The sequence below is a fragment of the Nuphar pumila genome, chromosome 13, assembly GCF_984573655.1.
Source record: "Nuphar pumila chromosome 13, dmNupPumi1.hap1.1, whole genome shotgun sequence".
NCBI lineage: Eukaryota > Viridiplantae > Streptophyta > Magnoliopsida > Nymphaeales > Nymphaeaceae > Nuphar > Nuphar pumila.
In genome coordinates this window covers 67974803-68118981 of record NC_143261.1, presented here as the reverse complement: position 1 = coordinate 68118981, position 144179 = coordinate 67974803, and the positions used below count along the sequence as shown (strand labels likewise).

The window sequence follows — 144179 nt, the reverse complement described above, 5'->3', positions numbered from 1 at the left end:
CTAGTTGACAAATAGTAGTGACGACAGAATCCTTGAGATTCTTTACCTCAGTTACTAAAACTTTTGATGCGCACAATGTTCTAAAAAATCTACTCAACTCGGATAATACCCCCCATATAGGTTTGTCTAACATATTATGAAATGCTAAGGGAATCAACCGTTGCATAATGACATAACAATCATGGTTCTTCAACCCATATAATTATCTCTCGTCTATCTTCACAATTCGAGCAATGTTAGAGACGTATCCATCTGGAAATCTCAACGGTCTCAACCATTGACATACCTACTTTACTTGATTTAGTCTAAGCACATACCTTGCCTTTGATTTCAGTACTTTATCATTGTACTCTTTGAGTTCCAATTCTAGTCTTTTACATATTACTTTTAAATTCAAACGGGCCTTCGGATTATCCTTCATTTTCTCTTTGATATTTATTACCGTATTGAACACATTATCAAACATATTTTTCTCTACATGCATCATATCCAAATTATGTCGTATCAATATGGTTGGCCAATATGGTAGTTCCCAAAATATAGATTTCTTTGTCTAATTATGATCCTTCCCAAATCCAAGGAAGAGCGTAAGACTACGAGCATCTGTCAATCCATATGAAAAGTATCGCAATCGTCTTAAAATCTCTATGCCAGACAACCATGTAGGTGGACCTTCCATTTCAGTTATGCCTGCTCAGAACACATTCCTTTGTCGTCAGAACGGATGGTCACTGGGTAAAAATCGACGGTAACAATCAAACCAGCATGGCTTTCTTTCATGCGTCAATCAAAAAGATTTTGTATCCTCCATGCAGTACGGACATGCCAACCTCCTATGTGTGCTCCAACCAGATAGCATACCATATGCAGGGAAGTCACTGATTGTCTATAGAATAGCAGCCTTCATATTGAAGTCTTATTTTTTGTGGGCATCGTACGTGAGAACACCGTCATCCCACAGCATTTTCAGTTCATTAATCAATGACCTTAAATATACATCAAGATTTTGTCTCGTAGAGGTTGGACCAGAGATCAATAGAGACAAGAAAAGATTTTGACGCTTCATACACAAGCTTGGATGAAGGTTGTATGGGGTGACAAATACTAGCCAACATGAGTATGGAGTTGATCTACCTCCAAATAGATTAAATTCATATGTACATAAATTGAGCCTAACATTTCTCACTTTCATTGCGAAGGTCTGATGAGTACGATCAAAGTGCTTTCAAGCTTCCTCGTCAACAGGATGCGTGATCTTGTCTTCATCATGTCAAACTTTATTTGCATGTCATCTCATGTATTTAGCTGTCCTCAAGGACATATATAATCGTTTCAATGTAGGAGTGAGAGAGAGGTAACAAAGCGACTTGTATGACACTTCTTTTGACCTCATGCTACCATTGCCTCTTGTCTTTGACTTGAACCGACGATGCCCACATGATGAACATGATCTACTGTTTTCTTGATCTTTGAAATACAACATGCAATGATTTGGACAAGCATTTATCTTTTGATACCTCATACCTAGAGCGTTGACTATAACTTTCGCACGATAGAAATTTTGTAGCAATTTCTCATCTTTGGGCAACATACTCTTCATAATAGAGCACAGATGGTCAAAACATGATTGACTCGAATTATACTCAGACATCAAATTTAATAGTTGAATAACTACAGACAAGATAGTGTGACTCTCATAACCATTCCAAAGTGGCTCATAAACATCTCTAAGTAAGTCATAAAATCTACTAGTTGTATCGTTTGTTGTTTCTTCTTCTACCCAAGTTGATACATCACTAGGACCCATAGCAGAACCCACTTATGGTCTTGTGGCATTACATATCAAATCTACATATAGATTATTGTGCACCAAATCCACCCGTGCATCAAAATTATTCCAAAATTCTTCACCATGAAGCGTCTAATTCTGATAATTACTCACAAAACCCTTTCTGTATAGGTGATGTCTAACGCCATGAGGTTCTACAAATCGATTATTCTTACACATCGTGTAGGGGAACCTGATCCGACCGATGAGATCCACTGTACTGACACTTGCCATTGTAAATTCAATAAAACTGTCAACACCATTCATATATTCAAGTGATACCTTATTGTCAATTATCCTACGGTACATCCATTCACGGTTTGCAGTCATTTTTTCGTATGATGTTACTGATATTATCCTAACCAGCTAAAAGAGAATCATAAGAATGTTATGATGAAGAAAATATTTAATTTATCATGCATTGTTGGATATATATATCATAAAGATATTTAGAAAGATGAAATCACATTCATAAACATGATATATTCAATTTAAGCTTATTTTTATAATACAATTTCACATGAAGAGCATAATTAATTCAAAAATAACTTCATGCAAGCATGAATACATGATACACGATACACACACACACACACACACACACATATATATATATATATATATATATATATATATATATATATATATATATATATATATCATAAAGATATTTAGAAATATGAAATCACATTCATAAGCACGATACATTTAATTTAAGCTTGTTTTCATAATGCAATTTTATATGGAGGGCATATTTAATTTGAAAATAACTTCTTGCAAGCATGGATACACTATACACGATACACACACACACACACACACATATATATATATCACAAAGATATTAAAAAAATAAAATCTCATTCATAAACACGATACAATCAATTTAAGCATGTTTTCATAATACGATTTCACATGAAGGGCATAATTAATTCGAAAATAACTTCATGCAAGCAAGGATACAGTCATGTCAAACATTGCAATATATTCAATCATTCAGATCACAATAATGTCAAACATGTACCTGCAGCAAACACACTTCAATATCCTGCTAACTACTACCGTGACTAACATGGACTTCAAACTACAAAAATAAGAGCACTTCTATTTTTATACATTCAAATCATGCTCAGCATGCTCTCCGAACTCCAGCAAAGCAGTCCTAGATATCCACAACTAAGTGAGTGTGTGAACAGAAAAGTGTTGCATCCATGAAAATAAATAACATGTAATGCACTTGCATCACTTACTCACCACGGGTATTTACCGGATTTGCATTGCTTTTGCCTTTGCATTTTTTTCTTATTTCTTTTTGTATTGTATTTTTAGCCGCATACAATGCTTAGCACTAAGCATCGCTCAATTTTCTCAGCTACGTACCTGCAATGCACATTTATATATTGAAATACACATTTATATATGATGAAGAGGGATGAGAGCGGCGGTGAGAGGGGAGGCGCAGTCGAGGCAAAACCCCTCTCTTGTAACCCAAGCAATAAGGAGGGGGTCTCGGCCCCTCTCTTACGAAGAAGGAGAAACGGGAGGGGGTTGAGCCCCTCCCTCAAAACCCAAGAAAAAGAAGACAGAGAAGGAAATCGACCCCTCTTTGGCAAAAAAGAAGGAATGGGTGGGGCAAGGGCCTTGCCCTCGCATGCCGGAAACACCCAGGCAGTAGGGGCAAAGCCCCTACCGATCGGAAGGAATGAGGGAGGTGACCAAAGCCCTTGCCTCATTCTTTGTCAAAGGCGGCAGGGGGTGTCTCCCTTGTTGATCTGAAAACTGGCAGGGGTGCCCCTGCTTGCCGGTCGAAAAAGGGAGACAAGTTGGGGCGCAACCCTTGCTTGTTAGCCAAAAAAAATATAGGGCAGGCAGTCTCTACCTGTCAGCCAAAAAATAGAAGGAGACAAAGAGGAAGGGGTTGTGCCTGTCAGCCGACGACAGCTAGCGGGATGCAGGGAGGGCCGACGGAGGCAAAGAGGCTGTTGTCTACTAAGGGGTCAGCTGACAGAGGTAAAGGCGACAGAGACGAAGAAGAAGATAGCAGGATACTAGGGGAGAGGAAGAGAGAGAGAGAGAGAGAGAGAGAGAGAGAGAGAGAGAGAGAGAGAGAGAGAGAGAGAGAGAAAGAGAGAGACTTGAGGGGGGTCGGAAGGCGAAGGGTGTCGCCAGCAGCATAATTAAGGGAGCAGTGGCGGGGCTCAGGGAAGGGAAGGTAGCAGTGATGTGGTGACCTCCGATGAGGCGAGGATCGGGGCTCAAGGAAGGGAGCAGCGGCGGGGTGGATTCTGTCCGGGCTGCCGACGGCAGATAGCCGGATGCAGGGAGGGCCGTCGGAGGCAAAAGGGTCGTCGTCTGCTAAGGGGCCGGCCGACGGAGGCAAAGGTGGAGGGTTAGGGTTCTCTGACTGAGAACCCAATTTGGGAGAAATCAGAGAGAGAGAGAAATTTGCGCCTTAGATGGGCTTATATCGAAAAATAGCAAATAATAAGCGATGAAAAAGTTTCATGTCAAAATCTGTCGCTAAGTAGCTACTTCCATAGCGACAGAAAAAATTTGTCGCTAATCCGTAGCTAAGTTGCGATAGAGTTTGACACGAAACTTTTCTGTCGCTAATTAGCGACGGAGTTTGAGACAGAATGTTTTCGTCGTTATTTACACAACAAATTTCAATTTTAGCGACGACTACTTTTCTCTAGCTAATCCATCTCAACTTTACTACAAAAATAATTTGTCGCCAATTTCTGTTACTAATTAACATTTTTCTTATAGTGATATAAGACTTTTGCTTGGATAAAGGAATGAGAGAGAAAGTTTTCTCAACAAATAGAAAGTGGAATCTTTATGATCCTTCCCAATGTCTCATAAATCATATAAAAAGGAAGTTTTATTTGCAAGGAAAAGACAAGTGATGAGCAGGGAAATCCTCTGACAGGGACATCCTACTCAATTATTCATACCTCATACTGGGCCAAAAAGCTCTCTCTCTCTCTCTCTCTCTCTCTCTCTCTCTCTCTCTCTCTCTCTCTTATTCCTACGTGTTTTGCATGAGGGCCACCCTTGTCTTTTATTTTCTCACTCTTTCAATTATTCTCTCGGATGGCCAACTGGCTCAAAAGATCAGATAAAACAATACCAAATTTAACTTTGCCTTGTCAATTCATTTCTTTCGTCTTTGAATTGTCTTCTTACATGTGAGAAAGCTCTAGTTTCACAAGGAACCAATTTTTTCTTGCCCGTATAGCTTTGGAAATTCGGTATTGGCATTGGATTTGTCTTATTATTGATACACAATAAGTGTAAACATCCAACACATCCAATTTACTTGACAAAGCATGCAACTCAATTAATGGATTGAGCCAAGTGGACCAAGTTGATGCCCTACCACTATTGAGTCGATTACATCAAACCAACTTGCTCTTTATTTTCATGCTTCTGTTATAAAACCATAAGCAAACTAAAATAATTGTTTTATGGTTTTGGAGAGGACATTGATATTTTTATTATTGATCATATGTACTATCGTTTACTGTGCCCTATTTCTGGTAACAATAGTGTGGAATTGTTATATGGTAGCAATTAAAGTGAAAAACAAAAAAGTTGGATTACATTTTGATAATTGCCTTCATCATCATGATCATCTTGGTGATTCCTTGACTGCCCTATCCTGCACTCAGACTCTTGGGGGACCCATGCAGTCCTTTTGGTAAGGGGTGTGGGGCCCAGTTGCCAAATAATAATTCAAAACTTGGGATGCTATAAATATATATCACACTTTTTGAGAGTTTGGCAGCAGCAAAGTTAGCAAAATGAACGGAGTGTTTCAAAGACCAAAAATGCTCAACAGCACACTTTGCACACGATTAGACGGATCTTGAGAAGATGCGGGTGTTTTAAATGCAGCTTTTGTTGTGTTTGGTCAAGGCCAATACTCCTGTCCTTCCAGCATACAGCAGGCTCACACTCTGCCACCTTTCCACTATAAAAAGCTCCAAATATTTCACGTGAAGGCTGATGGCCACAATCCTCTCAACTTGATAAACTTGTGAAACATGCAGCTAAGAAAGGCATGGTCACCCTTAGACTAGCTACTGTTTGATTAATAAGGCTTTCTTTGGAAAACACATGACATCATGCATTCTCCCTCATCGCTGGCTACAACTTTCGGGTTAATAGGATTCATTCAGATTCGTTTTTTTGTTTGATGTTTTTTGGAAGTTTATCTCACTACGGGAAAAACGGGTTTTACTGGCGCAAAAATGCCAGTGAAAGACTTTACTGGCGCAAAACATGCGCCAAAAAGCCACGCCGGTAAATGTCTGGCCAGTAATGCATTGAGAAGTTTAACATGGTTAGAAAGTTAATAAGAATAGGAAGTTTTATCAAAATAAGTGAGAAGGGAAAAAGAATACATAGAATTGGTTATGTGACGATTTCTTGTTTCAGTTATTATTATTATTTTCAGTATGCTTAGATAATTTTGTTTTTGGATGATGAGGAACCCTCACCGATAACCAGGTCACTTAATGGGCCACACCGATTATTCTTAGATAACTAATTTGCACGTTTCTAGTTTTTCCTAGATAGCCTAGGTTATATAAATTACCACCTAGGATTGCAGATAATGAGATGATAAGATGTAATCTTAAACCATTTCTCCTCATGACAATGATTTCACATCATGTTGATGGGGTGTACTAATACGGTAAGAATCAAGTGTCCAATATTCCACTTAGTATGAAGTGAAAAACATTGCATGACATTTTCATGTGAGTTGCAAAGTAAATGTAAACTGTGCAAGGGAAATCATCATATAAATTTTGCTGTTAGTACTCAATGAAACTGAATAGCACCCAAATATCCATTTCCTAGTCAGTAGGACAGATGATTATTCTTTTTCTTTTGATTTTTTAAATAAATTGGGGATATTATACCAGTTTGCCTTCCATCCATGATCATGCATGGTTTTTCTCATTGGAAATATCAAAATCCATACTTGCCATGCAAAAAATGTCTATGAGGATCTCGTCACAACTCATCAAAACTGCTTAAATTTTCTTGTTTTCGTTGGTTTTTTAAGGTTTTCTTGGGGTTTTTTTTATTCTGACAATACAAAAGTGATCTACGTGTTTGAATTTCATGGGAATCTGATCTTGAATAACCCAAATCTTACACGGGTAGGTTTTTATAGTGTTTGAAAAATCAACAGCTCAAAACCTTTATAAATTACATAGGCTACAAAATAATTTATTTCAACAAAAAAATATGATCCGAGTCACTTCCAAGCAAATCTACAGGGTCAAAATGGCAAACACTTGCTGAAAAATACATTTCAATCCATTTTGCATGTTCCCATCTCTCTCTCTCTCTCTCTCTCTCTCTCTCTCTCTATATATATATATATATATATATATATATATAGTGCACGGTAGCTGCACAATCATTAGGTGTGCAGCTACGTGCGCAACTCTGTGGCCCGTCCATCATGCCTGTGATGGACGGCCACAAAAAAAAAAGCTGACGCTTTTTTTTAGTGACGTGTTTTGACTGCAACTAAAGGTCTCAGGTGCGTTTTTGCGCATTTTTGCATGGGCCGTCCATCTGTTTGCGCTGGTAGCTGCGCACCTAAGGGTTGCACAGCTACCACTCTCTCTCTCTCTCTCTCTCTCTCTCTCTCTCTCTATATATATATATATATATATATATATATATATATATATATATATATATATATGGTCACTAGAATATGAGAACTAATGTGTGAACCACAATTTGTATGAATTTTGAATCTAACTGTACGGGTGTGATCTACATGCTTGGTTTCATAAGAACACGCTCGTGAATCATCCGATTTTGATGCATGAATAAGATTTTTTTATGCCTTTAAAATCAATGATGCATATTCTTCAAATATTCAAGCATTCAAAAATCATTTTTTTCATCAAAATTTCACGATTGGTAGCAAATTCATCAAGTCAAAGCACATCCACATGGTTGGATTTCCAAAAAAAGTGTTGGAAATGCACATATTTCCAGTTCCCATATTTTAGTTCTCATATTCTAGTGATTATATATATATATATATATATATATATATATATATATATATATATATATATTATAAAGTTCATGTACCTATGTTTGCTCTCTTTCCCTTCACTTTTTAGGGTGTCGTTTTCCTGCTGTTTGTGTTTTATTTTGATCCGTATTTCATACTCTTCTTTCTTTGTGTTAAAAGAATGTCAGATCTCCCTCGTCATCTGTTGCCATGGACTGCCTAGGGTTGTCTTTTTGTAGCTTTAGGATCTTAGTGGTTTAGGCATGTGTTAAAGTAAGGACAAGCCTAGGGTCATCTAGCATTTCAAATATAGTAATAGGGACTGGCTTGGAGGAGGACCACTCTCGATCCTAGGTTAACTTTTGGAAAACAAAGAGGGGCATGGTAATGGCTAACTAACAAAATTAAGATTAACCCTCAGTGCTTAGGTCCCTGCCAGAGCACAACTCCCGCGAGTTGATCACATGTGTTTAGGTTCTAGTGCACAGATGCAACTTACTGAGCATAATCACATGCACAGACATCTGCAATTGCATGGTCAGCTTCTAGCATGTTATGGCCATTATCTTTTCCACCCTTATGAGTGGATCATATGAGGCCAATGGCATCAAATAGTGAGCCTATGTTCACCTAGAAATTCAAGTGAGAATGTTGTTTCAATATAGCAGTGCTTTTTGAGGTAGAGGGACATACATATTCTTGACTAATCCATCATACATTCATCAGACTGACTACATATGTCCTATTCCTGAGTTAGGTTGAAGTGGAAAGAACAGTATCATAGTCTGCAGATAGCCAATCACAGGACCATCCCCTATAGAGATGGATGTATCAGTGAATTGGCTTTTTCTTTTTATCTTCTCCTACCCAATTTTCGATATGGAATTCTTAGTAGAAGAAAGTTGTGCCTTTGAATTTAAGCTATAATGTATGTAAACCAATTTTAGTGGCAATGATCTCGAATGTTTGATATGCACATTTTAAATGCACCATGCAAAAAAACTAAGTAGATAAAATCCCTGGCAAATCAGACCTAGGCCCGTCTTGGATGAGACACAAAACCAAAACTATACCGCCAATAACAAGTATAGAGTTCCAAGCATACTGTACTGAACTAAATGAATGTGATTAATCTTGAATTGAGCTGGTCAAAACTTATATAGACTGAACTGAGAGAGACAAGACAGAACCAAGTAAAACCTTGAATCTATTGAGCCCATACCAAGTTGTGTAGCTGTGGCCATGTGTAGAAGATAAATTTTGGTAAATTAAGATTCTAACTTTTTATTCACAAAATCTTGCCTTTGAGATTAAAAGAGAAAATGGGTTATTACAATTCGCGTCTGAGCCATCATCCTCCAATGAAGAAGTAAAGCACAGACAACTTTGGTCCTTTCCAATTTAAGGTTCACCAAGAGTGGGATCCAGATCCGCAAAGAAGAGGTTTATGTCAGCAACATAACAGACTTTAATCGTTTCACCATCTTGTGTAATTCACATGCAATAAGAATGCTCATAAATGGATAACCTCAAGTAATGCTCTCCACATCAATGGTCCTACATTCTTTCTTGCTTTTCTTTTTTTCACATTGTGGTGGTCAATCTGATGATTTGAAGTTGACTGGTGGGTACAGGTGGTTCATCTCCAAATAAGCTAAATTGCTTGCGAATTGGACTGAGCTGCAACTCTCAAGAGAAAACAAAGACCAAGACCAAATCAACTGCCAATTGACTAAGTTTCTAGCTGGTCAGAAAATCATAAATGGAAGCGAGGCTCAGGGATTTGGAAGGGATGGGGCTCAGTACTTGCCGATTTTTGCCGAGGGATTCATGTGGCCGTTGGGAATGGCCAAAGCACATTGTTTGGGAAGATGATTAGTGTGGGAATGGACATCTTCGGGACACCTTTCCGAATTTATATGAGGTCACAAGGAAGAAATTTTAAAAGGTAAGGTAGGTTTGGTCGCCAACGGAGGGTTTTTGGGGATATACGGACACGGCTTTTCAACAATGGACAGCTCTCACAAGCCTATTGTCCCGTTTCTCACTCTCACAATGTGAAGATCAACCAAGATGGAAGCTTACTAGTGGTGGCTCGTAATCTCTTTCTATAGGGGCCTTGGGCCCCCCCTAATGCGCAATGGCTTCCCAAAAAAGCATTATGGGGAGAGGTGTTCTCAGGATCTCTCATGGGGTGGCAAATTTTGCATGAGAAACTCAACACGAAAATAAGATTAAAGAGGCTCCCGTTCTCTTTAGCTAGCCGCTGCAGTTTATGTCAACACGAGGTGGAGACACTTTCTCACTTCTTTTGGAAATGTCACTTCATGAGACACTTGAAAGAGCATGGGGCGATTTCCGCCTTCAGTGGGAGAATATTTCCTTTCGTAGTGATATTCTTATTGCATCACATTTCAATGGGAAGGGGAAGCGCTGGAGATTTGTTTGGCGAACCTGGTTGTTAATGGCATGGAAACTAATCTGGGATGAACGTAACCAGCACATATTCAGAGGCATTAACAATGAGCCTACTGTTATTCTTGATCGGTTGAGGTGGGAAGTATCGGACAGAGTACGTTCTAAATGGCCTGGATGCCCGATCAATTGGATAGGGGGAACCGAGCAATTTTATAACATTGCGGTTCTCTATGGAATTCGTCAAATAGTTGCAGCATAGGACACTTAAAGAGGGGATTATGGTGGTCACGAAAATCAATTTGCAACTCCACCTACGACTGGACAGACCAAATTTGGTCTGATCAGAGATGCACTGCCCAGTTACGATTTGCAAGTGACACCATGTCACGATTTGCGACATGTTACCATTTGCAAGCCAGCTTTGCTACCTGTGATACAATTTACATGATGTGGCTACTAGGGTTGTAACGATTTGTAAACAGCGCCATATCAACACGGAATGTAACGTGGTTCGGTCAATATGACCTACATCCACGAAGGAAGCACCAGCGATGATTATTTCTTATTCTTCTCAAGGAAGAGAGCACCCATATAAATACACAATATCATAATCCTGATAAGGATCAAGAGGATAACTGAAAAAGGAAAGAAGCACACCCTGCCATACATATTGATATCCTTGAAGCTTGAATGGAGGAGAGAATCACGCTGGATAACCGTAACAATCTCCCCCTCAAGTTGGGGAGCAGATATCAATCTGTCCCAACTTGCGTGTGATTTCTTCATGTTTCTCTTTGCTAAGAGATTTTGTAAATATATCTGCCAATTGGTCGCTACTTGCCACATGGGAAGTTTTAATGGTATGATCTTGAATTTTTTCACAAACAAAGTGACAATCCATCTCAATGTGCTTAGTTCGCTCATGAAATACTGGATTTGCTCCAATGTGGGTAGCTGCCATATTGTTACACCTTAATTCCATTGGTTTCATAATGATGACGCCCATGTCTTTGGGAAGGGCTTTTATCCAAACAAGTTCACACATGCTTGTTGTCATAGCCCTGTATTCGGCTTTCGCACTGGATCTAGCAACAATTGTTTGCTTCTTGCTCCTCCAAGACACAATGTTTCCTCTAATGAGAGTACAATAACCTGTGGTTGACCTGATCATTTGGGTCTCCAGCCCAGTCGGCGTCAGTGTAGCCAACAACATTGAGAGTTGAGTTGAGTTTCGCTTCAGAAGAATACCTTTCCTAGGACTGTCTTTCAAATGTCTTAAAATTCTATGAATTGCTCCCAGATGGGTCACCCGAGGAGAGGGTATGAATTGGCTGACAAGGTTGACAACATATGTGATGTCTGGACAGGTTACAATGAGATATACAAGTTTTCCCAAAAGTCGTTGAAATTGTTCAATATTTTGAATGATATCACCCCCATTTTTTTGTAATTTACAATAGGGTTCTAAACGAGTATATGTGATCTTAGCTCCCAATATGTCGGTCCCTTTCAGCAAATCTAACATGTATTTTTGCTGACATAGAAACATTCCTTGCTCAGAATGTGCAACTTCAATTCTCAGGAAATATCTCAACTTTTTGAGATCTTTGATTTCAAATTGTTTGTGTAGATGAGACTTGATATTTTTCATAAAGCCTATATCATCTCCTGTCATGATGATATCATCTACGTAGACTAACAGAATCACGGTTCTTGTAGTTTTAATGAATGAGAACATAGTATAATCGGTTGTGCTTCTTTGGAAACCCAAATTGATGAGAGCTATACTTAACTTTGAAAACCAAGCTCTCGGCGATTGCTTTAAATCATAAAGAGATTTTTTTAATTTGCAAACCTGACTTTTCTTTTTAATACCGAGAGGAGGATCCATAAAAATTTCTTCTTCCAAGTCTTCATGTAAAAATGTGTTTTTTACGTCTAATTGAAAAGTTTTTCACCTTTTAATAGAGGCGACTGACAGTAAAGTATGAATTGAACTCATTTTTGCGACAGAAGCAAAGGTTTCATTATAGTCAATCCCTTCTTTTGGAGTGTACCCCTTAGCTACGAGTCTAGCCTTGTACCTTTCAACGTTGTCATCACTATTGAACTTGACTTTGTATATCCACTTGCACCCCACGGTTTGTTTCCTTTTGGGTAATGGGACCATCTCCCATGTCTGGGTTTGTTTCAGGGCATTTAGTTCATCTTCCATAGCTTTCTTCCACTTAGGGTCTTTTGAGGCCTCTTCAAAGGTAGAAGGTTCCTGAGACGAGTATGTGTGGAAGATATAGGACTGATAGGAGGGTTAAAGGTGGTCAAAGGATATATAGTTTTCTATGAGATGATTGGTGGATTGAGTTGATAGGTAGATGTAAAACTCTTTTAGTTTAGCGGGTTGACGAGTAGGCCTAGAGGATCTGCGGAGGATGGGAGGATTGATCACCAGGATATCCAGACTGAGTGAATCACTCGGGATGATCGCAGGGTCTTGGTTTTCAGGACTTGGGTCATGGTTGGTTGTCTCAGTTTGATCGAGATTTTGGTGAGATGGCAAATTGACTATATCATCCTACTGAAGCATGGGAAGAATAGGTTTGGGTTGTCTGACTATAATCTCCCCCTTATAATGTAGATCAGATGAAAAGTATGGTTCATCTTCAAAAAAAATCACATCCCTGGAGACAAACAATTTTTTTGAAAGAGGATCATAACACTTATATCCCCTCTTAGTGGTAGAGTACCCAAGAAAGATGCATTTTGCAGCTCTTTTTCCAAGTTTGTGCCAAAATTTATCTGGAATATTAACATACGCCTTGCAGCCAAAGACTCTCATATGTTTGATCAAAATTGGCTTCTGATATAGAATTTCGAGTAGAACTCTATTGTCAAGATTCACACTCGGGATTCTATTTATAATATAGCATGCCATGGATATGGCATCAGCCCAATAAATTTGAGGAACATTCATGTGAAACATAAGTGATATGGCTACATTTAGGAGGTGATAGTTTTTTTGCTTGACAACTCCATTTTGTTGTGGGGGACCAATACATGTATTTTGTGCTCGGATCCCTTTTTTAATCATGAAATCATGGAGGGTGGTATTGACATATTCACCCTCATTGTCAAACCAAAACTTTTTTATCTTAACTTCATACTGAGCAAGAACCATATTATAAAATTCTTCAAAAAGTTTTGGCACTTCGCTTTTATTTTTCAACAAGAAAATCCAAGTAGTTCGGGATTTATATTCTATGAAGGTAACATAATACCGATACCCATAGTTGGATTCAGTAGGAGCGGGTCCCCAAACATTAGAATGAACAAGGTCAAATAATACATTCGACTGTCTACTAGTTTCATGAAATGGTAGTCTTGTGGCTTTGGCAAATTCACAAGCATCACATGCTAACGAGGTAGGAATCAACTGAGGAAAAAAAGTTTTTCTGACACGGTTGGAAGCATGTCCTAGACGAGAGTGCCATCGAGAAAAAAATCATCATCATGAGTTATGAAGGTTATAGCATCGACTTGGTTGAGCATGTACAGGCCATTGCATTCTGATCCTCTAGCAATCTCCTTCCTTGTTTTCATGTCCTGAAATATCACGCTCTTGGGAGAAAAAATAGCCAAGCAGTTGTGAGTTTTAGTAAGCTTACTAACTAACAATAAACTTGACGTGATTTGAGGTAAATATAGAATATTTGATTTCACCTCCTGATTCAGTAACTTATACATGCCGGTTCCTCTAACTGAGATTGGTGAGTTATTTGCAGTAAAAACGGTTTTTTACTCACCAAGGTCAGCTCTTCCAGAAGATTAGATTGATTTGTCATATGGTCTGTAGCTCCAGAATCCACAACCCATTTAAAATTATTATCATAGAGTGTAAGGGCATGATTTATACCTTTATTGTGTGGATGAATAGGCTGATTAGCAACAATATTGGTCTTGGTAAACTGTTCAAAAAAAATTGCAAGATCATCCTCGGTGACGAAATTTACAACTTCTGGTTTTTGAACACTCATTTTTTCTTTAGGTGGTCTGCCGACTAGATCCCAGCAACGGTCACACGTGTGGCCAGTTTTTTTGCAGTATGAACATGTGAGCCAACTTCGGTTCTTGGATTTGCCTTGATCATCATAACCTTTACTGGTGGAAATTATGGCTGACGGTGGTGCGATGTGATCATTGCAAAATTTTCCTCTCTTGTGTTTTTTCTCTCTCTTCCTTCTCTTTTTCCTTTCCAGCCTCTATTTCCTCCTTTTTGAGGGAAAAAAAATAAAAAGATGGAAAAGAAGAGAGAGGAGAAAAGAAAAGAAAAGAGAAGAGGTAGAGAGGAACTCTTTTGCGGGGTCTCACTTGACCTTGATTTGAAAAATATTTAGAAAATTACTCGCCTTTATTTTGAAATATATTGCGGAAAAAGGGAGAGACGGGATTCGCTCTTCGGTACGAGGTTCGATCGTTCTTGGCGCTTTTACCAGAGGTAATTAAACCAAGGATCGAATATATGCCTTTTGCTTTGCCTAAATATTATCTAAGAATTTATCCTAAGTCTAAATGCACAAAGAATCATGCTTGTACAATGCAGGGATGTATGCTCTTTTGAAAATTTCCAAGTATTCCGAGATGAATTTGATAATGAAGTGAAGAAATGGTTTCTGAATGATAAAATCTAACTTAGAACTTGAGATAGATCAGAGAAGTTTTAAGTCTTTGAAGTAATCAGAGTTGGAAGAATAAATCTTTGAATTTGGAAAAAATGATTTCGAAGATGAGATAAAAGAAATTTCAAAGTCAGAAGATGGACTTTTGAACTTAGATTTAGGAGAAAAGATAAAATTTGAAATGGAATTGAATTTAAAAGTTGAAATTAGGGTGGAATTTGAATTCAAATGGTATTAAAAAATAGAAATGGATTTAAGAAGTGCATATGAGACCTAGAAAATGGAATTGAATTTGAAATCTAGAATTGGGAATGGAATTGGATTCTAGATCCTAAATAGAATTGGATCCAAGATCTGGAATCCAAGATGGAATTGGATTCTGAATCCTAAAATGGATTTTAGATCTTAAAATGGATTTAGGACCTGAAATCTGAGATCCAAGATAGAGTTGGACTCTGGATCCTAAGATGGATTTTGGATCTGAAGACTGAGATCCAAAGTGGAATTGGGTTCTAAATCTAGAATCCTAAATGGGAATTGGATCCGAAATCTGAAATCCAAGATGTAATTTGGATCTAACTTTGGATTTGGAATTTCAAAATTGATTTGAGAATAAATGGATTTCAAAGTCAAATTGGACTTGAATTTGGAGCTTGAATTTGGAATTTAGAAGATGAATCAAGAATCTCAAAGTTAAATTGAATTTTGAATTTTATTAGAGTTTTGAATATAAAATGAATTTGGAATTTCAAAGTCAAATTGAACTTTGAAATCTGATTTGAATTGAAATTTTTGAATATAAAATGAATTTGAAATCTCAAAGTTAAATTGAACTTTGAGATTGAAAATGAAATAGAATTGAAAATGAAAAGATGAATTGGATTTTACAAGAATTGAAGATTGATTGAAGAAGATATTTACATCACTTGGAGTTTTGAAAAAGGAATTTTGAAAATATGATGCAGTTCTATCCTAAGTGATGAATGAATTTAAAGAATTTTGAAATTGATTTTGAAAAGCATATCTCATTCTTTAAATGAATTAAAATAAGATTGAAAATATAATACATCCCTGACTATGGTCATTGAATGTATTATATAATAATCTATATCTAAATTCAAAAGAAGAATAAAACACATTTTGGTGCTTTTATAGAATGTAAAATGAAATTAACTCTCAATATACTCTGACTATGGCCATTGGTATATATATTGAGTAAATTTTAAATTAAACCCTGATAAAAGAGGAGAATATTTAAAGAAAACATGATGAATTTCGAAAAGGATCCAGTGTGGATCCAGTGTTTATTTTATAAAAGATAAAATCCTAAGTTTTGTTTACATCCTGACTATCACCATTGATGTAAATCATCAACTTAGGATTAATTACCTTTTACGAAATGGTGCATGTGTCATTCGTGTTTCGCCATTGTGAGATTTTGAAAGTAAAGGAGAAAAATATGAGAACAAGTAATTCATGATATTTATAATACTCATTCATTCTATCTAAAAGCTGAAAATGTAGATTTCTCATTCATACCTAATTTATTACAACTTTGAATTGCAAATATCAGAAATTTCTAGTCCAAGGGAGAAATTCAAACTTTTTATATCTTCCTGCAAAAGAGAGTTAGCACAAGATATTGAATATTTAATAGACAGATGTTGTATTAAGAATTGATATATATCTATGTAGGCAATGTACATATATGAAAAATATATATATACATACATATAGGTATATACATACATATATATATGTACACGTATATATATATACATATATATATAGAGAGAGAGAGAGGGAGAGATACACGTATATATATATATATATATATATATATATATATATATATATATATATATATATATATATATATATATATATATATATATATATATATATATATATATATATGCTCACATTCAATATGTGTGACATAAATGAATGACATTCGCTATGCTGAATGTGAAGGGACTGTGTAGGTGCAGTTTGCAGGTGGAAGATGACAGTGAGTGGGTGATGGTGTGGGATAGATGATTGCAGCAAGCATTGGGGTATGCAGCCAATATGCCAGTGAAAGCAGTGTCATATGTGACTGTGAGTGGAGGGCTGGTTGCAACTGGGGCTGGAGTCGAGATGGTTCTAGTGGACCTGCCACTGTGGGTTCTCTGGTTGATCAGGTTACTGATTCACTGTTTGATGGAAACAGTTCAGAGAAGTTGGGAAAGAGCAGAACAAGTCAATTTGAAGTAGTTGAATGTTCAAAAGGCACCATGAGAGTGGAAGAGGTATCCATTCATGCAGAATCTCATTCTTCTAATTTCTCTAATGAATCACTGCAGAATATGGGGTCATGTAGTGATGAAGTTGTGATGTCTCAACTGGGGGCGCTGGTGGCTAAAAAAATCTGTAATCGATAACAATGCTTTAGATGCAACACAGATGACCTGTGCAAATGGTGTTCCTCAATTCATTTCCTCAGGTGAGGCTGTTGAGATTCTCTCTTGTCCTTTGGCACAAGACTTGTCTATAGATAGTGCATCAGAGGCATATGAGGATGAAAGGATTGATATATCTGTTGATATTCTTGATGAAGATCTTTATGATAGCGATTATGAGTCAGATGCCTATCAAGCTACTACTAGTGGTACTCAAAATATGATTGATTAGCAAGATGATGAAGATAGCATCAGGTAGCAAGATATGCAGGAGACAAGTGCAGGTAAGTAACCACAGCAGGGTGCAAGTGCAGTGAGAAGTTTACAATGCTGTAAGAGTAGATATCAAAATGAAAGTGCTAAGCAAACATGGTTGCAGGAAAATGGGGTGATTATGAAGATGGAACAGGGAATGACTACTAACAATAGTTTTAGATATACAATTTCCTGTAACAGATTAGCTTCAGCAGGTGGGAATAGTGCTATGCAAATGCATAAGTTATAAAAAAAAATGCTTAGTAGATCTTCAGCAGTGTGACAGTGATCGTGAAGCCCATAATTTTTGAAGAATATTTATACAACGATATCCCACAGATTGCAGACATCAGAACTAATTGTTAATGAGTTAACGGTAAGGCCAATTGCGTCAACCAAGACATGGCCAACTAATGAGATGCTTCTGTAAATACCAGGATTATAACGGTGATATCAATTGGAGAACAATCTATCATCTGTCCTGAAAGAGCATCATCTCCTTTGGATACACCGGTAACTCACCTTTGATGTCTGCCCTCGAGGACAGCGGGAGGAGGTAACTAGTCTGCCATTTGTAATTCTCCAGCGTCAGTCTCAGATCTGCATGAAGGAGTTCAATTTAACACTGAGAGAAGTTTGTCTCCAACCATGGGATTGCAAATAGCTTGTGAATGTCAATGGCTGTCTACCCCCACAGGGAACAAAGTGATGGTTCAATTATCCTTTCATACTAAATCATTCCAATCTTCGGTACTCCTAGGACATTCCTAAAAATCTTGGCCCCAACTCTTACATAGGCCTTGACAACTTCCTGATCTATGCGGCAACAAAGAGGGAGGCGCTAATTCAGGATTAATGCCTCAACCATGGCCCTCAACGTACAAATTTCTTGGTCTGCTGGGCACATGAAACCCATCTTCTGGACCAACACAGCGAGTATTCCTTTCTAACGGGGGGAACAGGGCTTTCACGAGTGAAAATACTAAGAGCTTGATTCAGAGATATAGGATGTGATGCATCTTATTGCAATACACACAACACGGGAAATGGATGTTTAAGTAATATATGAAAAAAAAAGGAAAGAAAGAAAAGAAGACGATTAATACAATGATGAACAATTAGGATAAGGCACAATGGAATGAACATGCGATGCAAATCACAGAAATATCACTTCTGAGTCACAAATTGCAAAAATATAATCGCAAAAGACGAGATTGCCAAAATGAATGACATCTTTCCATCGTTCAATTGCAGGAACATGATCTCCAGGAAGACAAATCGCTAAAGCGAATCAACAACTCCAGATTGTCATTTACAGAAATGTGATCTCAGAGAGTGCATATCGCTAGAAGAAATTAGCCACTTCAAATTGCAAAATTATAGAGACAGAAGAAAGAAACAGGGAAAAGGAAAAAAAATGCATTAGATTTGAAAAATTTTATACTTATACGAGCTGAATAAATTCGGTGAGAAGAATCATAAGACCGAAAATAAGGTGTTGGAACGATCGGTTCCATTGATATTGCACAAAGGGAGGGATTGATGTTGTTATAGGCAACTCACCCCTCCATAGTGCGTTGATGGTAAAACAGAAAAAATTTGAGGAGGAAACAATAGAATGACAGAAAGGAGGAGGGACTTACTTGATTCTGAATGAAGGAGTCGAGCCTTTTCTCCTACCGTGGGGGCTTTCTGCTATCTAGAGGAGAGAATCAGAGGATTACTTGGAATCTTGGAGGAGGTAATGGATTAACCACATATTTGCAGAAAAGGAGAGGAAAAGGGGATCAGAGGAGAAGCGTGAAGAAAATAAAGAGATGAAGATGGATGAATGCCTAAGCCAGGAGAGGTAGGAGACGGATCCCTCTCCCTTCTGAGTGCTCCCCTTTTAAAGAGTAAAAGGAGGATTCTAGAGAGGGAGGTTGTTGGAGATGGATGGCCACTCAGCAGGGAAGAAAGCGATGGATGGTGCGAACGCGAGTGGCCGTTGCAAATTTTTTCAAATTCCCAATAGGGGATCCCTTTTCAGGATTTTTCTAAAAAATGACTTTTGGTTTTTAAAAAGGGGTTTTAAGAGAGGTTTTAACAAAAAACAATTTTCAAAAGGAGTTTTAATTGCATATTTTTCTAAATTTTTGGAATTTTTCTATTATTTTCTTTTTTGATTTTCTTATTTTTTTGTTCTTTTCTTGAATTTTCTATATTTTATATATTTTTTTTTAAAACAAAACTCTAAACTAAGGAATTTAAACTTATTTTTACAAAAATTTAAGATTTTTACAAAAGAAGGGTTTTTATGAAAAATCGGGGTTATTTTGGGGAAATTCTTTCAAAAAATGGGTTTGGATCCAGGTTTTGAGAAAATGTTCAAGTTTTGAAACTCGAATCGAGAAATACAACATGATGGATCCAAACGGATGTCAGAGGGACTGTCCTAGCTATTTAAAAACTATTTTTGATATTTTTTGTAATTTTAATTTAAAAGTTGGACAACGAGACTCAGATTTGGATCTTGACAATGGATCTGGATCCAAAATCAAGTCAGATATATAAAATAAATTTAATTTCAGTAAAACTTGAGAAATGAACTGGAATTTAGATTTAAAAATGACTCATTTGCTCAAAAAATGAATTTAGGGGCAAGAAAGAAATATTTAAAAGATTTTAAAAATTTTGGGGTGTTCACATGCGACATGAGACTTGAACGCCATCTGGTCTCCTTTTTCCTCAATCGGTTTGAGATCTGGATTCATGACTTTTCTGCAGGCCGCTTCTCGTTGGATAGTTTGACACACCGTATTGAAGTTGGGCAGCGGAGTAGTCATAAGAATCTGGCTTTTAAGACCTTCGAAATAACTGCTAAGACCAGCCAAGGCTTTGAAGACTTTGTCTTCTTTTGTACGCTGGTTAATGACATCAAGATTGGAGGTGGACAGTCGGTATTGACCCAGTTCATCCCATATACCAGTCAACGTGCTAAGGTACAAATTGATGGGTTTATCTTCATACGTATATTTGGCTATGTCTTGCTGGAGTTGAAAAACTCTCGCCAAATTGTTGTATTCACCATATCGCTCTTTTAGGGTTTTCTAAAATTCTTCGGTTGTCTCTTTGTATAAAAGAGATTCAGTGATATGCGGTTCCATGGAATTGAGAAGCCATGACATCATTAAGTGATTCATGGACTCACATTCATCATATGCGGATCCACATGACGATTCAGGGGCTTTGTTCTTTACTGTGACGTATCCCAATTTTTTTTTCCACTTAAAAATAGACTGACAGTTTTAGACCAACTCATATAATTGTTGCTATTCAATGGTGTAGAGGTGATTTTCAAGATTGGGTTTTATTCTTGACTCACCATCTTGCTGGCGAGATCAGTCATCTAGACCTTAGACACAAGCAAAAGAACAAACAAATGAGAAAGGGTACCTTCAATGGAGAGGGACACGGTCACGCACAACAGTGAATGGTCACCAGATCTTTTCCACGAAGGTGTTGAACGTCAAATGCTCTAATACCGCATGTTACGATTTGCAAGTGACACCATGTCACGATTTGCAACATGTTACAATTTGCAAACGGCTTTGCTACTGTGTCACGATTTTCATATATTGTGTCATGATTTACATGATGCGGCTACTAGGGTTATAACGATTTGTAAACAGCGCCATATCAACATGAAATGTAACGTGGTTCGGTCAATATGACCTACATCCATGAAGGAAGCACGAGTGATGATTATTTCTTATTCTTCTCAAGAAAGAGAGCACCCATATAAATACACAATATCATAATCCTGATAAGGATCAAGAGGATAATTGAAAAAGGAAAGAGGCACACCCTGCCATACATATCGATATCCTTGAAGCTTGAATATAGGAGAGAATCACGCTGGATAATCGTAACAGCCCCAAGCCATTCACCTTTACTATATGCGTTTTCATATGGGTGTTTGTGTGTGTGCATGTGGCTGGGTGAAACCTATGTATGTGTCAATATGGTGGGGTTGTCAAGTAAATGTCAAGATGAGTGCATGCATGTGCTCGTCTATGGGTTTATCTCATCAGTTTTTAAACCTACTAGGAGGGCATGATGCAGCAAGCTATATATTCTTGGAACCACAATCAGATTTGATCACTCTATGGGATCAGTTGCACATTACTCAAGGAAAGATAACTTCTGCTTCAACTGGGAAATGGATGTCTTCTAAGGACTCCTATGGCTGGATCAGACGGTTGGTATACAGGCAAGGAGGACAAGGCTGAATCAGCAGGCTGCTCTATTTTTCTGTTTTGTTGTTCTTAATGCTGCGCATTGGTTGTGTTGGAAAGTTGCATAGAGCTAATATGCATGTGGCTTACCTACAGTCTGGTAGGCAGCGGAATTGAGGTTCAAAATTGCTCTGCAGCAGCGTTTGTTGTGGCTGCAACTTTGTTTTTTTGGTAGAAATTTTATTGGTTTCTGCAGTTGTTCACTGTCTTCTGCATTAGCGGACGGATGCTCACTATTTTTCTGTACCGGTTATTGTTCACTCTATTATCTTTCTGCAGATGCTCACTATTTTTTGCAGCAGCGGATTTGAATAGAATGGATATATTTATATTTAGCTTCCCATTTTCTGTAGCAGCAAGTGATACCTCATAGCCTGCTGCATATATATGTAATACTATTTTTCAGCTATGTTAATGATATGATCTTCTTTAAAAAAAAAAAGGACTAAGTTTCTAGCCTTTTTTTTGTTTTTGTGATCCTTATAGGTCATTCTGAGTTGGAATACTTCAAAGGAAAAATAACCTTAATGTACGGGTAATTTGACTTGTTTTTCTAAAAACCTTACACTTTTTCTTATTCTTCCTACATCCAAAATCGTAAATATCTGAATCTAAAAAAAACTTTTTACCTTTCATACATGCGAACTTCCTCCTATATATGTAAACTTCCTCCAAAATATGTTATTGTTTTTTGTAGAATAATCTTTGTTCTCATATCTATATCTCTCTAATCAAATGTCAAAAACTTGTATTTTTATAGTCATTGAAAAGTTGAGACACAAGCCTATAACTTTTATGTTTTGAGTTAGAACCAAAAGCTCTTCTAAGGTTTCCATTTATGACTTCTAAAATTAGAATGGAAATATGTTATACCCTTTAAGGTTGCGCATTTTTTGTCTATTTTATGTTATTTTCTGCCTATCTGCACCAGAAATAAAAAAAATAGAAAAAAAAAAGGCAAATCGAGTTGATCTGATGAATAGTTGAAGAGAAATATCATCTGAAAGATAAATTATTCCTCATAAATATGCAAACAACAAACATCGGCGAGGATGAGAAAGTCTACATATAGGCGAACTTGAGAAAGTTCGCATAAAATATATGCAGACTTCCTCAAGTCCTCATATATTTTATGTAAACTTGATGATGTCCGCATAAAATATATGTGGACTTGAGAAAGTCCACATAAAATATGTGCGGACTTCCTCAAGTCCGCATAAAATATATGCAAACTTGCGGAAGTCATAAAATATGTACAGACTTTGTCATGTCCGCATAAAATATATAAAGACTTGAGGAAGTCCACATTAAATATATGTGAACTTTCTCATTTTGTTCAACTTTAACAGGAAGTTCGCATATAATTTTATATGAACTTCGTGAAGTCCGCAAAAAAAATGTGCAGACTTCATTTTGAGAAATGACATATCGAACAAACTTCATCAGTTTCCTGCATGCGAAGGGTAAAAGGGATATTTCAACATTGGCTATTTATGATTTTGGACATGAGAGAATATCTAAAATTATAAGGTTTTTAGAAAAACGCATCTAATTACCCATAGTACGGACATTTTCTGTATTTCAAAACCACAAAATTTGGCAAGAATTTGATTTGCTTTTTGTTGTTGTTGATTAATATATCAATCTGTACATGGTGCATTCGCTTCCCATCGTTATATATTAGGTCTGGGAAAGGGATGAGCCACTCATGATTAGGCTCGTTCGAACTTCTAAAATGGGCTCAGCAAGCCCAACACAAACATGTATTCGGGTCAACTCAGCTCGTATAAACTCGTTAATTGATGATAAATTTAATTTAGACGTTTTATATCATATAAGGTAGCTATAAAATAAATAGTTGAAGTGTTTGCCTTGCCAGTAGGTTATTGCTTCCAGCTTTGAGACTGCACTTATTTTGTATACGAGCCAGGTCTAAAGTTCAAAATATTTTACTTCTAGCTTTGAAATATATTTTCTTAATTTGGAAACAAGCCAGCTGATGTTCAGCTTGTTTAGCTGGTGCTGGTCATGAGCTTCAGCTCAGCTCAACCTGCCACGATAGCAAGCCGAGCTTGAACACCTCATTCGGTTTGTTCGTTATTCAGTGAACTGGAGGATTGCTCCTGAACCCCACAGAAATCCGCACCCTAGTTCAACTAAGAAGCTAAATTATCTGTGATAATCTAAGAAATCAGGAAATAACAAGAAAAATAAGAAAAAACTAGAAATAAACTGAAATTAATCTCAAATCTGAACTGCCATGACTCCTACCCCTCTCAGTTTTGTATAGATGAGCAACTACAATGGTAACTTATAAAATCTAATTTGATAAATCATAATTATGATAAGTTTCGTATCTTGGTAAACATTCTAAATGGATATAGATCCAATATATATTTGATATCTACAAGCCATGACCCAAAACTAAAAAATATCCAAAGTGTAAGATTGGATCCAATTGGATCCTGCAGACCCTAGTCATGTCTCGTTGGCGCTCTGCAACAGTTCGGCTCATTTGCAAGCTTCATTCTGTATGTAAAGCTAGAACCAATAATAACTCCCATAGTTTTCACTTCACTCATAATTCATTAAATATGTGTGATTAATGTTGAGAGAGAGAGAGTGAGAGAGAGAGATTCTTGACTGTTGAGGGGCACATGCCATAATCATAGAATAATTGATCACGAAAATTACAACTTGTGGAAATTGAAATCACACTCTAGAGGTTTATCCCTACAGATTGGCTTGGAACATAATCTAAGTTCATCACAAGGATTCTTGGCAGATACTTCTGTCCCTTGAGGACAAAATAATAGGTGCCTACCTATCTCAAAAAAATAAAGAAAAAAAACAAAAGGAAAAAGGAGAAATGAATAAAGTTAATGGTAACATATCAAAGCGGAGAAGCCTAACAAGTGACCACAAATAACCTTCAAATTCAAACTGCACTAGTGTCGCAAAATCAAAAGGCAGCAAGTAGCTTTCATTGTGGGACAGAAAAGGAACCACAAAGACCCCCAACTTGTACTAGAAAACAAATGGTTGCCTGTCATTATTGATCTTTAAAGTGCCTATTAAACTCACCTAACCCTTTTGTTCATATGTAGACAGGCACCATCTTTCTTGATTGATTTCCACCTCTTCTGTCAACACCTGTTCTTCACTTCTTTACAGTGAAGATCGCACATGATAGCCTGGCATAGCATTAAAAAATCCTTGCTTTCTATGTGATACACCATTTTTGCAATGTCATATTGAGGATTAGATGTGCTTATTAAATTTTTCACAGTGTTGGATCTAGGTATTGGATCCAGATTTGGGTCTCACAAAAGATCCAATAACCACCTAAGTGACCCCTTAATGTCCAGTGATAATGGGGGCAGTTATTAGAGAGTGGGGTAAGTTATCCACAATTTGTGGTAAATCCCCTACATTTTCTGGCTGACCGCAACACCAAAAGGTGTAATCCATAAGGGCCCAAGGGTCTCTACCAGAAACAGTTGAAAAACAATAGAACTAGAAGACTTTCTTGAAGCAAGTCATCAACCCGATCAACTCTCTCTCTCTCTCTCTCTCTCTCTCTCTCTCTCTCTCTCTCTCTCTCTCTCTCTCTCTCTCTCACTCACTCTCTGGGTTTTTCAGTTTGTTCAATCTGACTTAGGATCATACAAACAAACAATTCAGCTACTCAAACACCCATCTTGGAGAGAGAGTGAGAAGCTTTAATGCTGTCCATATGGAATTTTGCATTTTTCATTATTTCTTTCTTCAAGTGTTTCCAAGTATGCATACATACATACATAAACTCTATATAAATATAGTTGCTTGAGCACTTACTTAATTGCACTGACCGTTCATCACGCACGTTGATGGACGGTCAATGCATGCAAAAAATGAAAACAAAACGCACTTTGGCACAAAAATGGGTAAAAATACACTTTAGCGATGCTTTAGAAGCGCCGCTAAAGGTCCCAGTTTCGCTGGGACCTTTAGTGGTGCTCAAAACGACCGCTAAAGGTAAAAGGACATGCACGACATTTAAAGAAATTGTTAAATATTTTTCACACATTATTTATGACGTTAATTATTCCTTTGGCTGAAATTGTTGAAGGATTCTATTTATTTTTGTATCTGCTATATTTGTGACACATAATAAGCTGAAAAAATACAGTTTCATTGGCGCAATTCTGCGTCAATAAAAACAGCCTCAATGGTGCAGATATGTGCCAGTAGAATATGCTTCACTGGCACAGAGATATGGGATAATAGAACCTATTTCATTGACGCAGATTAGTGCTAGTGAAAACTTTATCACTGGTGCATATCTATGCCAGTAGAACCTGGTTCACTAGTGCAGAATTGTGCCAGTGAAAAATGTTTCACTCGTGAAAGTAATTTTCGCTAGTAAAAGTTTTACTGATGAGACATTTGCTGGTGCAATTGCTGCACCAGTAAACCCCCTTTTTCTTGTAGTGTTTTGACCTAAAAGCATGATTTTATCACACAAAATTTTATACATTAGAGACCCTTGCATTTTGAAGCCTTTAAAAAATCTATTTGTACTATGTGATTGTACCATCTAAAGCATGTTTTTTGACCAAACAAACACCCATACATATCGTATTCATAGGGCTTGTGATGGAACAACCTATTTCTACTAAAGGGTACAATGCATCCAAGGGAAGCCTATATATAGGGTAATGTATTCATGCTAAATGGGTTTTTGGGGATTTTTTGTTTTATTTTTAAATGTTGATCATACAGATGTGATCTATGTACTTGATTTTATAGGGATCAACTCTTAAGTGTTCCATTCCGATACTTTGGTATGTTTTTATAAGGTTTAAAAAATCAGCGATCTAAAATCATTGTAAAATTTTTAGGGTCCAAATATCATTTTTTTCATCAAAAACACATGATCCAAGTGTATATTCCTAGTAGATCGACCATGCCTAACACATTTATGGGAATCGAAAATGCGGAAAAGAAACGGACAACAGAAAAGCCGAAAAAACTATTTTATCATATTTTATTTAGTACAAATGTATTACCCTATATATATATATATATATATATATATATATATATATATATATATATATATATATATATATATATATATATATATATTAGTAATGATAGGGTGCTCCTGAAACACCTACTCTCACCTAATAGAAGCTTCAAATTTTCAAATTTTGAGTATTTTTTTTCGTGAATCAGACACTATAGATATGATCTAGGATCATTATTTAGTAGAAACAATTTTTTGATCATATGATTATGGCATACATGTATGGTTTTTAAAATCTTCAAAAATCGACCATGCACATTGTACCAAAATTTCATGTCTTAAAAATACCTATTTTGATGTCCAAAAAACATCATCCAAAACATGATTTCTATCAAATAAGTTAGGTACTCCTGCACCCATGTAGCATATATATATATATATATATATATATATATATATATATATATATATATAACATTAAATTAGTCGTGTTTAACATTAAATAGATTTAACTATACTAAAATAATTAAAATACCCTTGAAAGAATAATATTTTTTAAAATAAAGTTACTTTTTTGGGCCTTATAAGTCCTTTGAGCTTTAAAAAAAAAAAGTCAAACACCTATCCCAAAAAAATAACTTTAAGAACTTATCAAAGTTATTATTTTTACCTCAAAAGTACCATTATTCTAAGAGTATTTTAGTCATGAAATAATGTTCAATCTATCTAAAGTTAAATAGAACTAGTGTAATGTTAGATTAACCCATATATATATATATATATATATATATATATATATATATATATATAGAGAGAGAGAGAGAGAGAGATTAAAATCATTCTTTTAATAAATGTTCATTTTTTGTTTTATAGATTTGGACCTTCCATATAAATGTAATGTACATGAATAGTTTGACAGAGAATGAATTTTGACCACATAAATGCATTCAACATGGTTTATTTTCTAATAGTCGGACCTTCAATCGCTTTTTTCTGAACAGTTTTTCTTACATCTTACATTTGTCAAGCAGCCTATTCTCCTACCTGTGATATCAATGATGTGTGTCCTATGTAATAAATAACGTTGCTTAAATGCAAGGATATAGCCCATCCCAATAATTTACCACTCATGAGAAACCCCCCACTGAATAACTCACATGCCAGCCAAACCATATATATGTATCCCTGCCTGAAAACTGTAGCCATGAAATTGTCATGGTAGAGACCATGTAAGAAAATCATCACCCCACACTTTGGGTTCCCTCCTCTATTAAAAAAATCATACCTACAATGTCAGTCACCACCACCATTATCATCAATTTATTGTAAGAAGTAGGGGAGCAAGAAAGCCTATACCTCTCCAACTAATCATATTGAATAGCACATGGGCTTTGTGCTCTGGAGACCTTTAATAAGGTGGGAAGATAGGACCAAACGTTAGTTTCTTTCTTCATCCTTCATGCTACCCTGAAAGGAACATAACACTTTCCAACGCCAATCAATATGAAAATAACACATTGAACACATTGAAGGGTGTTGCAAATTAAAAATGGTTTTCTCAATCCCAATATGATGACAAGGGAAAGTCTTTTGTGCACACGGTATTAATGAGTTGAAATTCACAAATACAAGTTTTAACTCAATCTTACACCATAACACATAAATGTGTTCAACATAGTTGATTTGTTAGAGATCAACTTTTGAATCATGTTTCTTCAATAAAAAAACAACTTTTTGCATGAAAATTTAATTTATTTACAATTGTTGAATTTTGAATTGCCCAACAAAACTTGCACAAAAAACAATATTTGATGATGAGGAACCCTCTCCCAAACGCAAAAAAACCTATGTGACACATCTAAATGGATCATGTAGATCACATTCGTAAGAGTCGATCCACCTAAAAATGCATGGGCAACCAGATAATACTTATTTCAACTCATTGACTGCATATGCACATTCACACCTAAAACTTTCTCCGACAATAACTTCGCAAATATTCAATGTATGCCAAATAAAATATCTCATCATTTGTTTTTTTGTTTTTTTTTTGGAATTCAGTCATAACCAATCATCAAATAGTCCAGACAACAGTGATTGCCTTTTTTGCAGGCAATAAATGCTCAACAGTGCTTGTATGGTACGCAAACTATAGAGTTGGTGAGAAGAACATGCATGATTAGAGCGTGAAGTGGATGGATGAGGACCTTATCACCAAAGGTTGGAATCTACAAGGACATATCTTCACTATCACCATCTTCATGACTATTCTCATCATTAAGCAATTCCTATTCATATATCAACATCAAGGATCCATGAAGTGTGAAAGAGGACAGCCACCATGCTTTGAAGAGCACCATTATCTCAACTTTTTTTTTAATGCACTCGAGATGTCTAACTCATTCAATCACGTAGTAAGCACAGCATGTGATATGTGGTTGGTCACCTATGGACTGCAAAAGTATTTTGGAATTGCGTCCTATACTTGCAGCTTCCAAAGGCGTAGCTAGGGGGGGGCAGGACTGGGCTGTAGCCCAGTCCTGCCTCCCGAAACAGTTAAATTTTTTTTTTTTTAAGCCCAGTCCTAGCCCATCCCTGATTCCATATGAAATAGATTTTTATCCATTTTTGTAGCCCAGGCCAGTCCTAGCCCAGCCCTGACTGCAGCAAATAGTTTGATTTGTCCATATCAAATAGATTTTTATTAATAATTGTAGCCATTTTTTATTTTATCTCAAAAAAAAATTGGGGGGCGCTGCCCCCGACTATCACACATTTTTTTTTTTGCTACACTCCTGTTTGCCCCCCCCCCACCACCACCCCCACCCACCCACACACATGAATCCTAGCTACGCCACTGGCAGCTTCTATTTGTCGCTTTAGGTCTTCTAGGATCTTATTAATAGTTTCAATAGGTGGAAACACTTTAGGTCTCTCAGGGCACGTTTGTTTCAATATGTGGAAAGGGAAGTGTTTTTCGTATGAAAGGTACTTAAAACACAGTCGCCTTGTGACAAACTGTTTTCCAAGGTGGGCCCTGTGGACATCGTGACAAAAGTTTAAAAGTGTAAAAAGACAGTAGAGGAAATCTCGTGAGAATTTGATTTTCTTTTTTCTTTTTCTTTTTTTTCATGTTTTAGTCATTAAAATATCAGCTAATGTAGATAAATTCAGTAAATTAGAAACAAAATTGTGAAAAAGGACAACCACAGCGGTTACCCATGTAGTCAGCGGGGTCCTGTGACAAGCTGAAAGGCCAAAGATCGAATCCCGCTGGCACATGGTTGTTGGGCTGCCGTTGCTTTATCATGTGTTGAGATGTGCCTTGAATTCCATGTTACAAGCTCTACACATGTCACTTGAAGAAAACCATATTAAGAGAATTTTTGGAAGTTTATGGTGATAGAGGAGGGACCTCGAACCGAATTTGATCCGTTTGTAAAAAAGTCCTATAAATACTCTTTTAGGGTTTTCTTGTTGATGAAACCCTTTTTGCGAGTTTGGGTGTTCTACGCGGTTTATTTTTTTTTTTGAGAAGAGAGCCGTCATTTACCTTTGTAATCTTTTTTTTTTTTGACATAGTGAAAATCTCTGCTCCTCCGTCGCCTGTGGACATAGGCCTTTGACCGAACCACGTAAATCATGTGTATCTGTGTGTGCTTGTTTTTTTCTGAAAACTCTCTCTTTCTCTCTCTTTATTCCGTTGTGCAACTTTCTAACATCAAGAATGGGGAACGGAAGAGCGGATGGTCATATCCTCAACTTGGAGTTTTACAGCGAGGCAGACCCATTAAATGACCTTGTTCTCGGTGAGGGTTTTCATCGTAAAAGAAATTTACGTAAAAAAGTAATAGAGAATAAAAAGTACGTAAAGAATGGCAAATGTGATTATCAATTTGCATTAAAATGTCATTATCGTAATCACTATGCCTATAGAAGGCTTTTCATATGAAAATGTAGACCACATGTAAGCCCCCCTCCCGTATTGAAGATGGAAAGGTCATGTATGCAACGCCCTGTAATTATTTGAATTTCTCAGTTTCTCGTGATTGCAAATTGCACACAGCCTTTTCTTAAGTTCAATGAAACATGAGAGTGCAACTTGTGATTGTTCTTTTCGCTTGAGAATGCTTCTCTTTTGAATACTGTGGAAGTTGATCACAAGGCTCACATTGTGACCAACAGTCATAGCTTTTGTGCCAATCTACTAGATTGCCCATTTAACCTATGACCACAACAACCATTTTCCCACATGATTGAGTAAAACAAAGGGTTCTTGAAAATTAATTTCATGCCAAGATCGATTGTGCCAATCTACTAAAGCATGACAGGTAAGAGATCAAATTGAGAGAAAGAGAGATTTGGTGAAAGTTCCCCTTTATGTCAATCAAACGATGAATCATATTTGCTGTTCCTCGTGAACACCAAATATCCTTCATGTAGGCCTACAATTCTTTGGCCTACGTCATGAATCATAATTTGTTGGCTTCTATAGACATACATTTTTGTCGTTCATCTAGAGTTTATGCTATCTAAGGAGATGCTCGGAAATGTTCTGACCTTTTCCCTATCTATATTTTCTACGGTTCAAGCTTGTTCTCTGTCAATTATTTGCCTTGGTATTCTCAAAAGTTCTTATCCTATGCTATGCTGCTGCATTGTGGAAACAAAGTTTCACCCTTATGCCTTCTTTTCACTCTGTCTCTGTCCATGTGGAATCTTTAGGTTGGCTATGTGGACTCTTTTTATATCAATGGGAAAATACTATTGGTGTCAGTTATTGGGCCTTGGAGAAGAGTAATTGGTAGCAATGCATGCAAGGGCCACAAGGTAGGGCATGGGGAATATGATAGACTGAGGTTCAAAATCGTTGGTTTCATGCATTAAATGCAGCAAAAATAGTGAAAACAATTATTCTTATCTGTGTGTACGTTTTTTTTTCAAAAAATAATTTATTCTTTTGAGGGCAAATCAATAACTTTGTCTTATTAACTCAACTTGGATCAATGGTAACCCAATTAAATTGATGGAAATGTGTTTTTTAACTAACAGAACATCAATTTAGATGAGTTTATAACCATATCTAAATTTTAAGTGCGTTTTTGAAATTTTTTCTTAATTAACAAATTAAGATAGGGAAAAAAAGGGAAAGCAAGCAAAAATAACTAACATTTGTAACAACTCATCTTTATTTGATTAGTGTTGAGATGAGCCTTTAATTCCAAGTGACAATATTGAGGAAAATTTTGGAAGTCTGTGGTGGTAATGGAGGCGAAGCCCCCACGGTATGGACTCGATCCATTTGTAACAAGGTCTTATAAATATTCTTTTAGGGTTTTCTTGCTAACTTAACTTATTTTTGTGAACTTGGACGTTCTGTGTGGCTTTAGGGTTTTATGTGATAGATAATTGTCATCTACCTTTGTAATCCATTTTTTGACATAGTGAAAATCTCTATACTCCTCCACCACCCGTGGACTACGCCTTTGGCCGAACCACGTAAATCGTGTGTCATTGTATGTGCTTGTTTTCTTCTTGAATCTCTCTTTCTGTCATGTTTATTTTATTGTGTAACTTTCTAACAAAATGGTATTAGAGCACTGTTTTTTTCTAAGAAGCACGATGACAGCTAAGTTCGAGATTCAAAAGTTTGATCACACCAACAATTTCAGTTTATGGTAAGTGAAGACGTGAGTCATCCTTACTCAACAAGGGTTAAAGAAGGTGGTGTTGGGTCGCAAAAAGATGCTGACTACATTGACCGGTGATTTAAAGATGGAGATGGATGACAAGACCTTGATGGAGATACAGCTCTTCTTGTCTGATGAAGTTTTGTGAGAAGTAACAAATGAGAAGACTGTTGCTTCATTATAGCTTAGACTGGAGTCACTTTACATGATGAAGTCCCTCACAAGAAAGTTGTAGTCTAGTTCCACCTGAATTCGAACGAAACCCAACCCGTTGACACCCCTATTTGAGAGCCTTTTTCGATAGAGCCCCTACCAGTTATACAAACATACTATTTGGGGTTCGAACTTGCAAATCCCCAACACAAGGTGACATGAACAAACTGCTTCTGCCAGACAAGCGGATCCCCCATTGGTAGCTTGGTTTGGGAGCCTTGCATTAGGATGGAAACACCACTTTCATGTGTTGCCAAAATATGGTTTCGCCAAAATATAGGATTGCCAATATATGGTATTGACCATGGAATTGCCAAAAACATCGTTAAAATGTGGTATTGGGGTTGCCAACTATATTTCGAACTAAGTTTTTAGGCAACACCAATGCCCCCAAACAACAAAGGGTGGGGAAACCGCGACACACTGCTCCTAATTAAACAGCAGATAAAGAGATAGGGAAACCATAATGCACCTCTGATTCAAGGCCCTAAGGTGCTTTTTTATTTTATTGTAGGTGTTGCGCTTGTGCATCGTAATTATAACTAATTTAACACTAGAATGACTATCTTTTTTTTAGAGAATAGCACTTTTGGAAAGAACTAGAATAACCAGCGATTTTATTAGTATTGTGAATTTTTAGAAAAAAAATATCATGCCTATAAAAAAAGGTATCAAAAAGAAGAAGATCATGAAGATTGTGATGGTCCCATGTATTTGGATAAGTCTTGACGATTATGATGGTACTCTCACCCACATTAAGTATCAAAAGTCCCAGTAGCTGTTTGCTATGAAGTTCCCAAGTCTTCTTCACTTCTCTCTTGAAATTCATAAACAGTTGAATACTTCTTGAAATTCATAAATACAACACCCTGAGTTTGTGCAATTGGCATCACCGCAGAGAAGGACTTGGCTTTTGGTTTCTTTGCTCCCTTAAACATCACTAAAATTTAGATTTCAAATGGTCATTGGATGCCCCAAAGGGGTTTGGCGCAGTGGGATGGGGCCTAGGCCGCTAGGCAGGCGGTCTAGGTTCAAATCCTATGGGTGTCACCCCTTGTGCAAGCCGAAGCATGGGGACTCCCTGGAGGCAAGGGGTAAGCCCATAGAGTTTTACGTTAGTTAAATTTCAGTTTAAATCTTTGGCATAATTTTCTCACGAAAATGTTTGCAACACAGTGTGATTCTTGGATTTTCTAAAGATCATGTGATTGCAAATCACAAACACACCATTTTCTCAAGTCTACTGACATAAAAAAGTGCAAGCTGTAATTGTGATTCTTACTTGAGAATGCTCATCCCTTAAAACTAGGGGTGTCAACGGGTCAGGTTTGGTTCGTACCCATGTGAAACCAGACCCAAACCTAATTTGAGATGACAATACCAGGTCTGGATTTGTGTCTAATCGAATCCACCATAAGAGAAACCATACTTACATGAACCGGACCTAGACCATGCCCACTAAAATAATATTTTTTATTATTTTTATATTGAAAATTTTTGGATCTTAATTGGAACTCAGGTTGGTCACAGGTCTGGTATGAAATTTCACAAACCATACCTGAACACATATTAATTGGACCCTTCAGATCCGACCCGGATTCTAATCAGGCCTTCTTATTTATCACCAAACCCTGACCCTATAGGGTTTGGTACGGGTCGGATCTGGGTCAAACCCAACCCATTGACACCCACCTACTTAAAACGTGTGGTTCTTGATTACAAGATTGACTTTGTGACCAACAATCACTGCTTTCACTCTCTCAGCTATGATTGTTCAATGTCACCTGTGACCAAAGCAAACTTTTACATTTGGAACCATGTCATTGGTCACCTAAAGTTCAGCGACTTGTAAAATTTCAGTTTGAGAAATTTTGATAATTCTAGTTATAATGTGCTGAGAGGAGATCGTAGATAGCAACAGGAAACAAATATTCTGGATGGTTGGAAACATGATCTTGCTAGCAAAGACAGTCATCATTAAGGTGGCAAAATCTTATTTACAAATAATCAAGGTATTTTGGAACTCTAGAAAAGGTGGTCATGGAATCAATCACGGGCACCACGCCCACCAGGTTGAACAGTGCACAGCAGTAACATCACACAAGAAACAAGCATAAAAAAAGAGAACATGGCAATCTGGATGTTGAGGCTACTGACTGAAGTTTATCTTTGTGCTAGTTGTAACATCTTTGTTAGATTGAATACCCTTATCTGATAAGATATACTAAACACCACCATGTCATATGAAAAATAGAATTATCAAAATTTCTCAAACAGAAAACATTATCTGTTGTACACTTTGGAAGCTGTAATGTTGCCTGACAGTCAACATTTTAAATAGTATTTTAGGGTTTTAACAAACTTTTAGAAAACATGTTCTTTACTTATTACCAAAATAAAGCCAATAGTATAACTTTTATCTACAAGGCCTTAAAAATACAATAATTAAGGCAAGTCAGTAGTAGTAGTTTGAGGTGAGGCATATGCCTTTAAATGAAGCAAGTTGAAGTATAAGACAAACATAATGGTCAATATAAAAAATTGAAAAGAATAGCCTACCAGATTATTGAAATTAACAATAAATAAAAACAAAATCAAAATAGACAGCATAATTTCATAAAAAAGGTGAAGTTGGAGTCAGAATATTTAAAAGCAGTCCAAACAATCAATAAAAGCCTTAACAACCAATGAAGATGAGAAGTAAAAACTGAAAGCATATACCTCGAGGTATAGAGATGCATACATCTAAAAATTTACACAGATTATTCAATTGCCCGTAAAGGTGAAAATTGGTACGAAACTACTATGGTATTTCAAATTTTGTTACGCAAGAAAACATGATCAACGCATGAACTCCATTAAAGGCTGGGTAAGTTTGAAAAATAGCCTTTTATCTAATATATATCATTCTCTTTCTTAAGGGCCTGATAGTATGCCAAAACCAACCAACGTAGAATGATAAATGCTAACAAATAACGTGAATGGGTAGCAAACTAGTTGAATCATTAGAATGGATCCTTGATTTGACTAGATAACACTATCCAATATCCTTCACTGTTTCTTGTGTGTAGTCAAAATCAAAACTTTGCCAAATGTGCAACAGAATGATTGGGTATCAATAATTCAACAGCAAGTTTCATTGGATGCATGTGATGGACTCTGTCCATTACATCACACACAGTGGTACCATTATCACTAATATTAAGTAGGCCACCAATGAAAATGACCACTCAGAAAATAAATCACATGCATAAGATAAAACGTGTATAATGCATTTGTAGATCAAGTGCCAATGACAAGAAGTATTCAAGAGCATTCTGCTGACAGAGTAATAGCTACAGCACTTAACGTTAGCAAAAGCATGAACCATACATACATTCTTTTGGTATATGTTTGGGTGACATGCAATGTAAGAAAATAAAAACTATGTTCCTTTTCTGGATTATTACCCAAATACATTTATGTGAACCCTATTGAAAAGAAATTGCAACCATGGGATCCACCCATTCTAGTGTCAGACCATTTGTTACAGATGTTGATGATTTGCTTCCGTTTTCTAAGATTTCAGTAAGAGAATGAATGACGATGTGGTACAGGCATCTTAAAAATCAGTTAACCCAATGTCAAATTGATTAAAATTTGCCACCGTAGTAGTATGCAGTACCAAGCATTAGTGCGACAGTAGCACCCTGGGCGACCACACGGGCTTGCATCAGTTTCTGACCAAGCTTAGAGTTTCCTTGTCGGAAACTAATCAAGCCTGCTGTTAGAACTCCAGCAGTTAAAAGCGCACCTGCAAAACTAAAATCATTAATAACAAAGCCAAAGTTCTTTACATTATTACCTTTAATGCTTTAGAAAAAATACCACCTCCTACATTATCACTTCTTGAACTACCAATGAAGCCAAATTGCCTTAATAACTTTGTTCATGTGGTGAAAACACAAAGAATAAATAGACCTTAGTTGTCATAGGTGCTAGGTGAAGCTTACGGAGTAAGCCCCTAAAATGGCCTAGGTGGGGCCTAGGTGGTACCCCAAATAAAAAAAATTAAAAAAGCCATAATAAAATACATGTATACAACATAAAATCAATCAACAATAAGCAATAGACAATAATGTAGTTTAACACTGTAAAGCAATTATATTACATAACCTTAACCTGCTCAAAAAAATTAAGAATAAATTAACAATTTGAATAAAAAAAGCATACAACTAACAATGTAAATGAACAATACACAAAAAATAAAATTATGTATACAAACAAATTAACAACAACAATAGATATAATACAAGCAATAGACAAATAATGTTTTCTCTTCTTCTTCTTCTTCTCAATAATAAACATAATACAAGCAATAGATAAATAACGCCTTCTCCTTCTCCTTCTCCTTCTCCTTCTCCTTCTCCTCCTCCTCCTCCTCCTCCTCCTCCTCCTCCTTCTTCTTCTTCTTCTTTTTCTTCTTCTTCTTCTTCTTCTTCTTCTTCTTCTTCTTCTTCTTCTTCTTATGCTCCTTCTTCTCCTTCTTCTTCTTCTTCTTCTTCTTCTTCTCCTCCTCCTCCTCCTCCTCCTACTTCTTCTCCTCCTTCTCCTTCTTTTCCTTGTCCTCCTCCTCCTTCTCCTTCTGCTCCTTCTTCTTCTCCTCCTCCTTCTTTCGCCTTCTTCTTCTTCTTCTTCTTCTTCTTCTTCTTCTTCTCCTCCTCCCCCTTCTCCTTCTCCTTCTCCTTCTTCTCCTTCTCCTTCTCCTTCTCCTTCTCCTTCTTCTCCTTCTCCTTCTCCTTCTTCTTCTTCTTCTTCTTCTTCTTCTTCTCGACAAAACAACAACAACAACAACTACGCCTTCATCCCAAAACAATTGGGGTCAGCGATATGAACCAAAAAGAAATTCATTTTGGGTCTTCCACATGAATCCTTTTCCTCCAATCATTTCTATCCAACGCCATGTCCTCGGTGAGGTTCAAAGCATTCATATCCTTTCCTATCATCTCCATCCAAGTCTTCCTAGGCCTACCCCGACCTCTTTTAACTAATATATTTTCCCATTTCTCCAACCTTCTAACTGGAGCATCATTAGGCCTTCGCCGAATATGTCCAAACCACCGTAAACGATTCTCTCGCATCTTATTTTCAATGGGTGCAACACCTACCTTCTTACGTATCTCTTCATTCCGAATCTTATCTTTTATTGTATTTCCACACATCCATCTAAGCATCCGCATCTCAGCTACACTCATTTTTTGAATATGATGTCTCTTGGCAGCCCAACATTCCGTACCATATAGTAAAGCGGGTCTAATAGTCGTCCTATAAAACTTTCCCTTCAACCGCAATGGCATTCTACGATCGCACAGCACTCCAGTAGCACTTTTCCATTTCATTCACCCAACCTTTATCCTATGATTTACATCTCCATCAATTTCTCCATACTTTTGAATGATGGATCCCAAATATTTGAAATAATCATTCACCGGTATATCTTGCTCACCAAGCTTCACTACACTCCCATCACTACTTCGTTGCTTACTAAACCGACATTCCATATATTCAGTCTTACTCTTACTCAACTTAAAACCTCTAGCTTCCAATGTCTGTCTCCATAATTCTAACTTAGCATTAACCCCAGCTCTAGACTCATCAATCAAAACAATATCATCAGCAAACAACATACACCACGGTACATTTTCTTGAATTGATCTCGTAAGTTCATCCATCACTATCGCAAATAGGAAAGGGCTTAAAGCAGATCCTTGATGTAACCCAACCGTTATCGGAAAATTGGTTGTCACCCCGCCACAAGTGCGGACATTGGTTACTACTCCTTCATACATATCTTTAATTATACTAATGTACTTGAGAGAAACACCTTTTTTCATCATTGTCCACCAGAGAACGTCCCTAGGTACTCTATCGTATGCCTTCTCTAAATCAATAAAAACCATATGCAAATCTTTGTTCATCTCTCTATATCTTTCAATAAGTTGTCTAAGAAGATGTATAGCTTCCATAGTTGATCTTCCAGGCATAAAACCAAATTGATTCTCCGATATCATGACAACCTTCCTCAACCTAGACTCAATCACCCTCTCCCAAAGTTTCATAGTATGACTCATGAGTTTTATACCACGATAGTTTGTGCAATCTTGTATATCACCCTTATTCTTATATAAAGGCACCAAAGTACTCTTCCTCCACTCATTAGGCATCTTAATTGTTCGCCAAATCAAGTTAAAAAGATTTGTCAACCATTCTTCTTCTTCTCGACAATAGACATAATACATGCAATAGACAAATAACAAGTCTTCTTCTTCTGGAAGAAGAAAACAAATGATGTCTTCAAAAAATAAAAAGCCTAAGCGATTTCAGTTTAGGCGATGCCTAGGCAGCAATATAGGGCCCCACTGCCCAAACCTGGTCGGCCAGGCGGTGGGAAGAGAGCACATATAAAAAATAATATATATTTGATGGAGGAATGCACAAAACATGCATTAGAAAAATGCATAACATCTAATGGAACAAGAGGTCCCTATTTATATTCAAACAAGAGGGCCAAGAGGACACATTTAGTTGTTGAGAAAGGCCCCAACAGCTAGAAATATAGTCGTTGGAGATTCTCTGCAGCTATATTGACTAAAACACAAAACTGAATATAGTTGTTGGAGATTCCCAACAGCTATATTAACTAAAAGATAAAACAAAATATGGTTATTGGAGATTCTCAATAGCTATATTGACTAAAAGACAAAAAAAATGTTAGTTCTGCCTCTAAAGGGTAGAGCCTATTACATGTACATAGTGTAAAAAGATTGTTTTGTCCCTAAAGGATAGGACTATTACATAATAAAATTACCAAAATACACATAAAGGGTATTTCGTATTACAAGTAAAAATTAATATATACATGTAATATGAACACATAAATATGTCTCTCTCTCTCTCTCTCTCTCTCTCTCTCTCTCTCTCTCTATATATATATATATATATATATATATATATATATATAATATATATATGTGTGTGTGTGTGTTACATAGAAACATGAACATTTCTAACAAACCCCCTTCAAACTCACGGTGTGACAACCAAGAGTTTGCCAAGGAGAAATTGAAATCTTAGAGACGAAAGCGCTTTGGTGAAGTGTAATGGTCTTCTTCAAGAATTCTTCTCTAATATAATGGCAATCCATTTCGATGTGTTTGGTTCGCTCATGAAATGTATGATTGCCTACAATATAGACTGTTATTTGATATTGTGTTCTTGTAAGCCCATAAGAGGCATTCTCTTGCACCCTATTTCTCATTTCATTACACAAAGTACCTTGAGAAAATCTGACAGGATTTCTAGACCTCTTGACAAATTTGTATCATATGAATCATTTTCTCCCCAATATAGGTCTAGCTAAGATTTTGTCCTATTTTAAGCCAACCACATATAATCAAGCCAAAAATTAACATGAATGGATAGGAGCTATTAATAATGAATTAGAGGCACTTGAGAAATCTAAAACTTGTGAAATAAAAGTTTTACCAAAAGAAAAAAAACATAGGTTGTAGATGAGTTTACAAAGTTAAGACTAAAAATAATGAGTCTTTAGAAAGATACAAGGCGAAATTAGTGGTTAAAGGTTACTCTCAAGAATATGGTATAAATTATGATGAAACTTTTACACTCGTTGCTAAGATGACTTCTATTAGAACTCTTATAGTTGTAGATGTTGTCAAGGGATGGGCCATTTATCAAAAGAACATAAAAAATGTCTTTAAATGAAGAATTTAAAGAGAAAGTTTATATGGATTCACCTCCTGAATATGAGTTTTCATCCAAAAAAGTCCTTTATTTAAGAAAAGTTTTATATGGGTTGAAACAGACTCTTAAAACCTAGTATGATAGGTTCAGTTCTGTAATGATTAAACTTGGGTTTAAATCTTGTCATACTGACACTGATATGTTTGTTAAGAAATCTAATGCATGTATCAATGTATTGCTTCTTTATGTTGATGACACGATCATTATGTTAAAATATGTTATACATATATATCTATATATATATATAGATTATGACACATACACATATATATTACATATATATATGTCTATGTGTCTATCTACATATATAAATATATACTTCTTTTATAAATACTCACTAGGGGTAAAATAGTTTTTTTACATTTTTCATGCATATTGTGATTTTCCTTTTTTTCCTTTTCCTCCTTTTTTCTTTTTCTTTTTTTTCTTTTTTTTTTCTTATTCTTTTTCTTTTTCACCTTGGAAAGGCCCTCCTAGAAGGACGTTGGAGCATCCAAAACGATCATATTTATCACCGTTGGAAGGGCTCCAACGTCCCTCTAGGAGCCCTTCCAAGGCCTCCACTTTTGTCTATAAATAAAGGGGTTTTCCCCCATTGTATTGTATGCTTCTTTGAAGCCTTCTTGAGTGGAATATATTTTTCCTCTTCTTTTGGGTGTTTTGCCACTTTTGTGGTTTTGTTGTACTTTTGCTCATTAGTAGCTATTTGTGTATGTGCATGCTCTCTTGTTTGCTCTTGGAGACATCGCTCCTCTTATTCGGCACTTCATTACATGGTATCAAAGCCTTGGTTGTGAAAGCTTCATCAGATCCTCTTTTGTTAAGTAATATCTCTCCTCTCTTTTGCTTTCAAACTCTTTTTCTCTAAATGGCTAACAAAGACGCCAAAATCGACCTCTCATTTAAGTTAGATAGGACCAATTATCGTATGTGGGCAGTCGTTATGGAAAATATTGTAAGAATGGCCCACTTGAATCTATGTAGAACGTGAGGATGAGGCGTGAGAGAGAGAGAGAGTTGCGGCAGCAAAGGGGGACTCCTCAATAAAAGTCGTGCCCTACTTCATGTACATATATATATATATATATATATATATATATATATATATATATATATATATATATATATATATATATACAAAATAATAATTGGGTTGGACCAAATATTTGGATCCATACCCAGACATAAAGTTACATGTTACATTAGAGAACCCAGCCCACACTGGAAAACCCGATCCAGTTTATGATACAGTCTTAATACCCTCCCTCAAGTTGTGCATGGTCCTGTACCATGGACAACTTGCCTATGGACAACTTGCCTTTGAGATACCAAAACCGCGCACTCGTAAGTCCTTTGGTAAGTAGATCAGCAACTTGATCTTTTGTTGGTAAATAGACTGGAATAACTTCTTTGTCCTCTACCATCTGTCGGACAAAATGTTGATCGATCTCTATGTGTTTCGTTCGACTATGGTGGATAGGATTGAAAGCAATTTGAATGGCACTTTGATTATCGCAAAACAGATTCGCAACCTTCACGTTTTCTCTTATCTCTGTTAATAAATGTGTTAACCATGTAACTTCGGCAGTGGCAAAGGCCATGGATCGGTACTCAGCTTCTGTACTTGAACGCGCAACAACACGTTGCTTCCGGCTACTCCATGCTATTAAGTTTTCATCAACATACGCACAATACCCAGAGACTGACTTTCTATCGTCTGGATCTCCTGCCCAATCTGCATCTGCATACACTTCTAGTTGTCTATGTTCTCCTTTTGCCTTTGATTGACGATAAACAAGCTCATTTCCAAGAGTACCCTTCAAGTACCGAAGAATTCTTTTAATTGCATTCATGTGTTTTGTACGTGGATCGTGCATGAACTGAGAGACTTGATTCATTGCATATACAATATCCGGCCTCGTAAAAGTAAGATATTGAAGCATCCCAACTAAGTGACGATAATATTTCGGGTCCTCATAGATCTCCCCATCTTGAGCACTGAGTTTATGGTTTAGCATGCTAGGAGTATTCAATGGTTTGCAGTTCTTCATTCCTGACTTCTCCAAAAGATCTAGAGTGTACTTGTGTTGGGTCAACAAGAGGCTAGTATTTTGTCGATCCACTTCAACCCCAAAAAAATATCGTAGGACACCCAGGTCCTTCATCTTGAACTTTTGGCTTAATAGGATCTTTGTAGCCTCTATATGCTTACAAGAACTTACTGTAATAATAATGTCATCTACATATATGAGAAGTAAGGTGCTGACCTGGTGTTCTCGAAAAATGAACAATGAATGATCAAGTTGAGATCGGACGAATCCATATCATTGTACTTCAATGGAGAAACTGTCAAACCATGACCGAGATGCTTGTTTTAGTCCATAAATAGCTCGTCGCAACCTGCAAACATGTGTCTCAGGATTGTTTTCTACATAACCAAGAGGTTGCTCCATGTAAACTTCCTCCTTTAGATCACCATTTAAGAATGCATTTTTAACTTCAAGTTGACTTAGAGACCATCCATGCTGAACCGCCAAGGATAACACAAGTCGAATGGTTCCCATTTTTAGAACTGGACTAAAGGTCTCGTCATAGTCTTCTCCATATGCTTGTGTGAAGCCTTCAGCAACTAGTCTTGCCTTATATCTTTCAATAGATCCGTCAGGTTTGTACTTGATTTTATATACCCACTTAGACCCTACAACATTCTTATCCAGAGGTCTAGGAACTATTTCCCAGGTCCTACATTCATGCAAGGCTCCCATTTCTTCATTCATAGCATCTGCCCATTTTGATGACAAGGAGGCTGAGAAATCGATGGGTTCTCCTTGTTTTTCAACCTGTGCAACAAATAACTGCATTTTTGTGGAAAAATTCTCATAGCTTACCCATCTTTCAATAGGGTGTCTGATCCTTTCCGAACGTTTGACCTGCTCAGTTATGTAGGGTGTATCCCTTCTCCTGGCATATACTGCCCCTTTGAATCTTCTATCACCTGGACAAGCAGTACCAGGTGTCAGGGTTTCTTCTGCGATGGGAGGCACAGTAGATCCCTAAGCAACTGTCAACACGTTCCCACTAGGTTCTGCATTGGTTTCCATCGGCTCAGACTCATCTATCACTGTGTGACATGGAGCATAGTTATCCATCTCTAGCTGATCAAATAATTCATTCGCTAATGGTTGATAGCTTTCTTCCTCCTTAGTAACCCTCGCTTCTTTGTTCAAGATCTGAACATTGCTCTCATCAAAGACAACGTTTCGTGAGATTTTAATGTGTCGAGTGTCTGGATCATAGTATCAATATCCTTTATACTCTTCAGCATACCCAACAAAGCTGCATCTACAAGCTTTATCCTGAAATTTGTTACGTTGGAAACTGTCAATGTGAACATAGCATCCACATCCAAACACTCGTAGTTGACTATATTGAGGTTGGGTACCAAACAACACGAAATAAGGAGTCAAATTATTCAACATTCTCATCGGTAAACGATTTATTACATAAACCGTAGAGTGGAAAGCTTTTGTCCAAAAACTTAAAGGAATATGGGTGTCATGCAGCATACTTAGGGCACTTTCAACAATATGACGATATTTTTTTTCCGTAACCCCATTTTGTTGTGGTGTGTGTGGGCAAGATATTCTACGCCTTATCCCGTTGTTTTAAAGAAATTCAATAAATTCCTTTGATAGATACTCTCCCCCTCTGTCACACTGAAATTGTTGAATACTTGTTGGGAATTGATTGACAACAAGAGCATGAAATAAACGAAAGAATTTGAATACCTCAGATTTGTATTTCATAAAATAAATCCAAGTATATCTGGAATAATTATCAATGAATGTGACATAGTAGCGACTGTCAGACAAAGAGGGTTGTGGAGCAGGTCCCCAAACATCAGAATGAATAAGTTCAAAAGGAAAAGAAGTTCTTTCATTTATTGAATTGAAGGGAAGTACATGACTCTTACACAACTGACAACTAGAACAAAGGAAACCATCAACCTTATTATACGGACTTGACCTTGAAATAAGACCGCTCGACACCAGTTTCTCAATAGAAGAATTATTACAATGACCCAAACGACAATGCCGAATATTTGGCTTATTATACGAAGACAAACTCAAACAGTTCTTAGATGAATCCAATTTGAATGGTTGACCAATGGACGATTTTGATCCAGCTCTACGAACAGGTGAAGAAGCCTCTTTGAGGATATACATATTTCCCTTTCGCTCTCCCTCAATGAGCATCTTCTTCGTGAGTGGATCCTTGACACAGACAGGAGTAAATTCGATGCAAGAATGAATGTCATCAACCAATTTAGAAACAGAAATGATATTTTGACAATATTAGGAGAATGAAAAACATTGGACAATTTTAGGGAACCATCGGAAAGAGGAATATTCACGTTTCCAGTGTAAGTTATTAGATGGAGAGCTTCATCTCCAGTTTTAATACTTGTATTTCCATGATAAGGGATAGGTTTCGAAATCTTACCAATATCACCTGTCACGTGGGTTGCAGCTCCAGAATCAATATACCAAGTTCCCTGATCACCCTGTTTGAAATTCAATCCTGATAAAGCTGATATTAGAAGGCTCTTGATATTGTCTTCATCCCATTGATTTCCTCCAGCTTTTCCCTTGATCGATGACCCTGTGACATTCATTTTCCCTTTGTTTTGCGAGTTGTGCCAACAATTTGCCTTGATATGTCCATTTTTGTTGCACAAATAGCATGTTGGAACATTTTTGAAATTGTGATTTCCCGAAAAACTACCTAACGGCATGCTAGGCGTGGGCAACAATCCACGCCCTCCTTGATTATTTCTTATCTGTCCATGTCCTCCTCGAAAGTGGCCATGTCCTCTCCCTGAATTTGTCCCTGTAAACAATACTTCTTGGCTTCCTAAATTGTTGCCTACATCTTCTCCTTTAATGGAAATTTCATATTGTAGTAATTTTGACTGAAGATCCTCAAAGTTAGGAAGTGAAGGAAGACACAAGAGAGATGTTATTAGCATATGATAATCTGATCCAAGCCCGTTTAGCGCTTGTTGAACTTTATCCTTATCAGAAATCACATAGCCCACCATAGCCAATTGATCTGTGATGATCTTCACCTTGTTCATATACTCTGTAACAGTCATGCTTTCTTTCTTTAGGAGTTGAAACTCCCTCTTCAAATGCATAATTCTTGCCTCTGAGATTTGAGAATAGGTCTTCGCAAGTTGTTCCCACAACTCCATTGCTGATCACTCATCTGGAATACCTACAAGAACCTCTTGCGAAAGAGTAGAGGTAATGTAGGCTACAACAGCTTGATCTCGTTTTCTTCAAGTGGTGAATTCAAGATTTCGAATCAACCTGTTAGAAGCCTCTCCCTTATCGTCCACAATTTCCTGCACAATAAATTCCGGTGGTGCAGAGATCGTTCCATCTAGGTGTCCATAGAGGTCGAGACTCTTAATGAAAGGCAGTATCTGCCTTTTCCAGGTCAAATAGTTGTTGTTGCTTAGTTTGTCTGAGATAAGTTGACCTAGAAAACTAGATGGCAGGATAGGAGAATCCATGAAAACTAAACTGTAAACTGAATGTATCTGACTGTTGCCAAACACTTAAGGAATGACTTTAGATCTGAAATAAATTCAGACCAGATTAAATCAAGAATAAAGAATAAAGGAATTGATATTTTAGATCTGGAAGGAATGACCAGAAATCAAGAATAAAGGAGTGAATTTGGATCGAGAAGAAATTAAAACTGATTCGCTTCATATCTGAAGTGAACTCAGATCAAACCGTGATAGGCTGATTAACGTCAGATCTGAAGTGAACTTAGATTAGACAGTGCCAGACGAAGAATAAGCAGCAACTAATAAAATAGATTTGATCTTTGGATTAGATATGATCTTGATTTCAGACTTGAATGAAACATATGCAACAACCAAAGCACAATATATGAATCCAAAACAGTCGATATGACTGTTTTCAGCTTAATACCAAATCTGATATCAGAACACACGTCTGGGCAGATTCGGACTTCAGATAGCCTTTGGGTCCGACAGTCTGATCCAAATCAGACGTGATAAACAAAAGGAAGAAAAGGTAGGTAAAGAGGGCAGCAGTCACGCAGGGTCTAATCTAGCGATCAGATCGAACAGATCTATGATCAGATCTGAACCGATAGTTTGGAAGAAAACAAAAGGTCGATGACTAGACAGAGAGGAGAAAAGAGGATGCAGGCAGAAATGGAAGAGGATGCAGACAGAAATGGGGCACGGTAATAGAAAAGAAGGCAGATAGAGAAACCTGGAAGAAGCAGCACTTGGGACGTTGATCTCGCTGGATAATCCTGGATGAAACAACACCTGCAGTGTCGACCTCGCTGGACACGCCCTTCGGAGTCGATTCACCGTGCAGAAACCTGGCTCTGATACCATGTAAGAATGGCCCACTTGAATCTATGTAGAACGTGAGGATGAGGCGTGAGAGAGAGAAAGTTGCGGCAGCAAAGGGGGACTCCTCAATAGAAGTCGTGCCCTACTTCATGTATATATATATACAAAATAATAATTGGGTTGGACCAAATATTTGAATCGATACCCAGACATAAAGTTATATGTTACATTAGAGAACCCAACCCATACTGGAAAACCCGATCCAGTTTATGATACAGTCTTAATAAATATTTCTCAAAGGTAAAAAACTTTGGGGTTATGTGCAGAACCATTCCAGAACCACAATTAAAGTTAACCAAGTTTGAAGGGGATGAGGAAAAAACATTGAATGAAGAAGAAAAAAAGAAAGTTATTCTCGACTTCTCGAAAATGAAAGATTGGGAAAGTGAGCATGCTAAATTTTTAGCATGGTTCATGAATAATGTTGAGTTAAAAATTTGTGCAAATCTTGCAAAGTTTAAGAGAGTCAATGAAGCTTGGTTCTTTATGAAAGGCATGTACACTCAAAAAGATCTTGCTAGACATTTCTTCCTACAAGAAAAAGTAGGAGAAACCAAGCAAGGTGATATGAGTATTAGGGACTATTATAGTACCCTATCTTCTTTATGGGATGAACTTGTTCTTCTCGAACCACAATGGGAAGGTAGTGTTATTGCCATGAGGCAAGATCAAATGGAGAAAGAAAGATTTTTCCAATTTATTCATGGGCTTCGTCCCGAGTTTGAGCAATTAAGAGGATCCCTCCTTCATAGGGCTTTTATTCCTCTAAGTGACATTTTGGCCGACTTGTGTCAAGAAGAGACTCGTTTGGCCTTAAAAAATAATGTTGATGAAGTTCATACCGTGTCTAAACCCGGCAACAATGTAAGGCCATACAAACCACCCCATTTTTTAAAAAATAATGGTGGTGGAGGAAGAAAAATTATTTGCCATAATTGTAATAAACCAGGCCATATTCGTCCGGATTGTCCAAGGTTTAAAAAGGTGGCTTCTGTTGGGGAAATTCCTTTGAATGAAGATTCAAAGAAAGATGGAGACATAAAGGAGTCCATTGCTCATCTTACCGAAATTCTTCAACAATTCATAAAGATAATTTTCACTCCATCATCCTCTACACCATCCACTTCCGGTGCCGCCATCTCATCCTTCCCATGTATGACCTCTTGGATTCTTGACTCGGGTGCCTCCTTTCATATGACTCTGAATGCATCACTTTTGTCAAAACCAAGTCTCAACAAATTCAAATCTTATGTTTTCACTGCCGATGGAACATCCTTGAACGTTGAAGCCATTGGGAATCTTGAGAAAACTTATGACCAAAACAAAGATTTTTTTGTTCCCAAAATCCGAATTATTCCAAAACTTAATTTAAATCTTTTTTCCGTTTCTCAAATTACCGATTTTGAATGCGATGTCACTTTTCACCTACCAATTGCTATGTGCAGGATCTTCGGTCCGGGAAGCAAATTGGACAAGGCCATAGAAGAGGGGATCTTTATTATATGGAATTTTTGTTGTTGCCATCCAAATCATTTTATAATCATGTTCAATCCAAAGATATTGAGACTTGACATAAGAGGCTTGGACATCCTAGTATTTCCAAGTTCTATCTCTTTCCTTTTTTGGAAAAATTTTGTAATACAAATACATTTACATGCAATGATTGTATTCTTGGAAAGATCCATTCGCTTCCGTATTTGCACAGTAACTTTGTGTCAAAAAGACCTTTTGAACTTGTGCATTCCGATGTATGGGGGCCGGCACCCGTTATGTCCAAAGGGGGTTACTCCTACTATGTTACTTTTATTGATGACTTTACTAGATATACATGGGTATACATTATTAAAAACAAATCCGATGTCTTCACTAATTTTAAAAAATTTCATGTTCTTATTCAAAATCAATTTCAAAACAATATAGTTATATTTAGATCTGATTCTAGAGATGAATACATGCCTAAAGATTTTCAAAATTATTTCAAAACAAATGGAATTTTACACCAACGATCTTGTCCTAAAACTCTACAACAAAATGGTCTTGAGGAAAGGAAACATAGGCATTTAATTGAAACTACAAGAACACTTCTTGTCTCTAAAAATGTTCCTAAAAATTTTTTGGCCGAAACTCTTCTTACCGCAACATATCTTATCAATCGTATGCCCTCTTCTTCTTTAAAAAATGTATCACCTTTTGAAAAATTATTTAAAATTACTCTAGATTTTAATAGACTAAGGATATTTGGATGTAAATGCTTTGTGCTTGTTCAAGGACAAGATAAATTATCACCCAAAGCTCTTGAATGTGTATTCATTGACTAGGGTGAAAATCAAAAAGGCTATAGATGCTATGATATTCGAAATAATAAACTCTATGTATCAAGAAATGTAAACTTTCTTGAAAAACAAAATGGATTTGATTTTCATACATCTAGAGAAGACATTGACTATTCCTTCCTATTTGATCTAGCTCCTAGAATTGAGTCTCTTGATGCAATTATTTGCGATAATACTTGTGATGGCATTTCACATCATAATGATATGCCACAACATGGTAATGTTTCTCAAAATGAGAACCTTAATGATATAAATGTATATACCCGACGGTTGAGAAATGAACATCAACCTGCTCTTGAGAGATATTCCCAAGGCTTCTCCTTAGAAGAACCTATTGATCCACCTAGGAGATCTTCTCATAATAGTAGGCCACCACAAAAATTGTATCTTATGAATCTTTCTCACCTAATTATAAGGCTTCTCATGTTAATACATTTGTATCATGAGCCTACTTCATTTAAAGAAGCTAAAAATCATCCATATTGGATTGAAGCTATGAAAGTTGAATTAGAAGCTCTTAACAAAGCTCAAACTTGAGCATTATTCATCAACCATTAGAAAAAAAGGCAATTGGGTGTAGATGGATATATAAAGTCAAAACCAAATGTGATGGATCTCTAGAGAGATACAAAGCTCGTTTGGTTGCAAAAGGCTACGCCCAAGAATATGGGATTGATTATGAAGAAACGTTTGCTCCTGTAGCTAGAATGACTAGTGTGCGAACATTAATTGCCTTAACCTCCATTAAGCAATGGCCGATATATCAACTTGATGTTAAAAATGCATTTTTAAATGGAACTCTATGTGAAGTTCTTATGGATCCTCCGTCAGGTCTTGAAATTGGTAAAGAAAATATTCTAAAGTTAAATAAACCTCTCTATAGTCTTAAACAAGCACCAAAAGCTTGGTATGATCTTTTTAGCAAAATAGTTCTCGATAATAGTTTTTCTTCATGTTATACTGATACTGCTTTGTTCGTTAAAAATTCTAATGAGCACATTACAATTTTGTTATTATATGTTGATGACATGATTATCACAGGTAATGATAAGAAGGGTATTGACCTTATTAAAAATATTCTTAAAGAAAATTTTGATGTCTTGAAGTTGCATATGTAAGAAAGTATGCGGAAAGGTAAAACAAGAATGCTTAATACATTCACACGGTCCAATAAATGGACAAACCCAAACCCACAATGGGGAATATAGAAATAGTCCACTAAGGGACAATACAAGAAGCCTTCAAAGAGGCAACACATAAAAAATATATGAACTTTATTGAATGAGGGCTTGAAAAGCCACACATTACATAGGGGGAATGCCCCCTATATTTATACACAAAGGAGAGAGGGAGAAAAAGTGAGAGAGAGAGAAGACCTTGGGAGGCCCAAAGGGGGCTCGTTGGGGGTCCAACGACTCCTTTGGTTGGGACCCCAATGCAATGCATTAATTGCATTTTACAATAAATGAAAAATAAAAAAGGAAAATGAAAAAGGAAAATAAAATACATGTAAAAAGACTAAAATGCCCCTAATGGGTAGAATTACAAAAATACCCTTTATCGGGTATGATATATATATATATATATATATATATATATACATATATATATATATATATACATATATATATATATATATACATATATTTTAACATCCCCCCTCAAACTTTGCGTGGAGATAACGAAAAGTTTGAAGATACAAAAGGAGGGTTCCAAGTCTTAAAAAAATCTTCAATGGAAGTCATCAACTTTATAGCACATAAAAGAACTTTGCAAATGTAAGCCTTTAACTGTCTTTAATGATCAGCCCCAAGCTCCTTTCACGATGTGTTATAGATGTTTCATTCATCCCATCTTGAAGATCTTGTGGAACAAGCCAAAAGAACTCCAAGTAAAAAGTATCTTTGTATCTTAATCAAATAAGAGATATCAAAAATAGATAATAGACCATAACATTGATTAAGAAGGACAATGATTCAAACGATATTTTATGCATTTCGATTGAGTATTATGCAAAACACGAATTAAACTTAAACATTGATAAAACACACTAAGTTCTTGAAGAAAGATAAGTGCACAAAGGCCACACTAAGAACATTTGAACAAAAATATCTCCAAGAACCATGTAAAAATACCTTCAAAGATGTGCACTTCAAGCACCAACATCACAAAGGAATACGTGTGCAAAGACACACCAAGAACACTTGAATAAAAGTACCCAAAGGTACAAAGGAGACACCTACAAATGCAAAAGATTGAATCTCTTAGAATAGGTGAGCACTAAGGCCTCCAAAAGCATTCTTACAAAAGGTTTTATCAATATTTGGAAGTAAGAAGTGTGTGCACGGAGAACACTCACAAGTGCACAAAGACACAAAATATGAGATTTGTATTAAGATTAAGTAAAAAATTTCATGTATTAAAAATATATCTAAGAAGACAATGTTCACACAAGAAAAAATTGCTCTCAAGGGAATGTGTATAAGAGCATACGAAAGAAAGCATGTTTAACACACATAAATCAACAATATGGGGACATTTTATCAACAAAAGATGAATTAATGATTTCTCTCACATCTTAGAGAGAAGAAATTCTATGTCAAACAAATGCCATATATGAACTTGCAAGGACATGATCTAATTAAAAAACATTCACCCAAGAGTCAAGAATGAATATTATTTGAGTAGAGAACCTTATACATTGAGGAATTTCTCACTCAAATATTTACAAATGCATAAACTCACTAGGTGGCCGAAAATCATAAGCACTTAATATGCAAAATATTTGAATTCCCTTATAGGTTAAATGCCAAGATATAAAATTGATTTTCAAATATGCATATCAATGATATGATCCTTTTATCCATAAATATTTTTCTTTGCAAGTAATAAGGATTAAGAAAAAGTCATTTAGAAGGAAATCCCATATGATATATGGGGATCAAAAACAAATTAATAATGAAATTTTGCAAATTTCAACAATCGTTCATCCACTACAAGCAACCACCTCATTAGTCCTCTAAAACCCATAAATCAAGTGTATAAGCTACTAGAACAAGAACATAAACATAATGTCATTAAAGGCCAAAGACACACACAAAGGTGTGTATAAAACACCTCTTGTCTATATATAATAATACTTGAAATGAGTGTATCAACGACTAGAACAAGAGAATAAACGCCAACATGGACTAAAAACATCTCTTGTCTACATAAAATGACACTCAAAATCAAGCATGTTTAGCTACTAGAACAAGAGTATCAAGCCATCCATGGGCTAAAATACACACGAAGGTGTGACAATACATCTTTTGTCTACATAAAATGACACTTGAAATGAGTGAAAGAAGCCAACCATGGGCATACATCTCAGCGACTAGGACAAGGACACAAATGCCATGGACTAAAATCACACACAATGGTGTAAATCAACGTGTCTTGTCTACATATAATGACACTCAAGACAAGTGTGTTCAGCTACTAGACCAAGAGAACAAAGCCAACAAAGGGATACCAACACACACAAAGGTGTGAACAATATATCTTGTCTACATATGATGACACTTAGATAAGAGGCATAAAAGGAGAAGACACTTGAGACAATAAGACTTGTAATGACAAACATTTAACAGATTATCAATTTCAATATATCTTAAAACACTTATGGTTTCAAACTTTAGACATCCATCATATGTATACATAATTAAGAGCATCCATAATAAAATCAATGGCCAAAATAAACGAGTGACACACTCATAATTAGAGATCACATAAGTCATTTTAGAGTCAAACTACAAGTCGACAATCTAAAATGACATAACACGAGGTGCACATAACTCACCTCAACAAACATCTCTAATATAACAATAATAAGGCCAAACAAATGATGCATTAAATAACATGTGATGGACAAATATAAATGACATAAAAAGGCAATAAACACTTAAAGGAATCATTTTCCAAATAGAAGATTTTACAAAGAGGACCGATTTGAAAAATCAAATCAAAGGTCCAATATAATCAATCACAACAATATGCCTCATAACAACAATTTTGCATAAACACGAATTATGCTTAATCATGATCAATTCTTCAATTTATACCAAAAAAGACTTATCACGAAACATTAAGCAAATAATGCATATGGAATTTCTATATCATGTAAGAAGAGGAAGCTCACGAAAGCTCTCTTTTAATGAACACAATACAACATGCTCAAAAAGGCACACATAAAATAGAGAAAATATCTCATTAAAGTGGGATGGAGCCCACACAAAAAGATGATTTTGAATGCAATAGGTTCAAGAATGAACCAATAAACATACACATAAAGTGCGAGTACACACCCACTAAGGGGTGAAGCCAAAAGAAGGTTATGAAATCATTAATCATAATGCAATCACATTTTAGAGAACATTGAGTTATCATGTAATGAAGCAAAAGGTGGTCTTCCACAAATGCTCTTCGCAAAAGGAGGTGTCTAAAAGACATTTTAAGCAAAACCCATAAAAAGGGTAAAAGAGAAACAACACACATAAATAAACAATTTTATTTATGTAAAAGAATGCTTAAAAAGCATTACAAAACGGTTATCAAAATGTATTCAAGACAATCTAGAGATGAAAAATCTAGAACCATTCTCAAACATTGAGAACATCTTAATGCTATCAATTGTAATACAAAAATACATATTTTCAAAAGATGACACAAGAGAGTTTTAACAAGGAACCAAAGCATATGTATCGCAAAAGAAACAATATAAGAGACTAAGTGCATACATTCTCATAGAAAAAGCACTCATGCAATAATTAAAGCCACAAGTCTCATAAAATAAACATGCTTTCAATCAAGTTTAAGCATATATGCAAGTGATTATATAAAATTTTACATTTTTAAGCATGTAATGAATCGAGAATTTCAAATATGAACATGCATGTCTATCAAGGATGAAATACAAATTGTATTTGACGACTATATATATATATATATGTGTGTGTGTGTGTGAAAAACAAGTTTATATTTTATAAAATAAGACATCATTATCAAATCATTAAGATAAGACAATGATTGACGAAACATCTAGAATTAATAATTCATGGTTATAATATATACATATATATACATATGTATATATATATATATTAGAGTTATTTTCAAAAAGGCTTCAAGATTCAAAACATACTACATATATCTAGTTTCCTTAAACAAGTTCAATGATGGTTAAAATACTATTTTAGAAAAAATCATACATTTCCTTTTTTTTTATCATGCAAAATATATGTATATATGTGTATATATGTATATATATATATTTACATATATATATGTATATATATTCAATGGTAGAGAAAAAACAAGTGTTTTCTAATGCGTAATGCATGGGCTAAATACTTGAAAAGTGTAGGAATACATACCAAGTAATTCCAAGTAGAAGGAAGAGAGATAAGAGATAACAAACGCTTCATCAAAACTTAGAGAAAGAAAAGAGGTAACAAAAACTTCACCGCTTTTTCAATTTTTTTTTTAATATCACGTTTCTCGATGCACCGAAGGACTAGCTTGATTATAACCTTGCTTTGATACCATGTAAGAAAGTATGCGGAAAGGTAAAACAAGAATGCTTAATGCATTCACACGGTCCAATGAATAGACAAACTCAAACCTAAACCCACAATAGGGAATATAGAAATAGTCCACTAAGGGACAACACAAGAAGCCTTCAAAGAGGCAACACAAAAAATATATGAACTTTATTGAATGAGGGCTTGAAAAGCCACACATTACATGGAGGGAATGCCCCTGTATTTATACACAAAGGAGAGAGGGAGAGAGTGAGAAAAAGTGAGAGAGAGAGAAGACCTTGGGAGGCCCAAAGGGGACTCGTTGGGCCCCCAATGATCACATTTGTGACCGTTGGGGGTCCAACGACTCCTTTGGTTGGGACCCCCAATGCAATGCATTAATTGCATTTTACAATAAATGAAAAAGAAAAAAGAAAAAAGAAAATGGAAAATAAAATACATGTAAAAAGACTAAAATGCCCCTAATGGGCAGAATTACAAAAATACCCTTTATCGGGTATATATATATATATATATATATATATATATATATATATATATATATATATATATATATATATTTTTTTTTTTTTTTAACAGCATACTCCCCCAAGAGGTATGTTCTCTCTCAGATGAAGCTTGCCTCCGACATTATTGATCGGTCTAGGCTGACAGATGACAAGAAGGTGGAGACTCTATAAGTGATCAACGCCAAGATGAGAGTCAGTGATGGCACTCCTTTAGCAGATCCCACACCTTATCGTCAAATGATTGGGTCACTAACATTTTTATCTATCACCAGGCCCGATATTTCTCATGTGGTTCATAGTGCAAGCCAATTTTCAGACGACTCCCTCCACCATTCACATGGCCGCAGTCATGAGAATTATCAGATATTTGAAAAGCACCATAACAAAAAGATTATTCTTACCCTCTTCTTCACCTCTTACTTTACTTGCTTATACTGACTCTGATTGGGGAGGTAACCCCAATGATGGCACTTCTTTAGCAGATCCTGAAAGTTTTGAGATCTGGCTGGTATAGCATCTACAGGACACACACACACACACACACACAGAGAGAGAGAGAGAGCACAATGGTTGGGGCAGCAATGAGATGCACGACCTCCAAGCCCTAATCAATATATAAATAAATCAACAGTTATACAACTATCCTTGTAATATCAGTGATATTACAAGGATGCCATTAATGAGAAATATACAGCATGTGTTATATTAACATACCATGCGTATGGATCTGGATCCAGATCCATACGCAAGCTATATATTTTAACACCCTCCCTCAAGTTGTACGTGATTTTGGATCATGTACAACTTGCTCTTCAATAGCCAAAATTGGCGTCCTGTTAACCCCTTGGTAAACAAGTCTGCCACTTGATCTTCTGTTCGAACATGATGTAGTTCTATCTCCTTCATCTCGACTTTCTGCCTTATGAAATGTTGATCAATCTCAATGTGCTTCGTTCTGCTATGCTGGATAGGATTACATGCAATGTTTATTGCGCTTTGATTGTCACACAGAAGAAAAGATTGAATAATTGTCTCCCCAAGATCACTCAATAAGTGTCTAATCCATGTGGCTTCTGCCGTGCCTGCAGCCATCGATCTGTATTCAGTCTCTGTACTCGATCGTGCCACTGCCTTTTGTTTTCTGCTGCTCCAGGATACTAAATTGTGTCCAATATAAACACAATATCCAGAGACAGATCGTCTCTCATCTGGATCCCCTGCCCAATCTGCGTCTGTATAAGTGATGAGTTCATGTCCTCTATGCAGATTATCGTTCTTGCGATAAACAAGTTCGTCTCCTATAGTTCCTTTTAAATAGCGTAGAATGCGCTTCACAGCTTCCATATGACCCTCCGTTGGAGCATGCATAAACTGGGATACCTGATTGACAACATAAACTATATCAGGTCTGGTAAAGGTCAAGTACTGTAACATCCCCACGAGACTTCTATACGTTGTAGGGTTGACACAAGGATGACCATCTTCAGAGCTCAGCCTTTGATGTAATACACTAGGAGTACTGATTGGTTTACAATTCGTCATCCCGGCTCTTTCCAGAAGGTCAAGAGTGTATTTTTGTTGCATGAGTGTCAATGTGTCTTGTTGTCTGTCAACTTCCACACCAAGAAAGTACCTCAACTCCCCTAAATCTTTCATCTTGAAAGTTTTCATTAAAAACTGTTTCACATCTTGCACATGATTATCTGAACTCCCAGTGATCACAATGTCATCAACATATATAAGAAGAAGTATAACAATGTCTGCCTTTTGGTAAATAAAAAGTGAGTGATCCAGAGAGCATCTTCTAAAACCATAACTCTGAATTTGCATAGAGAAACTTTCAAACCAGGAACGAGACGCTTGTTTCAACCCATACAGAGATTTCCTTAGTTTGCACACCCAGGCAGTAGGATCCTTCTCGGCATAACCAGTAGGTTGCTCCATATACACTTCTTCCTTTAAAATTCCATGCAAAAATGCATTTTTAACATCCATCTGGCTAAGGCTCCAACCTCGATCGACTGCTAGGGATATGATGACACAAATAGTACCCATTTTGACTACCGAACTAAAAGTTTCATCGTAGTCTTCACCATATTGTTGTGTGAATCCTCGAGCAACAAGTCGCGTCTTATATCTGTCAATACTTCCTTCAGGCTTATACTTTGTTTTATAAACCCATTTGGAGCCAACTACATTCTTTCCTTCTGGCCGAGGGACTATTTCCCAAGTCTGGCATTCATGAAGAGCTTTCATTTCTTCATTCATAGCTTCAGTCCAATGACAGGATTGAAGAGCTTGATTAAAACAAATGGGTTCATCCTGTTTTGTGAGCTGAGACATAAACAACTGGAAATCAAGGGAGAAGGTCTCATAACTCACCCATCGTTGAATAGGATGCTTAATGCGTGACGGCCTTTGAGCCGAATCATTGGCGATGCTTTCCACATTCCTCGGCTCTGTATTTTTGTCCCGTCTAGTATATATCTGTCCAGAGAAGCGTTCTACTGGGGGTGGCTGAGCTGGAGACTCAATTGGAGATAATTCAACATGCATCTGTGAGTCATTCAATTCCCTACTCAAGCTGAAGGGAGGACAATTTGTCTGACATGTTTCTCCAGTATTAGCAAAAAGATCTGCGCTCATCCATGGATCATATACTTCTAATTCTCGAGATGGCAACGTTGCAGAGTCATTAACCTGAAAATTTCGTTCGTCAAAAACAACATTTCTGGAGGTCCTAATACGTTTTGTAGTAGGGTCATAGCATCGATAACCTTTGTATTCATCTGCATACCCAACAAATCTGCACTTGACAACCTTGTCCTGAAACTTATTCCGCAGAGATGAATCAACATGTACATAACATACACAACCAAAAACACGCAGCTCATCATAAGAGGGATGTTGCCCGAATAAAGTATAATAGGGAGATTTCCGATCCAAAAGTGCCATAAGAAGACGATTTATGATATGAACAGATGTGTGAAAAACTTCTGTCCAGAGACTAACGGGCACATTGCTATCATGTAGCATGCTCATCGCGCTCTCGACAATATGCCTATGTTTCCTCTCTGCAACCCCATTTTGTTGAGGAGTATGAGGGCAAGAAACCAGTCGACTTATTCTTTTATCCCGAAGAAAGGCAATAAACTCGTTCGATGAATACTCTCCTCCACCATCACATTGTAAATGCACAATATCACAAGCAAACTTTGTTTTGACCATCGAATGGAATTCCCGAAATATTTGAAAAACTTCATGCTTGTGTTTTAAGAAATATATCCAAGTATAACGGGAATAGGAATCAATAAAGATAACATAGTAACGACTGCCAGAAAGAGAGGGAATAGGTGCGGGTCCCCAAACATCAGAACAAATAATCTCAAATGGCTTTGTAGCTCTTTTATTTATAATATGAAAAGGAAGAACATGACTTTTGCATAGTTCGCATGAAGAACATTTATTATTATCATCAGAAAATGAACATAAACTAGACTCTGGAAGGAGATCATCAGATACAAGATTTTCAACGAAACCTCGACTACAATGTCCCAAACGACTATGCCAAATATCTGGCTTATTACAATGAGATGAATTAAAAACTTTCAATGAAGGAAAAAACAAAGACTCTGAAGGCGAAGACACTGAAGAATGCTTGGACGAGTGCAACTGGAGGACTGGGACTGAAAACGAAGACACTGAAGGAATCTCCTTGAAGACGTACATGTTTCCTTGTCGCTCCCCCTTAGCGAATGTCTCCTTCGTTCGTAGATCCTTAACATAAACAGAAGAGGGAGTAAATTCGACGGAAGAATTCATATCGTCAACAAGTTTAGCTACAGAAACAATGTTCTTTTTAATATTAGGAGCAAGAAGGACATTGGACAAGTGAAGTGAGGACTTTGACATAGGGATATGTGCATTGCCAGTATGACTAATGGAGTGATAAGTTCCATCTCCCGTAACTATACTACCTTTTTCAAAGTAAGGCAATAAGTGAGATAACTTACCCGCATTACCCGTAACATGCATGGCGGCACCTGAATCAACATACCATTCGCCTTGTTCATTTTGCTTGATCGACATCTGTGACAATGCTGATAACAAAAGTTGTTGCACATCTGTGGATGGCACTTTTGTGTCCAGAGCAGTAGCTGATTTATTCTCAATTTTGTTTATTTTTCCTCTATTCTGTGGATTGAACCAACAATCAACTTTCACATGTCCTCTTTTGTTACATAAGAAACAAGTGGGCACTCTCCTCTGATTCCCTGTATTAAAAACCCCTGAAATATTAGGTGTAGGCAAGATACCACGTCCTCCCTGCCCGAAACGTCCGCGGCCTCTGCCTCCTTGATGACCTCCATTCCCTCGTCCAAAACCTACAGAAGTGTCCATGGCCAAAACTGAATGAGGACGAGCTGATTCATTTCCTTCTGCCCTTTGCTTCATAATCATCTCATGCTGAAGAAGTTTCGCTTGGAGGCCGTCAAAAGTAGGCAAGTGAGGGAGGCATGATAAAGCTGTGGTAAACATGTCAAAATCAGGACCCAATCCATTGAGAAGTTGTTGAACTTTATCTTTATCTGCAATAGCACTTCCAACAACAGCCAATTGATCAGTGATACTCTTCAAGCGGCCTATGTATTCCATGACTGTCATGGAGCCTTTCTTCAAACTTTGAAATTCATGTTTTAAGTACATAACTCGGGCTTCTGATATCTGAGAGTATGTCTGAGACAGCTTACTCCACAGATATGCCGCAGTGAATCATCTGAAAGAGTAACCAACACTTCTTGAGAGAGTGTTGACGTAATATAAGCAACCAAAGACTGATCCCGCTTCCTCCAAGCTGTATACTCTGGATTCTTAATGGAAATGGTAATTGTGTCACCCTTCTTATCCTTGGTTTCCTGCAAAATAAGCCGTGGTGGTATAGGAACTAAACCATCTAAATGTTCATTGAGATCCTGACTCCGTATAAAAGGAAGGATTTGCCTTTTCCAGGTCAAAAAATTAGAATGAGTAAGTTTTTCTGTAACGAGCTGACTCAAGAAATTGGCAGAGGGACCGGATGACGAAGATGAAGAATAATCCATATCAGTGGAATAATGAATAAGCAAAACACGATGAATGAAAAGAAATAAACAGATTTGAGATCACTTAATCAATCAGTAAAAACTGTAATAGAGCATATACCTGTACGACCAAAAGTGTTGCACAAAGAACACTAAAACAGCAAAGAGGAAAGGAAACAGCAGTTGGTGATGTTTAGGCAAGAGAAAAAAAAAATTGGAACCAGCATAGACGATAGAGTAACAGAAAGGAAGGAACTTGGGATGAACACAGTCGATGAACCATGCTGAAAGGAAAATAAAGGTACCAACTTTCAGAAGGGGAGATTTGGGATGAACACGTTGTTCACGCTGAACACGCTGTTCTCGATCTGCTAATTGCTGCTGTTCACGATCGAGAGATGAGTGTTGTTCACGATCTGCTATTTCAGAATTTCTTCACCCACGCTGTTCACGATCTGCTATTCCAGATCTTCTTCACGCACGTTGTTCACGATCTGCTATTCCAGATCTTCTTCACCCATGTTGTTCACGATCTGCTATTCCAGATCTTCTTCACGTTGTGCTCTGATACCATGAAAGTTTTGAGATCTGGCTGGTATAGCATCTACAGGACACACACACACAGAGAGAGAGAGCACAATGGCTGGGGCGGCAATGAGATGCACGACCTCCAAGCCCTAATCAATATATAAATAAATCAACAGTTATACAACTATCCTTGTAATATCAGTGATATTACAAGGATGCCATTAATGAGAAATATACAGCATGTGTTATATTAACATACCATGCGTATGGATCTGGATCCAGATCCATACGCAAGCTATATATTTTAACATCCCACACCTTATCGTCAATTGATTGGGTCACTAACATTTTTATCTATCACTAGGCCCGATATTTCTCATGTGGTTCATAGTGCAAGCCAATTTTCAGACTGCTCCCTCCACCATTCACATGGCCGCAGTCATGAGAATTATCAGATATTTGAAAAGCACCATAACAAAAAGATTATTCTTACCCTCTTCTTCACCTCTTACTTTACTTGCTTATAGTGACTCTGATTGGGGAGGTAACCCCAATGATGGTATTTCTACCACAGGTTATTGTGTGTTTCTTGGAGAGTCACTTATTTCATGGAGGTGTAAGAAGCAACAAAAAGTTTCTCTCTCTTCTACCGAAGCAGAGTATCGTGCGATGGCCACTACCACTACTGAGATTGTATGGTTAAGAAGTTTGCTTAAAGATATGGGAGTCTCATTCTCAACTCCTTCGAAGCTGTGCTGCGACAACAAGAGTTCTATCTACATTGTCAGCAATCACACCTTTCATAAAAGAACAAAGCACATTGAGATGGATTGTCATTATGTTCGTGATGAGTTTTTATGGGGGCACCATTCAATTGCCATATGTTCCTACCGAGTACCAGTTTGTGGACTTCTTCACCAAAGCTTTGTCATCGCCTCATTTCTACTTTCTCCTTAGCAAACTCTCGGTGATCTCACTGTGTGTTTAAGGGGGGTGTTAAAATATGTTATACATATATATCTATATATATATAGATTATGACACATACACATATATATTACATATATATATCTATGTGTCTATCTACATATATAAATATATACTTCTTTTGTAAATACTCACTAGGGGTAAAATAGTCTTTTTATATTTTCACGCATATTGTAACTTTCCTTTTTTTTCCTCCTTTTTCCTTTTCTTTTTTTTCTTATTCTTTTTCACCTTGGAAAGGCCCCCTTAGAAGGACGTTGGAAGGGCTCCAACGTCCCTCTAGGAGCCCTTCCAAGGCCTCCTCTTTTGTCCATAAATAAAGGGGTTTTCCCCCATTGTATTGTATGCTTCTTTGAAGCAAGGTTGTAAAACTCGCTGAGTCAACTCGGTGACTCGGCTCGGCTCGGCCCTCCAGCGAGTCAACCCGGCAAGGCAAACTCGGTTTGCGAAGACTCAACTGCTGACTCGGCCTGACTCGGGCGAGTTCTGGGATGTTTGAAATTTGATTTTTTATTTGAGTTGAAACAAACATGGGACGAAGTACAGTTGTTACAGACAGAACATATGTTTTGTTTGTTATGTTCTAAGGGTATGTCCAATCTTAGACAAGCAATCAGACAGACCCTTAGGGTCTCTTGTGAGTGTGTCCTTAGTATTAGAATGTGGAATATGGATTGGATATGGATCCGATATTGGATCCATATCCATCCACGAGTTTTGCTTTAAGTTGTATTATAATGTAACATGTGTTACTTATAAGGGGCAATTTTGTCCCTGTAAAAGATAATTGTAACCCTATACTAATGAAGCATTAGTGCAGCAACCAACACACTTTTGGGCTGCCGATTTCTCAACAAGGGTTTTCTCTCTCTCTTTCCCTCTCTCTCTCTCACGTGTTTTCACATGGTATCAGAGCACGCTGCATTCCTGGGTGAAAAGGGATCTTCCTCAAGGACGTGAACAGCCAAGCAAAAGTCGAGTTCCTCATTTCTTTCAGAACTCGTGAATCAAGGACGTGAACAGCCAAGCAACGTGAATTTGTTCACGTGAATCAGGTCCTACTCGTGAATCTGGTACTCCTCAGCAACTCCTCAGGGACGTGAACAGCCAAGCAAAAGTCGGTTCCTCTTTTCTTTCAAAGCCACATTTCTGTCATAAGCCTACAAATGAATTCTTCAAGCAATTCTAGTCTTTCCTCCAACTTCCTGGGGCAGCTGGTTTCGGAAAAACTGAATACAAATAACTATTTGACTTGGAAAAGGCAGATTACCCCTTTTATTCGCAGTCAAGATCTTTCAGGTCACTTGGATGGCTCCACTCAAATACCTCCGGAATTTGTCACCACCGAAGAAAAAGGGGATGGAGCAATGTCAAGCACCATTCGCAATCCTGTATTTACTGCTTGGATGAAACGTGATCAGGCTCTCGTCGCATATATCACTTCCACACTGTCGCAAGAAGTTTTGATTTCTATCCCTGATGATTGCACATCTAAAGTATTGTGGGAAACTTTAGCTCAAACCTACTCTCAGATATCAGAGGCTAAGGTGTTGTTTCTCAAGCGTGAATTTCAGCTTTTAAAGAAGGGAGCAATGACCATTATTGAATTTTTAAATCAAGTCAAAAGCATCACAGATCAATTAGCCCTTGTTGGATATCCAGTGTCCGACAAAGAAAAGGTGCAACAAACACTGAATGCCCTGGGATCAGAGTATCATGTACTGGTCACTTCTTTATTATGCTTACCTTCGTTGCCCAGTTTTGAGGAATTACGTGCTAAACTCTTCCAATACAAGATGTCTTTGAAAAACATATCTGATGCTTCAGCAGGGCAATCATCTACGCATGAGATTCTTGTCACAGGGACGTTTGTTGATCGTACACGGGGAGGGCATGGCAGAGGCAAGGGAAATCCAATCCAGGGTGGACGTGGGATACTACCTACACCAAATTCTAATACCAATTTTTCAAAGAATGTTCCCACATGCTATCAGTACAACAAGCGAGGTCATATCAAGGCTAACTGCTGGTTCAACCCACAAAATCGGAATAGAATGCAAAACACCAGAAATGTTGGTACATCAGGAACTGCAGGTACGTTCCGAGTCAGTGAAGATGCTAAGGATCTGCTTCTATCTGCTATGGCCAACTTGAATCTGAAGCAAAATGATGATGGAATATGGTATGTTGACTCTGGGGCAGCAACCCATGTCACTGGTAATGCGGGTAAGTTCTCTACTCTGACTCCCTATTTTGGAAAATCTAATATTGTAACCGGAGACGGGACTCACCACCCTATTTCGAACATAGGCAATGTCGTCATTCCTTTGTCTGAGTCATCTATTCCTTTATCTGATGTTGTTCATGCACCAAATATAAAGAAAAATATTGTATTTGTTTCCAAGCTTGTTGATTCTACCAATTCTTCTGTGGAATTTACTCCTACTTCTGACTTTGTCAAGGATCTTCAAACGAAAGAGATGTTCGCTAAAGGAGAGCGACGTGGAGACATGTATGTCTTTAATGAAGATCCAGCCTCCAGTGTCCTGAAGCCCCAATCTGATCTCGTCTCCAAAAGTGTCCTAAGTACATCCAAATGTAATAAGTCAGATCTCTGGCATTCTCGTCTTGGTCATTGTAGTCAAGTCTTTATTGAAAAGTTAGTGTCCAATGGTCTTCTTTCGGAGTTTGTTTCACCTTTATTGAGGAATAAAATATGTCCCAGTTGTCAGGTCTGCAAAAGTCATGTACTTCCATTTCATCAAATAAATAAAAGAGCTTCTATACCTTTTGAGATAATATGTTCAGATGTTTGGGGCCCAGCTCCTAATCCTTCCTCTTCTGGAAGTAAATATTATGTATCCTTTATTGACAGTTTCTCTCGTTTTACCTGAATATTCTTTATGAAACATAAATCAGAGGTCTTTTCCATTTTCCGGCACTTTCATGCCTATGTTAAAAATCAATTCTCTCAAAATATCCAAATTCTCCAATGTGATGGAGGTGGTGAGTATTCCTCTAAAGAATTTTTAGATTTTCTCCAAGATAATGGGATGCATCGTAGAGTTTCTTGCCCGTACACTCCACAACAAAATGGGATTGTTGAACGTAAACACAGGCATATTGTAGAAAGTGCAATGAGTATGATGCATGGGAGTAACTTACCCATTAGTCTTTGGTCTGAAGCCTTTCACACTGCCACTCATGTGATAAACCGCCTTCCTATGCCTATTCTTGAAAATCAATCTCTCTACTATGTTCTCTTTGGTGCACATCCCGATTATAATGAGTTACGAGTTTTTGGATGCACATGTTATGTTCATATTGACAAATCCATGAGGACTAAATTCCAAGACAAAGCCTCTATATGCCAATTTGTAGGTTATGCAAATGAACACAAGGGTTACAGATGCTATGATCCTGCCAATAAGAAGATTAGAATTTCCAGAAATGTTTTTGATGAAAATAATTTTCTGGGAAAAGAAACAGATGTCAATCGTGAACCTACTGATTCAGTTGCTAATTGGTATGACCCATGGCTTAGCGCTGAACTTATTTCACATGCTGCCGAGCATACTATTCTGTCTCCTGAAAGCATACATGGTGAGACAGTTTTAGATGATGCATCACAAGCAGAGTGTCTAAGATACAAAGGAAATGTGTATACCAGGAGATCTAGAGAGCAAACAAATGTACCTGCTGAAGAACACATTGCATTGTCTAATGACAGAGAAGCACCAAGAAGATCAGGCAGGATAAGGCATCCTATTGAAAAGTGGGTTAGTTATGACAACTTTTCTATGGACTTTCAGATCTTTTTATCCCAGATTAAAAAACACGATGAACCACTTGGTTTTCATCAAGCTATCCAATCCAACAAATGGATTGAAGCGATGAATGAGGAGATCGAGGCACTGCATGAATGTCGAACATGGGAGATAGTTGGCCGTCCTCCAGACAAAAATGTTGTTGGTTCCAAATGGGTTTATAAAATTAAATATAAACCGGATGGTAGCATTGAACGGTACAAGGCGCGTCTTGTGGCCAAGGGTTTCACTCAAGAATATGGTCAGGATTATGATGAGACATTCAGCCCAGTGGTGAGAATGAGAACTATTCGCATTATACTTGGCCTGGCAATTGAACATGGGTGGATCCTCAGTCAGCTTGATGTTAAGAATGCATTCCTTCATGGGGACTTAAAGGAAGAGGTCTATATGGAGCAGCCTCAAGGTTATACAGAGGGAAGCCCAAAAGAATATGTATGCAAGTTAACCAGAGCTTTGTATGGATTGAAGCAAGCTTCTAGGTCATGGTTTGAAAGTTTTTCCTTAGAAATCCATAAACATGGTTTCTTTCGTTCTCAACTTGACCATTCTCTGTTCATATATAGGAACGGTAGCACTGTGGTTTTCCTACTCATATATGTTGATGATATTGTTATCACTGGTAATGCTCCAGACCACATTCAGCGAATTAAAGTTCTATTGAGTATGCGGTTAAAAATGAAAGACCTTGGGGAGCTGAGATATTTTCTTGGAGTAGAGGTAGATAGACAAGGTGATAAAATGTCATTAACTCAACATAAATACACTCTTGATCTTCTAGATAAAGCAGGAATGACAGATTGTAAACCTCTACCCACACCCAGTGTTGTTAATCAAAGGCTCAGTATTTGTGATGGTGAGTTATATCCTGATGCAGTCACGTATCGGAGTTTAGTAGGCATGTTACAATACCTTACCTTCACTAGACCAGACATTGTCTATTCTGTCAATCAAGTATCTCAATTCATGCATGAACCAAAGACCGGTCACATGGATGCTGTCAAACGCATCCTTCGCTATCTAAAAGGAACGGTGGGTGATGGACTCACATATACTCAATCTTCATGGAAATCACCAAAACATGACATACTTGCCTATATAGATGCAGACTGGGCAGGGGATCCAGATGAGAGAAGGTCTGTTTCAGGATACTGTGTTTTCATTGGGAGAAATCTTGTCTCATGGAGTAGCAGAAAACAGAAGGCTGTGGCAAGATCTAGCACAGAGGCAGAGTACAGATCTATGGCAGCTACCACAGCAGAAGTGACCTGGATTAGGCATCTTCTTACAGAGATGGGAGAGGATATCTCAAATTCGACACTTATGTGTGATAATAGAAGTGCTATACAAATTGCATTCAATCATGTCCATCACAGTCGGACTAAACATATTGAAATCGATCAACATTTCATCAGACAATAGATAGCCGACAAAGAGATTGAACCAGTTTATGTGCCTTCAGAAGACCAAGCTGCCGATATGTTTACAAAAGGTCTTACAAGTCATCGTTTCTGGTATCTGAAGAACAAGTTGCACATGGTTCAATCCCATGCACAACTTGAGGGAGGGTATTAGAATGTGGAATGTGGATTGGATATGGATCCGATATCGGATCCATATCCATCCACGAGTTTTGCTTTAAGTTGTATTATAATGTAACATGTGTTACTTATAAGGGGCAATTTTGTCCCTGTAAAAGATAATTGTAACCCTATACTAATGAAGCATTAGTGCAGCAACCAACACACTTTTGGGTTGCCGATTTCTCAACAAGGGTTTTCTCTCTCTCTTTCCCTCTCTCTCTCTCCCTCTCACGTGTTTTCACACTTAGTGGTCCTTGTGTTTGTGCCCGTAGTGCCTGATTTGGTGGACTGATGTGCTCATTGGATTTGAGGTATGTGTGCTCTTGGATCTTCCCTGTGTGTGTGTGTTAACTTCATAACAGGTACTAGGTATCACTATCATAGCATAATCAACTATAATATTCATCATGTATTATCAGAAGCATAAAATTAAGGAACTAAGTATATGTTGGAAACTGGTAATTGCCCTTGTGGTAGCCAGTAGCTAGAAGTCACTCAAGAGAGGATTCGTAATGTTTCCATAAATTTCTACCAATAAGACAAATGTCAACAGAGCTTCACATAAGTTCTTGATTGCTTGACAATGTACAGAACCATCAAAATACAAAAATCCCGCTAATTCATAAGAAACAACACTAGGAGCCAGTGTTCATAGGGAAAAGGGTTTTAGCTCTGTTTGGGAGTGAACAACCCGGATTTTATATGTTGCATCTCTTTCGAGAATTTTTGTTATTCCACTTTACTTCATATTTTTCAACTTACACCATAGTTATTCTTCAACTTACTCCATAGTCCTTTGTCTAAAAAAGAAATTTGAAGGCTATTTAGCAGGCTATCCTAGAGTTTTTTGCTACAGCATTAGTTGCTTTTAATGACCTTTGTTCATTTGTCAAGGATGTACATTTATATATGATCACATGGACAACAAAAAGTACACATGGCATGCCATCGTTGTTCAATTTTTCATTAAGAATACTGTATAAGGGGGCATGACACAAGGGTAACTGGTAAGTTGGGAATATGCCTGTGAGATAGTCTGGCAGAGATCAGCCTATGCATTTTTCAATGCTACTGCTCTCTATGAACCTCGGCAAACCTGTTAATGAAAGCTTTAGCTATAAAACCATTGTTAAAAGCTCAAGATATTGCAAGTAGATGACTTATCTCCCTTGTCAAACAATTGTAGTTAAAGGATTCTATCATTTTTTAATTGGATGGTTTAACTAGAAAACGACAAACCCAAGAAGTAATACAAGCAAAAACCAAGCTAATTTAGTTGATGCCAATTGTTATCAGTTCAAAAGCAACCTAAGAAAGAGTCACATCTCTCTCCCAGTTTCAGTGATTACATGCCTTAACACAACCCAATGATCTCTTGTTTACTGAAAAACATGGTTTGAGACAAATTATAAATTGCTTTTCTTTTAAAATCAAAAGTTAACAAAACCCGGTCCGAGTCACCGAGTTGACCCGCCGAGTCACGAGTCAATAAAGAACAAGTCGAGTCCCGAGTCACTGGGTTTTAAAACCTTGCTTTGAAGCCTCCTTGAGTGGAATATATTTTTTCCTCTTCTTTTGGGTGTTTTGCCACTTTTGTGATTTTGTTGTACTATTGCCCATTAGTGGCTATTTGTGTATGTGTGTGCTCCCTTGTTTGATCTTGGAGACATCGCTCCTCTTATTCAGCACTTCATTACACATTACTGGTAGAGACATTAGTTATACCAAAAGTGTTCTTAAAGAAAACTTTGAAATGACTGACCTAGGATTTCTTAGATTTCTTCTAAGAATTAAAGTAGCTTATTCTTCTCGTGGATACTTGCTAACCCAAACCAAGTTTGCTATTGAAATTATTGACAGGTTAGGGATTACTAATGAGAAGAAGGTGGACACTCTAGAAATTACCAACACCAAAATGAAATTGGATGATGGATCACCTCTGGAGGATCCTATTAAGTGTCGTGAATTCAGTCTGGGTTCGGTTTGGGTCTGATCCAGACCTGAACTAAGATTTGCGTGTTTGACGTGTTTACTGAGACACGCGTGTAATTCTATGTTTTGTTGTAGGACAGATATATCCATGATAAAATTACTTGTAACCTAATAGTTAAATATGATGTATCATCAGGTCACGCACGATTGATGAAAGCGTGAACCTTTGCAGCCCAAAACCTCTCTATGTCTCCTTCCTCTACTTCAGCATTTTCTTCTTATTTTCTCCTCATTGCAGATCAGCACAGATCAGAACTCAAGTTCTAACATGGTATCAGAGCTGGGTTGGGTCTAGAGCTCGGTATTGCTTCCAAAAAGGTATGAACAAAAAGATCTTTTGATTTCAGTCAGGAAAACATCCGTCCCTCACTATTTCTTATATGTTATCGTATTCTCTCAAAATACGATCTCTTCTCCTTGCCGCCATCTCTTCTTGAAAAAGTTTTTGCATTTCCATCTGAAAGACTGAAACACGTCTTTTTCTTAAAAGTTTGTTCACAAGTTTCTAAAATCTATCATATTTCCATCTTGAGTCATTTTCTTAAATCGTCTTGAATCGTGACCCATCTTCTCTCATCTTGATTTCTTGAATCGTGACCCATCTTCTGAAATTGTTATCATATTCCAAGAAAAACTCTGATTTTTCATTCTAGATTTTGTTTTCTTGTTCTCTCATCTCAAAACTTATTCTTAATCAGTCTGAAAACACCTTTTATCGTGATTTTGGTATAACATTTTTTCTTTTGCCGATTAACACTAATCGAACACGGCATGTTCAGGTGACTTGATTCATGAATATTGAATTGATTATTTGAATTTTCACATGATCTGACATCTGTTCAAAAAAAAAGGACAGCAGATCCGAAATCTGTTACAACTAGTTCACTTTTGGACTATTTTTAAAGAGTCGTACTATTTCCAAGTTTGATTAGCTACTCAATTGCTCCTTTCTTAGAGTATTTTCCACCTTATATTCAAGTATCTCATAACCATGGATCCTTCTTTAACCCAGTTTGTCATCAAACTTCCTTAATCAATTTGTCTTTGAGAAATTAAATAATTCCAATTTCCTGACCTGGAAGAGACAGATAGTTCCTTTTATCAGGAGCCAAAATCTCTTTGGTCATCTGGATGGGATCAATTCCAGCCCCACCAGAGTTCATCACAAAGGAGGAAACAGACGTGCTAGGTGTTGCATCTACTAAGTTTGTTTGAAGCTTGGATTATGTCTCTTGGATGAGAAAAGACCAGGCATTAATTGCCTATATTACATCTACCTTGTCTAAGGAAGTACTAGTTGCTATTCCCGACGACTATACAACGATGGAATTGTGGAACTAGTTGACACGGACATATTCTCAGATATCTAAAGCCAGAGTTTTGCTTCTCAAGTGTGAATTTCAGCTTCTCAAGAAAGGCAGTCTATCTATTATGGACTATTTGAATAAGGTGAAGACCATTACATATCAACTTGCCATTATTGGATGTCAAGTGCCGGACAAGGATAAAGTACAATAGACATTGAATGGTTTGGGCCCAAATTTTCATGTATTGGTGACATCATTGCTATGCTTGCCCATGCTTCCCACGTTTGAGGACCTTCGGGCAAAACTCCTTCAATACGAAATGTCGTTGAAAGGCATTGCTGAAGATTCTGGTGCTCAATCTGATTCCCAAGATGTTTTAGCTATTGTGTTCTCCTTCGGTCGTGATCGTGGAGGAAATAGCTTCAGAGGAGGAAGAGGTTGTGGTAGATTTGCAGGTTCAGGTTTGCTTCCCACACTCAATATGCCGTTCAACTCCAATGCGAAAAACCTGTTGAGAATAGGTGGTTTTTAGGTTAAGTTCTCTTATATTAGAGGTTTTCTGAAATTTTATTTTCATAAGGACTTAGATGTAATTTTCCTTTTGCCTCTCTCTATTTAATATAGAGAGAAGCCCTAATGAGCATATCGAGTTCTCTGTTTCTTGTCCAGTCATCTCTCTCTCTCTCTCTCTCTCTCTCTCTCTCTCTCTCTCTCTAGGGTTCGGTACATCTTCTACATGGTATCAAAGCCTAGCCGATCGTGGGAGCGTGATCGACTGTGACGTGGGAGCGTGATCGAGTGTGATCAAAACACAGTCGATCGTGGAGGCTTTCATGATCGTGATCAAACTTCGATCAAATGAGTAATGTTTCTAATCAGATCAGCGATTTAAAATTTTTTTAAGATCTGATGATAGATCTGGGCATGCTGCTGGTCGTGGATGCTTGCTGTGGGTTTCGTAGCTCCTCGTTTTTTTTTCTCTTGACTACCTACTGCCTCGTTGGTAGTTCCTACCGTGATTCTCGTGACTACCTATGCTGGGAGTTTGATTGTTGTTGTGTAACGACCCCAACTCCTACCTTTGAAAAATGCGGAATATTTTTTTTTCTAAGAGTCGCGGAAAACTTCCCAGAGACCTGGAGTCCCTACAGTTCCAATTTCAGTTGGATAACCACACACCACAAAGCAACTTACATTTATCAATCATAACCAATCCACTGAACTCTTTTATTAATGAATCAATAAGAGTAATATGTTCAATGTCAAAAGTGAAATATCAAATTGCAGGAAATCAGAAGAACTAAAAGAAAACACAAGTAAAGCCACTCTGTCCGTAAGTGAAGCCGTCTAAAACAAATGTGACCCTCGTATCCCTCAGAAGCGAGTCGACTTCACTGATCACCTGTGTCTGGGAAAAACCAATAAATAAGAGGGTCAGAAATCCGAAAAATTCTGCGTACAGGTTTCCCTAATGAATCAAATAAGAAAAAAAAGAATATAAATAAGATCCATGGAATATTTTGAAGATACGATTATAATCAATTCCTAAGTCAATTAACCATTCATGCATAATTAAATATTTAACAAGAGGGAACACGTAATATGTAACATTGATCACAACTTAATCAATAAGGCAATTAAATGCAAAAGAGCTCAACATCATACAATGATCAACATAAACAACCAAGTGAACAGGTAAACATGCATGAACTAATGCATAGCAAGAATATGCATGATTTATATGCAATGCATGAACCATTTATTATCTTCCATTTAAGTTTTCCTCTTTCCATATGCATGTCCTATTAAATGCACACAATCCTTACGTTCCTCTTTTTAATTTATCATTGCCCGCGGATACACCAAACGGGTACAATCCCCGAGGTCAAGTAGGGTTCCCGGGGTAGCTTCACACACAATTTGTATTTTATTACCGGGTTTCAAACTCAGCCCTCGACCGATATCAGGAAACAGCACCATCCATCGGAACCTTGGAAAACAGCATCCAAAGTCGGGGACACCATGGAAAACAGCATCCACTGGCGTCACTTTCTTGGTAAAACAAACTCACAGTTGTGACTAACACACCACTCCTGGGTAAAGTGGCGGATTCTCCCTAAAACCGTGGCCATGAGAAGAACCTCAATATCGGGTTCAGGGGCAACGAAACGCACACGAAGTTTTTGTATCCTCACGGTTTCCCCTAAACCGCAATAGCCAAGATTCCCACGCTAAAGCAGGGACATTAAGGAGAAAGTGAATTACACTGTTCTTTACTTTCTTTTATCTGGTTATCAATTCATTTTCTTTTACATTTGCCAATTTACATGCAGAATTAATAACATAAGCTTGCACATCAGCATGCTAAGTTTTTCACGGGACCACAGCCCGTGACAACATTGAACAATGCGGTAAAACAACAAATTTCACATTTGATTTGTTGCAATGCATCAAAATAATTAAAACGGAGAACTAGTTCTCGAGGCTCACCCAGCCTCCTGATGATCATTTGATTATCAATGCATTGACATGCAAAAATCATGAATAACAGTTCATTATGAATTTTTTTCTATGCTTTCATTCCATACACATGCTCATATCCCATGTATGATTTTATTTAGCCTATGCATTCATGTCAATGCATGCTTTAACATACTTGTTTTTGTCACATACATACTTTGATGAAATTACACATCTTAATCAGCATGTGAACCTTTAAGTGGTGGTGCACGTGTCAATACATCAAGTTAGTGTACAATATGCATAAGATGTAGCTTTGCAGCAAATACTTTGATTTTTGGCTTAATGTGTGAAATGCAGAAAACAAAACATACCATGCTCTTACATACATAGGTCTGAATATCAAGTAAGCATAAATATGAAAATTTCAAGAAGAACTGAACCTTACACAAGCTAATTTAACTCAGCCTATAATATTTAGTTTAAGGCGTGGAAAACAGCATGTACGATTACATGTTTAGCTAAATTATGAGAACACCCATAATGTTTGTGTCATACAGATTACATGGGTGTATGCCTAACAATCTTTACACGTCCATATGCCGCTTAATCACCTTATAAATAGGTATGACAGAATGCATGACATAGATCAATCATACTACTAAGCAATTTAACAATTATGAAGCAATTGACCACTTACACATGAGTATATACAAATTTTATAACCATGCAAAGCTGGACTAACACAGGTATAATATAGTCTTATTTGAGAAGCAATGACCCAGCCAATATATTGAAACCAAATTAACAACATAATCAACACGTAACTAAATTTGTATATTAAACATAAACTAAATCATTGCATGTATAGAAACATAGGCAACTTATGAATAATCAGATCACTAGAGAAATCAGATAACCAAAATCTTCATAAGACATTAATTGAAATCTTAAATATATATATATATATATATATATATATATATATATATATATCCTGTTTGTGATCTACCCATCCTAATGTAGAACAGGATTGAGGACAGGGCAGTCGACTCATTCAGGAGCCCCCTCCACAGACCAACCCGAAATCCAAACCCATTTTTCCTTTGAATTTCAGTTGTACCCTTGGTTCCGACATACCCAGCAAGAGCTCGGTTCAAACCGACTCTTGTGCTCAGCTGGACATGTACCATAAACAGATGTAGTATAAGAGAACTTTAAATTTTGCACAGATACCGAAACTACATAAGTGGTCAATTTAAATCCATGTCCAACATGCTAACCCAAAGAAGTCAAGATATTTTATAATCAAATATACTAAAAAAGAAATCTGCGCATGTAAATAGGTCTGAGTTTGTTCGCAAATTTAACCACGTAAATCTTTTAACATGCTGTCCACCAATTCAGCAATAAGTCATGGAATCAACACATCAAAAACTTCAGGAAACCTTAACTGCAACCCTGAATACATATACATATACATGCTGTCCCGCGTGTGCGTATATATATAAATATATATATATATATATATATATACATATATATATATATACCAAAATTAGTATGTTGGCAGACCTATTTCAATAAACACACAAGAGTTCTATATACCGGGAGTTATTACTACTGGTCACTGAGAGCAGCCCAAAAAGAGTGGCATTTAACAGACTTTCTCTATGTGTTTTTCAACAAATATGTATATATATATATATACTAGTGCAAATTGAAAAGGGCCAATCTAAGATTTCATTATATTTCTCAGCCTCAAAAAGTATATCAGATCACAAGAGTGTACCATTCAGCATGTCTGCAATTTATCTTAGTTGTTTTCCACAGATAACACCATGAACGAATATGTACTTTCAGAAATTTGTCCATAAAATTTCCAGACTTCGGAATATAGCAAGCGTTAAGCCTATTCCAATACTTATTAAGACTACATAGATTTTAAAGCAACATCAAATGGCTATTAAACAGACAGAGATTTACCTAGATGAAAATTTACCAGAAAACATAATGCATACGCCAGTTAATAAACAGAGGCTCATTCAGTTGGACATCAGAACCCGGAAACATAGGTCGTGCAAAAGTTCCCTCAGATAGGTATCGATGAAAAACAAACCAACACACTAAGGCATCCCTTTTACATGCAAGAGGAAAAACAACCAAACGCATGAATGACTATGATTCCTTCACCTCGTCCAGAATATATTGGCAACACAACTCATATTCCCAACATTAATCCCTACCAAACTATCGCATGGGATACAGACCTATGCTCCCATTCTTGATTGAAGCAAAAGAGAACCCGTACCTTTTAAAATCCAACGTTTGGGGTTGCTGTCGTGCGAGGAAGAGCTATTCCACCGGCCTCGACTGCTCCGGTGTCGTGGTGGTTGCACGCAAGGGGAAAGACAACAAAAGGGGGTGCCGTGGCCTGCAGTGGCTGCAACCTTCCGGCGATCTTCCACCCTCTGGCGCACGCACCCAGACCGAAAGAGAGAGGGACGAGGGAAGAGAGAAAGAGAGAGACGCGGGAAGAGGGGGAGACCACCCTCTTCCACTACCCTTTTATCGCCGAACCCCCCCCCCCCCCATCCTCCATGCCGAGATGGGTGGGGATCGGTTACGCCAGCCGACCCCCCCCCCCCTTCCTGATTTGCTAGGGTTTTATCGGGCAACCCTTATCGGGTTGCCCCTTGCCTTTTTAAAAAAACTTACAGGGGCGCGGCTCGGGTCCGGACCCGAGGCCCGTAACCCGACCCCCAACTATATGGATCCATCAGTTGGATCCGAATGGATCCAACTGTGGATCCTCGGATAATTAAATAAATAAAAATTTAAATTTTATTTATATATTCTTCTTATTATTATATTATTAGTTTTATGATGGATATGGATATAAAGACCATTTTATGGATCTTAGATCCATATGTTGGACCCATTTGGATCCAAACACGGATCCAACCTTAAATACTTGGTTTTTTCTTTTTTTTTCCTTTTTTTTTATACTATTAATTATTTATTTAACTATTATAAGTATAGTTTTAATACCCCATGGTGGGTTATTTATGCATTCATTTCTGGATCCGGTAACGGATCCGAGGCCCAAATTTAGAAAAGTACTCGTTATTTTCAAATAAATTTAAATAAATAAATTACAAAAATTGAGGTTATTACATGTTGGGAGTTTGATTGTTGTTCAGATCTTAGGAGAAGATCTAAATTTGTTCTCCTCATCTGGATTTCCTGCTGCGACCTAGTGTTGCCGAGTCTTGTTTCTGCTATGACGTGTTTTTTTTTTGGTTCGTGAGTTGTCGAGGGGTATTCCTGATGGTTGGAAGTAACAGAAATTTTTTTTTGTGTTGCCGTGAGTGTTGAGTTCTTGTCGAGGTGTGTTCCTGTTGTTTGGGAGCAGCAGAAAAAAAAAATTTGTGTTGCCGTGAATGTTGAGTTCTCGCATGTGCTGATTGTGTGTGATACTTACTGGATGTCGTGCCTTATATGTTGGAGAACAGCAGGTGTAGTGAATATTTTGTTTTGCGACTGCATTCTATCATTTGTCGTGATGTGTTTGGGTGCAGCAATGTTCGTGATTTCTGTGGTATCGACAGCAACTGAACTTTAGTTGTTTTTAGTGGGTTGGTTTATTTCAGAATGTGGTTTTCAGTGACTCCCTACTGTGTCGAGTTTTGTTTAAGGAAGCACGGTAGCTTAAGTTACGCTTCTGTCGTGGAAAATAGCAGGTGTGATTTCCTACTGGGTTGAATTTTATTTTGTGTGTGGGCTGCTGCTTGTTGTGGAAACAGCAGGTGTGGTTTTCTGCTGAGTTGAAAATTCTTCTTGAACACTTGTTGTTCAAGTGAGGTATTTTTTTTTATCTTCAGTATGGCGGAAACTTCGAAATGTGATTCCAAAATGGAACATATTGGGGAGTATAAGGCTTTTGCCAACCCCTTCTCGTATGGCTCTTCCGTAAGGTTGAATGAAACCAACTATGCCAGGTGATCCAGAACTTTTATGATGTCGGTATCTGGACATCGTCGAAAACATATTTTGTTGGAAGGCGAACCCATTGAGAAATTGAGAAAATATTGTTAAAATGTATCTCTCTTTATGTAAATATTTACATATATATATATATAAAGAGAAATACATATACATATATATATCATGTATATATGTATATGTATCTATCTTTATATATATATATATATATATATATATATGTAAATATGTATGTTTCTTTTTGTTTCTTTCTTTTCTTGTAAAACCCGCAAGGGTATTTTAGTCATTCTTCTTTTGCGCATATTCATAATTATGAATATGCTGTAATTCTTTTTACTTTTTCACTTTTCTTCTTTGTCTTTTTTCTTTTTCGTTTTTTTGTCCTTATTTTTCGTTGACTCAAAGTCAACTTGGAGGGCTCAACACTAGCTGTTGAGCCTCTCCAACGGTTAGAATTCTAACCGTTGGAGGGGCTCCAACAGCTAGTGGAGCCCCTCCAAGGCTCCTTCTCTTATTATAAATAGGGGAGTTCCCCCTTTGTATTCTTCACTTCTTAGAGCTTTTGTTCTCCAATCTTCTCAATAAAATTCTTTATATTTTGTATGCCTTTGTGCATTTGAGTTTCTTTATTGTACCTTTGTGTACATTTGTTCTAAGTGTTCTTGTGCATTTGTGCACATTGGTGGTGTTGTGCTCATCGCACACTTTATCTCATTTTTGAGATATTTTCACAAATATGTTACTTGGGATGAAGATAATGACATAGTTATGTCATGGATCATGAATAGTGTCGAACCCCATATTGCAGATGGATTGATCTACTATAATACAGTCAAACTAATGTGGGACAATATTCGTGATACATACTCACAAGAAACGAATGTGAGTCGTATACTGCAAGTCGAACAAGAAATATATAACTTGCAACAGGGAGATCAGACCTTGGCCCAGTACTATGCCTTTGTCAAAGCTGCATTTGAAAGACTTAATGCTCACAGGCCTCTTTGTTGCTCGAAGCAAAAGGATCATCAAGAACAAACCATGGTTGCTTGTTTGCTTACAGGTCTTTCTTCAGATTTTTCTGTTGCAAAAGTTCAAATGTTGACTGGTTCAGATGTTCCCACTCTTGCTGATGCTTACAATCGTCTGAGTAGACTTGCGATCTCTCTGCCACAATCTCAGCCTGTGACTCAGTCATCTGCTCTTGTTGTCCCATCTAGTTATGGGCGTGGAAATATTCAGAATATCAGTTGACGAGGACGTGGACGTGGTATGGGAGGCAAAGGAAAGCTTCAATGTACATTCTGTGGAAAATCTGGACATTTAGAAGATCGTTGCTGGGATAAGCATGGTCGGCCAATCTCTTCTGCATCAAAGTCATATACCTCTAAAGCAAATGTTACTACTATTGAGGCAACAAATGCACAAGAGAATATCACTGCAAATGAAAGTAGTATCACCCTTAGTCGTGCGGAATATGATGAGTTGATTGCTCTTCGACCTTTGAGTTCCACAACTCCTGTAGCTGGTGTTGCCTATTCAACCGGAAATCATCTCCATCTGAATGATAGTAAGTGGGTTATTGACTTTGGTGCATCCAGACATTTGTGTGGAAATTCACGTGTTTTTTCAGATCTAAAGGTCATTAAGGCTCAACTTGGAGTCTCATTAGCCGATGGGAGCTCCTCCCCGGTTGTTGGTCAGGGAAATATTTCTATATCCTCCTCATTACAGTTGAAAAATGCTCTTTATGCTCCAAACTTTCCTCAAAGTTTACTTTTTGTTAGTTGCCTTATAAAAGAACAAAACTGTAGAGTAATATTTGATCCAATGGGTTGTCATTTTCAGGATTTGCTGACGGGGAAGAAGATTGGTGGAGGCTATGAAGAAAATGGAATTTACTACCTACATCATCCAATGGGTTTTGTTCATGCTGCAGTGGAACATTCATTCAGTCCTGTTCAGTGGCATCGTCGTCTTGGTCATCCTTCATTGTCAAAGCTTCGGTCGGTCTTTCCCCAGATTCCTTCCACCACATCATTTCAGTGTGAAGCATGTCAATTGAGCAAGCATCATCGAAGTTCGTTCCCTTCGAGTCAGAGTCAGTCTAATAATAAAGTTTTTGAACTTCTTCATGCAGATGTATGGGGTCCTAGTAAGATTCCTACTAGGACTCAGTGTCGTTATTATCTTGTTATTGTTGATGATTTCTCTAAGTTATCATGGGTATTTTTAATGAAAGAACGATCTGAAGTTCCAAGTCTTATCAAATCCCTAATTCTTGAAATAAAGACTCAGTTTGAATCTATTGTCAAGATTGTTCGCACTGATAATGCTCTCGAGTTTAAATCAAAAGGTCTGTTACAATTTTACCAAGATCATGGCATCCAACCCCAAACTTCCTGTGCCTATTCATCTCAACAAAATGGGGTGGCTGAGCGAAAACATCGGCACCTCCTTGATGTTGCCAGGACCATTATGATTCAATCCAATGTTCCTGCGTTATACTGGGGTGATGCGATTACCACTGCTTGCTATCTGATCAACCGCATGCCTTCGTCTTCTGTGGGTGATCAAATTCCATTACATATCCTAAAACCTAATGCCCCACTTTTTTCTTTCTCACCAAAAATATTTGAATGTGTTTGTTTTGTACACAAACTTGGCCGTGACCGTGATAAATTAGCCGCTCAAGCTACAAAATGCATATTTATCGGTTATCCAAAAAATCAAAAGGGCTATCGATGTTATGATCCTATTTCTCGCCGAGAGTATGTCAGTGCGGATGTATCTTTCCTGAAATCCTCTTCATATTACTCTAGTTCTGGTTCCTTGTTGCAGGTTGATCCAGTTGAGTCTTTTCCATTACCTATACCTCCTTTTCCTTTGGAATTTGTGCCCTCCTTACCGAACCAAACTTCATCCTCTTCCAGATTTAATAATCCTCTATTGGTATATGTGCGTAGAGCTCCACTTCCGCAAGAGCCTTCATCTTCTTCTTCTCCTGAGGTAAGTTCTACTGACAATAGTGATCTTCAGGATGATGATAGCAGGCCTATTGCTCTACGAAAATGGACAATACAATGCACCTTATATCCCATATCTTATTTTGTCTCCCATGCCAGAATTGGACATCAGATGAAGTCTTTTATTTCAGCCTTGTCTGCTGAAACCATTGCTCTGAACTATCAGCAGGCAGCACTTGATAATCGCTGGAAGCTGGCTATGCAAGAAGAAATGACAGCTTTGGTATCTCAGCATAGCTGGGATCTAGTTGATTCCCCAACAGATGCTGACATTGTTGGATGTAAATGGGTATATACAATAAAGTACAAATCTGATGGTTCTATTGAAAGGTACAAGGCCAGATTAGTCGCGAAAGGGTATACTCAGACATATGGAATTGACTTCTTTGAAACTTTTTCTCCTGTTGCACGGATGGGTACCATCCGTCTTGTTCTCTCAGTAGTTGTTCAGCATGGTTGGAGCTTGTGTCAATTAGATGTGAAAAATGCATTTCTTTATGGGGATCTCTCTGAGACCGTTTACATACAACAACCTCCAGGATTCGAGGTTGAGGGGGAGTGTCAGAAGGTGTCCAGATTGAGAAAGGCGATTTATGGCTTGAAACAAAGTCCTCGTGCATGGTTTCAAAAGTTGTTTGAAGTGATGTCAAGCTTTGGCTTTAATAGATCAGCAGCAGATCATACACTTTTTATAAAGAAAACTAGCTCTGGCATAGTTGTTATGGTAGTATATGTGGATGACATCATTCTTACAGGAGATGATGTGAAAGCTATTGAAGCCACAAAGGCTCATCTTCAAAAACACTTTGTTACAAAAGACCTTGGTTCACTCAGGTATTTTCTGGGTATAGAAGTTGCTAGAGGCTGTGAAGGGATGGTTTTGTCTCAACGGAAGTATGTTCTTGACTTATTAAAGGAAACGGGCATGTTGGGAGTTAAACCAGCAAATATTCCCATGGACCATAAAGTTCAGTTGTTTGAAGAAGGGTCAAAACCAGTTGATAGCAAAAGCTATCGCTCCCTAGTAGGGAAGTTATTATATGTAACTGTGACCAGACCGGATATTGCTTTAGCAGTAAGCAAAGTTAGCCAGTTTATGGACAAACCAACTGAGGTACACTGGAATGCAGCCATAATGATTCTCAGATATCTAAAATCCTCTCCTGGAAAGGGGTTATTGTTTAGGAAAGGTGGAACTCTGGAGATAGTAGCCTATTCTGATGCTGACTATGCTGGATCTGTAGTAGATAGAAAGTATACCACAGGATTCTGTGTGTTTTTCGGAGACAACTTGATTTCATGGAGAAGTAAGAAACAAAATGTGGTTTCCAGGTCAAGTGCAGAATCAGAATATCGGGCTATGGCCCAAACAGCTGATGAATTGATATGGGTTAGCACTGTTCTTCATGATCTCCAGGTGAAGGTTTCCTCTCCAATGACCATGATGTGCGATAACAAAGCGGCAACATATATAGCAAACAATCCTGTCTTTCATGAGAGAACAAAGCACATTGAGGTTGATTGCCACTATGTAAGAGATATGATTCAAGCTGGTCATATCACTACAAAATACCTAAAGTCGGAAGACCAAGTTGCAGATATGTTTATAAAGCCTCTTGCTAAGCCAAATTTCTCCAAATGTTGTGACAAGCTGAGCATGATTGATATCTATGCTCCAGCTTGAGGGGGGGTGTTGAGAATAGGTGGTTTTTAGGTTAAGTTCTCTTATATTAGAGGTTTTCTGAAATTTTATTTTCATAAGGACTTAGATGTAATTTTCCTTTTGCCTCTCTCTATTTAATATAGAGAGAAGCCCTAATGAGCATATCGAGTTCTCTCTCTCTCTCTCTCTCTCTCTCTCTCTCTCTCTCTCTCTCTCTCTCTCTCTCTCTAGGGTTCGGTACATCTACAAAACCAAAATCAAAGAGTTGTCCCGACATGTTACCTGTGCAATAAAAAGAGACATACTAAAGCAAATTGCTGGTTTATTCCTCAAAATAAAGAAAAGTTGCAAAACAATGAAAGCAAGGAAGATAATGTTACCAAAAATGATGGGGAGGTAAAACAACTTTTGTTGGTAGCATTGTCTAGGTTGCATTTAAAGCAGAATGATAAAGGATTATAGCATTTTGATTCATGAGCAGCAACCCATGTTATGGGGGATGTTGGTAAGCTCTCGAGCTCTATTCCTTACTTTGGTAAAAATAGTATTGTTACTGGAGATGGATCTCACCATCATATTTCTCACATTGGTGATGCAATCATTCTTTTGTCCACATCATCTCTCAATTTGTCAAATGTCATTCATGCTCCTAACATAAAAAAAAACATTATTTTTGTGTCTAAACTTGTTGATGATACGCATTCTTATGTTGAATTCACTCCCTTTTTTGTGTATGTCAAGGATCTTCAAACGAGGGAGACATTCGCTGAAGGAGAGCGAAAAGAAAATATGTACATCTTCAAGGAAGATCCATTTGCACATACAAGTTCCATCTTGAAGCCCTTATTGAAGTCTAAGTCTTTTCAGTCTGAATTATCTGTGTCAGGTCCTGAGTCTGTTTTTAGCCTTTCTAAATGTAATAAGCCAAGTCTTTGGCATGATCGTCTTGGTCACTGCAATTATTCTTTTATTGAGAAACTTGTATCAAGTAAATTAATTCCCAAATCAAGTTTAACTCCTGAGGAAAACAATAAAAAGTGCTCCAATTGTCAAATGCGTAAGAGTCATGTTCTTCCTTTTGATTCTATAAATAAAAGAGCTTCAAGACCTTTTGAAATTGTTTATTCTGATGTTTGGGGTCTTGCACCCGTGTGTTCTTCTTCTGGTAGCAGATATCAACTCATCTTTATTGACAGTTATTCTCATTATACTTGGATATTCTTTATGAAGCACAAGTCTGAAACTTTTCACATATTTCGTAACTTTCATGCCTTTGTTCAAAACCATTTCTTTACCAATATTATGCATTTTCACTGTGATGGAGGTGGTGAGTATACATCGAAGGATTTTATTGATTTTCTCCAAAGTAATGGAATAAAGCGTAGAGTGTCTTGTCCACGTACGCCACAACAAAATGGGATTGCTAAGAGAAAGCATAGGCATATTGTTGAGACGGCCATGAGCATGATGCATGATAGCAATCTTCTCATTGGTTTGTGGATAGAGGCATTCCATTCTGCAGTCTATATTATAAATCGTTTGCCCATGACAGTTTTACAAAATAGTACACAATATTTTTCTCTTTTCGGCATTTAGCCCAATTATGATGCTCTGCATGTATTTGGATGCACTTGCTATGTTCATATTGATGATTCTCTCAGAAATAAATTTCAACCAAAGGCTTTCAAGTGTAGATTCGTGGGATATGCCAATGATTACAAAGGGTATCGGTGTTATGATCCTATGACTAAACGTGTTAAAATCTCCAGGAATGTTGTGTTTGATGAAAATAATTTTGGAAATGCATCTTTTGATACCTGTCAAAGAATTCCCAGAAAAGAAGTTTATCACCCATGGATGAATGCAGAATCATTTGCAAGTGTTTATGGTGATTGTTCATCTCAGTGCACTGAGGAGACACATTCGGCTGACTGAAATGACATTGACTCAGGTCAAGCATGCTTACCTCAATCTGGTGGTCAGGTCGGTGGAGCTTCATATGATGAAGGAGGGACAGACCCACAATCTCACCAAATTGATAAATTCAAAGGGTATGTGTATGTGCAAAGAGAAAAAGGCGCTCCTCCTGTTTCTCACCTTGAACCAGACACTTATGTGTCTGCTAGAAACTTGAGGAGTTCAAATAGAATTAGACATCCTATTGAGAGGTGGGTCAGTTACAATAATTTTTCTATAGATCTTCAACTCTTTTTATCTCAGATTGATAAGCATGATGAACCCGTGGGGTTTCATCAAGCCATGAAATCAAACAACCGGATTGAAGCCATGAATGAAGAATTGGAAGCTCTTCATGACTGTCAGACGTGGGAAATTGTTTCCAGACCTTTTAACAAAAATGTTGTTGATTCCAAGTGGGTTCATAAAATTAAATACAAACCTGATGGCACCATATAACGATACAAAGCAAGACTTGTTGCAAAGGGGTTTACATAAGAATATGGCCAGGATTATGATGAAACCTTTAGTCCCGTGGTTGAAATGGGGACAATAAGAATTATATTGTCTTTAGCTGTCAAACATGAATGGACATTGAGTCAGTTAGATGTCAAAAATGCATTCCTTCATGGAGACTTGAAGGAAAAAGTTTACATGGAACAGCCTCCAGGATATGCTGAGGGAGACCCAAGCACACTGTTAAAATACATGTAATTCATATATATATATATATATATATATATATATATATATATATTTATATATATATATGTAATTGTCTAAAATACCCGATAGGGGTATTTTAGTCATTTCACAAGTACCCAATAGGGGTACTTGTTTTTCTTCTTTTATTTTCCTGTTTATTTTTTGTAAATTATATTTTAATTTTTATGTTTTTTTCCCACACAAAAGGGGCCCCACCATGTAGTCGATGGGGCCCCCAACGGTCACATTTGTGACCGTTGGGGGCTCCCAAGGACTACATGGGGAGCCCCTAGGTGGCTCTCCTTTTAAGGCCTCTTGGCCATCCCCCCTCTCCTTCTCTTGTGTATAAATAGGGGTGAACCCCTCTTGTATTTTTCACTTAAGAGAGCTCTCTCTCTTTTCAATAAGAGACTTTTATATTTTTATGTTGTGTTGTCTCTTGTGGGTTTGGGTGTTAGCCCTTTTGTTTGTTCCTTAGTGGATGTTGTAAGTGCTTAATGCACTCTTTGCTTTTCCGTATATTTCATTACATGGTATCAGAGCCTTGTTTATGCTCTTCTTCTTAATATAGCTAGTCGTATAGCTATATTTTTTTCTTGTTGTTTCTCTCTCCATTTACCCTCTTGTGAGTGTTTGAAATGGAAGGAGAACAAAAGATTGATCTCTCCTTCAAGCTCAATGGCTCCAACTACATGATGTGGGCCGCCGCTATGGAGAACAACCTCAAAGGTAAGAAACTTTGGGGATACGTTATGGGCACCATTCCGGAACCACAACTCCAACTAACTAAGATGGATGGTGATCAAGAAAAAACTCTTGAAGGCATTGCCCGCACGAATGCCATTGAAGATCACCAATCTAAAGTGAAAGATTGGGAAAGCAAGCATGCCAAGATTCTTGCTTAGTTCATGAACAATGTGGAGCTCAAAATTTGCGCCAACATTGCCAAGTTTCGGATGGCGAATGAAGCATGGTTCTTTATGAAAGGTTTTACTCAAAAAGACCTTTCTCGTCAATTCTTTCTTCAAGAAAAAATCAGGACTATCAAGAAAGGAGAAATGAGTGTAAGGGATTACTTTAGCACTCTTGGTCCCCTATGGGATGAACTATCTTTACTAGAACCAAAATGGGTTTCTAGTGTGGATGTGGAATTAAGGAGAGAACAAATGGAAAAAAAGCACTTTTTCCAATTTTTACATGGGCTTAGGCCCGAATATGAACAAGTTAGATCTTCCCTCCTACATAGATCTAAGCCTCTTCCCTTGGAAGATGCCATTGCCGAAATATGCCAAGAAGAAACTCGTCTTGGCATGATTAAAGAAGGAGATGATGTCTTGGCCGTATCAAAACCCGGCAACCATATGAAAGCTTACAAACCTCCACATTTTGGAAAGCAAAATAATTATAATGGCAACTATAGAAAAGCCATTTGCCATCATTGTCAAGAGTCGGGTCATATAAGACCTAATTGCCCTAAGTTGAATGAAGCACCTAAAAATAAGGTTGCTTCCGTTGAAGAAGCTACTCAAAAGAAAGAGGAAGCCATCAAAGGAAAGGAATCTTTTTCTCTTGCTCAACTATCGGAAGCACTACAAACTCTACTCAAGATACCATCAACCTCGGGTGCCGCCATAGCTTCTTCATCTCCTCTAGGTATGTCGTCTTGGATCCTTGACTCTGGAGCTTCCTTTCATATGACCCCACTTGAAAATGACCTTTCCGATTTATGTAATAATTATAAAAACTCTTATGTTTCAACTGCCGATGGTACATCCTTATAAGTAAAAAGTTTTGGAACTTAAAGATTTCTTTGTGCCAAACGTGAGAGTTGTACCTCAACTTAATTTAAATCTCCTCTCTGTTGCTCAAATATGTGATCATGGATGTGAAATCTCCTTCTCAACTAAGGATTGCTCTATACAGGATCTCTGGTCCGGGAAGCAGATTGGGCAAGGCCATAGGAGGGGAGATCTCTATTACATGAGCAACTTGAAACTCCCCACTAACTCTTTTTGTAACCATGTCCAAGATAAAAATATTGATATTTGGCATTAAAGACTTGGACATCCTAGTTTCTCAAAAATGTACTCCTTTCCATTTGAAAAGAAATTTTGTAATGAGAAACATTTTGTTTGCAAGAATTGTATTTTTGGCAAAATGAAATCTACTCCTTTTCCAAACCGAACTTTTGTGTCCAAAAGACCTTTTGAGTTAGTCCATTCAGACGTTTGGGGTCCTTCCCCCGTCATGTCTAAAGGAGGGTACTCCTATTACGTCACTTTCATCGATAACTACACTAGGTATGTATGGATCTACTTTCTCAATTTAAAATCCGAAGTCTTTGACTTCTTCAAAAAGTTTCATATGATAGTTAAAAATCAATTTTCAAGTAATATCTCTACTCTTAGATCCGATTCGGGTGGAGAATATTTATCAAATGAATTTCAAAACTATTTGGAAGTACATGGAATTTGTCACCAAAGATCATGTCCTAGGACTCCCCAACAAAATGGCTTGGCCGAAAGAAAGCATAGACACATCATGGAAACCACTAGGACACTCCTTATTTCCAAAGAAATTCGAAAGAGTTTTTGGGCCGAAGCGGCCTTAACCTCAACTTACTTAATAAATAAAATGATATCTTCATCCTTACAAAATACATCTCCATATGAAAAACTATTTGAAAGAACACCCGATTTCAATAGATTAAGAATTTTTGGATGTAAATGTTTTGTCCTTACTCATAAACGGGACAAATTATCTCCTAAAGCTATTGAATGTGTTTTCTTGGGATATGGAGAAAATCAAAAGGGTTTTAGATGTTTTGACTTGAAAAATAACAAACTCTATGTATCCAAAGATGTAACATTTTTGGAAAATGAAAATGGTTTTGTGAAAACTAAAGATATTGACGAAAGTGAATATGCTTTTTTATTTGATCTTCTATCTCAAGAAGATGAGACTCCTCAAGAAGAGGAAATCTCTAATGAGTCTTTGAATGACCTAGAGGAAATTCCTCTTGATAATGTTATAGATGAAAATAATAGACCAATCCAAACCTATGTTAGGCATGGTCAACAAACTCAGATGAGCGCCTTAGAAAAATACTCTCAAGGATCCAACATAGAAGAAACCTCTTTAAGGAGATCCGGTCGGATCTCCAATCCTCCTAATAGGTTTGTTTCCTATGAGTCCCTAACTCCAAGATATAGAGCGTGTCTAATTGCGTTGCATTCATTTCATGAACCCTCACACTATAATGAGGCCAAAGATATTCCCCAATGGGTTGAAGCCATGAGCTTAGAGCTTAGTGCCCTTGAAAAGGCAAAAACTTGGGAAATAACTTCGTTACCCTCTGGAAAGAAATCAATTGGATGTAGATGGGTCTTCAAAATTAAAACTAAGAGTGATGGTTCATTAGAACGTTATAAAGCACGGTTAGTAGCTAAAGGATATGCTCAGGAATATGATATAGATTATGAAGAAACCTTCGCACCTGTTGCTAGAATGACTAGTGTTAGGACTCTTATTGCTATTGCGTCAGTGAAAAAATGGCCTATCTATCAACTCGATGTTAAGAATGCATTTCTAAATGGTGAATTAAATGAAGAAGTTTACATGGATCCCCCACCAGGGGTATGTATTGGTAAAAATAAAATTCTCAAACTTAAAAAGGCATTATATGGTTTAAAACAAGCCCCAAAGGCTTGGCATGATAGATTTAGTAATGTAATGACAAGTTTGAATTTTCGTTCATGTTATACTGACACTGCGTTGTTTGTGAAAAGTGCAGGGTCTTCAGTAGTTATTTTACTACTTTATGTTGATGATATGATCATCACAGGAAGTGATGAGCAAGGCATTAATGATATTAAGAAGGTTTTGAAAGAAAATTTTGATATGTCTGACCTTGGTTTCTTAGGATATTTTTTAGGAATTGAAGTGGCGTACTCTCCTCGAGGGTACATTCTCTCTCAGATGAAACTTGCTGCTGACATCTGTTCCAAATCTGGTATCTCCGATGATAAGAAGACAGAAACCCCAGAAGTCATCAATGCAAAATTAAGGTTGGAAGATGGAACACCTCTCGAGGATCCTACTCCCTACCGGCAACTTGTTGGGTCTCTAACCTACTTATCCATCACTCGGCCAGACATTGCTCATGCCGTCCACTCTGTCAGTTAATTTCAACATGCACCTACAACCGTGCACATGAGTCAGTCTTAAGAATTGTCAGATATATCAAAAATACCATAACTAAGGGAGTTTTTCTTTCCTCTGCCTCGTCACTTGATTTAATTGCTTATACTAATGCAGATTGGGGAGGAAATCCCAATGACCGAGTCTCAACTACCGGATTTTGTGTTTTCTTAGGTGACTATGATTTCTTGGAGATGCAAGAAGCAACACAAAGTATCATTGTCCTCGACGGAAGCGGAATATCGTGCTATGGCCACTACAACCATGGAACTTGTGTGGCTAAGAAGCCTCCTCAGTGATATGGGCATTGTCATCTATACTCCTTCGAATATGTGTTGCGACAACAAAAGCGCAATCTATATTGCAAGCAATCACACCTTCCATGAGCGCACTAAGCATATTGAGATGGACTGTCATTATGTACGTGATGAATACCTAAGATGAACCATAGCACTACCTTACGTCACATCAGAGTACCAGTTGGCGGACTTCTGCACTAAGGCTCTTGCTGCTCCTCGCTTTTTGTTTCTCCTTAACAAGCTTTCGGTTATATCCCTGTAAAGCTTGAGGGAGGGTGTTAAAATACATGTAATTCATATATATATATATATATATATATATATATATATATATATATATATATATATATATATATATATATATATATATATAATTGTCTAAAATACCCGATAGGGGTATTTTAGTCATTTCACAAGTACCCAATAGGGGTACTTGTTTTTCTTCTTTTATTTTCCTGTTTATTTTTTGTAAATTATATTTTAATTTTTATGTTTTTTTCCCACACAAAAGGGGCCCCACCATGTAGTCGATGGGGCCCCCAACGGTCACATTTGTGACCGTTGGGGGCTCCCAAGGACTACATGGGGAGCCCCTAGGTGGCTCTCCTTTTAAGGCCTCTTGGCCATCCCCCCTCTCCTTCTCTTGTGTATAAATAGGGGTGAACCCCTCTTGTATTTTTCACTTAAGAGAGCTCTCTCTCTTTTCAATAAGAGACTTTTATATTTTTATGTTGTGTTGTCTCTTGTGGGTTTGGGTGTTAGCCCTTTTGTTTGTTCCTTAGTGGATGTTGTAAGTGCTTAATGCACTCTTTGCTTTTCCGCATATTTCATTACACACACATGTATGCAGACTAAAAAGAGCCATATATGGTTTAAAGTAGGCCTCACGCTCGTGGTTTGAAAATTTCTCCTTAGAAATACAAAAACATGGGTTCTGCCGATCTCTCTTGGATCACTCATTGTTTATATTCAAGGGTAAAGGCATCACCACCTTGTTGTTGATATACGTTGATGACATTATTGTCACAGAGAACTCGATGAACCACATTGAAGAAATAAAAAGACTCTTAAGTCAAAGGTTTAAGATGAAAGACTTGGGAGATTTGTGTTATTTCCTTGGAGTCAAGGTAGACAGAGAGGAGGGTTGCCTAACACTGACACAACATAAATACACACTAGATTTATTGAAGAAATTCGGTATGCAAGATTGTAAACCTTTGTCTACACCGAGTGTCTTACATTAAAAGCTTAGTTCACAGGATAGAGATTTGTACCGAGATCCTACAAGATATCGAAGTGTAGCTAGTATGCTTCAATATCTTACTTTTACTCATCCTGACATTGCTTATTCTGTCAATCAAGTATCACAGTTCATGCATGATCCGCGAACAAGACACATGGATGTCGTCAAACGTGTGTTGAGGTATTTAAAAGGTACCATTGGAGATGGGTTGGTATATAAGAAAAGTTGGAAAGGAGGAGGCATGTATGATGCAATGATCTACAATGATGCGGATTGGGCAGGAGATCCTGATGAAAAGAGGTCGGTTTTCGGGTATTGCATCCGTCTTGGGGAAAACTTAGTGTCCTGGAGCAGTAGAAAACAAAAGGCAATAGCTAGATCAAGTATTGAAGTTAAATATCGATCAATGGCTGTTGCAACTGCTGAAGCTACCTGGACAAGGCATTTGTTGATTGAATTGGAGGAACGGATCTCAAAATCTATCTTATTGTGTGATAACCAAAGTGCCATCAAAATATCTTTTAATCTTATTTTCCACAGTAAGACAAAACATATTGAGATAGATCAGCACTTCATTCGACAAAAGGTTGAAGACAAAGAGATTGAGCCTCATTTCATCCCTACGGAAGACCAGGTGGTAGATTTATTTACGAAGGGTTGGACGAAAAGCAGATTTTGGTTCTTGAAGAACAAGTTGTCCATGGTACAAGACCATGCACAACTTAAGGGAGGCTATTAAGTGTCGTGAATTCAGTCTGGGTTCGGTTTGGGTCTGATCCAGACCAGAACTAAGATTTGTGTGTTTGACGTGTTACTGAGACACGTGTGTAATTCTATGTTTTGTTGTAGGACAGATATGTCCATGATAAAAGTACTTGTAACCTAATAGTTAAATATGATGTATCATCAGGTCACGCACGATTGATGAAAGCATGAACCTTTGCAACCCAAAACCTCTCTGCGTCTCCTTCCTCTACTTCAGCGTTTTCTTCTTTTGTTACCTTTTCTTCTTATTTTCTGCTCATTGCAGAACAACATAGGTCAGAATTCAAGTTCTAACAGATCCCACATCGTATCATCAGATGATTGGAGCGTTCACATATTTGACTATCACTCGACCTAATATTACTCATGTAGTTGTAAGCAGTTTCAGCACTCACCTACTGCACTACATATAAGTGTTGTGATGAGAATTATTAGATATTTACAAATTTCTGCTTTTAAAGGTCTTATGTTATTTTTCTCCTCTCCACTGAAGCTTATTGCTTATTCAGCTTCAGACTGGGAGGAGATCATAATGATAGACGCTAAACTACTAGTTTTTGTGTCTTTTTAGGTGATTTTCTAGTGTCTTGAAAGTGCAAAAAAACAACAAAAAGTGTCATTATTGTCAACTGAAGCTGAATATTGTGTTATACCTACTAAAACATCAAAGATTGTGTGGTTGAGAAGATTACTTGAAGATGTGGGGGTTCAGCTACAGAGACGCAAAATTATGTTCTAGCAACAAGAACGCAATCTATATAGCTGGCAACTATACATTTCACGAGGACTAAACATATCAAGATGGAGTGTCACTATGTGCGAGAAGAATTCTTGAAGAAGGCTATCACTTTGCCTTACGTTACCTCAAAATATCAGTTGGTCGATTTCTTCACCAAGGCGCTTCTGTTACCCAAATTTCACTTCCTACTTGACAAACTTTTTGGTGATATCACCGTAAGTTTAAGGAAGAGTGTTAAAGTGTATACGAATATATATGTTGTTATATGTATATTAGCTTCTATGTAATATCTTTTATCGCTTTTTGTGTTTTTTTGTTTATATTAATTTTTAATAGGTAGTGCCCATTAGAGGCACTTTAGTCTTTCTTTTTGTAGCCATTAGCACTAGCCCATCCAACGGCTAGCTCAATTAGCCGTTGGACTAGCCCAATAGCTAGTTGAGCTCCCTCTCTCCCTCTCTTTATAGTATATATATGTGGGATCTAACCCACATATTTGAAAAAGGTGAATAGTGTTTCGGGTCTGGATCCTGTACCAGAGCCGAATTCACTCATGCATTAGCCCAGACCCGAGTTCATTCCTGTATAAGTGTATAAGCATGTTTTTTATTTGTATCCGGGTTCGGATATTACACCAGACCCGACCTGACCCACTGTGTACATTTAAGTGTATTAATACAGGCATTAGGTCACGATTTCTAGAATAAAGAAATCGTGACAGCTGTAATCGACTTTTGGATTCCTCTTCTCGTCTCTCTCTCCCTCTTTTTCTCTGTTTTCTCTCTCTCAATGCAGGTACAGATGAAAATCTAACATGGTATCAGAGCATAGATCCATCTAGAGGCAAAAAAAAATTGGCTCGTGACAACGATCAGGAATTTGAGGTTTTCGTTTCTCTCTCTCTTTCTGTTCTCCTTCGTCTCCTTTTTTTTTCCTGTTTGTCCCTCTTTCTAAAACTTTCTGTGTACTCACACCTCACGTGAGTTTTTCCTTTGTGAATCTGTGATTCACGTGAACCCTATTCACGTGAATCCAGATCGTGGATTGACAGCATTTCACGTGAACTGGTTCACGTGAAGCATCAAATTTCTCCCAGATCGTGGATTGACAACATTTCACGTGAACTCGTGAATTGATTCACGTGAGACATTAAATTTATCTCTATTAATTATTTGATTCCCTTTTATTCTATCTTCTCCAAAGTTTATCTCTGCATATTCGGATGCTATAGTGTTTCCCTTGATTCCTAGTGTTTTGTTGTGCATTATAATCCTTGATTATTCTTTACTATACCAGTCCAAAAAAAAAAGGCATGAAAGGGATACTTAACGTGTGATTTTTTTTATCGCGTAAGCCTTCTTCTTGGTGCATAGAAAAGTTCAAGTTCCTTCATTCTCTGAATTTAACAGTTTGTGATCCTCTGACAGCCAAAAAAAAAAAGAGTGTTGGATGAGGATTGAACATTTCTGTTGATTCTTATTCTCTATGGATCCCTATCACTCTCAATCAAATCTTTCTTCAAGTTTTCTAAACCAGCTTGTTTCTGAGAAGTTGAATACCTCAAATTTCTTGATCTGGAAGAGGCAAATTATTCCTTTCATAAGGAGTCAAGGTCTCTTAGGTCACCTGGATGGAACCACTCCAGTTCCACCAGAATTTATTCCGAGAGAAGAAAAAGATGATAAAGGGGCGAGTTCAATCGTGTATGTCAAGAATGTTGAATTTCTCAATTGGGAAAGAAAAGACCAATCAGTTGTTGCATACATCACATCAACCCTGTCTCAAGAGATCCTTCTTGCCATTCCTGACAATTGTACAACTCTACAACTCTGGGAACGACTGGTCCAAACGTATTCGCAGGTTTCTCAAGCAAGAGTAGTTTTTCTAAAAAGAGAATTTCAGTTGTTAAAAAAAGATTTCATGACCATCATGGAATATTTGAACAAGATAAAGGTGATCACAGATCAGCTTGCAGTTATAGGGTGTGTCGTTAGTGACAATGACATGGTGCAATAAACCCTGAGTGGATTGGGATCTGACTACAATATGATAGTCACTTCACTATTGTGCCTCCCTGTTCTTCCTACCTTTGATGAGCTACGAGCCAAATTGATCCAGTATGAAATGACTCTGAAGGGATTCTCTGAAGAAACGCATAATCATCCAAATTCTCAAGAAGTTTTTGCTACAGGAGTGACTTATGGTAGAGGACGGGGACGAGGAGGACAAGGGCGAAGTGGACACGGAGGGCGTGGTTTACTTCCCACTCCAAACATGTTTACTCATGCGCAGGGAACAAGATCCATCCCTACTTGCTTTCTTTGTAACAAAAAGGGGCACATCAAGGCGAATTGTTGGCATAATCCAGAGAATAAAGGAAAGAGTCCACAGATAGAAACCAAGAGAAAGTTCACAAATACCAGAGACAGTGGAGAGATTAAAGATTTGCTGATATCTGCCTTGTCAGAGTTAAAGTTAAAGCAGAGTGATGAAGGCACTTGGTTTGTCGATTATGGGGCAGCGACTCATGTGACAGGCGATGCAGGTAAAATTTCTAATCCTATCCCTTATTTTGGAAAAAGTAAGATTGTCACTGGAGATGTGTCCCATCGTCCTGTTTCCCATGTTGGAAAGACTGTCATTCCCATGTCACATTCCACTCTTACTCTTTCTGACGTTCTTCATGCTCCTGACATTAAGAAAAATATTGCCTCCGTCTCCAAACTTATTGATGATAATAATGCTTCAGTTGAATTCACTCTCTTCTCTGTGCAGGTCAAGGATCTACGCACGAGGGAAACATTCGTTGAAGGAAAGAGACGAGGATACATGTATGTCTTTGAAGAAGCTCAATGTCATGATGTTCGCTCTTCTCACATGATTTTGAAGCTTTCATCAGAGTCGTGTTCATCCTCTTCTACTAGTGTTTTTAGTATCTCTGAATGTAATAAGTCATTCTTATGGCATAGTAGGTTAGGACATTGTGGGAGTCATTTTATTGAGAAACTTGTTTCTAATAATCTCATTCCAAAAGAAAGTCTTAATGGGGATGAGAGCAATCATAAATGTTTCAGTTGTCTTTTATGCAAGAGTCATGTATTGCCTTTCCATTCCATTAATAAGAGAGCTTCAAAACCTTTTGAGATTATTTGTTCTAATGTGTGGGGACCCGCCCCAATTGTCTCTGGGTCTGGAAGCAGATATTATCTAATCTTTGTTGATAGTTATTTTCGATACACTTGGATATATTTCATAAAAAATAAGTCAGAAGTCTTCTCTTTGTTTCAAAATTTTCTTTCCTTGGTCAAAATCCAATTTTTTAAGTCCATTCAGTTTTTTCAATGTGATGGAGGTGGGGAATTTCCATCCCGTGATTTTATTTCTTTTCTTCGAAATAACGGAATAGGAAGAAGGGTGTCTTGCCCTCACACTCCTCAACAAAATAGGATTGTTGAACGAAAACATAGACATATCGTTGAAAGTGCCATGAGTATGCTTCATAACAGCAATCTTCCCATCAACCTATGGACAGAAGCTTTTCATTCTGCCGTGCATGTGATAAATAGATTGCCGATGGTCGTTCTGGAAAATAAGTCTCCTTATCACTGCCTCTTTGGAGCTCATCCTAGTTATCATGATTTGCGTGTTTTTGGATGTGTTTGCTATGTGCATATTGATCGGTCCCTGAGAAACAAGTTTCAAGACAAGGCTCAGAAGTGTAGGTTTGTGGAATACGCAGATGACTACAAAGGATATAGGTGTTATGATCCCACCAACAAACGTATCAGAATCTCAAGAAATGTTGCCTTTGATGAACAAAATTTTGATGACAAAGCTGATGCAACGAATATACAAACTTAAGTTTACTATCCTTGGTTGAGTTTAGAACTTTTTGCTAGTTCCAGTGAAGCATGTTCATCAGATTGCATGCATCAAGAAGAAGAGATGTCTGAAAACACTGAGACGTCGGGGCCACAGAATTCAGAAAAAATACCGGGCAGATACAAAGGCATTGTCTATTCTAGACAGAGACCGATAACATCAAGCCATTTAGATCATGTCTCAGTCAGCAATCTGACTCCTCCTCACACTCTTGAGGTCAGAAAATCGAGCCGCATACGACATCCCATTGACAGGTGGGTTAGCTATAACAACTTCTCCTTGGATCTTCAACTGTTCTTAACTGCTCTCAATAAAGAAGATGAGCCCAATATGTACTACCAGGCAGCCACTTCTACCAAGTGGGTAGAAGCCATGAATGATGAAATGCAAGCTTTGCATGAATGTGGAACTTGGGAAGTTGTTCCCAGACCGCCTGACAAAAATGTTGTTGGATGTAAATGGGTCTACAAGATAAAGTACAAGCCAGATGGAACCATTGAACGATACAAGGCAAGACTCGTGGCAAAAGGATTCACTCAAGAAGCAGGGCAAGACTATGATGAGACTTTTAGTCCGGTTGTAAGAATGGGAACAATTCGGATTATTATCTCTTTGACTGTTGAACATGGGTGGAAGTTGAGTTGGCTTGATATAAAGAATGTTTTCTTGCATGAGGACTTGAAGGAGGAAGTGTATATGGAGCAACCCCCTGGACATCAAGAACAAAATTGTAAAACCCATGTGTGCAGGTTAAAGAGAGCTATCTATAGTCTGAAGTAAGCATCTCGTTCTTGGTTTGATAGCTTCTCACTAGAGATTCAGAAACATGGATTTTCACGTTCCATGTTGGACCACTCATTGTTCATTTTCAGAAGTCAGATTGTGACCACTCTGTTATTAATTTATGTCGATGATATTGTTATCACAGGAAACTCTGCGGTCCACATCCAAGAAGTAAAAGACTTACTAGGTCAGAGGTTCAAAATGAAAGATCTTTGAGCTCTACGCTATTTTCTTGGTGTAGAAGTTGATAATCAGGCTCATGGCTTGACACTCACTCAGTACAAGTACACCGTAGATGTTCTCCGCAAGGAAGGCATAAAAGACTGCAAACCTCTGGGAACTCCGAGTGTGCTTCATCAAAAACTTAGTGTCCATGATGGAGATCTGTGTGATGACCCCACCAGGTATCGAAGCATAATAGGAATGTTACAGTACCTCACATTCACTAGACCTTATATTGTTTATTCAGTCAATCAAGTGTCTCAATTTATGCATGCGCCACGTACTGGACATATGGAAGTTGTCAAGAGGATCCTTAGATATCTGAAAGGGACTATTGGGGATGGATTGACATACTCACCACAGCCATATGGAAAAGATGAGCATAGACTCACTGTATATTGTGATGCAGACTGGGCAGGAGATCCTGATGAACGAAGATCTACATCAAGATATTGTGTCTTCATTAGAAGAAATTTAGTCTCTTGGAGCAGTAGAAAACAAAAGGCTATCGCTAGATCAAGTACTGAGGCTGAGTATAGATCTATGGTTGTTGCTACTGCCGAAGTCACATGGATCAGACATCTACTGACTGAAGTAGGAGAAAAGATCTCCCACACTATCTTGCTATGTGACAACCAAAGTGCTATAAACATGTCATTCAATCCAGTACATCACAGTCGTGCTAAGCACATTGAGATTGACCAACACTTTGTGAGACAGAAAGTTGAAGAAAAAGAGATTGAGCCTGAGTTCGTTAATACTGAAAGACAAGTTGCGGACCTATTTACGAAAGGGTTAACAAAGGATCATTTTTGGACGCTTAAAGGCAAGTTGTGCATGGTTCATAACCATGATCAACTTGAGGGGGGGTGAAAAAGGTGAATAGTGTTTCGGGTCTGGATCCTGTACCAGACCCGAATTCACTCATGCATTAGCCCAGACCCGAGTTCATTCTTGTATAAGTGTATAAGCCTGTTTTTTATTTGTATCCGGGTTCGGATATTACACCAGACCCGATCCGGCCCACTGTATACATTTAAGTGTATTAATACAAGCATTAGGTCACGATTTCTGGAATGAAGAAATCGTGACAGCCGCAGTCGACTTTTGGATTCCTCTTCTCCTCTCTCTCTCTCTCTCCCTCTTTTTCTCTGTTTTCTCTCTCTCAATGCAGGTACAGATGAAAATCTAACAATATTTTCAAGCTTCTCTTAAGCATTTGGGTTAATAAAAATTAGTTATTTTTTATGAGTTTTTTAGACATTTAGGGACGTGTGTTTGTGCTATCCATTGAGAACTTGTATTTGTCCTTTAGTGGCGCTTTGTATTTTCCTTATGTGGATTTGTATTTGTGCACACTTTGTATTCTTGTAGCCCTTAGTGGTATCTATTTGTGCATACTCTTGTTGTTTCATTACAATGTTATAGTTAGGGATAGTACCCTATAGCTTTTGGAATGAAGATATACCTTCAAAAGTTGCTAATGGCATTCGGTTGATCTAATAAATTGCCATACAAACTGCATCCGCCTAATATTCTCTAGGTACATTTCTACCAAATAGCAAAGTCCTAGTGGTTTCCAAGATGTGCTTGTTCTTTCTCTCAGTCACACCATTTTGCTCCAGAGTGTAAAGACATGTCTTCTGATACTCAATTCTCTGATCCTGCAAGAAACTCTCAAACATGCCACTTATATATTCTCCAACACAGTCGGTACGAAAAGTTTTGATTTTTGCATAAAACTAATTTTCAACCATTGCATAAAATTTCCTAAGTATCTCAAAAACTTCACTTTTATTTCTCATAAAATAAATCCATGTAAACGTTGTACAATCATCTATGAATGTGACAAAGTATGATGAATCCCCCTTAAACAAAATAAGACTCGAAACTACAAGCTTTGACCCTCATAGACTACCAGAAGTGACTAAGTAGTGCAACCTAGATTTGGATATATGTCTTAGTCTCTGGTGGCAGAAAAAAGACTCATCCAAACTAACCATACCCAAGTCAACTTCACATCTCCTCTGAATGCCCATGTCCAACAAATCCAGATAATGCAAATCAGCCTTTCTAAAGTCAAATTCAATTCTTCTCCCTGATAGTTGATCCTGCACAACACAGTCAACAGAAGAGAATGTGACATTACAATTGAGTTTAGTTATTCGACCGACAGAAATGAAACTCATGGCCAAGGAACATGATAAACTTGTGAAATATTAAACTTACTCCTAGGACAAGAAGCAGAAGACACAATACCAACTTTCATAATTGACATCGAAGATCCATCTGCAGTGCAAAAAACAACATTGTAGGGATACCAATTGGTTAGGATAAACTCATGAACTGTCATATGACAAGATGCTCTTGAGTCTATCAACCAACCAATGGGGACTACCAAGAATACCTGCATAAGATGTAGCAAAGGAAGGAGAAGGACCAGAGGAAGTGGAACGCAAAAAACTGAAGTTGATAACTCTGTTGTTGCATCTGCTCCAACAACTGATGGTGGGTGTTGCTCACAATCTTAGCTAAACTCGACATAAAAGGTGCGCTAGCCTGAGAACTAATATTGCTCACATCAGATATACTAGTGTTTTCCTTGGAGCCATCTTCCTCAGTAAAGACAGCTACTACTCCACCCTTCTTCTTGAGCACTGGACATGAATTTTTCATGTCCATAGCTCTTATAATAATGACAATGGATGGAGCTCATATCACCACATCTTCCATTAGACCGACCTCCTGCTCTCCCTCCACCTCGACTCCCGAACTGACGGGTCATTGGAAGCACACTCTCTGTTGGAGGTTGGCTACCAAGAGTCTTGATCTTAGTCTCTTCTGCAAGAAGCTCGACCAATATCTATACTAAAGTAGGGAGAAAAGACCGACGAAGTATGTTATTGTACACACTATAAAATTTGGAACGAAGCGCCATAAGGAAATCAATCACTTGCTTCTAGTCCCTAGCCTCAACATCCCGATTTTTGCATTTAACACACTCATTGCATTTATCACACTTCATAATTTCCAACATAGATGTCAAGGCGCCTGATGCTTATTGAAAGCGGGCATAGAAGTCCTGAAAGAACTCACAACCTTGCCTTAGAGACTTCAACTCTTGTTCTAATTGGTACCTCTTGGCCCAATTAAACTGCTCATACACTTGCTTCAAATAAGCCCAATCATCTTTAGCATTTTCATACTTCATGATATTCATTGCAATATTATGCTCCATTGACCCCTACAGCCATGACTTCACCTTGGCATTGTCTCTCTCCCATTCTACAAGACTCGCCTCATAGTTGGCATCGTCTACCTTGGGCTTGGGCTTGGACTTGGTCCCATCCAAGAATCCAACGTACCCATACCACTTGATCACCGTTCGCATAAATTATGCTCAATATGCAAAATTAGTCAGGTCAAACTTCACAGGAATAATTTGGATATTTTTCTTCTTCTCCGTACTCTCGACAGCAATAAGAAGCAAATATGCTGTATATAACTGGAAAGCAACAAGTACAGTCACACCAATATCAAAGTTATGCAAAGAACCAGTCATAAGTGATGAGAACTAAGTTGCTGATACTCATACAAGAAAAAATGCTCAAGAAAACTTCACCTAATACTCAAATAGCACAGCCAGACACCATATCCCATCACCCAACAAACACATCCATTGCATTGTGCTAAAACATGCAAGAATAGGCAAAAACAGATTAACGCCCATTGTATCTCACCCAAAACTTCATGAAAACTCATCACAAACGTCAAACTAGGCCACCAAATAACTGCATCCATATAACTTCTAGATGAAAAACAACCAGAATAGGAACAATCTGCCCTTACAAAAACTACTGATATGAGCAGATTCAACAAAAAAACCAAATCTGATCCCAACAAAGCTATATTTCATAAAATACTTGAAAATCCACAGAAAATCCAATATGCACCCAAAGCTCACGAAATATGAATCGTAGAACTTGTAAAATCAAGCATTACAACAATCCAAGGTCAAAACTCACAAACACAAGCCTTCATCTCCAGCCGACCAGCAAGAAGATGATGTCAGCAATGGCCTGAAGGATTGGACAGGAACGAAGCTACACCTCCTTCTACGCAGTCTGATGCTCCTCCTCACCAATATAGCTCTAACGCCGTATTTATTCTTGAGTCTCTAGGGTTAGCAAGAAGAGAGAGGTAAGAGGGAACCAAAGGAGATGAAGATGCAAAGCTTCATTAACCAAGAATAAAAAAGAGACAGCTTTATGGGGGTCGACCCCTCATGGTTACACAAAAAGACAAAAACTGTTGACTCTCTAACCAACTACTAAAGTACAAAATACCCTCATAAATAATTTTATGTACATAGAAAGGGAGGGTAGCACACTTTTAAAGATACATATGGCACATCTCCATATTATGAAATCTACACTATTCAACAATAGGGGCATTTGAAAAATCAAACATTATTTGGCCGGCATGAAGCAAAATGTGGTTACATATACTTCTAGCCTATTGTTAAACACTGTGAAATGACAAATAAACGAGCTATTGTAGGAGAACCAGAGGAAGAAAATGAGAAAATAAAAAAAGTCGCAGAAATTGGGAGTTGGGATATGTCTCAATCATGGGAAGATCCAAAAGTGTCTCCCAAGGAGTTTGCAGAGGCAACCAGCAGCATTAGTGCTACTGAAGAGGAGCTAGAGATCATATGGCAGCAGAAGGGCAATGGCGTGGTAGTGAGGATAGACAGCAGTGGCACTACTCATGCACCACCACCTAGCGGTAGCAGTAGGAGAAAGAGAGGAGAAAGGTGGGGCTTTATGAGCCTAGGATGCAGGATTGACACCTATTTCTCGCCTTGAATAATCATAGGAGCCCAGCCAGATATACGTTTTGCTATGACCTTGAAGCAAATGAATGAACAAGCAAACCTAAGAGTGGAATGCTTTCTTTATAAGACTTGCAAGCCCTTTAATGATACAAACTCATATCACTTTCGGGTTATGGATAATGCCATAATCAGTATAGGAGTTGGTTATAAGATGCCCTCTTTTTATTCATTGAGGGCCATAATTCTGAAGCTAGTTATTGCAGAAAGTAAAGCAGCGGTGTGGTGACTTCAGGGGGTCATGGAAGACTATGGGTTGCACCATTATGGCAGATGGATGGATGAATAAGAAACAGTGAAATATGGAAAACCTTTTGGTTTTTTGTCCTAAAAGTGTAATGCTTTTAAAAGTTGTTGATATGTCAGACAGGTTGAAGACGGTAGATGAGTTTGTTATTTTTAAGGAGGTGGTGGAGGATGTTAAACACCATAATGTCATCCAATTCATTATTGATCATGAGGTAAACATCAGAGTTGCTAGACGAATGTTAGATTGTGAATATAAAAGTTTTTTTGGTGTATATGTACAGCACATTGCATTAATCTCATGCTTGAAGACATTGGTGAGATGGATGGCATTTCTAAGAGAGTAGATTAGGTGATTTGTCAAATCACTTTAAGAAAGTGATTTGACATCTTCACCGTCCATTGCTTCATCCCACAAGGACCTCATGGTCCTTGTGTACATTGTGGATGGTGAGGATGCCAAATCACTTTTCTAGAAGTGATTTGGCAGATCACTTGATCTGCTCTCCATTTATAAGATCATTGAGACGTGCAAGAAAGTAACAAATTCATATATAATCATTCGGGAATACTAAACTTGATGAGGAAGTTTAACAAAGAGGCCAAGTTGATGCGCCTTACATTAAGAAAGTTTGATATGAATGTTTTGACTGTACAGAGCCTTGTCATTCATCAAAATGAATTGAAGTAGATGTTTGCCTCAAATGAAAGTTGGAACATAAAGCAATCGGGATTGAAATAGTAAAGATAGTATTCTCTACAGAGTTTTGGAAGGGGTTGTAGTATGTTTTTGAGGATAATTGTGCCACTTGTGAAGGTGTTGAAGAGAGCAGACAGTGACGAGAGGCCATCTATGCCCTAGTTGTATGATGATATGGACACGGCAAAAGAGCATATTTAAGAGAACTTCAAGGGCAAGAAAATATATTATATGCCAGTTTGGAAGGTGATTGATAAGAGATGGATTGGTCAGCTCCATCAAGACATTCATGTTGTTGCCTATTACTTAAGCTCTCTCATCAGATTCTCCCAAGGAAGTGAGAAAAGAGATTCTAAAGTCCATTGAGACTCTAAACAATAATCTTAATATACAAGCAAACATTCATTCGAAGTTAAATAAGTATATTTGTCCTACCTTTGAAAATCATTTATTTGAAAAGAGATTTTAAAAAAATATTTTTTTAGAAAAATGAATTATTTTCAAAGAGATATGGGGTCCTCGCTGGTACGAGGTCAGACCGTTCCTCCCCAAGTGATGAGTGATAATCTGACTAAGGTTGATATTTTTCTAAGAAAGTTATCCTCTGAAGCTTCTTTGAGTACCTATGAAGTAAGCCTAGAGTAGTGGACCCACCCAAGGCTCAAACAGAAGAAAAGAAGTGTGTGCAAGTTAGTGAAGTGCGTATGAAAAAGAAATCACAAGAAAATAAACAATAAAGGATAAGAGAATGAGAGAGAATACTTATCGAGCTTTTGGCGAGACCTAGCCCTGGATCGATGAACCAGCAGAGTCTTCTCATCCAACCGCGAGCCAAAAATTGGGCAGTCTCCCCACTCTAGCCGGGATTCATATGTGGGAAGGGAATTCTTCATAAGAAAACTATTCTACAAAGTGGAAAAGCGACAGAAAACTAAACTATCATAGGAAAAATGAGAGCTAAACACTCTTTCCTATTTCCCAAGCTTGGTGGCCAACCAAGTGGGAAATCTAGCCTAAGACCTAGGAAAACTAACTAAGAAAATTACCTAGATGAGCTACCTAGCCTAGAGAGGTTAGAAATTTTATCTGGAGGGGTCGCTCCCTAAAGCGAAGGATAACAAGGAAGAAGGTGGATGCTCCCAATTCTCTACCCAACCACACACTCAAGTAGGAAGCTTGTAGAGAGCTCAAGATGTGTGAAAATGAGCACAAGAGGGGTATTTATAGGCTTCCCGCCACTCATACCCCGCCCAGATTAGCACCAAATGGACTCACTGGCGTCAATCTAGGTTGGCGCCAGATGGACACATTGGAAACAACCAAGATTAGAAGAGAGGAGAACACTTAAAAGTGATGGCTGCAATCAGAGAGGAGAACACTTAAAAGTGATGGCTGCAATCAGAGAGGTGTTTTATTAGAAGAGATGACTGCAGTCGGTGATATCGAGAAAAGAAAGACAGACGTTAATGGTGAGATGGTTGCAGTCATTGATATCAAAGAAAAAAGACAGACGTTAATGGTGAAATAGCTGCAACAGTCGTTAATGGTGGAGAAGATAGACAGACGATGATGATATTAAGCACTATGAAGGAGAAGGATGAAGTGCGTGGATGAACGAGAATCAGAAAAAGAACGAGTAACAAAAGTTAAAAAGGGGAAAGATGGAGAATAAAAGAAGGGATGTAAAACTTGGTTCTTCAGATCTCGATGAACACGCCTCTGATAGGATTCCGCAACCACGAGCTCTGATACCATATGAGATTTCGTGTGTATGTGGTTCAGCTTTCACAGGAGACAAGAAAAGGGAGAGAGAGAGGGAGATGCATAATTGTTGGAGCGGCGCACACAGCTCAACCTCCCAGCCCTAAGCCTTATAATAAAGAGTAGATATACAATTAGGCAATGTTATAGGATTATTACAAGAATGCCATTAATGAAACAATATATGCATGTGTTTTATTTAACGTGTGTATGGATCTGGATCCAGATCCATACGCATACTATATTTTAACATGACCTACGTTCACAAAAGCTTAAGAATCTGGTTCAAGCAATTCTCAGCTAAGGATTGTGATGCACTTAGCTCTTCCTCGTTTAAATGACGTATGAGTATGACTCAAGACGCCGGAGCACTTTGCATTCAGGCTTGATACATTCTTGGAGATAGTTGAGGAAGAAGTTTTGTTCTGTAGCGGTTCCAGCTGTCGCTACACGGATTAATACTTGCAGAAAGAGAATGGCAGAAGTATTGAGTGCTTGCACTTATCTGAACTCTAATCTAGACAAGTGTGAGCTAGGTTGCTCACAGTTCGTCACAGCTCTGCACAGCTTGACTGTGCGACGATTAGCAAGAATATCCAGCACAGTCGGCTAGAGCAGATCGTAGCTCAATTGCAAATCGTGAGGAACGATGATCAGGTTGCGAATTACGCAGATCTGAAGTGATTCGCTTGACATAAGAGTATGAAAGGCGGTAGGGACAAGAAATGGAGATAGAAGAACGGTCTAAGTGAAATCCTACTTAATTCTTGGAAGAATTAGGAATGTAATACCCATAATTTTTAGGCATTTATTTAAATATATTATAATATATATTTCATAATAGAGTGATTTGGGCCTGGGATCCAATTTTAGATCCAGGACCCATAAAGAGATTTTTGAATAAATTTACCTCGTAAATTTGATATGTATGTATAAGTACAATAATTTTTAATTAATTAAATAATTCAGAGAATAATTATTTAATAGGGGTGCGTAGATGGGTATGGGATCCATATACCGGATCCATATACATATATATATATATATATATTTAATATATCTATATATATATGTATAATCATAAATAAACAAAATTTTAATTTTTAAAAAGTTAATCCGAGGATCCACAGTTGGATCCAACTTGTGGATCCATAGGGTTTGGAGTCGGGTTACGGGTCTAGGGTCCGGACCCGAACCCCACCCTGTGTAACAAGCTCTTTAAAGAAAGAAAGGGCAACCCGATATAGAGTGTAACAGATACAAGAAAGGGGGGGGGGGTTACGCAGGGCGTAACCGACCCCTGCATCTCGCGAAAAAAAAAGGGGTTTTGGGCCGATAAAAGGAAGAACGGAGAGAGGGTTTGCCCTCTTCTCTTGAGCTCTCTCTTCCCCCGTCTCTCTCTCTCTGTCTGTGTGCGCGCGCCGGAGGAAAAGGAGTCCCCGGCGAACTGCGGCAACCAACAGTCACCACAGGCCACGGCGAGGACTCCCTGTCACGGCAGCAGCAAGGAGTGTCAGCCGCGGCCCTGCCTTCGCGTCCCCAGCCTCCGATCGCCGGAAAGATCGCCGGAAAATTCTTCAATAAGGTATGTTGCTTCTTGGATTTTGGGTGAGGAATCGAACCTGAGTTCGATTTCGGGTAGTGATTCGAGAGGAGGGGTTCATGCTGTCGAAAATCCCTAACCCTTAGAGTTTGGGGATTTCGGAACCCTAGTTATGGTTAGGGTTTCTGTGCCTAACCCTAAACCGAAAACAAATCCAACCCAATTTGATTTGGGGATTTTCTTGCCTAATCCTACCCTACAGAATACCTAAATCACATCGATTTGGGGTTTATGTCAACCATAAACCTAAAACCCCAAATCTATGATTGGGGGGTTTCGGATCCTTTTTTTTTATGAGTGGTGATTTGTCTTTGCTGGATTTCGGGACAAAGAGGAGGGGTTTCGATTGTGCTATGGGTTGACGTGCCATGCATTTCTCGTGTACCCTGCTGTTATATATTTTTGGTTTTGTCTGGTTGTGTTGTGGTACTCGAGTGTTATTTCATTGTTCAGGCAAGACAAGGATGCTTGTATACTTTGGACACTTAGATCCATGTTGATGCTTCTGCATATCCGCATTTCATGTTTGCTGAAGCGCGGATATACTTTCCCCATTAGTATGCACATGATTATGGGATTGCAAGATGGACGATAAAGCGTGTTAGTTGTAGGAGTCAGTAAGTGCACAAGATGAACTGTGTCTGGGATTTCATAGCCCATTCCAGAAAAGTGGCGAGTATACCATATTGGTTGCAGAAAACATTTTTATCTTGTAATTGTCTTCTTCATTGTGAAACATAGTCAGAGGGGAATCTTGGCCATACCCCAGGTTTGTGCAAGACCGTATGAACGACAAGTTCCTTATTGCTTGGTGTAGGTTTCACATTCTGGTTTCATAGCACAAAGAACTCTAATGTACATATATGCCAAATATAGGTTTAATATAAAAAACATTGAATCTGCACATTTGAACTTGTACTCCTTATTTATGCAATTTCTCAATGGTTTGTAAACTCTTAAATCTTAATACACAGGAATGACCACCTGTAACTTAATCATGTATAGTGTTAGGTTCAAAATTTAGTGATCATTAGGAGTATACTTGCTAAAATGAATATTAGTTAGTGTTAATGGACTACACTAGTATGTGCTGAACAATTTGTGTCAATTAAAAACCTTAGTGTATGCTGAACAGTTACTAGAAATCGTATACTCGGTGATATTCTGATTTTCCTACCCTATCATACTAGCGTACCCTGTTATCCTTTGATTTGACATAGTTTAGCTGTATTGCAACAGTATGACCGGCTTTTGCCATATTGATTTTTATTGCACCATCATAAATTGCTTCCACAGCTCTGATTTTCTTGAAACAGTAGGAATTGACTTCACTTGATTAAAATAACATTGACTATTGGATTTTGTATTAGGTTACACCAGATCGTTTACTTTTCCCTACTTATGAATATTTGATATAACTTCCCTTGAATGTCTTGTACTATTAATATGATTGCAAAGTTTGTTTGGTGGAGGTGCATACATGATGTGAATGTGTGCAGCCCTGACATATAAATTTCTACATCAGGTTTATGTGCTTGTGTGTGGGTGATAACTCATGCTATGAATGGAAGGTTTCATGTATCTACATTATGGGACATGTTTAATTATCATCCATGTATGATTTGGTTTCAAGTGCATGTGCATATATGGGATTGAAGTCTATTGGCATGTATAATCATGTATAAATATTCTCATATACTTATGAAACTATGGATGAATGCATGTGTGTTAAGTGATTACATGAAAGCACTTACACATGAATGGTTACACATGCATATGACTGCAAAAGCTCATGCACATTGTTAAAATGGTATAAATGAATGTGCATTTGGAATTATGTTGGTATTATTGCATACATTGCAGGTTGTTATGATTTTTGCATACGATGCGTCGATGGCCTAAATGGACCATCATCGGCCTGGAGAGCCGTGGGTTGGTTTCCTTTCACTGCATCACTTGAACCACATAAGATGGTTTGGCACATTACTACACTGTTCTAGTGGTTTATACGGGCTGGAGTCCCGAATGAGTCCCCGCAAGGGAGGATGCGGGTTTTCACTTTACTTTTGCATATGGTGTTGCAAACTTAAAGAATTAACTTTAATAAAAATATAATAAGAACAGTGTAATATATATTCTGGGATATCTCATCTGAAGTATGAGAATCTTGGATATCCGGTCTTCGGGAGACTGTGAGGATACAAAAACTCCGTGTGCTGTAATTTGGTCCCCTGAACCCGATATTGAGGTTCTTTCTCCTGGCCACGGTTTTAGGGAGAGTCTGTCACTTTACTCGGGAGTGGTGTGTTTGACACAGCTGTTGTTATGGTACCAAGGAAGTGGCACATCTGGGCGTGGAGTGTCCCTTGTGTCCCCGACATTAGATGTAGAGGTCTAATGTATCGAAGGTGATTCGGTCGAGGGCTAAATTGGAACCTAGTAATAAAATACAAATTGTGTGTTAAGCTATCCTGGGAACCTACTTGACCTCGGAGATTGTACCCGTTTGGTGTATCCGCGGGCAACGATAATTAAAAAAATGAACTTAAAGTTGCATGCTTTTAATAGGACATGCATATGGAAAGATGAATCTTAAATAAAAGATAATAAAAAGGAATCATGCATTTTTCATGTTATGCATTAGATGATGCAGGTTTGAATCATTCTCTATATCATGACATGATTTGGTGGTAGCATAGGATTTACTTATTGAAATCATGCTGCAAGGTTTGGTTATTTAGTTCTTGATATATGGTACTGCTTTATTGTTCTTGACTGGTGAGCATATGTAAATGTTGGTAGGTATGGATATTTGAATGCTGCAAATTTTATATCTGCACTCAAATTTTATATCATTGCATGAAATCTTATCTATGTTCTTTGTCTCACCTGGTTTCTTTAGAAGTAGTTGTGCTCAGAATTTCGGTTCTGACACCCTACTTTGATGGTTTTTCACAGGACATGGTAAACAGTGAGGCTGGACTGGCTGCTGGGGATGGATGAGAGTCATACTTGCGCTTGTCAGTTTCAGCAGGGGACAGAGTGGCTCTAGTTTTGCTTCTTTTAGTCTTTTTATTTTCTACATTTGTTACTTCACTTTTGAGTTGTGTATGAGACTCTTATTGGTTAATAAATAAAAGAAATTGGTTTGGTTCTTATGGATGAGGGTTGCGACTTCGTTTGTAGTGGTTGGGCTATCCAATGGAAAGTGGAACTGTGAGGACCCCAGATCTCTGAGAAGGTTTCCGCAACTCTTAAAAAAAAATATTCCGCATTTTCAAAAGGTATGGATTGGGGTCGTTACAGGTTTGGTATCAGAGCCCACCACAAAGACTTGCAATTTTGTCATCTTTGGATTGTTAAATTTTTATTTTATTTTTTATTTTTTATTTTTTTTGTTTTTTGTATATGAGCCCTGTCCTAAAGCGTCGACAAATGTGACTCGTCCTCCAGAGCAGTCCTCTTCACTGGTAAGGCCATTTAATACTTTTACTTAAATTTTGTGAATTCTGTGTGATTGATTGCAATTATAGTTTAATATTTTTTGGTGTGAATTTAAAAAGTCTAGTGTGATTACATGAACGATTATTGTTCGTGATCAACCCTAAGGGGGTAGGATAAATAAGAGTCTAATTTGTAGAAAGGATATGCATTGTAGATGTCGCATTATACCCGCAGAGGTGCTTCGTCCTCTACTGCTGCTCCCGCGAACTGGCAGGAACAGAGGGACTTTATGATGGAGGTCATTCACACCCTGACCGAGACTATGACAGCTCAGGCGGCACAAACAGCACAGGCGGTGCAAGCGGCTCAAGCTATACAGGCGGCACAGGCTGCGCAAGCGGCACAGGCTGCGCAAGCGGCACAGGCTGCGCAAGCGGCACAGGCTGCGCAAGCGGCACAGGCTGCACAAGCGGCACAGGCTGCGCAAGCGGCCTAGGATGCCCAAGCAGCTGCGCAGGCAGCCGCACAAGCAGCAGCTCGTGACCCTTCTGTCGTTATTGCTCCAAACGCGAGTGGCGTTTCCTTCGAAAGGTTTCTGAAGTTGAATCCGCCAACTTTTTTAGGAAAGGCAGACCGAGAGGCAGCGGAGAACTGGGTTGAGGAGATTGAGCGGGTGTTCGACGTCCTATCTGTCCCTGAAGACAGAAAGACACCTTTTGGCACGTACCGTCTGAAGGGCGATGCCAAGAAGTGGTGGGACACCCTGCGAAGGGTGAAGTTCGCCGATTGAGACGAGATCCCCTGGGAGACGTTCAGGGAAGAGTTTCTGGACGCATATTTTCCTGCGTACGCTAAGGAACAGATGCAACGAGAGTTTCTTGATTTGACTCAGGGAACCATGAGTCTGGTAGATTACACTACCAAGTTTCGGAATCTCGAGAGGTACTGCCCGAACCTCTTCAAGAATGAGAAGGCAAGGGCGGCGAAGTTCGTGCACGGACTAAAGGATGGATTACGAACTCGCGTCCTGTCAAGTCGGCCTCCTACATTGGCCGATGCGATTGAGTCAGCTACTGTTCTAACCAAGGACTGGGAGAGGTCTAGCAATGTATCGCAAAAGAGAGGCATCAATGGAGGGGATGCTTCAGGCGGAAAGAGGAAGGACCCACCTACAGGCGGAAAGACTCAGGGTGGCAAGAAGCAGCGGACCTATAATGGGCAACAACAAGGAAAGGCCCCGCCAACATGTCGTAAGTGTGGCAAGAACCATCCACTAGGTTTTTGCCCGTTGTTCAAGGAAAATTGCTATCAGTGCCAACATCCAGGGCACATTGCTCCTTTTTGTACGAACAAGCCAATGGCTCAGGAAAAAAACAACCACCACCACAGCAGCCACTGCAGATACCTCAGCCACAACAAGGTCAGCAGAGGACTAACGGGAGGGTTTATGTTGTTACGACAACCACACAGGACGATCAGACTGATCTGGTCTAAGGTATCTCATAGTTGTCAATCATTAGGCTTGAGTAATATTTTGGTACTACTCACATTTAGTACATTTTAATTTCGCGGACGAAATTCTTTTAAGGGGGTAGGGATGTAATACCCATAATTTTTAGGCATTTATTTAAATATATTATAATATATATTTCATAAGAGAGTGATTTGGGCCTGGGATCCAATTTCAGATCCAGGACCCATAAAGAGATTTTTTAATAAATTTACCTCGTAAATTTGATATGTATGTATAAGTACAATATTTTTTAATTAATTAAATAATTCGAAGAATAATTATTTAATAGGGGTGCGTAGATGGGTATGGGATCCATATACCGGATCCACATATATATATATATATATATATATATATATATAATATATCTATATATATGTATAATCATAAATAAACAAAATTTTAATTTTTAAAAAGTTAATCCAAGGATCCACAATTGGATCCATTTAGATCCAACTTGTGGATCCATAGGGTTTGGAGTCAGGTTACGGGTCTCGAGTCCGGACCCGAGCCCCACCCTGTGTAACAGGCTCTTTAAAGAAAGAAAGGGCAACCCGATAAGGGTTGCCCGATAGAGTGTAACAGATACAAGAAAGGGGGAAAGGGGGGGGGGGGGTTACGTAGAGCGTAACCGACCCCTGCATCTCGCGGAAAAAAAAAGGGGTTTTGGGCCGATAAAAGGGGGAACGGAGAGAGGGTTTGCCATCTTCTCTTGAGCTCTCTCTTCCCCCGTCTCTCCCCGTCTCTCTCTCTTTGTCTGTGTGCGCACGCCAGAGGAAAAGGAGTCGTCGGCGAACTGCTGCAACCAACACTGACCACAGGCCACGGCGAGGACTCCCTGTCACGGCAGCAGCAAGGAGTGTCAGCCGCGGCCCTGCCTTCGCGTCCCCAGCCTCCGATCGCCGGAAAATTCTTCAATAAGGTATGTTGCTTCTTGGATTTTGGGTGAGGGATCGAACCTGAGTTCGATTTCGGGTAGTGATTCGAGAGGAGGGGTTCATGCTGTCGAAAATCCCTAACCCTTAGAGTTTGGGGATTTCGCAACCCTAGTTATGGTTAGGGTTTCTGTGCCTAACCCTAAACCGAAAACAAATCCAACCCAATTTGATTTGGGGATTTTCTTGCCTAATCCTACCCTACAAAATCCCTAAATCACATCGATTTGGGGTTTATGTCAACCATAAACCTAAAACCCCAAATCTATGATTTGGGGGTTTCAGATCCTTTTTTTTTATGAGTGGTGATTTGTCTTTGCTGGATTTCGAGACAAAGAGGAGGGGTTTCGATTGTGCTATGGGTTGACGTGCCATGCATTTCTCGTGTACCCTGCTGTTATATATTTTTGGTTTTGTCTGGTTGTGTTGTGGTACTCGAGTGCTATTTCATTGTTCAGGCAAGACAAGGATGCTTGTATACTTTGGACACTTAGATCCATGTTGATGCTTCTGCATATCGGCATTTCATGTTTGCTGAAGCGCGGATATACTTTCCCCATTAGTATGCACATGATTATGGGATTGCAAGATGGACGATAAAGCGTGCTAGTTGTAGGAGTCAATAAGTGCACAAGATGAACTGTGTCTGTGATTTTATTGCCCATTCCAGAAAAGTGGCGAGTATACCATATTGGTTGCAGAAAACATTTTTATCTTGTAATTGTCTTCTTCATTGTGAAACATAGTCAGAGGGGAATCTTGGCCATACCCCAGGTTTGTGCAAGACCGTATGAACGACAAGTTCCTTGTTGCTTGGTGTAGGTTTCACATTCTGGTTTCATAGCACAAAGAGATCTAATGTACATATATGCCAAATATAGGTTTAATATAAAAAACATTGAATCTGCACATTTGAACTTGTACTCCTTAATTATGCAATTTCTCAATGGTTTGTAAACTCTTAATACACAGGAATGACCACCTGTAACTTAATCATGTATAGTGTTAGGTTCAAAATTTAGTGATCATTAGGAGTATACTTGCTAAAATGAATATCAGTTAGTGTTACTGGACTACACTAGTATGTGCTGAACAATTTGTGTCCATTGAAAACCTTAGTGTATGCTGAACAGTTACTAGAAATCGTATACTCGGTGATATTCTGACTTTCCTACCCTATCATACTAGTGTACCCTGTTATCCTTTGATTTGACATAGTTTAGCTGTATTGCAACAGTATGACCTGCTTTTGCCATATTGATTTTTATTAAAATAACATTGACTATTGGATTTTGTATTAGGTTACACCAGATCGTTTACTTTTCCCTACTTATGAATATTTGATATAACTTCCCTTGAATGTCTTGTACTATTAATATGATTGCAAAGTTTGTTTGGTGGAGGTGCATACATGATGTGAATGTGTGCAGCCCTGACATATAAATTTCTAGATCCGGTTTATGTGCTTGTGTGTGGGTGATAACTCATGCTATGAATGGAAGGTTTCATGTATCTACATTATGGGACATGTTTAATTATCATGCATGTATGATTTGGTTTCAAGTGCATGTGCATATATGGGATCGAAGTCTATTGGCATGTATAATCATGCATAAATATTCTCATATACTTATGAAACTATGGATGAATGCATGTGTGTTAAGTGATTACATGAAAGCACTTACACATGAATGGTTACACATGCATATGACTGCGAAAGCTCATGCACATTGTTAAAATGGTATGAATGAATGTGCATTTGGAATTATGTTGGTATTATTGCATACATTGCAGGTTGTTATGATTTTTCCATACGATGCATCGATGGCCTAAATGGACCATCATCGGCATGGAGAGCCGTGGGTTGGTTTCCTTTCACTGCATCACTTGAACCACATAAGATGGTTTGGCACATTACTACACTGTTCTAGTGGTTTATACGAGCTGGAGTCCCGAATTGGTCCCCGCAAGGGAGGATGCGGGTTTTCACTTTACTTTTGCATATGGTGTTGCAAACTTAAAGAATTAACTTTAATAAAAATATAATAAGAACAGTGTAATATATATTCTGGGATATCTCATCTGAAGTATGAGAATCTTGGATATCCGGTCTTCGGGAGACTGTGAGGATACAAAAACTCCGTGTGCTGTAATTTGGTCCCCTGAACCCGATATTGAGGTTCTTTCTCCTGGCCACGGTTTTAGGGAGAGTTTGTCACTTTACTCGGGAGTGGTGTGTTTGACACAGCTGTTGTTATGGTACCAAGAAAGTGGCACATCTGGGCGTGGAGTGTCCCTTGTGTCCCCGACATTAGATGTAGAGGTCTAATGTTACGAAGGTGATTCGGTCGAGGGCTAAGTTGGAACCCAGTAATAAAATACAAATTGTGTGTTAAGTTATCCTGGGAACCTACTTGACCTCGGAGATTGTACCCGTTTGGTGTATCCGCGGGCAACGATAATTAAAAAAATGAACTTAAAGTTGCATGCTTTTAATAGGGCATGCATATGAAAAGATGAAACTTAAATGAAAGATAATAAAAAGGAATCATGCATTGCACATAATCATGTATTTTTCATGTTATGCATTAGATCATGCAGGTTTGAATCATTCTCTATATCATGACATGATTTGGTGGTAGCATAGGATTTACTTATTGAAATCATGCTGCAAGGTTTGGTTATTTAGTTCTTGATATATGGTACTGTTTTACTGTTCTTGACTGGTGAGCATATGTAAATGTTGGTAGGTATGGATATTTGAATGCTGCAAATTTTATATCTGCACTCACTCAAATCATTGCATGAAATCTTATCTATGTTCTTTGTCTCACCTGGTTTCTTTAGAAGTAGCTGTGCTCAGAATTTCGGTTCTGACACCCTACTTTGTTGGTTTTTCACAGGACATGGTGAACAGTGAGGCTGGACTGGCTACTAGGGATGGATGAGAGTCATACTTGTGCTTGTCAGTTTCAGCAGGGGACAGAGTGGCTCTAGTTTTGCTTCTTTTAGTCTTTTTATTTTCTACAGTTATTACTTCACTTTTGAGTTGTGTATGAGACTCTTATTGGTTAATAAATAAAAGAAATTGGTTTGGTTCTTATGGATGAGGGTTGCAACTTCGTTTGTGGTGGTTGGGCTATCCAATGGAAAGTAGAACTGTGAGGACCAGAAATCTCTGGGAAGGTTTCTGCAACTCTTAGAAAAAAAATATTTCGCATTTTCAAAGGGTATGGATTGGGGTCGTTACAAGGCAAGTCGATCCTCAAGATGAGGCCTTCTCTAAGTCTGGAGCCACAAGCTTGTCAACTTTATTTCTCAATTCCAAAGATTACGAATTGCATATCCAAAATTACACAGCACTCTTCTATTTATAGACTAAGCCTAGAGTGGATGCCAGCCTGTTTGGGCGGCCCACACTTCTATTCTTACTGGTGACGCCCTTAAGTGGCTGATGCAAACTGTTCTTGCCGACTACCTCTGACTAGGCTGCACACACTTCATGTTGACTGCCCCATCTCGTACCTGCTGACCACGTTGCGTTATCCTGTGGTTGACCGATGTGCTACACGCTAAGGAGCTCAAGTGAGGTTTGTAACACTAGTGGGTTACACTAGTGTCGTTCTAGATGTATATGGATCTGGGTCGAATCATGTCTGATATGTCTAGACAGATCCAAATAGATAGGCACCAGTGGGTCACACTGGTGCCAATCCAGATGGATCTATATCTGGATCAGGACAGGTTTGATCCATCCAGACCTTGATCCACACAGATTCGGGACAATGAGAACCATTGGCGCCGATCCAGTGGACCATGATCTAGATCAGGTCAAAACCTGAGTCAATTTGGACCCATTTTGACACACTTGCGAAAAATATTTATAAGTTCATTTGATGAGTGGTTTGGTGTGTTTGAAAGCTAACATCATCGGCTACAATCAGTTTTTTATGCTCGAAACCAAATTCAACCATTTGAAAGGTCAAAAATGCACTTAAAGTGGGACCTACTTTTCGAACAGGTTATTATCGAAACCAAAAACATGTTTTGGCTATAACTTTTCACTCTGATGTCTGATCGAAGTGATTTACAGCTCATTGGAAAGCTAGAAACCTCTACTTTTAGTTAAAAGTGATTGAGGATGTTATTTCACAGGTCGAAATATGGTTAAAACCAAATTTCTTTCAAAGATACCTGAAAACACTGAAAACCTTCAGAAATAGTCCTTGAAATGCATTTTATCGAATAGGACTTTAAAAATACCCTTTAAAAATGTATGAGTGTGATTGGGTTAGAGATGGTCGAGAGAATATGAATTTCCTTCTTTTCCAAAGAAATACTTCATATTCTCGACGAATGACGAAGTATAAGGAGTTCACACCCTAAAACTTGAGGGATGTGAACGAACAAATCTCAACTTCCGACGAGTCATGGCATGACTATGTGCTAAGGACCAACTAATGATGTTGGTTCAGGAACCCGAAAAATTTTAGGTGTCAACAATACCCAAAGTGTGGGGGGGCCTTTGGAAGGATGAACATGATCCAATTGTGTAACTCATTACAGCTATATATGAATTTGTAATTCACTTTTATTGTATTTAATTATGTATTTTTGTGTTGTAAGTGCTAATTTTCATGATATGTTACTTTCTTTTCATGGTTTAGATAAATGTTGGAATAGATTTGCTCCCGCATTATATATGTTTGCTCAACATATATTGAGCTAGGGATGTGCCACAAGTTGATGCGAGAGAAATTGGAGTTATTTTTAGTGCATCTACACAAAGAAAAGGAGTAGGTTGAAGCACTCAAGATTGAATGATGTTGTATTTGTCACCTACAACATGAGATTAAGGCAAGGGTAACATTAAGATATATGTTAGTAGATTAATTTATACAACCTGTATTATAAATTGATATTTTAATGTTGCATAAAAAATTTTAAAAAAATCTAAAAGACAACACAAGAGCAGCTACAAACCCATCAGCATTGACAATATTGACATATTGGATGAGTGGATAAAAGAAGAGCCAGGAATCATGAATGATGATAAAGACTGGAATCAGTTAGATGCAGAGATGGAGTTTGAGCTAGACATGAAAATAATGATTATGTTAGTACAGAGCTAAATGAGGAGGAAGGAGGAGACAACTCGAAAGAAGAGGATCCATCATTAAACTATTGCCTTCGTCATGATTGATGAACATAGATAGACTAGGATGTTTTCTTTTGTTTTGTTATGTAATATTTGACTCTTTAATAGTAAATAAACATGCTTGTAGCTTTTGTTAGTTGTTAGCGGTGTTACCAGTTTCATTTTGAATGTTTTATTAGTGCATGTGTATGCTTAATTATTCATAATGCTCGCATTTGACTTCTTTTCTTGATCTATAGCATTCTATGATTTTTCTTGAACTTTTCTATTTATTTATTTTTATGTCTCATTTTTTGTGTAATTTTCTCAGTTTTTGTTATTTTTAAAATGAGTTTTTTTCCATAACTTACAATACTATTTGATACACCCATATCTCTAGTCCATGTGATATAGGTTCCAATATGATAATTACAACATTGTATGCCAGTGCTTAGTGAGTAGGATAACGTTGTTTACAACATTGTGAAAGCCAGATCTTCAGCCAAAAAATGATAATTGTTTGGGGAAGCTCTGAAATCAGTTGGTAGGACAAATGTCAATTATATGAATGTGCATGGATTTATTTGTTTTACCAAGTAGGAGAAGATCAATATTTATAAGGTATTAAGCACTTTAACATTATAAGTAGGTGTAACTAGGAGATGATCTGAAAATTATAATATAACTTTTGACAGCATCCCTAGCTGCCACTGAATTCAAATTGGAAAGGACGCCCCTTCTCCTTCATGATTTGCCCATAACCCTAGAATTGAGTTTCCCTCTCCCTCTTCTGTTGTCAACCATGTTTGTTCCTCTTGTTCTTATTTTATTTCAAGTGCCAAAGCAGTATAAGAATCAAGTGTGTAAAAGATACATCTCATATAGTGGGGTGAATACTTAAGTCGCCAACACTACAAATCAACTCATCTTGATTATAGAAGTTGAAATTAATCCAGACGAATAACACTATGGATGGAATGATGTAAATGACAAGTGACAAGCAACGATCCCAATCACCAGGAATGTCCTCTGGTATCATAATCCTTGAAACCATGAACTAGGACAATGTCAAAAATACGTAACCAGTAACTTTCAAATTTTGCCATGTTTGTGGTCCTTTTCCAACATTAATGATATAAACTCCACACCCACCTCCTTTAGCTTCTGAACAAGTCCTGGATTCACATAGTATAGATAGTCTTTTAATTATGATTTCCACATATGCTACCAATCTTCTCTCCTAGACTCAGAACAATGTGGCATTCAGTTGTAAATCTTCTTCTTCTCCCTTTCCAAATCGAACCTTCCTCTACATCAGCTTAATTTCTGCATAATATACCCATACTCCAAAACGCATTTCTCCTTGTCCCCTCCAAGACTTGGAAAAAGGAGAAACAAAAAGGAAATCCAACAGCACCACCCAACCAGGTAGCCAATTCAATCAGGTTGACTGGCAACACGAGTCCTCCTTCCGAATCATGGAACACCATCTTCACCACTCTACTAAAAAAAACATAAACTTACAAACAAAATCAAAGAAACCCGCTTTAAACAATTCAAACAATCCATGTGCCCAAAGGAAACAAGAAAAAAAAATGAATTACGACAAAGGAATCAAGCCCCAGAAAACCAAAATGTACAAATCAATGACCAACCACAAAATGGAACTGAATGGGCGTTGCAGAAACAAGGAAACGAGAAGTTTCTGGGGATTACATGATGGGAATTTAAAGGAAAAAGAGGGGGGGATTACCAATCGGGACCAATGGGTTCTTGACGGGCTTCTTGTGATCAAGTAGATCCTCAAACTGGGGCACCTCAGATTCACTCGACCCCATCTCTTCTCTTTCTCTTTTTGCTCTTTGTTTGTGCTCCTCTGTGCTCAAAATTGTTGGACTAACAGAGAACTCACCTCCCCGCTTTGTTCTCACCACTGCCTTCAGAATACCACGCGGAGCTACATGGTCCAGGATTTGGACGTTTCACGGGTCGGTTCGGGTCGTGAAAATATCAGGTGAAATACGATTGCACAAATATTTGTGCATTAAGCACCTGATCACCCTCCATCTTGGGGACAGGCCTGTCAGTTGTGCGGCCCAAGGCCCGATGGAGGGTGATCAGATGCTTAATGCACAAATTATGTGCCATGTGATTGCACCCGATCTGGACTCGTTCGGGTTTGTCACGAATCCAACCAGCTCAACTGTAGGTAGTTACGGCTGCTAAACGAGCTCAACGAACCGAACAAAGGGTGTCCAAGCTGAGTTGAGCTTGAGCTCATAAAAAACCCAAGCAAACTCAATAACAAAAATATATATTTTTTTAAAGTTGAAAACAATAGAATTTGGACTCTAAAACCTATTAAAGCGGGCTCAAACTAACTCTCTTGCAAAATAAATAATTGTTTTAAACTTGTAAGCAATAAGGTTTGAACTCAAAACTTATTGCTTGTAAATCAAACACTTTGACCGTCTTCATTCTATAATATAAAATATACTTATTATTAATAACCGGAGCTGAGATGAACATTGGTTGTTCATGCTCGAGCTTGTCGAACCTATTTCATGAGTTTGAAGGAGCTCTTTACAAGCTGAACACGAGCCAAGCCATGAGCAACTCTTGTTTCCCAGCCCTATAGGTAGTATGTAAATGGTTAGGATTCAACTTGAATATCCGACCAAATTCGAATTCATTCGGTAATTGCCTAGATCGGACTTGAGTGCAACCCATTACATCATGCCCATAGTTAGCAGAAGTATCTAAAACCTTAGAATCTGGCTTTGAAAATATCGCATGCTTATGAAATTTCATGGAAAACTCATTTTCTTAAGGGGGTGTTTGTTTCATGCCCTTTCCTGTCAAAGCGGATCTCTTTCATAAGAAATAAAGCCTAGTTCTTACAAAAGGGGAAACAAACATGTTTATAAAAAATATATGATGGGACCCACATGATAAATGCAAAAAACAACAACTTTCCTTGTCAAAATGAGTTCATAGTTTTTCCCATGAAAAAGCACTTTCACTCCAAAGTGACCCTTTCAAAAGAAAGAGACTAGAAACACCCCTTAATATAAAATCTAACTTTCATTGTCCTTAGTCCAACCCAACTATATCATGTCCATAGTTACCAGGAGCGTAAACATATCTTGAAAGTATAACTATCAACCATCAAAGCTTAAAATATAAGAATAACACAAAGTTGATAAACATTATTTAAGTTCCATCGTCTTATAACCAACCAGCATTCCTTTGATATGCTACAATAAGATGAAATCAATTTTAGTGCATCTCCTAGTAAGGCTCATTGACATATGTATGCATGTTTTAAGGGAATTGGTAACATGTATTAAGAAAATATTTGCCCCATGAATAGGACAATAATATCTATACAGCAAAATCACAATATTTTAATTAAGAACTATCCCTTGGGCTAGAAAATCATGCACCCTCCTCAAAGTAACACTGCTGAACTTGATAATGCGACAAAGAGAAAAATATATCTTCTAGATTATTCTACTTATACCAATAAGTCTGGTAGAGTGACATAGAATCTAATTATAATTTTAGAGAACCATTAAAAAAACTTTAGAAAACCATAACCATGTTGATTCACATAGTAGCATAGAATTGATTTTATATCATTATTATTCGACCGGATCCGTCTAATGTATTTAGATGAATATTTCATGGTTCACGCATTAGGAAGGGATGTTCATATGGAATTGAGTGTGGATTAAAAGACCGGCAATGCCATGGCCACAAGCATGGGTGTCTAATTTACTGTACAAAAAATTATATTTACACTAAACAAATGTCAAGAATTATACAAGAAATTAACTCTCTTAAGGGAAGGTTCTATGGTGGGGATAAATAGTAGCTTAGTTAAAGTTTCTAAGGGGCATTTGAATGTTGAGGCCTCAATGAATGTGAAACTTGAAGCTCGTTTATAAATGACAGCGAGTTAAGACACATCTTGTGCGTATGAGTTGCTAAGGAATGTGCAGCAGCCACATTAAAGGAGGGAAGTAGGCGTAAGGAAACATTGGTTGGTACCTCTCCTTAACAAAAGGAAACTTCAATGCACACAAGTACAAAGAAGGTTAGAAGAATGAAAAATAAGCCCTCTAGTTTATGGAAGCGTGTTAGGGGAGACAAACCAAAAGTATCAATATATCAGTTCTACTAGATTGGTATATATGATTAGCACCAAAATCTAATTGAAAATCAAAGATTCAATTGGATGCCATGCACTTCAAACAGTTTCTGAAAGTTAAGTTGTGGAGAATCATCCATCTTCTTGTAGATGTCATTGCACGTTTTTGAAATTCAGCCATCAACACCTTCCAGATCCTTGGATTTGAGCTCACCCTAACTTTGGAGGACGTGCATGCATTACAGGATTAAAGTGTCAAGGGAATCCTATCAATGCATCGAGGTTTAGTAATTTTCAACACCAGTGTCAATTGTTATTGAAAACAACATTTGATGCATTTGATGTTGATAGGATCAAGCTGTCTTGGTTAAGGGAGAGATATGACATTCAAAAAAATGTGAAAAATAGTGCAATTGTAATTATGAAACCAAATGAAGCTAAGGGCATTCCTACTCTATTTATGGGAAAATTGCATGTTTATCCACAATAGTGGCAAAATTGATTAATGTGTTGTACATCAAATTTTTGGTTACTTTGGACATGGTCTATTACTATGCTTAGGGGGGGAGTTGGGCTTACACACTTGTATGCAAGCCTCTCCCAATTCAAAACTAAAGGCAAAAACTAAAATGGAATTCTCAAAATTTTTGTATAAAATAACAATTAAACTAAAGGATCTTAGCCTTTCAACAAGTCAAATATCATGTCAATACGACATCAAAGTAGAAAGTTATAATCAAAATAAGGTGACTTGTTTAGTAAAAAACCTAGTGCTCATTTTGAGTATACTTTTTACCACTAAAATAATCAAATTTGGTTTTTCACTAAAAATATGAATTAAAGTATAGGATGTTATCTTTCCAACACATCAAATTAAAATCACCTCAAACTTGAATAGAAAGTTATAGCCAAAACAAGTTAACCTATTGAGCTTGTTTTAACCAATTTTTAGACGACAATCAGAATTATTGTTAGCACAAAAGAATCATCATTAGCACAAAAATTATCGTTAACACTAAAAATTTGTCATTAGCATCTTTTGTTAACCACAAATAAATTTGTCATTGATAATTTATCATATTCACTTTGTAAAACCATTGAAAATGCAGTTTTGTTTAGATAAAATCTGGATTGAACATGTTACATTACAAGAGACATGCCAACTTGGGAGTTGCATCAGAGCAAGTACTCATAAATAAGTGATGTTTTATACCCAAAAGTGTCACATCAATGTGCTTTTGCAAACCATCCAACAACATGAATAAAGCTTCCAACAGCTCTGTGCATGCTTGTTTGAATTGCAGCATCCCCAAGAGTCTTAGACCATAGATGACACAATGTCATTTAATTCATGATGTGTGTAACTTTATATAAAAACCTAGACATGCAAATGTTGGATATGAAAATGATGATTTATAAGTTGATTCTATCAAACTATGTTGTTAAACTCCCATGAGCGAGTGAACGAATTAAGAATGATCTAATAACTAATAGATGCACATCTCCTTAGTTACATGTTTAGTAGTTGCTAAGCTCTTATGAACGAGTGAGTGAATTCAGAACATTCCAATGAATCTATTAACTTTTTATTAAATGACATCATATCCGAGACTAATATATGCATATATTCTCAACTACAAGTTGAATGGTTGTTGACCTCCTCTGAATGAGTGAGTGAATTCAAAACGATCGTATAAATTTGTTAACCTTCTATTAAATGCCATCACATCTAAGACTAATAGATGTGCATCTCCTAAGCTACGCGTTTACTAGTTGTTGACTTTCTATAAATGAGTGATCAAATTTAGAACGATCCAATGAAGCCATTAACCACCTATTAAATACTATCACATCCAAGATTAATAATCTTTTAATGTACACGTTTAATGGCCACTGACCTCATATGAACGAATGAGTGAATTCAGAACAATCCAATGACTCGACTAATCTCTTATTAAAAACCAACATATCTAAGACTAATAAATGCACATATGCTCAGCTATGCGTTTAATAGCTACCAACCTTCTATAAACATGTGAGTGAATTCAAAATGATTTGTTTAATAATTGTTAACTTCCTATTAAATATCATTACATTCAAGACTAATAGATGCACATCTCCTCAACTATGCATTTAATGGTTGTTAACATTTTATGAACAAGTTAGTGAATTAAGAACGATCCATTTAATAGTTGTTAATGTCCTATTAAATAGCTACTCATTTAATGGCTACCGATATCTTGTGAACAATTGAGTGAATTCAAATTTATATGTTTAATAGTTGTCAACCTCGTATTAAATACTAACACATCCAAGACTATTAGATGCAGATCTCCTCAGCTATATCTTTAATAGTTGATAAATAATTATAAACTAGTGAGTGAATTTAGAATGACCTAATGATCCAATTCAATGAATTATCCTATGACCTTAATGATTAAAAGTGTGTACATGTTTTAGCAAATGATAGTGCATATACAAAAAGATTGCACACTTGTATGCATGTGATAAGTTACAATTCAATTTAACCAGTATATATAAGAGACAACTTTATTATATTTATATCAACAAAGTTTTGCTCTTAACTCCCACTCCCACTTTCACTCGGTGTCGATGCTCTTACTTCTGGCCATGCAGTTGCTGCTCATTCTACCTTTGCCTCGTAGGTATTGCTTGTTTTGCTTTTTCCATTGTAGTTGCAACCATCATCTCAGAATCTTTGATTAAGGAGTCTCAAAATATTGTGATATGTTCATAGAAAACCTTAACAAAATAACATTTTGAATTATGTAAATGATAAGTGTATTTTATGAGCCAAATAACATTACTATATGGGTGAAAGTAATGGTTGCTACTGTTATCCAAGCAGAGGAAAATTGTTCTAATGGTTTGTGCATCCGAAGTTCTCGCACCATCACCTAAAAGAGGAATACTCGCCCATGAAGGGTCACAAGGTATAAGGAAAGAATAACATTAGTTAGGTTTAGGGTTTTAGGGTTTATTAGCCAAACACATGAAGAAACAAGAACCACCAATATGGATTTTTTTAGGATATGGTTTCTTTTAGTAAAATTCTAATCTTGAATCAAACCCCAACCGACTCCCGTGGGTCGACTCTTCAAAGGGAGGGTCGACTCTTAGGTTGTTGGGTAGACCTCTTTTAAAACACAAGGTTCGACCCCTTGAGGGTCTTTTTCTACACAGGACTCTCAATTCAAAGGGTCAACCCTCGGGTCCCTTATCTTAAAACAAGGGTGGACTCCCTCTACATAGGGTTGAGTCTTTTTTGTCAAAGGTCCACCAAAACTTGTAGGGGGTACTCCGAACTCGTTTCAACTTTGTTTTTAACGAAATAAAGATTGTTCTCTTTAAAACTTTGATACAAACGCAACTGTATACTTGAAAGTTATAAAATATGCCTTAAAATCTCATTGTCTCTAAAAATTCGTGAACATTATACACACTCTTGCTCTACTCATTTTATTTCAGGACAAGGCGTCCACCATTGGCCTTCTCTTTCTTGTGCAGACTATTCATGCTTGGTTTTGTTGGGTGAGTCTAATTCGCTTACATTTTTAAACTGTTTTAGATTTCAACATTTTAGAGTGTCGCAGTTTTGTCAAGTCTGTGGCTCATACTAGTGCTTAAAGACATCCTAAATTCTTGGGTATTCAGATTATTTAGAAGTCTTATACTAGTGAAATCCCATTTGGAAAGATGAATTTTAAGAACAAGGTCAGGCTTCATTTGTTGCCAAACGCACTAAATTTCCTGGATTTGGAGAAGGTCCACTTGATGCCAATGCAGTGTCAAGTTCCTAGGCAACCAAGGTCTTTAGCAAAGTCCCTTGGATGGCTATTACTGGGTTGACTAGGAATAATTTTTTTAGTCATGAAGTCTCTGTCCAATTGAGAGTTGAAGGATCTGGGCCCTCATACTGATACCCATCTAAACAATTTATCAGATATGGTCCTAATTCCTAAGCGTTAATGGATGTAAATTGACATGTAGTTCACTTATATTGTATAGTCTTTAATGTTGCTACACAAGACCTTGTGTTCACAGACATCAACAAAATGTCTCCAGTATAAGTAGACCATATGTAGAATAGCTGCTACACAAGACCTTGTGTTCACAGGCATCAGCAAACTGTCTCCAGTATAAGTAGACCATATGTAGAATAGCTGCTACACAAGACCTTGTGTTCAAAAGCATCAGCTATAGTTCACCCACTCTAGCATCTGCAGTGGGCAATTTGATCCCAGTAATCACCTTCATACTTACACTACTATTCAGGTTATACCTTTGATTCAAATGTTTCCATACAATTAAGTTTATGTTTTTCATTTAAGGACTAATCTCATACTGTTTTGCCAGGATGGAGACCTTAGACTTGGGTAAATAGAATAGTCTAGCCAAGTTTGTTGGCGCAATGGTGTCCACCACAGGCTCATTTATTGACATGTTTTATAAGGGAACATCCATCAAAAACTTACTGTCACCACAGCAACTTGCTCATCCTAAAGAGGATTGGGTCCTGTGTTCTCTTTTCCTCTTTGGAGTTTGTTCTTGTGTTGCAACATGGAACATTTTGCAGGTTGAAGCAAATGGGAGAGCGTAGTTTAAGTCCTGCTTTTGTTCCTTATAGTGTTTGATCTTTACTGGATAGTCTTTAATACTTACAGGCAGCAATAGTTAAAGAATGCCCACCAGAGATGTTCATTACTGCTTTCAGCAGCTTGTTTGCAGCCATGCAGACAGCATTGGATGCAGTAGTTGCAGAACCCAACCCTTCTGCTTGGACTTTAAGGCCTAAACATGAACTTGTTTCCATTGCTTACTCAGTAAGTGCCATTTAATGATGGTTTTCTCCCTATTGATGTTAGAATAATTATAACATCATGAGCACTAAAAGCAGTTACAGTGCTTACAAAATACAGAACAAATGAACAAGAAAATTGGGTTAATATTTGCTACCCTCGTGAGTAAGGACCCCTTAGTAAAAAATTAATATTTTAAATCTGTTGATGTTTTTTTGCACCTGACCCTCCAGATTTAATATACAGGTTTGGCTTAGTAGAAATCAGTGCTTGGATCATGTTATTCCAACGAGTTTAAGATTTTGCAAGGGTTGAAAAAATCAATGGCTTACATTGTACCAAATTTTCAACTCCAATGAAATTGTACTTTTACATAGAAAATATACGATCCAAGAGTCTATTCCTCCTATTTTGACCATGCTTAACACATCCATGAGATTAGATTTGGTAAAAAAAACGTCACTATGACTTCCAAATAAAGGGTTCCTTCCCCACGAGGGTACAAATACTTTCCCCATAAAATTTATCTAATTACTTTCATATCCAAATTGTCCAACTCCATATGTTTCATGTGCAAAATAAAGGTAGTTTATCAGAAAAGATCTGATAATATATTGTAGGCATTCAATAGCAAATCATTTGGTTATAGCACTACCTTCATACTTTTGTATAGATGGAAGCTGTAGGCGTAGAGTTTTACTGAGTGACAATTCTTTGTTTGTCGAGATTATTGATTTGTTGAATTCTTGTGCTCTGGCACTAACTTTGGTGTCTTAAAATGCAGGCAGTCATGAGCAATATTTCCACTTATAACATGCAAACTTTTTTTTCAAAGTATAAAGCTGGGGTTAGGCGGACCCCTACCTGTTTATTAAAGGAAAAAAAATTACAAAATTATATATTTACAAAGGAGGGATCCAGTCCGGATCCATATCAGGACGATGGCTGAGGGTGTAGCGAGGGAGGGTGTTGTGTGTTCTCCCCCGAAGATGCATTGTTTGCTACAGTGCATGTTCGAGGGTCCGAATGAGCGCCACGTATATAAGCACATGGGGCTCGTATCCCCGTGTGTGTCGGCATCACTTAGCATCAAAGTCCGGTGCAGTTGCAAATACTTAAGTACTCTTTCCTGCTATTCTCGCCATGAAACGGTGGTTCGAGAAAAGGATAAAAATGCTCTCCATCCAAAAAAGGGAAACAACGGTTCGAGAAAAGGACAAAAATGTCCTTCATCCAGAAAGTCGAGGATGATGTTAACTCTTCAAAGTCCAAACGTTTTGTTTTCGCCCTAAGCAGTAAACTTTTGCACCATCTGCTGTAACAGGAGCTTCCTTTGACGATGCACCCTTTACTGTTGTCTGTTGTCTGTTGTCACCGGAGCAGCCATTGTTGTTGTCTCGAGTCCAGGTTCTCGCCTTGGTTTTTAGATTGTGTTACAATACATTGTCGCCTTCTCGTTCCTGCTTCGTGTTACAAAACATTTCCGGGTTCGTTCCTACCTCGTGGAGATAACTATAAATCAATCGATTGGTTCAATCATTGATGGGCGTTATAGGGGCATTTGTCGACCATCTCTTTTTACAGTCTTCTCTTCTTCTTCATTTTCGTTAGGCAGTATGAAAAAAAGCAATGACGCACAAACATTCCAACAAGTGCCATTAAGGCATCGTGAGTACCTTTCCATGTCATGCTATTGTTGAAGAACGTATGTCGTCGTGAGTGCCATTAATGGTTTGTTTTGTTATTGCAGGTGGATCTTGTCCTTTCGACAATTGGAAACTTAATGATATTTGTAAGACGTTGGGACCTGTTGACAAAAATGCTTGTTTACATATACAAGGAAGGGCCTCTACCCCATCTGGTATCGTCCATTCACTCGGTATATGCAATATATCGTAGTTTTAGTAACAGACTACCGATTTGTGAGATATTGTTTTGTTTGTTAATATCAATTTGTAAGCTATTATGTTGAATTTCTGTATAGATTATCGATTTGTAAGATATTATGTGTTTTGTAGTGTCTATTTGTAAGCTATTATACAAAATTTTTCGTATCGATTTATAATATAATTTGCGATATGTATATCGATTTATAAGCTATTATATGTTTTGTAGTGTCGATTTGTAATATATTATGTGATATGTATATCGATTTGTAAGATATTATGTGTTTTTTAGTATCGATTTGTCAGAAGTCAATGTTGTAGATTATGAAGCAAAAATTCACCTAGCGAAGGGTATCAAAAGGAAATTTGCCTTTGATCGCAATCGTCGGAGGACAAAGGGTGCACTAGAATTGGTTGGCAAGAAAATGTCTAAGAAACAACCAACCTCTAAGCAAAAAAAACAAAGCCCTTCGCATGAACAAGTATGTAATACATTATATTGTTTTTCATATAAATTGCATTACGTGCAGCTTATCAATATCTAACTTGTGTAATTTTCAACATGCAGCAATACCCTACAGACGTGCAGTACAACGTTGGAACCTTCAATCCTCCCGACCAATTTTTTCGGAATGATAGCTTCAGTTTTACAAGTCTTTTGGTATGTAATCAATATTGGGAGGATGTTTGCATTTCTTGTGAAACTTAATGTAGTATCTTATATTGTTCTGTTTCATGGGAGACTCAGATCAATTCGAAAGTGAGCTATAGAACACAAGAATCTCATGTGAATTCTATTTAAGTCTTACCATAAAGTTAGTTTTTATGCCCCTTTGCATGACCCAATTTCTACATTATCAGATTTGTTATGAGTTTAACAAAACAGGAGGTGAATATGCTTATGCACTGGATGGTCTTATTAAAAAAGAGTTTTTGGATGAAGCTATTTTCAAGAATCGTTAATAGAATTTTTAATATTTTTGTGGATCACCGTTCATGAAAAACAGGAATCGCGTGTGAATTCTGTTTAATAATGTATCTTTCACATATATGAATCGTTGTAATATGTATCATTCACATGTATAAATCGTTCTCTCATCTAACCATATGTATATCCATTTATAAGATAGTATGTGGTTTATAGTGTCTATTTGTAAGCTATTATGCTGAATTGTTGTATCAATTTGTAATATATTATGTGATATGTATATCGATTTGTAAGATATTATGTGTTTTCTAGTATCGATTTGTAAGATGTGGTACCATATAGTGTCCTATCGCGATCTACACAATGACGTCTATGTTGGCCACAACTGGATGAAAATCGCAATGTGTATGAGTACAAATCGCGATAAAATTGTACTGACAAATCGTTGTCTCTTCTAGCCTTCAAATATATACATCGTTGTATAACCCAATCCAATCATTGTCCTACCTAAACCCATAATACAAATCAACGTGAAATTCAACAAAAAAAATTGAGGTAAATTCAAAGTGATTTACAGCATGAAGTCGATTTATGTTTTATACAAAACAATATTTTAGTAATAGTTGCAAATCGATGAGTAAATCATGATATTATATATCGATATCGTTCACAAAGACAAACAAAGATATATCATTGTCGTTGTAGCTTCTTAAATACAAATTGATGTTATTTATAGCCACATTCATTTATCAAAAATATTAGTATCTATTTTCAATACATCATGACCAATGGTTTGGCCATGAAATGATTTACATAATGACAGATTAATAAATGGCTAAAAAGAAAAACAATAAACAAAGCCACACGATGTATGGACTTAGTAAAGTACAAATCAAGAATAATTAATTGATACAAATCGAGGTAACTTTATAAATACAAATCGATATCGATTTGTGTATACTTGTGTAAAACTCTGCAAAATGTAAAACCCTAATATAGATCTATATAAAGCCCTACCCGACCCAATCCGACCCGACCCGTTGTTCAGGTCTAAAACCCTAATCTATTTAACTTGTCTTCCTCTTTTCTGTGGTAGTGCAACTTCTTCTTCTTCTTCTTTTTTCTCCTTCACCTTCGTCTTCTTTTTCTTCTTGTCCTTCTTCTTTTTCTTCCTTGTATTTTTCTTTCTTCTTTATTCTTTTGTGTTCCTTCTACTTGTGCTTGATAGATGGGGTTTGATGTTGATAATGTAGTTGTTGCACGCCACGAGAAAAGATTTGTATAATCTTCGATGATGATTATGGTGGTTATCTGCATGATAGACAGGGGGTGATGTTGATGTCCATCTATTTGATATATTTCTATTGTCGGACCCTTCATTGTTCGCAAACCATACTTCACAGTTAGAAAAATATCTGCCTAATCTTCGATATACTTTATGACAAATATGTAAAAGCGATTTATCATGTAGCCCCTTGGCTCCTTCAAGGGGATAGTGCCTGAGCTTAAGTTGTGAAGTATATTGTCAAGAGTACACAAATGCTAGAGTCTCTAAGAATCAGCCTCAGTCCGAGAAAAATGGTACAGTGGGCTTCCATTACTAATAAGCTCATTTTCTTGGAGTGGATGTATCATCAGCTGCACATAGAATCGCTTTGCAGCAAGAAATGAACTCAACGATGAACAATATAGATGTTTTGGTGATCTCTTACGTAAAAATGAGAGTCTCTAAAAGATAGATATGTGTTTGACGGAAATGTCCTCTCATAAATAGGTTTTCATATTCCCGCACCTAGATTGCATTAGAAGCACAACACCATTTTGGATGTGGGTTTCATACTGGTGATGCTATCTGTTTTCTTTAATGATGATGGTCATGTATTATATCTAAGTCAAACCATTGGTCATGATATATTGTAACTAAATACTAGTATTTTTTGTATATGAATATGGTTGTAAATCATGTGAATTTGTAGTTACGAAGTTACGGCGAGAACGATATGTCTTTGTTTGTCTTTATGAACGAAATCGTTGAAGTAAAACCCAAAATCCTTAAACCTAAAACCTCAAACCCCAAAACCCTAAACCCTAAAACCTCAACCCCAATCGCCCGTAAAAGCGATTAGGAAATATTGTTAACATAAACATAGCCCGTAAAAGCAAATCGCGTTAGCACGTAATCTTCATACGTCATTGTGTAAATCGTGATGGTATAACGATTTGCACAATGACGTCCATGTCGACCATAATTAGATGAAAATTGCACTATGCATGAGTACAAATCGCGGTAAAAGTGCATAGTTTGTGCAAATCATTTCAATAGTTTATCAATGTTTGTGCAAATTGTTTCGGCCATATATAAACGCTTGTTTGGTTTTTATTTACCATAAAAGTATGGAACATAGGAATCACGTGTAAATTCTGTTTAAGTCTTAACATAAAGTTAGTTGTTATGCCTCTTTGCATGACCCAATCGCGTTTGAAATCTCACATTATAAATTGTTGTAATCGTTTTTCACTGTACACAACGCTAATTGCTTTTACGATTTTCATTTACAAACGGCTAACATAACAACGATTTGCCTTTGCTATAAATAATAGTCCAACTTATTGGTGTGTTTAGTAAAATTGAAATTTTATTTATTTCAACTCAGAAAGATTTACATAATTTGTATACACAGTCTTACAAAATTTGTATACAAAATTTGGTTGTACAGTCTACAAAATCTGTCACAAGTCGATGTACATCATATTACTCCTGGGGGGTCGCGTCATTCGTTGCCTTCTAGGTATTCTTGCCGGTTGAATTTTTTTTCTCTTTTGCAATTAGAAACTCCATCAATTTTTCGCATAGTTCTGTGTGGAATCCAGGTATATTATCCTGCAACAAAAAGGTAATGTGATACCAATATATAAATTGACTCCACAATCATAGAGGATAATAAAACATGTTTAAGTGTAGAACATATAGCGTCGAAATCAGGTTCTCGTCCATTGTATATTGCTTCAATATACTTCATTACAAATACGTCACAATCGATGTCATTATTTTGTAAAGGAGCATCATGTGTTAAGCGAAATCTTCACTCACCAATGTCGACACCCAAAACATCTCTGACGAATCCCAACTATGGTTAATGCAAAAGCAAGTAAATTCCTGGCCATCGTACATGATACGATACCCTTATAGATGGAAACTTACCAAATGCAAAATGTCACGATGTACACTAGGGTGAAAGTCCAATGAGTTGTAGCACCATATTTATTTTTCCCGTAAATCCATCACGTATAAGACCCAATGCTGAGCAGTTTGCTAGAGTGTAGGAATCAATATCTATAAATCGATAAAATATCTTACAAATTGTGTTAGGACTGTTATGCCTAAACCTTGGACAAGAGGTTTCTTCACTTACTTTTTCACTTGACTAAAAGTCTTCGTAGTGATCATTGTTACCCCAGTATGATAGTCCATCTTGAAATCTAATGGAGTATGGCAATCGGCAGACGAAACTCCGTTGAACGAAACAGTGATAATAGTAAGGTTAAAACACGAAGCAACAAGATTAAATCAAAAAAGAAAATAAACATATAAGAGAACCAATATACCATGAAATAAGGGGTGACGATGCGTCAAGTATTGGTTGTTGCGTTGCTTTGAATATACATAACAAAATTGGATATAGTCTATTTACAACAAATATGCATGTGTTAATATACATACCCATGGCATACGTAATATATAACTGATAGTCGTTTCAAACGTACAAAATTACTGATAGTGTGTTCTTCTGCAAATTTATTTTGCAACCATTTGATGTTATCTTGGAGCTCTTTGCTGAGTTTTTCGGCACTGTTTTTTGTGGATGTTCCACTGAAAATAGCAGAATATTCAAGAAACGATATTGAAATTCCTTTCTACAGTATACAACACAAATCGAATATACGCCATAAAAGAGATAAATTTTGAAGAAACTCGTCATGAGGTTTAGACAATATACGCCTGATTCACCATCGTTGGTCATGTAGCTATCGTCGTCTCCTTCCTCAACATCGATAACCCATTTGCGATGAAGTAGGTTATATGTTCAATTCACAAACACGTCATTTATAAAGGAAACATTGGTTTGTCTGTTCCTTAATCATGAAGCGACACCGTCCTGAACTTATGCGATGTGTCATTCATATATAAATGAAACATCATTTCACATCCCGCCAGTTTTTAAAAAATACCACCAATTTTCAAAAAAGCACGAGATCTGCCTTTTACAAAACTAGTCAACGCGATAGGACGTAGCAAGCAAATCACAATAGCACGTATTGTTACAGAGAAATCGATTTGCAACTAAGTCTCGATTTGTAGTTTACTAAGTCTAAGCATCGTGTCAATTTATTTATTATTTTTTTTTGACATATTGTTCATATTGACAATGATCATGACAACAAATCGCGATAGGACAAATCGTTCACATTACCAATAAACATCGTATTGATTTATTTTTTCTTCCTCTTTCTCGTCTTTTAGCAGTCATTGTGTAAATCGCGATAGGAAAATCATTAACATAGATAAAGCTCGTCAAAGCAAATCGTGATAGTACAAATCATTGCAATGAAATTGATTTGCATCTGTTACTTAAATCAGTATCAAGTTGTAAATCGATTTGTATTTATCTATTCTAAACATCGTCTCATTTTTTTATTGTTTTAGTTTTCTGCCAAAACATAAAACCCAAAAACCTAAATCATAAACCCTAAACCCCTAAATCCTAAACCACTAAAACCCTAAACCCTAAACCCTAAACACTAAATCCTAAACGCTAAACCCTAAACCCTAACCCCTAAACCCTAAACCCTAAACCCCTAAACCCTAAACCCTAAACCCCAATCCCTAAATCCTAAACCCCTAAACCCTAAAACTAAATCCTAAAACCTAAACCCTAAACCCCTAAAACTAAACCCTAAACCCCTAAAACCCTAGACCTAAATCCTAATCATCGATTTGTATTTATGAAGTTACATCGATTTATAGTTTACTAAGTCTAAACATCGTGTCAATTTGTTTATGAATCAGCCATTGTGTAAATCACGATACAACATATCATTCACGTAGAAAACGCTCGTAAAAGCAAATCGCGATAGGACAACAAACCCTAATCTCGATTCTTACTAATATAGCATTATTGTGTAAATCACAATTTTTATGTATGAGTGCTAAACGTGAGATGACAATTTATAATAACGGGTTCTTACTAATATAGCATTGTGTAAATAGCGATAGGACATCATTCACACAGACAAAGCTCATAAATGCAAATTGCGATAGAATAAATCATTTTTGTTTTATGTCTGTTGTTGTACAGATTGTGATAGAATACCTTCTATAAAATAGTGATAGCGATTTGCAACTTTTACTTAAATATTTATATCAAGTTGTAAATTGATTTGTACTTTACTAAGTCTAAACATCATGTCGATTTGTGTACACGTGGGTAAAACCCTATTCTTTGTAAAACCTTAATATAGATATGTGTAAAACCCTACCCGACCTGTTGTCCATGTCTAAAACCCTAATCTATTTAACCTCTTTTTTGCAACAACGCAACTTCTTCTTCTTTTTTCTCCTTCGTCTTCTTCTTCTTCTCTTTCTTTTTATTTTTCCTTGTATTTTTCTTTCTTCTTCTATGTTCCTTCTATTTGTGCTTGATAGATGGGGTTTGATGTTGATGATGCAGTTGTTTCACGCCATGAGAAAAGATCTATATAATCTTCGATGATGATTATGGTTACACTACAAGAAACCTGTGGATTAGCGACGACCTAAATCCATCGCTAATCCGTCGCTAAACAGTTTAGCGACGGATTAGCGATTGATAGAGGCCATCGCGAATTTTTGCTCGCTAATTGGCGAAAAACTTATCTGTCGTTAATTTCGTCGCAAATTTGTGACAGATTAGTGACGGACATTATTTGTCGCTAAATTAAAAAAAATAAAAAAATTTGATCCCTGTCGGGCGGTATTCCGGCAGCAATAAACCGGACTTATACCGCACCCGACAGACATTGCACAGACTTGTATCATCCTTCGTGAATCGATGCTCTCCGGCATCGCCGTCCTCCGTGAACCGGCGTCGCCGTCCTCCAACAATCGCTCAACCTCGTCGCCATCCACCGTGAAACGACATCCTCCGAAGTCATCGCCGTCCTCCGTCGTCGTCGCCGTCCTCTGGTGTCGCCGTCCTCCGTGAAACTGCGTCCTCTGAAGTCATCGCCATCCTCCGGCATCGCCGTCCTTCGGCGTCGCCGTCCTCCATGAAACTGGTCCTCCGAAGTCGTCGCCTTCCTCCATCGTCGTCGTCCTCCATCATCGTCGTCCTCCGGCGTCGCCGTCCTCCGGCGGCGTCGTCATCCTTCGTGAAACTGCCTCATCGGCGTCATGCTCTCCAGCGTGCTCTTCGACGGGGAGAGAGCGGTTTAAATCGTGCGCGGTCGATTTAAATTTCGAACGAGGAGAGAGGGAAAATTTTGCGCTCAGTTTAAATCGAAAATTAGCGAGGGAATTTTTCCGTCTCTAATCCGTCGCTAATTAGCGACAGATTAGCGATGGAAAAATTCCCTCGCTAAATCCCTCGCTAAAATGGTTTTCTTGTATTGAGAATTAGCGATGAAAAATTGTTGTCGTTAATCTATCGCTAATTAGCGACGGATTAGCGATGAAACAACTTTCATCGCTAATCTGTCGCTAATTAGTGACGGATTCATGAAGAAAGTTTTCTCTAGCTAATTTGTCGCTAATTTATGACGAAAAAAATCCGTCGCAAATTTCCGTCGCTAATTAACAATTTTCTTGTAGTGTTATTATCTTCTATGTATACATCGATGTATTCATGACACATATGACTGTGGCGTATTTGTCGTGAAGTACATTGAAGCTTACGCAAATTATAATGGCCATAATCATCTTCAATCGTTGCCGCCATACCGAAGCAATCACAGATATTCTGCATGATAGACCTGAATCAATCATTGCCATCATACCGAAGCAATCACAAATAAATAGCTTTTCATGATGTATTGTAACTAAATACTCATTTGTTTTGATTGTTCTATGTGAGGTTCTATTTGGGATGAGAATTTGAGAACTTTTGAAATCATTTGATTGAGTGTTAAATTCCCCCTGGCTAGTGATAAATGCATGACCTGAAAGACCATTTGCTTTTGCAGTACATTCCTCCAGCCTTTGCAAGGCATATCAAGTTAGATAAATATGCTAATGTCACCTTAAACAGCTAAAGATGGTGCTATGTTTCTCAAGAATGGTTGGCCAACATTTGTCGCATGTCATTCCTTGCAATTTGGAGAATTTTTGGTGTTCAAGTAGATAGATTTGGACCTCCATTGGTAGATAGATTTGCCTTCTATCATTTCCAGTGACTAGTGAAGGCCACTGATTAAACTAAAGGACCTAGTCGTGCAGGATGCATCTTCTCTGCCTGTTGCAATCCATACCTTCGATATACTTCAGTTCTGCCTGAAAGCAAGCTGGATTTCATGCGCACCTGGATTGCACTCGAAGCACATAACTATTTGGACGTGGGGATGATGTTGATGATGATATCTGTTTTCTTTGATGATGATGGTCATGTATTGTAACTAAATACTCATATATTTTGTAAATGAATGTGGTTGTAAAGTATCGTTAAAGTTAACTCGATTTATAGTTTACTAAGTCTAAACATCGTGTCGATTTGTTTATTGTTTTTCCTTTCTGCCTTTTATGAATCATTCATTGTTCATATATATAAAGCTCGTAAAATTAATTCGCGGGAGGACAATTGGTATCAAGCAAATCGCTATAGCAAGTATCGTTACAATGAAATCGATTTGCTACTATTTCAGGATTTGTAGTTTACTAAGTCTAAACATCATGTCGATTTGTTTATTGTTTTTCTTTTTCGCCTTTTATGAATCAGTCATTATGTAAATCGTGATGGACATATCGTTCACATAGACATAGCTCGTACCAGCAAATCGCTAGAGGAAAATATTATTATATTATGATACTTAAAGAATTGTGGTTCTAAGTAGATTATATTTATTTGCCTTTTATCAGTCAGTGTAAATCGCGATAAGACAAATCGGTGTACATATGATGTATCTAAATTGTTATACCAGATATCGTCCCAGAGCGATTTACACAATGACATATGTATCTTTGAAGTTAACTTGATTTGTTCTTTACTAAGTCTAAACATCGTGTCGATTTGTTTAGTTTTCTTTTTCGCCATATATGAATGTCATTCTGTAAATCGTGATGGAATGTATCATTTGCTTAGACAAAGCTTGTAAAGGCAAATCATAATAGGATATTCAAATGAATTTGGTTTAATTATTTGATGGGTTTTGGTGGCATGGTTGTATATATCGTGATGTATCGTTCATGATAGTACATAGTCTTTATACGTACAAACTGTTTAATCCTTTTATCAATGTTTGTATAAATTACGATATAAAGACAGCTCGTAAAAGCAATTCATAATTTGCGCAGTACACAATGCTAAACGCTTTTTCGATTTTTTTTATGAAGGCCGAACAATACAATGATTTGTTCAGTGGCACTTGTGTGTTACACTTATTAAAAAAAGGATTATACATTTATAGAATATCATTTTACAAAATTTTTTTATAGAATTACAACAAAGAATTATAGAATTACAACAAATAAATATTGGGATAAAAAAATCATATAATGTTTATTCAGTGGCACTTGACGACTCAGATGGACTTTGACATACAAATCGTCTCTTTCTTTTTCTTGATGGCCTCTTGGTTCCTGTGATCTTATTAAAACCATTGGTAATCAGCTCTACCAGTGATCGCATTTGTCTTCCCAAATTGCTCACATGCTTCTGTAACTCCTTATTCTTCCTCTTCAGCATCTCAAACCTTGTGGTGGAGTCTACCTTCTTTTTTGTGAGCTGTGTTCGCTTCTCATTATGTACTGCAATTGAGAGAATCATTGTTGTAGTCGGAGAGATACGATGAACGTGTTTTCTATGCTAAGAGACAACATGATGGGGAACAGGAGGGACACACAGGTTCTCAACATTTCCACGTTCCTTATTCTCAATCTTCAGATTTGGACGTATGGGTTCCCAATATTTTTTGAAATAGTTGGGGTCATATTGTCATTCTTTATAATCATACGCTATGGCACGAACACCTCATTGGTTCCAGTTATCCAATTGTTTCCTGAAGCGATCATGCCAATTCACATTCCTGACCCCACCACTTTTCATCTTTCTTCTCACTTCTACACGCTACTTTGGGGTAGATTGTCCCAAGTCAGCTTGTAGGAAAACTTGACTACCATGCTGCAACTCGACTTCATAATTGCTAAACAGCCAAATATCGCAGGCAGACAATCTTGCAGCCTGAGCAACAATCTCTTGGTCCTCGTCCTCCCCATCTCCATAAGATCTCCACACAACCTGTATATTGGAGATTATGGTTTTGATATAGACATATTTATTCATGCTAATGAATGTTAAATATTAAAATGATTTATAATAACGAGTGTCAAATATATTACAATGACTATTACTAATGAGAGCTTTGTATTAAAATGATTTATACTAATGAATGCTACATATTACAACGATTTACAATAATGAATGCTAAATGCTAAAAAGATAATGCTTTATACTAGTAAAAAATAATCCTGCAACGATCATTACTTAAGAAAGCTAACGATTACAATGATTTACATGCGATAACGATTTGTACTAAGGAATATAAAATCCTGCAACGATCATTACTTAAGAATACTAACGATTATAATGATTTACACTAATGAAAGTTAAATGCTAAAGCGATAACGATTTGTACTAAGGAATACAAAATCTTGCAATGATCATTACTTAAGAATGTTAAACATTAGAACGATTTATACTAACGAAGTAAAAATCTGGCAGCGATGATTACTTAAGAATGCTAAACATTTCAACAATTTATACTAATGAATGATAAATGTTGAAACGATTGTAAACGATTTTAAACCATTTACCTCATTTAATTGCAGACCATCTAAAATAAACTTAGCATTATCTTGTTTTACATTTATTCTAGCCCACCGACCGATCTTTAGAAAACCACAAATCGCAGGGTCATACTAAGGACGCAAGGCGACAATATGCTCCCACAATCAGGCCTACAAAATCATATATATTAGTAAGACTATAACCATCAACTATCTTAGTCTACAACTACAAAATATGTAATAAACAATTACCTAAACAAATGGCCAAAACCCTGCGACGGTTTTTGTACCATTACTTGCACAGTAAAGTTGACTGTACAAGTATGCGAGCATAGCAGCACCCCATGCATAGTTATCGACTTTATCTAAGTCTTCAAAGAATTGCAGCCACATGTAACTTATTCTCGAACCAAACAAATCAGAAAATAAAGTAAGTCCAAAAAAATAAAGAAGGAAGTCGCGCAACTCTTGGTTAGCTCTTTCAGATGCATATGTAGCGGATCGGCCTTCCCATTTATTACAAAAAAGAATAAACTTTCATCGATGTAGAATTGCTTCCACCAGAAATACATTGTCTTCATTCCTTCATCGACATTCTTAGAAGGGCCATGCACTTGTCCCTTGCGATATAGTTTGAATCCCGTAATAGGACAACACTTCCATGGCACTTAAGGCCTATAATCCGCGTCATACCTTCTAGGGTCATGGTGATCTCAAAAGAATCAAACTAGAATGTGTTCGTCTTATTATTCCACTTATTTACCAGGTGGGTCATGGTGTCCCAGCACGTTTCAAAAGAATGTTGGTCTAGAAGGCCGCCAAAGTGCATATTTCGCAATCAATCCTTCTGATATTCACTCAGTTCTTCCTACCAAGATAGAATTATAGGCCACTGATACCACCCTCTGAGCTTTTCACTTGATTCTCTACTTCTCTTGTGACCTTCTTGTAACACAAAATAGCATATTATTCGTATCAAATCAAAATTAGTTTTATTTGTACTTCTATACATCGTTGTACATAGTAATCGCTATAAAAAATAATCGTTGCACACTCGCTATATATAGTAATTGCTATCACAGTAATCGCTATACATAATCATACCTATAACAGTAAATCATTTACAGTAATCGCTATCACAGTAATTGCTATACATAGTAATCGCAATCACAGTAAATTGTTCACAATAATCACTATACATAGTAATAACTATCATAGTAAATCGTTCACAGTAATTGATATACATAGTAATTGCTATCACATTAATCGCTATACATAGTAATAACTATCACAGTAAATCATGACAGACAAGATCGATTTACGTACCTTGGTCACACTTTTCTCCTCTTCATCCCCTCCCTCCATCATCTACCTTTTTTCTTCCTTCTTTGGCTCCCTACTCTGCTTTTCAATTTCTTCCTTCCTTTCCATTTCCTTCTCTTCCTCCTATTACTTTTTCCTTTTCCTTTCCTTCTCTTCCTCCTCTTGCGTTTTCCTTTCCTTTTCCTTCTCTTCCTTCTGCTTTTTCCTTTTCCTTTCCTTCTCTTCCTCGTCCTCCTCCTTCATTTGCCTTTCTTTCTCTTTCTCTTCCTCATTCTCCTTCTCCTTCCTTTGCCTTTCCTTCTCTTTCTCGTCCTTCTCATGCTTCTTCCTTCACCTTTCCTTCTCTTCCTCATCATGATGTTTCTTCCTTTGCCTTTCCTCTTCTATCTTCATCATTTGTCTTTCCTTCTATTTCTTCTCCTTCTTCTTCAATTGTTTTTCCTTCTCTTCCTCCTCCTTATTTTTTCTTTGCCTTTCTCTCTCCTCCTCATCTTTCTTCATTTGCTCCTCCTCCTCCATTTGCCTTTTCTTCCTTTGTTTTTCATTCTCCTCCATCTTCTTCCTTTGCTTTTTCTTCTCTTCATCATCCTTCTTCTTTTCGTCATCTTTAGTTCTTCCTCATGCTTCTTTTGCTCTTTAGCCTCAATATCTGATGAATAATCCTCTGCATAATACAATTCCAACGCTTTGTCCCTTTCTTTATCAATCTCAATCTTTATTATATTTTGGTACCCTTCATAACGCTCATATAGATATGAATGGCAGATCATTTCATTAAGTCTCATGAAATCGAACGACAGAAAATTTCTTGTCTGACGAGCTTTAGACATTGCTAACTTGCACAAATGTTACAACCGCCTCCCCAAGTATATAATATTACAAATTATCCCATTCGTTAAATAATCACTAATATTACAAATCATCGCAATATTTGGCTTCATAAGTAAACATTGTTGTAAGATTTAGCAAACTTAAGTACAAATCAAGGTAACTTCATAAATACACATCGCTAATGCTTTAAATGTATAAATCGTTGTTGCTTCAAACTTATAAATCGTTGTATAAATCATAACCTTCATAAGTAAGTACATATCGTTGTAACGTTTGGGCTTCAGGCGTAAACATTGATGTACAATTTATCAAACTTAAGTACAAATCATGGTAATTTCATTAAATCGTTATTGCTTCAAACGTATAAATCATTGTTGCTTCATAAGAATAAATCGTGCTAACTTTTTTTTGACGCCTAGAAGGTGGATAGGTACAAATTGATTTATTTCAGTATGAAAATATGTATTATTTAGCATAAATAGTAAAACCAGTTGTAAGATTTAGCATTCAGATTTACAAATTAATTTGTTTGCATAACGAAACATTACAAAACTCACCGAAACGATACAAGTTTTGGTAATCCGACAGTGGAGGAGAAATACCCAGAAGGTAGACGTAGCCAATGGTGGCAACGATGCTGCCACTGCGAAATTGTTGTCTCAAGGATGCTTCGACGGCGGCAGCAGATGACGGCAAAGGGTGCTCCGGTGGCAGCATACGAAGGCAAAGGTTGCTCCAAAGGTAGCAGACGATGGTAAAGGGTGCTCCGGCGGTAACAGACGACAACAAAGGGTGCTCTGGTGAAAGCAGACAATGGCAAAGGAGGGTCCGATGACAGCAGATGACAACAAAGGGTGCTCTGGTGAAAGCAGACGATGGCAAAGGAGGGTCCGGTGGCAGCAGACGACGACAAATGGTGCGTCATCAAAGGGAGCTCTTGTTACACCAGATGGTGCAAAAGTTTACTGCTTAGAGCAAAAATAGAACGTTTGGACTTTGAAGAGTTAACATCATTCTTGAACCAATGTTTCACTTTTCTAGATGAAGGATCTCGAATCGTCGTTTCACTTTTCTAGATGGAGGATATTTTTATCATTTTCTCAAACCGTCGTTTCTTGACGAGAATGGCGGGAAAGGGTACTTAAGTCTTTGCAACTGCACCGCACTCTGATACTAAGTAATGCTGACACACACGGGGATACGAGTCCCACGAGCTTACATACGTGGCACTCATTAAGACCCCCAAACATGCACAGTAGCAAATTGTGCGTCTTCGAGGGGAACATATAACCTGCTTTGATGTAGCGAGGTCTGCCACTACATTCTGGGCAGAGAGGATCCCGTCGTGGCTGAGGGGTACCATCTGATGTGGCATAATCCCAACACCCCCGAAAAGGAAGGGACATCTATGGGGAGAGTGGTTTCATGGCACATACCTGATTGCCACGTGTAAAGGCATTGAGGCTGGGGGAAATGGGGAGAAAGCCTTTCCATTTCGCGCTTCCATACTTGAAAAAAGAAACTAGTAAAAAACTTTCAGAAAACCCTCCTCCTCAAAACAGGGAAATCAGTTCCAAACATTCAGAAATCTCTTTCTCTCTCTCTCTTCAACCCAAATCTACCACCTTCCATCTCATTCGAGTTACAGAGAGCATGTATACAAGGAGAGGGGTACACAGGAACCATTCCGGCCGGTTGCTGCCAGAATACCATCCGGTTGTTCATTCTTGATACGAGAAGGGAGGCAAATACATTTTGGCATTCTGAAGTTGGGTTTTGATCTGGATTTACATATTCTTAGTACCCTCGTTGGGATGTATGGTGCGTGTGGCTCGATCAAAGAAGTGGACAAAGTGTTTGTTGAAATGCCTGAAAGAGATGTGGTGTCTTGGGGAATATGTGCATCATGGTCTCTATCCTGATGCTCTGTTAGCATTTAGTGATAGTGTTACCCATATTTGTAATGGTGGTGATCAATGCATTAAAATGTATGAATGACATCCTTGCTAATGACATTATTGTTTTAACAGGCTTTTCATCATCACCATCGCTATTTTATAGTTAGGAACTAGTCGGTTTCAATGAGGTTCAACTGGCATCAGTTAGGAATGTAAATAGTTCAAATTCGAGTCTAGTGCAACATATTTGAATTTGGAGCTGGATTTAGGATATTGTTGGAAAGTGCCTCTAGGAACCCAAACATCTTATTAGCCATTTGGCCTTATTGCATCTTACATATACTAATGTTTCACATAAGTAACCAGATTAAAATGTGAACCACTAGTCAAATTCAATTCATTTAACTAATTAGATCTAGAAAAGGCTTAACAAGTCCAACTAAAGATTATTCACTAAATTGAATTTTGAATCCAAACCTACTCCATTGTCATCCTTGCTAGCAGTTTGTGCTCACTAAAGAGTAAGGTAATCGGGTTAATAGAGAGAGAGAGAGAAGCTAATATTTGCTGACTATACCATGTTCCCCTTAGTAACAACAACAACAACAACAACTACGCCTTCATCCCAAAACAATTGGGGTCGGCGATATGAACCAAAAAAGAAAATCATTTTGGGTCTTCCACATGAATCTTTCTCCTCCAATCATTTCAATCCAATGCCATGTCCTCGGTGAGGTTCAAAGCATTCATATCCTTTCCTATCACCTCCATCCATGTCTTCCTAGGCCTACCCCGACCTCTTTTAACTAATATATTTTCCCATTTCTCCATCCTTCTAACTGGAGCATCATTAGGCCTTCGCCCAATATGTCGAAACCACCGTAAACAATTCTCTCTCATCTTATTTTCAATGGGTGCAACGCCTACCTTCTTACGTATCTCCTCGTTCTGAATCTTATCTTTTATTGTATTTCCACACATCCATCTCAGCATACGCATCTCAGCTACACTCATTTTTTGAATATGATGTCTCTTGGCAGCCCAACATTTTGTACCATATAGTAAAGCGGGCCTAATAGTCGTCCTATAAAACTTTCCCTTCAACCGCAATGGCATTCTACGATCGCACAACACTCCAGTTGCACTTTTCCATTTCATCCACCCAACCTTTATCCTATGATTTACATCTCCATCAATTTCTCCATACTTTTGAATGATATATCTCAAATATTTGAAACAATCATCCACCGATATTTCTTGCTCACCAAGC

The 144179-nt window shown here is 37.5% G+C and overlaps 3 protein-coding genes across 3 annotated transcripts; 2 read left to right on the top strand and 1 right to left on the bottom strand.

Moving 5' to 3' along the window:
• Nucleotides 1-36211: 36211 nt before the first annotated feature.
• On the bottom strand, nucleotides 36212-118913 carry LOC149818598 (RING-H2 finger protein ATL48-like). The gene is made up of 2 exons (XM_089985985.1): nucleotides 118791-118913; nucleotides 36212-36654 (listed from the first exon to the last, which is right to left on the bottom strand). Exons 1-2 carry the CDS (start codon nucleotides 118873-118875, stop codon nucleotides 36494-36496), a joined length of 246 nt encoding a protein of 81 aa, XP_089842111.1. The 5' UTR covers nucleotides 118876-118913; the 3' UTR covers nucleotides 36212-36493.
• Nucleotides 118914-123803: 4890 nt separating this feature from the next.
• Nucleotides 123804-125595, top strand: LOC149818597 (WAT1-related protein At5g40210-like). The gene is made up of 4 exons (XM_089986254.1): nucleotides 123804-123856; nucleotides 124680-124742; nucleotides 125370-125486; nucleotides 125568-125595. The coding sequence occupies exons 1-4, from the start codon at nucleotides 123804-123806 to the stop codon at nucleotides 125593-125595; spliced, it is 261 nt and encodes an 86-aa protein (XP_089842380.1).
• Nucleotides 125596-125622: 27 nt separating this feature from the next.
• On the top strand, nucleotides 125623-134585 carry LOC149818596 (WAT1-related protein At1g43650-like). Its single transcript, XM_089986253.1, has 3 exons — nucleotides 125623-125787; nucleotides 125876-126034; nucleotides 134529-134585. The coding sequence occupies exons 1-3, from the start codon at nucleotides 125623-125625 to the stop codon at nucleotides 134583-134585; spliced, it is 381 nt and encodes a 126-aa protein (XP_089842379.1).
• Nucleotides 134586-144179: the final 9594 nt, after the last annotated feature.

Excerpts from the sequence above, each read along its gene's own strand:
- LOC149818598 (XM_089985985.1), bottom strand. The coding sequence starts at position 118,875 with ATGGGGTCGAGTGAATCTGAGGTGCCCCAGTTTGAGGATCTACTTGAT. Across the intron at positions 36,655-118,790 it reads GAACCCATTGGTCCCGATTG|GTGCGCTTTTAACTGCTGGA; the intron begins GTAATCCCCCCC and ends TTAGTTTTGCAG.
- LOC149818597 (XM_089986254.1), top strand. The coding sequence starts at position 123,804 with ATGCTCTTACTTCTGGCCATGCAGTTGCTGCTCATTCTACCTTTGCCT. Across the intron at positions 124,743-125,369 it reads TTCATGCTTGGTTTTGTTGG|AATAGCTGCTACACAAGACC; the intron begins GTGAGTCTAATT and ends GACCATATGTAG. Across the intron at positions 125,487-125,567 it reads ATACTTACACTACTATTCAG|GATGGAGACCTTAGACTTGG; the intron begins GTTATACCTTTG and ends CTGTTTTGCCAG.
- LOC149818596 (XM_089986253.1), top strand. The coding sequence starts at position 125,623 with ATGGTGTCCACCACAGGCTCATTTATTGACATGTTTTATAAGGGAACA. Across the intron at positions 125,788-125,875 it reads CAACATGGAACATTTTGCAG|GCAGCAATAGTTAAAGAATG; the intron begins GTTGAAGCAAAT and ends TAATACTTACAG. Across the intron at positions 126,035-134,528 it reads TTGTTTCCATTGCTTACTCA|ATGGGGTTTGATGTTGATGA; the intron begins GTAAGTGCCATT and ends TGTGCTTGATAG.